At 44.2% G+C, this 144,179-nt stretch overlaps 1 protein-coding gene and 1 long non-coding RNA gene across 2 annotated transcripts; one reads left to right on the plus strand and one right to left on the minus strand.

Annotated features, from left to right (window-relative positions):
* Positions 1 to 12,666: 12,666 nt before the first annotated feature.
* On the minus strand, positions 12,667 to 41,616 carry LOC121531841 (NEDD4-binding protein 1-like). The gene is made up of 7 exons (XM_041837331.2): positions 41,101 to 41,616; positions 38,157 to 39,697; positions 22,629 to 22,759; positions 20,344 to 20,440; positions 13,505 to 13,612; positions 13,284 to 13,385; positions 12,667 to 13,087 (listed from the first exon to the last, which is right to left on the minus strand). Exons 1-7 carry the CDS (start codon positions 41,407 to 41,409, stop codon positions 12,802 to 12,804), a joined length of 2,574 nt encoding a protein of 857 aa, XP_041693265.1. The 5' UTR covers positions 41,410 to 41,616; the 3' UTR covers positions 12,667 to 12,801.
* A 14,257-nt stretch (positions 41,617 to 55,873) lies between these two features.
* On the plus strand, positions 55,874 to 67,587 carry LOC121531329. Its single transcript, XR_005994126.1, has 4 exons — positions 55,874 to 55,957; positions 66,369 to 66,434; positions 66,877 to 66,951; positions 67,286 to 67,587. It is a non-coding gene; the product is annotated as an uncharacterized LOC121531329 (long non-coding RNA).
* Positions 67,588 to 144,179: the final 76,592 nt, after the last annotated feature.

A 144,179-nucleotide genomic window follows, 5' to 3' on the forward strand; every position in this document is an offset into this window, starting at 1 on the left:
TTACTCTACCTCGGCTTGTAAACAGAAACCACAAAGGCTTGCATAAGTTGCTGTTTGCATAATGAAGATGGTTGAGTAAAATACGTTTCTTACATAACTAAGACCTTTGAGGACAAGGGCTTCCCTGAAGAACTAGCCTATGAGGAAACCACTACAACTCCTGGCATTCAAAACATGGATGTATTGAATTTAGTACCTTGACAACCCAAATCTAGTAATGATCTTGTGTTGTTTTCAAAGGGATGGCAGTGATACAGCCTGGCTCTCTGACCTTAGCAAAACTGTTGCGTGTTGGAACAATGAGGCAATTAGCTACACTAATTACTTTTACATTTAAGTCATTTAGCAGACGCTCTTATCCAGAGCGACTTACAAATTGGTGCATTCAACTTAGGATAGCCAGTGGGACAACCACCACTGGGGGAGGGGAGGGGAGGGAGGGAGGGGGGGGGGGTGTAGAAGGATTACTGTTATACTATTCCATGTATGAGCCAGACAGTGCATTCATGGTTCTCATCCAATTATAATGACAACTAAATTCCTTCCTCATGATGTCTAAACAAACTCTGATGCTCAAGCTCACCAGGCTAGATGAACCACCAAGACTGAATTAGCATTCTCATGAAGATACGTTTTGTAGAAATGAAATGTTACTAACTCCATTGACTGTTCCCTGATCAGCAGTCAATAAAGGATTCTGGACATGCCAGTTCAACCTGGACTCAGGGATAGAAATATAAATCTGTCTCCCTCCATTTAGTATGATATGTTACGTTTCGTATGGTATGTATTCATTTGTGGATGTCGATCATCCATTTCGTATGATATATCACGAATTACAATTCGTATATGTTACGAATTTGCAATATGTATGACATGTTATGAATTCCAATTTGTTGTGAAAAACGTTAGCTAGGTGGATAACGTTAGCTAGGTTAGGGGTTAAGGTTAGGGTAAAGTTAAAGGGTTAAGGTTAGGAGTTAGGTTAAAGGGTTAAGATTGAGGGAAAGGTTAGCTAACATACTAAGTAGTTGCAAAGTAGCTAAAATGCCAAAGGTTTTCTTCATGAGATTTTGTTACGGATACAGGTATCCTGTGTGTGTTTTTCCTCTCCTTCTGCCCTAATCACAGGTGTCCTTTATGTTCCTGATTGGTGGTCGTTGGGGTGTCTCACCTGTCCGACATCCGTTTGGCTGCTGATTGCTGAGGTGGACCAATCAGTGGACATTCCTCTGTATTGCACCACCTGTTTCTGGTTTTTCACTTACACCTCCCATTGTTTTAAAAGCCAGTCAGTTGTGGTTGTTGAGAAAGAGACTATTGCCGTATGTGAGTATGGATACTGTGGTGTCCTGTGTTTTGTGTACGCACTCATATGCTGGTTACTCTGTTTGGTAACTTTGTTGTGTGTTTCTGGGAAAAGGGGGTTCTTGAGGCAGGCAAGATCAGTTTAGTTTTTTTTTGCATTATTGTTTCATTCCTTGGGTCCTGCTCAGCCCTTTTTCCCAAACCTTTACCGTGTGTTCAAAATAAACATTTTATGTTTGATGGTAGCTTATGGTTGTCGGTGTATTTTTTTGTTCTCACTGTTTCCCTGTCACGATTCTAATTTGCATGAATTATGTTACGGGTCTCTTGTCCATACTCCCTAGACGTTTAAAGCCACGGGGTTCGTAACAGATTTGAACACACAACCTTTGGGTTGCTAGATGTTTGTTATATGCCAACCCATCCACCCTGACCAACCACCCTTCTTTAGTTTTTGCCTTAAGTAACCTTCTGTCTTATGTAACCACACCAAATGTAACATATCAATTTTAGTGTGCTGGATTTATGTTTATTATGTTATGTCTAGTAGGGTTGAATATTTTCACGGTATTTTACAAATGATTCATCCTGAGAATAAATCACTTTTCTCCCGGGTAACCCGGTATTTCCCGCCAAAACCGGAAGTGTCATTCAAAATCATTACAAACCATATAAATAGGCCTACATCTGGATTTGATTAGAGGTTTGATCGAAAATTCAAGCTTGATGCTACCTGAGCCATACATTTTATAAGCCCAAGCCCAAATGATTGTGCCGTTATCCAATACATACTATTCTGGAAAAAAATTAAGAGACCACTGCAAAAATATAAGTTTCTCTGGCTTTACTATTTATAGATACAGTGGGGAAAAAAAGTATTTAGTCAGCCACCAATTGTGCAAGTTCTCCCACTTAAAAAGATGAGAGGCCTGTAATTTTCATCATAGGTACACGTCAACTATGACAGACAATTAGAACAAATAATCCAGAAAATCACATCGTAGGATTTTTAATGAATTTATTTGCAAATTATGGTGGAAAATAAGTATTTGGTCAATAACAAAAGTTTATCAATACTTTTATATACCCTTTGTTGGCAAGGGTATATAGGTTTTCACACACTGTTGCTGGTATTTTGGCCCATTCCTCCATGCAGATCTCCTCTAGAGCAGTGATGTTTTGGGGCTGTCGCTGGGCAACACGGACTTTCAACTCCCTCCAAAGATTTTCTATGGGGTTGAGATCTGGAGACTGGCTAGGCCACTCCAGGACCTTGAAATGCTTCTTACGAAGCCACTCCTTTGTTGCCCGGGCGGTGTGTTTGGGATCATTGTCATGCTGAAAGACCCAGCCACGTTTCATCTTCAATGCCCTTGCTGATGGAAGGAGGTTTTCACTCAATCTCACGATACATGGCCCCATTCATTCTTTCCTTTACACGGATCAGTCGTCCTGGTCCCTTTGCAGAAAAACAGCCCCAAAGCATGATGTTTCCACCCCCATGCTTCACAGTAGGTATGGTGTTCTTTGGATGCAACTCAGCATTCTTTGTCCTCCAAACACGACGAGTTGAGTTTTTACCAAAAAGTTATATTTTGGTTTCATCTGACCATATGACATTCTCCCAATCCTCTTCTGGATCATCCAAATGCACTCTAGCAAACTTCAGACGGGCCTGGACATGTACTGGCTTAAGCAGGGGGACACGTCTGGCACTGCAGGATTTGAGTCCCTGGCGGCGTAGTGTGTTACTGATGGTAGGCTTTGTTACTTTGGTCCCAGCTCTCTGCAGGTCATTCACTAGGTCCCCCCGTGTGGTTCTGGGATTTTTGCTCACCGTTCTTGTGATCATTTTGACCCCACGGGGTGAGATCTTGCGTGGAGCCCCAGATCGAGCGAGATTATCAGTGGTCTTGTATGTCTTCCATTTCCTAATAATTGTTCCCACAGTTGATTTCTTCAAACCAAGCTGCTTACCTATTGCAGATTCAGTCTTCCCAGCCTGGTGCAGGTCTACAATTTTGTTTCTGGTGTCCTTTGACAGCTCTTTGGTCTTGGCCATAGTGAAGTTTGGAGTGTGACTGTTTGAGGTTGTGGACAGGTGTCTTTTATACTGATAACAAGTTCAAACAGGTGCCATTAATACAGGTAACGAGTGGAGGACAGAGGAGCCTCTTAAAGAAGAAGTTACAGGTCTGTGAGAGCCAGAAATCTTGCTTGTTTGTAGGTGTACTTATTTTCCACCATAATTTGCAAATAAATTCATAAAAAATCCTACAATGTGATTTTCTGGAGAAAATATTTCTCAATTTGTCTGTCATAGTTGACGTGTACCTATGATGAAAATTACAGGCCTCTCACGTTTACGTGGGAGAACTTGCACAATTGGTGGCTGACTAAATACTTTTTTCCCCCACTGTATATGTTTGGGTGAAATTAACATTTTTGTTTTATTCTATAAACTACTGACAACATTTCTCCCAAATTCCAAATAAAATATTGTCATTTAGAGCATTTATTTGTAGAAAATGACAACTGGTCAAAAGAACAAAAGAATCAGTGTTGTCAGACCTCGAATAATGCAAAGAAAATAAGTTCATGTGACCATACATTTTCCTCTTGATCACATTCCAGAAGTTTTCAATGGGGTTCAGGTCTGGAGATTGGGCTGGCCATGACAGGGTCTTGATCTGGTGGTCCTCCATCCACACCTTTATCGACCTGGCTGTGTGGCATGGCGCATTGTCCTGCTGGAAAAACCAATCCTCAGAGTTGGGGAACAATGTCAGAGCAAAAGGAAGCAGGTTTTCTTCCAGGACAACCTTGTACGTGGCTTGATTCATGCGTCCTTCACAAAGACAAATCTGCCCGATTCCAGCCTTGTTGAAGCACCCCCAGATCATCACCGATCCTCCACCAAATTTCACAGTGGGTGCAAGACACTGTGGCTTGTAGGCCTCTCCAGGTCTCCGTCTAACCATTAGACGACCAGGTGTTGGGCAAAGCTTAAAATTGGACTCATCAGAGAAGATGACCTTACTACGGTCCAATCCTTATGGTCTTTTGCAAACCTCAGCCTGGCTCTTCTTTGCTTCTCATTGATGAAGGGCTTTTTTCTAGCTTTGCACGACTTCAGTCCTGCCCCTAGGAGCCTGTTTCGAACTGTCCTCGCCGTGCACTTCACCCCAGCTGCCGTTTGCCATTCGTTTTGTAGGTCACTTGATGTCATCCTATGGTTGTTGAGTGACATTTGAATGAGTTGGCGGTCATCCTGGTCAGTAGAGAGTCGTTTTCACCCTCTGCCGGTCTGTAGCTTTGTTGTCCCCAATGTCTGCTGCTTGACCTTGTTCTTATGAACCGCCGTCTTTGAAATTTAAAGGATGGAAGCAACCTGACGCTCACTGTATCCCTCTGCCAGTAAAGCCAGAATTGAACCCTTCTTTTCCTCACTCAAACGTTCCTTTACAACTCTTTTGGCATGGTCAATAGTTATTTTTTGATTAATATTCCTTTTGAGGTACTATTAGCACTGTTTTTGCCATCCAGCTGGTCCTATTGCAAGAGGATAGTGATGACCACAGCAGTGGTTTTTATACTTTTCCTCGTTAAATAAGATTCGGTTCAGATGATCACCTAATTCAGTAGAATGAGGTGTGCCTGTGTTGGAATTCAACAGACACTGGAATGGAATGGCTGTCATACATGTAGAGATTTTTTTTAAATAAAAAAGATCCTCAGCAATCTACACACAATACCCCATAATGACAAAGTGAAAACAGGTTTTTAGAATTTTTTACAAATCTATTAAAATAAAAACAGATACCTTATTTACATAAGTATTCAGACCCTTTGCTATGAGACTGTTTCCATTGATCATCCTTGAGATGTTTCTACAACTTGATTGGAGTCCACCTGTGGTAAAATCAATTGATTGGACATGATTTGGAAAGGCACACACCTGTCTATATAAGGTCCCACAGTTGACGGTGCATATCAGCAAAAACCAAGCCATGAGGTCGAAGGAATTGTCTGTAGAGCTCCGAGACAGGATTGTGTCGAGGCACAGATCTGGGAAAGGGTACCAAAAAATGTCTGCAGTATTGAAGGTCCCCAACAACACAGTGGCCTCCATCATTCTTAAATGGAAGAAGTTTGGAACCACCAAAACTCTTCCTGGAGCTGGCCACCCGGCAAAACTGAGCAATTGGGGGAGAAGGGCCTTGGTCAGGGAGGTGACCAAGAACCCGATGGTCACTCTGACAGAGCTCTAGAGTTCCTCTGTGGACATGGGAGAACCTTCCAGAAGGACAACCATCTCTGCAGCACTCCACCAATCAGGTCTTTATGGTAGAGTGGCCAGACAGAAGCCACTCCTCAGTAAAAGGCACATGACAGCCCGCTTGGAGTTTGCCAAAAGGCACCTAAAGACTCAGACCATGAGAAACAAGATTCTCTGGTCTGATGAAATCAAGATTGAATTATTTGGCCTGAATGCCAAGTGTCATGTCTGGAGGAAACCTGGCACCATCCCTATGGTGGTGGCAGCATCATGCTGTGGGGATGTTTTTCAGCGGCAGTGACTGGGAGATTAGTCAGGATCGAGGCAAAGATGAACGGAGCAAAGTACAGAGAGATCCTTGATGAAAACTGGCTCCAGAGCTCTCAGGACCTCAGACTGGGGCAAAGGTTCACCTTCCAACAGGACAACAACCCTAAGGACACAGCCAAGACAACGCAGGAGTGGCTTCGGGACAAGTCTCTGAATGTCCTTGAGTGGGCCAGCCTTGAGTGGCCCAGCCAGAGCCCAGACTTGAACCCGATCGAACATCTCTGGAGAGACATGAAAATAGCTGTGCTGCAACCTGACAGAACTTGAGAGGATCTGCAGAGAAGAATGGGAGAAACTCCCCAAATACAGGTGTGCCAAGCTTTTAGCGTCATACCCAAGAAGACTTGAGGCTGTAATCGCTGCCAAAGGTGCTTCCACAAAGTGCTGAGTAAAGGGTCTGAATACTCATGTAAATGTGATATTTCAGTTTTCTTTTTCTTTTTATAAATTAGCAAACATTTCTAAAAACCTGTTTTTGCTTTGTCATTATGGGGTATTGATGAGGGGAAAAACAACAACAATTCAATCAATTTTAGAATAAGGCTGTAACCTAACAAAATGTGGAAAAAGTCAAGGGCTCTGTAAATGCTACTCGACATTATGCATAACAGAAAAACAAAAGCCCATAGATGTACCTAGCTATATGCTCTTTGGTAAAAAACGAAACTAGGCTCCAGGTAGCTTAGTGGTTAAGAGCATTGGGCCATTAACCTAAAGGTTGCTGGTTCAAATCCCTGAGCCAACTTGATGACAAATCTGCCGATGTGCCTTTGAGCATAGCACTTAACCCTAATTGCTCTGGATATGAACTTCTTTTAAATGACTAAAATGTAAATTGTATTATATGAACTGGAATTATGCACATTGTTCAAACCATGATAAAGCAGGGAGAGAACATGCGATTCTGGTGCAGCACATGCGGCCTACAAAGTTACAAGTATAGGCTAGCGAATTTGAGCCTATTTGTATAATTAGTAGGCTGACGCATATATACCTTTCATAATTTTTCCCCTACGTCCTCTTTCCTTCCACGCTTTCAACAGTTAAATTAAATAATTTTCGTCGTCCTTATCTTCATCATTCTAATGACATCCCTGAATAATATAGGACTAGAATTAGATTCAGAAGGCTTTCACTTCTCTTCATGAAGATTGAATGGTTATGGGTCTGAATAAATAACTGCTATAGCCTACCACCATCGCGTGTTCGCTCTTCTTTCAAACTACCTGTGAGTTCTATTGGCTGCTGTATTTAACATTCAGTAAACAAGAGCTTGCGTCCCTCTTCGAATAGTCTTGGTATAAGAAATGCAAAAATAAATGATGTCCAGCAAGCTATTATATTCTAGCTTTTCCTGCATGGGACTCCAAGAGCTAAGGAGCATTTTTTAAGGAGAGAGGCCAGCGGAGCATAGGTGCGTGCATATTGTGCAAGAGACAGAAGCTATAAGTTAGAACCTTATTATGCATAACCCATAATTAATTAGCTAAATATAAGGCTAATACATGTAATGGACATACACAAAATGGTCAAAATTGGTGGGTGGGTGGGGGGGGGTGAATAGTTATGCACGCTCAAGTTTTCAGTTTTTGTCTTAGTTTGTTTCACAATAAAATATTTTGCATCTTCAAAGTTGTTGGCATGTTGTGTAAATCAAATGATACAAACCCCCCCAAAATCCATTTTAATTCCAGGTTGTAAGGCAACAAAATAGGAAAAATGCCAAGGGGGGTGAATACTTACACAAGCCACTATCTTTACAATAAAAAAACAAGGTGACCCCCGAAAGCCAGATGGAGATGTGTAAATTAGACGTGCATTCTGTCTTTATATTACTGTAGCATAAAGTATGCTGCAGCAAATGCAGAACTACCTGTCACAAGAAAAAATATGACCATGAGATGATAGGTCTACATGCATTAAGAACTGCGCTCCATACTGAGATGGGCTGTCTGTCCCCACCCTGAGTGTTAGTTCATCATGCAGAGGCTGTAGAGAAGCCAAATTTAGACATCGAAAATCATTTAACAGTTCCATTTCACACCATGCTGTTCATATAAATAATGTATTATAATTTACCGGTTTCTCGCAGTTATTTCTCCCGGGAAAAGGGAATGGTTTTTGGCGGTAAATCCCGGTAAAACTCGTTAACCGGGTTCCCGCCATTCAACACTCATGTCTAGTCTATGAGACCAGGCTGGCCAGTTGTCTCTCCCTTCAGACATTTGGTAAGTTATACACTATGTCCTGACTGCAATGTGTGCATGAATTAATAAATGTATTTGAGCAAATGCCTCACAGACTTTCCCTTCTGCATTCACTGTTTCTCACGGTTTCTCTTATAACGTATATTACTATTTTTAGTTTTAAGTACATGTCTACACACCCCAACAAAACAGCTCATAAATGTATGGTAAGAACAAAGACGGCAACATACAGAATAAGAAACTGAAGTCTTGTTTATGACAAACACATTGCCTTTATTAACTTTACCAGCCTGTGGAGATCAAATATACACCCTGTCTTTCAAGTAACTGTGAGATACCCACAAAACACCTGTACCCTCACTGGTGATACCACAGCATTTCCCTTCTCATAGAAATCTGAAAATGATTTTGAATATTACTGTTATATAGGGGTGGGAATTGCCAGGGTCCTTATGATACGATATCGTTATACTTAGGTGCTGATACAATATGTATTGCTAGTCTATGTGTATTGCAATTCAATACTGTGATTTTATTGCGATTCCATGGTCCAAACGGGTCATTCTACAGATTCGGTGACATTTCAGTATTGTCAGTGTCCCAAGATGTACTAGTGTTATAACTTGTCAGAACATTTATCAAACTACACTTAAATTACAACATTTCAAAGTTTTACATGTTTTTAATATGGAGTAGAGAATATGATTTTAAACAGAGATGAATTTCAATACTTATATGTTTGCTTTTCTTAGGAGTATTAAGAATTTCGCCTGTCCCTATTGACCATCATGCAAATGGCGTGACTCATTTTGAGTACACAGTGTTAAATAATAATGCTTTTTTTTGTTAAATTAATTGTATATGCCCCCTTATTATGCATAATCCATTTTCTCAGCATAAGACATTTTATTTTCTGAGAAATTCAGGCTTTTACCCCTGTCCTTGTATTTCTTTCAACCCCGTAACGCAACAATACCCCCACTCACAATTAAATAATGGTTTGATCCTGTGGACATCATTTATGAGGAAGTGACATCATACAAGTCTTCAGAGAAGCCTGGTGTGACAAGTGGTAAGCTGCTCTCTCACTTTTTATAAATATTTCATGTTTTTTAAGCACATATGGGCTTTGTCAATCTCAGGTATTCAACTCTGTTGGGGGGAATTCATAGTTAAGATTTTACCAAGAATTGTTTTTATAGCTATGAAGTATAACAATGTATTTTGTTGAATAAGGCCATGTGGCACACTGCTAGCTGCTAGCATCCCGAATTAGCAACAGATTAGCACAAAATCTTCAACCCTGTACACATTCAACCCCATCACATTTTTCAATGTTACGGGGTTGAATGGCTGTTACAGGGTTGAATAGCTGTTAAATCTTAGCAATATTTAATGTATATTGCTTAATACCAATCATATTTTCTTGTTGAATGTTTGTTGTTTACGGTTTTACAGTATCAACTAAAAGTACGAGGAATTTTTGAAAATAATAACTTAAAAAAAGTGACAATTAATTTGTTCTCTCTCCTATATACATTGACATATTTAGGAGTATTATCTGCAAGTTCATGTTCATTTTACTACATAGTGATTAAAAGGATACAATATTTAGTCTTGAAGAGTAAGCAGGTCATTGACTTGACCTTGACCTACAATTTCAGATTCAACAATGGAAAAAACAGCAGCAGAAAGGAAACACACATAGAGAGGAAGGTGAGGGACATCCGCGCGCCGGTGGTCAGGTAATTCTCCTGGAAATGTAAGATCTTTAAGACACGAGGTGGTGGTGGTCATGGACACACAATCAACAGAAAATAAAGTTTTGTTGCTTTAAAGCATAATTTGGTAATGCATAAAAAGACTAGAGAATGTAAATGAAGACTAGTCTAAAAAGACATACAGTATACTGCCTTGGCAACTGGTGCGTGAGGGATCCCATGTGCAGGTCAAATGCATGTGCTGTGCTGGACCAAATAGGTACTTCTGGCCACTTCTTGATGATATCCTGTGGTATCCATTTGAGGACATCTTGGAACACATTGATCCCCCCTAAACCGGTGACTTCTAGGCACATGGAAATACAGAAGGAAGTGTGGGCTAGGCTCTCTCAGTAAAAATGGTGAACAAACTGTAGGCTTACCTATAGGTTATTAATGTTAAGATGTTTGCTTAATGTTCAAACATTCAAACAACACAGACATTCCTGCCATTACTCTGGATATTTCTATGAAATCAATGAAATGTTGTAACTGTTGTTAGTTTATTAATGTGTTTTAATCTGTCTAGATTTCATCTTGATTGTTTAAACTTTAAAAGCTATGTTGACAGTAGTTTAAAATGTAAAAAAATGGCAACATGTGACCTATATAGGTTATCAATGTTAAGATGTTTGCTCAATGTTCAAACAGACTCCTGCCATTATCAGATGGATATTTTTATGAAATCAATGAAATGTTGTTACTGTTATTAGTTCATTAATGTGTTTTACTCTGTCTAGCTTTCATCTAGATTCTTTATATTTTAAAAGCTATGTTGACAGTAGGTTTAAAAATGTTTAAAATGTTTAAAAAATGGCAACATGTTAGTGATCTCAAAAGATAAAACATATGACATGTGATGCTTTTCACTCAACCCTGTTACATGATTTTCAACCCTGTTGCGGTGCATTCATCCCTGTTACGAGATTATTTTTTTTACATTTTTGTATTAAATACACAAAATATAACATCAATAGTGTTTTTATTGTGTGTATTAAATCAGGGTAAATAAGGCTATTTCAATTTTGTCTGGAATTACGCAGCATTCTTGCACATTTCTTGCGAAAATGTGGAGTTAGATTAGAAATTTCTTCATCGTAAACTGGAAAGGATGGTGCTGGTCAGTTTTTCTTGATTTTCTCTTTAATTACAATATGCCATTATTTACAAGGGACATCTAAACTGTGAGATTATGCCAGAAGCTGATCTCAAGCTTATTGGAAAAATGAATAGTTGAATAACAAAATGACTGTGACGGGGTTGAATTAAATTGGGACTTGTTTGAGAAAATAATACAGAATAATAACTTAATACTCTACATTGAGATGGGAAAATGTATTTTCTATCAAGTACACACATTACTTTGTCACATCAAATAAAAAAAAGCTTAAGATTTTAATGTTCATTGTTTCATCCTCCTCAATCACAAAAGGCACCGAATCTGTAGAATGACCCAAACATTGCTCACCATGTCTGTTGCAGAGAGACGAGAGAGCATGAGAAAACGAGTTTTGATCATTAATGTAAATAAAAGTGCTGAAAACAAATTGGCTCCCTATTTAAAAAGAAGATGGAGAATAAGCTATTAATGAAAAACACTAGAGTTTTGGTGCAGTTACAGCCAACTAGTGCAAAAATAATATTGCGATATTGTCAAAACGATACGATAAAATCGTCAAAAATAATTTCCCAATATGTAACTATTTCCCCCCCCCATCACTACTGTTATACATAACTGAAGCAAATAGAAGTGTTCATAATAGACAGGTCACTCACTCTTCTTTCTGTCCGTGATAATGAGGAAGTGATTCAGTAGCAACTAGCCCCTGACAGCTTAGTGCACAGTGACCTCTGGTGGCCATAGCTGGTGACTGGGGTCTTATCCTATTGACCAACCATGAACTCCGGGTTTGCTATGTGTTACCATTACAAGGTAGTGACTTGCACAAGAGAATGGTCAGGGTGTGCCAGATCATTGTGTAACATGGGTAAATTGGCTCTTCTGGCATCTGAGTCAGTCTGGGACTCTTCAGAAGATACAATGGCTATGTCCTCAGAGTGAGTGTAGTGGACATTCAGTACTGGAAGATAAGGGGCAGCCAGACTGATGTGTAGTAGGTAATACTTGATGTCATTACATTTACATTTACATTTTAGTCATTTAGCAGACGCTCTTATCCAGAGCGACTTATGTCATACCAGGAATATAATTTACTCATATTTTAGATATATACATTTTTAAAGATATCATTAACCTCAGCACAGGAGTGTGCTAGGACAGGGCACTGTGTCCTCCAGACCCTGCCAACCTGGTACTAAAGCACTGTTTTGTGATTCACTGGAGCAATTAGGCAGATTGAAGTTCCACTGGTTCAAAAAAAACCTTTATGGGCTGCTGTACCATATCTGCACGTCACAATTTTCATATTTGCAAAATCAAATATAATAGAAACTGCAATTATAGAAACTGTAATTATATTACAACATGAACAAAATAACTTTTCCTTCAGCAGTTATAAAACCAACAGCAATTTCAACACAATTTTGGTTTCACACTTTAAAGACTTAAGTACTTATGTAGTAAATATGTGCACATCAAATATGCCAGCTGGACAATTTCTCCCCACATTCCATGGTTTCACTAGAAAGCAAACTATTTAGAAATGTAATAGAAGTGCATTTGTGCTAGTGGATATGTTCCATGGACACTGTTGAACTTAAACAAGATGTGTAGAAAATGGAGACTGATGCCTTCCAAACAAATAGCCATTCCCAATAGCAGTGCAGTTGATCATCGTCTTTAATACAAAACAGCTCGGTTTCCATACATAGTCCTACTCTTGGCACCGTCATTCGACAGACAGACTTGTAAGTGTATCTGTGTGTGAGTGGCTGAGTACTGTATGTGTGCTTGGTTTCATCCCAGCAGAAGGCCTGACAGTGCATTCAGGTCTCTCATGTAGGGGTTGTCACTCAGGATCCGGTCAATGCGCTGCTTCTGGTCGGGGAAGATATCGTACAGCTTACTTTTGAGCTCCATGGTTTCCAAGGGTGACCGCTGGGGAGGGGGGGAGGGTGTTGGGCGAGGGGGGTGCGACCGCTGGAGAGGGGGTGAGGGTGTTGGGTAGTGCCACCTAGGGGGCCCAGAATGCTGCGGGGTAGCTTGGGGATCCGGCCTCAGAAGAGGTGTGACTGGGCTCCATCTGTGAGAGAGAGACACACATATGGTCAATATTCACACACGCACGCATGCACGCACACATTGCAGTCAGGACATAGTGTATAAATAATACTATCATCTCCTTTCTTTCACACACACACACACACACACACACACACACACACACACACACACACACACACACACACACACACACACAAACACAAACACACACACACCTATTGTCCTTCCGTAAGAAAACATCCAGGTGGGGGCCATGCTTCCCCAGGGGATCATCTGGGATCATAAAGTGGTCCTCCACAAAGGTAAACTGCAAAAGCCTGGAAGAAGGGGACAGTCAGTGTTGTAGAAGGCTTCTTAACATAATCTGTCCATGGGTTATATAAAATGTCTGTGGAGAAATTAGTGCATGTCTGATGATTAGTTAAAAGGCCTTCACCTCTCTTGGATGATCTTCATCCATGCCTCTGATGTATTTACAAAGTCCCGCAGGTTGTCATTGGTGACGATAACCCCTCCTGTCTTCTCTGCCAGATGGAGCAGAAACCTGCAGGTGAGAGGGTGATAAGACTGAGTCAGCTGACAGTGAGTCAGTATGGATGAGGTGGCAGTAGGGAATGTGGGTAAGGCTCCAGGACAGGGTGAGTATGGATGAGGTGGCAGTAGGGAATGTGGGTAAGGCTCCGGGACAGGGTGAGTATGGATGAGGTGGCAGTAGGGAATGTGGGTAAGGCTCTGGGACAGGGTGAGTATGGATGAGGTGGCAGTAGGGAATGTGGGTAAGGCTCTGGGACAGGGTGAGTATGGATGAGGTGGCAGTAGGGAATGTGGGTAAGGCTCCGGGACAGGGTGAGTATGGATGAGGTGGCAGTAGGGAATGTGGGTAAGGCTCCGGGACAGGGTGAGTATGGATGAGGTGGCAGTAGGGAATGTGGGTAAGGCTCCGGGACAGGGTGAGTATGGATGAGGTGGCAGTAGGGAATGTGGGTAAGGCTCCGGGACAGGGTGAGTATGGATGAGGTGGCAGCAGATGACAGAGGCCTATGTCAGATACTCTAGCGTAATTAGCTCCAATGAGTGTTATTTGCGAAATATTAAGAATTGGGAAATAAACTTGACATCATTAGAAATAAGCTATTCTCCTCTTTTCTACTGTAGGTATGTAAATCAATATTTGTTTATTCTGTTGTTGCTAGCGATATTCATAAAAACATTGGGAAAATACATCTGAATAAAAACATATATACATGTACATTATGTATATATATATATATATATATATATATATATATATATATATATATATATATATATATATATATATATATATATATATATATATATATACACAGTGAGGGAAAAAACGTATTTGATCCCCTGCTGATTTTGTACGTTTGCCCACTGACAAAGACATGATCAGTCTATAATTTTAATGGTAGGTTTATTCGAACAGTGAGAGACAGAATAACAACAACAAAAATCCAGAAGAACGCATGTCAAAAATGTTATAAATTGATTTGCATTTTAATGAGGGAAATAAGTATTTGACCCCTCTGCAAAACATGACTTAACACTTGGTGGCAAAACCCTTGTTGGCAATCACAGAGGTCAGACGTTTCTTGTAGTTGGCCACCAGGTTTGCACACATCTCAGGAGGGATTTTGTCCCACTCCTCTTTGCAGATCTTCTCCAAGTCATTAAGGTTTCGAGCCTGACGTTTGGCAACTCGAACCTTCAGCTCCCTCCACAGATTTTATATGGGATTAAGGCCTGGAGACTGGCTAGGCCACTCCAGGACCTTAATGTGCTTCTTCTTGAGCCACACCTTTGTTGCCTTGGCCGTGTGTTTAGGGTCATTGTCATGCTGGAATACCCATCCACGACCCATTTTCAATGCCCTGGCTGAGGGAAGGAGGTTCTCATCCAAGATTTGACGGTACATGGCCCGTCCATCGTCCCTTTGATGCGGTGAAGTTGTCCTGTCCCCTTAGCAGAAAAACACCCCAAAGCATAATGTTTCCACCTCCATGTTTGACGGTGGGGATGGTGTTCTTGGGGTCATAGGCAGCATTCCTCCTCCTCCAAACACGGCGAGTTGAGTTGATGCCAAAGAGCTCGATTTTGGTCTCATCTGACTACAACACTTTCACCCAGTTCTCCTCTGAATCATTCAGATGTTCATTGGCAAACTTCAGATGGGCCTGTATATGTGCTTTCTTGAGCAGGGGGACCTTGCGGGCACTGCAGGATTTCAGTCCTTCACGGCGTAGTGTGTTACCAATTGTTTTCTTGGTGACTATGGTCCCAGCTGCCTTGAGATCATTGACAAGATCCTCCCGTGTAGTTCTGGGCTGATTCCTCACCGTTCTCATGATCATTGGAACTCCACGAGGTGAGATCTTGCATGGAGCCCCAGGCCGAGGGAGATTGACAGTTATTTTGTGTTTCTTCCATTTGCGAATAAATCGCACCAACTGTTGTCACCTTCTCACCAAGCTGCTTGGCGATGGTCTTGTAGCCCATTCCAGCCTTGTGTAGGTCTACAATCTTGTCTTGATTGCTTCTGTGGACAGGTGTCTTTTATACAGGTAACAAACTGAGATTAGGAGCACTCCCTTTAAGAATGTGCTCCTAATCTCAGCTTGTTACCTGTATAAAAGACACCTGGGAGCCATAAATCTTTCTGATTGAGAGGGGGTCAAATACTTATTTCCCTCATTAAAATGCAAATCAATTTATAACATTTTTTACATGCGTTTTTCTGGATTTTTTTGTTGTTATTCTGTCTCTCACTGTTCAAATAAACCTACCATTAAAATTATAGACTGATCATTTCTTTGTCAGTGGGCAAATGTACAAAATCAGCAGGGGATCAAATACTTTTTTCCCTCACTGAATATATATATATATATATATATATATATATATATATATATATATATATATATATATATATATATATATATATATATATATATATATACACACAGTTGAAGTCGGAAGCTTACATACACCTTAGCCAAATACATTTAAACTCAGTTTTCCACAATTCCTGACATTTAATCCTAGTAAAAATTCCCTGTCTTAGGTCAGTTAGGATCACCACTTTATTTTAAGAATGTGAAATTTCAGAATAATAGTAGAGTGATTTATTTTAGCTTTTATTTATTTCATCACATTCCCAGTGGGTCAGACGTTTACATACACTCAATTAGTATTTGGTATCATTGCCTTTAAATTGTTTAACTTGGGTCAAATGTTTCGGGTAGCCTTCCACAAGCTTCCCACAATAAGTTGGGTGAATTTTGGCCCATTCCTCCTGACCGAGCTGGTGTAACTGAGTAAGGTTTGTAGGCCTCCTTGCTCGCACACGCTTTTTCAGTTCTGCCCACAAATTTCTATAGGATTGAGGTCAGGGCTTTGTGATGGCCACTCCAATACCTTGACTTTGTTAGAGTGTTCATAATGTTTTCTACACTCAGTGTGTGTATATATACAGCTGCGGAAAAAATTAAGAGACCACTGCAAAATTATCAGTTTCTCTGGTTTTATTATTTATAGGTATGTGTTTGGGTAAAAATAACATTTTTGTTTTATTCTATAATCTACTCACAACATTTCTCCCAAATTCTAAATAAAAATATTGTAATTTAGAGCATTTATTTGCAGAAAATGACAACTGGTCAAAAGAACAAAAAAGATGCAGTGTTGTCAGACCTCGAATAATGCAAAGAAAATAAGTTCATGTTAATTTTTAAACAACACAATAGTAATGTTTTAACTTAGGAAGAGTTCAGAAATCAATATTTGGTGGAATAACCTTGATTTTCAATCACAGCTTTCATGCGTCTTGGCATGCTCTCCACCAGTCTTTCACATTGATGTTGGGTGACTTTATGCCACTCCTGGCGCAAAAATTCAAGCAGCTCGGCTTTGTTTGATGGCTTGTGACCATCCATCTTCCTCTTGATCACATTCCAGAAGTTTTCAATGGGGTTCAGGTCTGGAGATTGGGCTGGCCATCACAGGGGTCTTGATCTGGTGGTCCTCCATCCACACCTTGATTGACCTGGCTGTGTGGCATGGCGCATTGTCCTGCTGGAAAAACCAATCCTCAGAGTTGGGGAACAATGTCAGAGCAAAAGGAAGCAAGTTTTCTTCCAGGACAACCTTGTACGTGGCTTGAATCATGCATCCTTCACAAAGACAAATCTGCCCGATTCCAGCCTTGCTGAAGCACCCCCAGATCATCACCAATCCTCCACCAAATTTCACAGTGGGTGTGAGACACTGTGGCTTGTAGGCCTCTCCAGGTCTCCGTCTAACCATTAGACGACCAGGTGTTGGGCAAAGCTGAAAATTGGACTCATCAGAGAAGATGACCTTACTCCAGTCCACTATGGTCCAATCCTTATGGTCTTTTGCAAACCTCAGCCTGGCTCTTCTTTGCTTCTCATTGATGAAGGGCTTTTTTCTAGCTTTGCACGACTTCAGCCCTGCCCCTAGGAGCCTGTTTCGAACTGTCCTCGCCATGCACTTCACCCCAGCTGCCGTTTGCCATTCTTTTTGTAGGTCACTTGATGTCATCCTACGGTTGTTGAGTGACATTCGAATGAGTTGGCGGTCATCCCGGTCAGTAGAGAGTCGTTTTCGCCCTCTGTCTGTAGCTTTGTTGTCCCCAATGTCTGCTGCTTGACCTTGTTCTTATGAACCGTCGTCTTTGAAATTTTAAGGCTGGAAGCAACCTGACGCTCACTGTATCCCTCTGCCAGTAAAGCCAGAATTGACCCCTTCTTTTCCTCACTCAAAACGTTCCTTTTCAACTCTTTTGGCATGGTCAATAGTTATTTTTGGATTAATATTACTTTTGAGGGACTATTAGCACTGTTTTTGCCATCCAGCTGGTCCTATTGCAAGACAATAGTGATGATACCTTTCCTCGTTAAATAAGATTTGGTTCATGTGATCACCTAATTCAGTAGAATGAGGTGTGCCTGTGTTGGAATTCAACAGACACTGGAATGGAATGGGTGTCATACATGTAGAGATGCTGATTTAAGAAAAATGTGCAGTGGTCTCTTAATTTGTTCCACAGCTGTGTATATATACACTGCTCAAAAAAATAAAGGGAACACTAAAATAACACATCCTAGATCTGAATGAATGAAATAATCTTATTAAATACTTGTTTCTTTACATAGTTGAATGAGCTGACAACAAAATCACACAAAAATTATCAATGGAAATCAAGTGTATCAACCCATATAGGTCTGGATTTGGAGTCACCCTCAAAATTAAAGTGGAAAACCACACTACAGGCTGATCCAACTTTGATGTAATGTCCTTAAAACAAGTCAAAATGAGGCTCAGTAGTGTGTGTGGCCTCCACGTGCCTGTATGACCTCCCTACAACGCCTGGGCATGCTCCTGATGAGGTGGCGGATGGTCTCCTGAGGGATCTCCTCCCAGACCTGGACTAAAGCATCCGCCAACTCCTGGACAGTCTGTGGTGCAACGTGGCGTTGGTGGATGGAGCGAGACATGATGTCCCAGATGTGCTCAATTGGATTCAGGTCTGGGGAACGGGCGGGCCAGTCCATAGCATCAATGCCTTCCTCTTGCAGGAACTGCTGACACACTCCAGCCACATGAGGTCTAGCATTGTCTTGCATTAGGAGGAACCCAGGGCCAACCGCACCAGCATATGGTCTCACAAGGGGTCTGAGGATCTCATCTCGGTACCTAATGGCAGTCAGGCTACCTCTGGCGAGCACATGGAGAGCTGTGCGGCCCCCCAAAGAAATGCCACCCCACACCATGACTGACCCACCGCCAAACCGGTCATGCTGGAGGATGTTGCAGGCAGCAGAACGTTCTCCACGGCGTCTCCAGACTCTGTCACGTCTGTCACATGTGCTCAGTGTGAACCTGCTTTCATCTGTGAAGAGCACAGGGCGCCAGTGGCGAATTTGCCGATCTTGGTGTTCTCTGGCAAATGCCAAACGTCCTGCACGGTGTTGGGCTGTAAGCACAACCCCCACCTGTGGACCTCGGGCCCTCATACCACCCTCATGGAGTCTGTTTCTGACCGTTTGAGCAGACACATGCACATTTGTGGCCTGCTGGAGGTCATTTTGCAGGGCTCTGGCAGTGCTCCTCCTGCTCCTCCTTGCACAAAGGCGGAGGTAGCGGTCCTGCTGCTGGGTTGTTGCCCTCCTACGGCCTCCTCCACGTCTCCTGATGTACTGGCCTGTCTCCTGGTAGCACCTCCATGCTCTGGACACTACGCTGACAGACACAGCAAACCTTCTTGTCACAGCTCTCATTGATGTGCCATCCTGGATGAGCTGCACTACCTGAGCCACTTGTGTGGGTTGTAGACTCCGTCTCATGCTACCACTAGAGTGAAAGCACCGCCAGCATTCAAAAGTGACCAAAACATCAGCCAGGAAGCATAGGAACTGAGAAGTGGTCTGTGGTCACCACCTGCAAAACCAGTCCTTTATTGGGGGTGTCTTGCTAATTGCCTATAATTTCCACCTGTTGTCTATTCCATTTGCACAACAGCATGTGACATTTATTGTCAATCAGTGTTGCTTCCTAAGTGGACAGTTTGATTTCACAGAAGTGTGATTGACTTGGAGTTACATTGTGTTGTTTAAATGTTCCCTTTATTTTTTTGAGCAGTGTATATACACTGAGTGTAGAAAACATTATGAACACTTGCTCATTCCATGACATATAGTGATCAGATGAATCCAGGTGAAATCTATGATCCCTTTTGGATGTCACTTGTTAAATCCACTTCAAATCAGTGTAGATGAAGGGGAGGAGGCAGGTTAAAGAAGGATTTTTAAGCCTCAAGACAATTGAGACATGGATTGTGTATGTGTGCGATTCAGAGGGTGAATGGGCAAGACAAAAGAACGGGGTATGGCGCACGGGTTTGTGTCAAGAACTGCAACGCTGCTGGGGTTTTCACGCTCAACAGTTTCCTGTGTGTATCAAGAATGGCCCACACAAAGGACATCATGCCAACTTGACACAACTGTGGGAAGCATTGGAGTCAATATGGGCCAGCATCCCAGTAAACAGGCTTTTTCCAAATACCCCAGTATATGGTATACCACCCGAGGCTAGAAGGTGTTCTTAATGTATTGTACACTCAGTGTATATTGTTGCAAACCCCCTGCAGTGCCTCCGCTGACCCCTAGGGGGGGTGGGCAGACTGGGGTGGGCAGGCTGTATGACGAGGTGAGATGCATGACTCAGCAGTACCTGTCATCATGTGAGGAAATCCTCTTTCCACAGACCTCTCTGGAAGGCGTGAAGGAGAGCAGACGCAGGTCTTCCAGTTGATTCAGGTAATGTTGTTCTGTTGACAGGTGGAGCAAATACACACATTTACACAGTGGCGACCCATCATTCACAGCAGGTACCTGGTTTGAGCCCCACCTGTTTAGCACGTTATTTTGGCATTAATACGTGTCACATATCAGTTTGCAAACAATGTCAAAATAATAATAATTGAGTTAATAAAGCCGCATACAAACATGGTCTCTTTTTTTGCTTTCTTGAGTAAGTCAGCTCCAAAATGCAGGTGTTTCCGCCTAGCTCAGTGTTTTCTGTGGTGGTGGGGCAGCCAGCGTAAAATACGGAGCGTAGGGGTTAGTAATGTTCTCTAGTTGCGCCGTGATTGTTTCAGTGTTCTGTCACTCATGGGGACACTACGTCACCACAAAATCTACGGGGAGAGCTCGAAAATTCAAGCCCCTTTGGTGCTGCCATAAAGTTACATTAGAAGTGCCCATCCAAGAAGGCTCAAGGTCATTGGCCACAGATAAAATGACGTCAAATCACGTTATATCTACTGTAGCTTTGATTGGACTGGTCAACATCATACTTTCAAAATCTTAGCTAGCAAGCTAGACAAGCAGCCATCATCATGAATCAAGTCGACAATCTACTGGCAAATCCTTTTCAATCCTTGTCATATGAAGAGAAATTATAGATAAAACGTATCGGTGCTCATCGGCCATTGGACATAAACATTAAACAACAAGCTGGAAATCGCAAATTCAACAATGAGTGGTTTGGAAGAAATCAGTGGCTAACTGCAAGCGTTGCAAAGCAATCACTAGCCTGCTATTCAGTGGAGTGGGTGTGTGGTTTAAGGGTCTCATGGGCCAGAAAAGGTTGACTACATTGGCCATGCTGTCAATCAAGCATGACTTCTTCCGCGTTCAAGACAACTGGGAACTCAGAAAAAAACGAGCTCCGACTGGAAAAAACACGTTTTGAACGGTCATCCAACTCAGAATTCCAAGTCGGGAACTCGTGCCTCTTTCTAGAGCGCCGACCTGAAGATCACTGACGTCATGATTCGACCTTGTTTTTTTCAGAGTTCCCAGTTGTCTTGAAAGCACCATAAATCCAGAGAATGCAAGACTTTGATGAAAAAGTTTGATGACAACATTTGCCAACAAGAAGGACCGCTGCACCACCTTCCTGTTCAAGTGAGCACAACAAGATGAGTCCCAAAGTGTCTTGTTTGCTGCTGCATAAATGATGTAATATGCCAAGGAGATATGTATACTGTAGCTAAGAAAGTAATACTAAGTGTATGTTTTTCAGTAAGCTGTTAGAAGTCCATGTGCCTCACCCTAATAATTTGGTCCCTTTCTGTCTCATTACTTTGCCTACTGTTCTGACTTGGTGGTGCACATGTAGCCTATAGCCTGTTTTAGAGAAATGTAATCATCGAATATTGTAAGAGCTTTCATTGTCTGCTTATATCCCACTTTATATATCCTACGGTTCTGACTTGGTGAACAGGGTGAATACTTCAAGAACGGCCCATGTTCTGAATTCTGTCACTTTACATTTCAAAAGTGCTGAACAAATAGTTGTTTTGACTACATCCGTCCTAGCTCGCTCATTAATGTCTTAATCAAAATTACAGATTGCCTCTCATCCACTCGTCATCCCCTTATGCCATAGTTTGTACATCTCAAATGTCAGTAGAAACCACATTTGTTTAAGCAAGTCAGCCATATCAGCTATGTTTTTTAAAAAGGCAGTAAATAAGGTTGAATTAACTGTTTCACTGCCAGACAAGGCTCCGCTGATAGCCAGGTGTAGCAGTGGTAAGGATTCACTACATGGTGCTGAAAAGAAAGCTCTGCTGTTGCGACAGCTTTATGTAGGCCCTATCCGTTTGTGGGCACCGTTTGTCACCGTTATAGTGCAATTAATGTATTGTTTAGTGTTGGGTTGTGTAGTGGCTTTGCTGGCATGCATCTAAAAACAGTTTGGGGAGTTTGTCCCACCAGGATTTACATGCTAAAATCACCACTGCATTTACACATATCCTTAACAGAGCACAAATGAAGCACATTATAACTATTCAAACATGAATCCTCCCAACTATTTTCCAATCGTCTTTCAACTGACCAAAGCCTTGGATGGCTGTACTACCGGTACATTTCATGTAATGTTTTTACCACCCAAAACCAAAAGGATGAGATTTAGCTCAGGTTGAGGTGGCCTGTGTCTGTTCTGACCTGTGGTGTAGCGGTCTCTCTTCTGCCTCCACTGAGGCACAAAGACGGTGATCTCCCGGTGGCCCCGAATCCAAAAGGCCTCCACAGCAATGGCTATCCCCCGGCAGGAGAAGAAGCGGTGGAGACCGTGCCTAAAGAAGAGCAGGAGGAGGACAGGGAGGAAGGGATATTTAGCAGTGATTAGGTTTAGGACTCCCTTATAACTAATACATCAAGTGATTGTTGTATTTCAGATTGACAAATTGATGACTGCCTTCAGACAGTATTGTAACAAATGGGTAGCAAGTTCGAGAAAAAAAAGCCACTCAGAAAAGTACCACATTGAAGGTGTGAAAGACGTTCTGACATCTACAAAAACCAAGATGAAAACAACAACAACAACAAGACGTAGCCTAACACAGCATAGAAAGTCACTCTGGTCAGAGCCAGCTCATGGCAGAAAGTTAGCAGTGCTGCCTACTATCCAACAATAAAGACACACTATATGTGGACACCCCTTCAAATTAGTGGAATCAGCTATTTCAGCCACACTTGTTGCTGACAGGTGTATACAATCGAGCACACAGCCATGCAATCTCCATAGACAAACAGTGGCAGTAGAATGGCCTTACTAAAGAGCTCAGTGACTTTCAACGTGGCACCGTCATAGGATGCCACCATTCCAACAAGTCAGTCCGTCAAATTTCTGCCCTGCTAGAGCTGCCCTGGTCAACTGTAAGTGCTGTTATTGTGAAGTGGAAATGTCTAGGAGCAACAACGGCTCAGCCACGATGTGGTAGGCCACACAAGCTCACAGAACGGGACTGCAGAGTGCTGAAGCACGTAGCGCGTAAAAATTGTCTGTCCTCGGTTGCAACACTCACTGCCGAGTTCCAAGCTGCCTCTGGAAGCAACGTCAGCACAATAAATGTTCGGGAGCTTCATGAAATGGGTTTCCATGGCCGAGCAGCCGCACACAATCCTAAGATCACCATGCGCAATGCCAAGCATCGGCTGGAGTGGTGTAAAGCTCACCACCATTGGACTCTGGAGCAGTGGAAACGCGTTCTCTGGAGTGATGAATCATGCTTCACCATCTGGCACTCCGACGGACAAATCTGGGTTTGGCGGATGCCAGGAAAAAGCTACCTGCCCCAATGCATAGTGCCAACTGTAAAGTTTGGTGGAGGAGGAATAATGTTCTGGGGCTGTTTTTCATGGTTTGGGCTAGGCCCCTTAGTTCCAGTGAAGGGTAATCTTAACACTACAGCATACAATGACATTCTAGACGATTCTGTGCTTCCAACTTTGTGGAAGGCCCTTTTCCTGTTTCAGCATGGCAATACCCCTGTGCACAAAGTTAGGTCCATACAGAAATGGTTTGTCGAGATCGGTGTGGAAGAACTTGACTGGCATGCAGAGAGCCCTGACCTCAACTTCATCGAACATCTTTGGGATGAATTGGAACGCCGACTGCGAGCCAGGCCTAGTTGCCCAACATCAGTGCCCGACCTCACTAATGCTCGTGGCTGAATGGAAGCAAGTCCCCGCAGCAATGTTCCAACATCTAGTGGAACGCCTTCCCAGAAGAGTGGAGGCTGTTATAGCAGCAACTCAATATTAATGCCCATGATTTTGGAACGAGATGTCCACATACTTTTGATCATGTAGTGTATGAGGTAAATCCATTTCAATCACTTTTTGACAGCATCCCTTTTGATTTAAACAAAACTTTCCATACATGTTTGCCCATGGAAGAAGTTGTCAGAAAGTGACTTTTTTGACCTGAATGCCAAAACATTCAGGAGATAAAGATGCTCAAAGTTGACCCATTTTGCATACCCCACCATACCATGAGACATGCATGTCTTCATCACTGGAAAATATATGGTTGAGTTTATCACTTAAAAAAGTGTAAAAACAGTGTTGTTAAACTATTTTCTTATTTCTTGAGAAAAAGAAGAAGAAAAAAGTTCATTTTTAAACCATTAAAGTTAATGATCTAAAAACGCGTAAACTCAGATTGTTTTCATATTCGCATATGTTGTAGCTTAGACCCTATATTTCACATCATCTGAGGTTTTTGTGTTGTGCCCGCCATTAGTTGAGACACAACATGCTCTTGAAGAGGTTGGGTGTCATTTCAATCATAGAAATATATTTAATAGAATGGACCTATCCCTTCAGACTACTGCAATTTAGCTGGTACAACATTTACATTTAAATTGAATTAAAATTAACTTCTACACTGAACAAAAATATAAACGCAACATGCAACAATTTCAAAGATTTGACCGAGTTACAGTTCATATAAGGAAATCAGTCAATTGAAATGAATTCATTAGGCCCTAAATCTATGGATTTCACATGACGGAATACAGATATGCATCTGTTGGTCACATACACCTTTAAAAAAAAGGTAGGGATGTGGATCAGAAAACCAGTCAGTATCTGGTGTGACCACCATTTGCCTCATGCAGTGCGAAACATCTCCTTCGTATAGAGTTGATCAGGCTGTTGATTGTGGCCTGTGGAATGTTGTCCCACTCCTCTTCAATGGCTGTGCGAAGTTGCTGGATATTGACGGGATCTGGAACACACTGTCGTACACGTCAATCCAGAGCATCCCAAACACGCTCAATGGGTGACATGTCTGGTGAGTATGCAGGCCATGGAAGAACTGGGAAATTTTCAGCTTCCAGGAATTGTGTACAGATCCTTGCGACATGGGGCCATGCATTATCATGCTGAAACATGAGGTGATGGTGGTGGATGAATGGCACGACAATGGGCCTCAGGATCTCATCACGGTATCTCTGTGCATTCAAATTGCCATCGATAAAATGCAATTGTGTTCGTTGTCCGTAGCTCATGCCTGCCCATACTATAACTCCACCATTGGGCACTCTGATCACAACGTCGACATCAGCAAACCGCTTGCCCACACGACGCCATACACACCGTCTGCCCGGTACAGTTGAAACCAGGATTCATCCGTGAAGAGCATACTTCTCCAGTGTGTCAGTGGCCATCGAAGGTGAACATTTGCCCACTGAAGTCGGTTACGACGCCAAACTGCAGTCAGGTCAAGACCCTGGTGAGGACGACGAGCACACAGATCAGCTTCCCTGAGACGGTTTCTGACAGTTTGTGCAGAAAATCTTCTCTTGTGCAAACCCACAGTTTCATCAGCTGTCCGAGTGGCTGGTCTCAGACGATCCCACAGGTGAAAAAGCCAGAGGTCCTGGGCTGGCGCAGTTACATGTGGTTTGCGGTTGTGAGGCCGGTTGGACGTATTGTCAAATTCTCTAAAACGACGTTGGAGGCAGCTTATGGTAAAGAAATGAGCATTCAGTTATCTGGCAACAGCTCTGGTAGACATTCCTGCAGTCGGCATGCCAATTGCATGCTCTCTCAAAACTTGAGACATCTGTGGCATTGTGTTGTGTGACAAAACTGCACATTTTAAAGTGGCCTTTTATTGTCCCCCAGCACAAGGTGCACCTGTGTAATGATCATGCTGTTTAATCAGCTTCTTGATATGCCACACCTGTCAGGTAGATGGATTATCTTGGCAAAGGAGAAATTATCACTAACAGGGAGATAAACAAATTAGTTCACCAAATTTGAGAGAAATAAGCTTTTTGTGCATATGGGACATTTCTGGGATATTTTATTTCAGCTCATGAAACATGGGACTAACACTACATGTTGCATTTATATATTTGTTCAGTATAATTACTACCACAAAGATGATGATTTCAATAAGGAGTCCTTCCTTATTGAAATGGAGGACTGACAGAGTCGTTCCATGTCATTTCAGCAAGCCATGACACCCACCATCTCAGATTGTTCTGAAACTGTTTCTGTAGTTAGAAACAGGTAAGATTGCCATTCCTAAAACATTTCGTTGAAATTTAATTTAATCCCGGAGAAATTAAGATAATTGATTGCACCCAAATTGGCCATTTTAATTTATGGGATTCAGATAATATTCAATGAATATAGCACCCAACATCCAATTTGGACCAAACGTTTCCGTACCAATGAGTAAGACATGAGGAATCCATTTTCTTGGGCCAAAAGCCACCCACGGACCCCCCAGACCAATCCCACCCCAACAACCAGTATACAATATCAGTTCTCTATGTTTGACAAGTAGTATGAATCTGAGACTTGGAGTATTGCTTCTCCATACTATGTAATGTATTCCCTGTGAATCTGCTTTTGATTTTTTCTCCTATTCAGAGAAATTAGTAATTGAAGTCGCTTGCATAATTTACCATAAAGTAGTGAAAGTACCAGGTTTTGACCACTAGATGCCGCTGTTCCTGCTATAACGCCACACAATTAATTTTCATAATGAGCCAAATCTATTGTTTTTGTCTACCCAAAGTTGCAAAAGAAATGTTGTTATCTATTAAATAAACACATGAGACCATCAAAATGGATAAAAGAGTCTGCCGGTATTGCAGGAACAGCGGCATCTAGTGATCAAAACATGGTACTTTCACAAATAAATAATGCAAGCGACTAATTTCTCTGAAGGTGAAAAAAACCCATCAGCAGATTCACAGGGAATACATTACATAGTATGGAAAAGCAATACTCCAAGCAACAGCTTCATATTACTGGTAAAACATACAGTGGGGGAAAAAATATTTAGTCAGCCACCAATTGTGCAAGTTCTCCCACTTAAAAAGATGAGAGAGGCCTGTAATTTTCATCATAGGTACATGTCAACTATGACAGACAAAATGAGAAAAATAATTCTGGAAAATCACATTGTAGGATTTTTAATGAATTTATTTGCAAATTATGGTGGAAAAAAAGTATTTGGTCAATAACAAAAGTTTCTCAATACTTTGTTATATACCCTTTGTTGGCAATGACACAGGTCAAATGTTTTCTGTAAGTCTTCACAAGGTTTTCACACACTGTTGCTGGTATTTTGGCCCATTCCTCCATGCAGATCTCCTCTAGAGCAGTGATGTTTTGGGGCTGTCTCTGGGCAACACGGACTTTCAACTCCCTCCAAAGATTTTCTATGGGGTTGAGATCTGGAGACTGGCTAGGCCACTCCAGGACCTTGATATGCTTCTTACGAACCCATTCCTTCGTTGCCCGGGTGGTGTGTTTGGGATCATTGTCATGCTGAAAGACCCAGCCACGTTTCATCTTCAATGCCCTTGCTGATGGAAGGAGGTTTTCACTCAAAATCTCACGATGCATGGCCCCATTCATTCTTTCCTTTACACGGATCAGTCGTCCTGGTCCCTTTGCAGAAAAACAGCCCCAAAGCATGATGTTTCCACCCCCATGCTTCACAGTAGGTATGGTGTTCTTTGGATGCAACTCAGCATTCTTTGTCCTCCAAACACGACGAGTTGAGTTTTTACCAAAAAGTTATATTTTGGTTTCATCTGACCATATGACATTCTCCCAATCCTCTTCTGGATCATCCAAATGCACTCTAGCAAACTTCAGACGAGCCTGGACATGTACTGGCTTAAGCAGGGGGACACGTCTGGCACTGCAGGATTTGAGTCCCTGGCAGCGTAGTGTGTTACTGATGGTAGGCTTTGTTACTTTGGTCCCAGCTCTCTGCAGGTCATTCACTAGGTCCCCCCGTGTGGTTCTGGGATTTTTGCTCACCGTTCTTGTGATCATTTTGACCCCACGGGGTGAGATCTTGCGTGGAGCCCCAGATCGAGGGAGATTATCAGTGGTCTTGTATGTCTTCCATTTCCTAATAATTGCTCCCACAGTTGATTTCTTCAAACCAAGCTGCTTACCTATTGCAGATTCAGTCTTCCCAGCCTGGTGCAGGTCTACAATTTTGTTTCTGGTGTCCTTTGACAGCTCTTTGGTCTTGGCCATAGTGGAGTTTGGAGTGTGACTGTTTGAGGTTGTGGACAGGTGTCTTTTATACTGATAACAAGTTCAAACAGGTGCCATTAATACAGGTAACGAGTGGAGGACAGAGGAGCCTCTTAAAGAAGAAGTTACGGGTCTGTGAGAGCCAGAAATCTTGCTTGTTTGTAGGTGACCAAATACTTATTTTCCACCATAATTTGCAAATAATTTCATAAAAAATCCTACAATGTGATTTTCTGGTTTTTGTTTTCTCATTTTGTCTGTCATAGTTGACGTGTATCTATGATGAAAATTACAGGCCTCTCTCATCTTTTTAAGTGGGAGAACTTGCACAATTGGTGGCTGACTAAATACTTTTTTTCCCCACTGTAGAGAACTGATACTGGTTCTTGGGGTGGGATTGGCATTGGGTGTGGGTGGTCTGTGGGTGGCTGTTGATTTTTTGGGGAGATTCCTCATGTCTTACTCATTGGTCGGAAGAAGTTTGGTCCAAATCAGATGTTGGGTACTATATTTATTGAATATTATCTGAATCTTATAAATAAAGAAAATTGCCAATTTGGGTGCAACCAATTAGCTTAATTTCTCAGAGATCAAATTATATTTCAACAAAATATTTTCTGGAAAGCTAATTGTGTATGTTACTAACTACAGAAACTATTTCAGAATATCCTCTGATGTGTGGACCACCAACAATCTTTGTGGTACCATTTGAATGTTTACATTTCCATTTGATTCCCATTTTAGTACATTTATCAGCCAAAGCATGACACCCACCCTGTATTCAAGAGCATGTTGTGTCTGAGCCGATGGCGGGCACAACACAAAAATCTTAGACAGGGACTGCAATTCTGCACATTTTGCCATGGGGCGTAGAGAAAATGTTGCTGTTTTAAAGCAAGTTTGCTACAATTCTACACATTTTGTCATAAGGTGCAGAGACCATTTTTTGTACAGGCTACTTTCTTTTCACTCTGTCAATTAGGTTAGTATTGTGGAGTAACTACAATGCTGTTGATCCATCTTCAGTTTTCTCCTATCACAGCCATTAAACTGTTTTAAAGTCAACATTGGCCTCATGATGAAATCCCTGAGCGGTTTCCTTCCTTTCCGGCAATTGAGTTAGGAAGGACGCCTGTATCTTTGTAGTGACTGGGTGTATTGATAGACCACCCAAAGTGAAATTAATAAGTTCACCATGCTCAAAGGGATATTCAATGTCTGCTTTTTTTTTTTTTACCCATCTACCAATAGGTGCCATTCACTGTGAGGCATTGGAAAACCTCCCTGGTCTTTGTGGTTGAATCTGTGTTTGAAATTCACTGCTTGACTGAGGGACCTTACAGATAATTGTATGTGTGGGATACAGAGATGAGGTAGTCATTAAAAAATAATAACACTATTATTGCACACAGTGAGTCCATTCAACTTATTATGTGACTTGTTAAGCACATTGTTACTCCTGAACATATTTAGGCTGCCATAACAAAGGGGTTCAATACTTATTTACTCAATACATTTTCAGTAGAAACCATAAAAGGCCTTACAAACAAACTTCCAGAAAGCATGACGAACACATACAGTGAGGAAAAAAATGTATTTAGTCAGCCACCAATTGTGCAAGTTCTCCCACTTAAAAAGATGAGAGAGGCCTGTAATTTTCATCATAGGTACACGTCAACTATGACAGACAAAATGAGAAAAAAAATCAAGAAAATCACATTGTAGGATTTTTTATGAATTTATTTGCAAATTATGGTGGAAAATAAGTATTTGGTCAATAACAAAAGTTTCTCAATACTTTGTTATATACCCTTTGTTGGCAATGACACAGGTCAACGTTTTCTGTAAGTCTTCACAAGGTTTTCACACACTGTTGCTGGTATTTTGGCCCATTCCTCCATGCAGATCTCCTCTAGAGCAGTGATGTTTTGGGGCTGTCGCTGGGCAACACGGACTTTCAACTCCCTCCAAAGATTTTCTATGGGGTTGAGATCTGGAGACTGGCTAGGCCATTCCAGGACCTTGAAATGCTTCTTACGAAGCCACTCCTTCGTTGCCCGGGCGGTGTGTTTGGGATCATTGTCATGCTGAAAGACTCAGCCACGTTTCATCTTCAATGCCCTTGCTGATGGAAGGAGGTTTTCACTCAAAATCTCACGATACATGGCCCCATTCATTCTTTCCTTTACACGGATCAGTCATCCTGGTCCCTTTGCAGAAAAACAGCCCCAAAGCATGATGTTTCCACCCCCATGCTTCACAGTAGGTATGGTGTTCTTTGGATGCAACTCAGCATTCTTTGTCCTCCAAACACGACGAGTTGAGTTTTTACCAAAAAGTTATATTTTGGTTTCATCTGACCATATGACATTCTCCCAATCCTCTTCTGGATCATCCAAATGCACTCTAGCAAACTTCAGATGGGCCTGGACATGTACTGGCTTAAGCAGGGGGACACGTCTGGCACTGCAGGATTTGAGTCCCTGGCGGCGTAGTGTGTTACTGATGGTAGGCTTTGTTACTTTGGTCCCAGCTCTCTGCAGTTCATTCACTAGGTCCCCCGTGTGGTTCTGGGATTTTTGCTCACCGTTCTTGTGATCATTTTGACCCCACGGGGTGAGATCTTGCGTGGAGCCCCAGATCGAGCGAGATTATCAGTGGTCTTGTATGTCTTCCATTTCCTAATAATTGCTCCCACAGTTGATTTCTTCAAACCAAGCTGCTTACCTATTGCAGATTCAGTCTTCCCAGCCTGGTGCAGGTCTACAATTTTGTTTCTGGTGTCCTTTGACAGCTCTTTGGTCTTGGCCATAGTGGAGTTTGGAGTGTGACTGTTTGAGGTTGTGGACAGGTGTCTTTTATACTGATAACAAGTTCAAACAGGTACCATTAATACAGGTAATGAGTGGAAGACAGAGGAGCCTCTTAAAGAAGAAGTTACAGGTCTGTGAGAGCCAGAAATCTTGCTTGTTTGTAGGTGACCAAATACTTATTTTCCACCATAATTTGCAAATAAATTCATTAAAAATCCTACAATGTAATTTTCTGGATATTTTTTTCTCAATTTGTCTGTCATAGTTGACGTGTACCTATGATGAAAATTACAGGCCTCTCTCATCTTTTTAAGTGGGAGAACTTGCACAATTGGTGGCTGACTAAATACTTATTTTCCCCACTGTACACACAAAAGCTCAAAACACCCAAGTCTCATTTTGTGAGGCAATACAAAGTCTCAGGGAAGTTCCCTCTTAAAGAGAAAGTGAGTTCAAACGGGATGTGCAACTAACCCCAGCACCACTGACGTGGATAGTAAAATCACCTTGACAACCTGGAAATGTAAATAGCCAAATATGCAAAAACCTTTAATTTCCCCCTTGTACTTCTCTAAAATAAAACCCCCATTCTTGTTCATACTTCCAGTAATGACTTTAGTGGACAGAATAAAATTGCTTAGGGCGAGAAGGAAGAAACAGAGGAAAACTGACAAAAGTGAAGAGAGATAGGTCATTTCCATGTAAAAGGACCCATTGGCACCAACATGTGACGTTCATAGGAGCATATCAAATTGGGTGTCAAATGAAAGCTAAGAGTCTATATTTCTGAGAAATTACGGTATATATACAGTGAGGGAAAAAAGTATTTGATCCCCTGCTGATTTTGTACGTTTGCCCACTGACAAAGAAATGATCAGTCTATAATTTTAATGGTAGGTTTATTTAAACAGTGAGAGACAGAATAACAACAAAATAATCCAGAAAAACACATGTCAAAAATGTTATAAATTGATTTGCATTTTAATGAGGGAAATAAGTATTTGACCCCCTCTCAATCAGAAAGATTTCTGGCTCCCAGGTGTCTTTTATACAGATAACGAGCTGAGATTAGGAGCACACTCTTAAAGGGAGTGCTCCTAATCTCAGTTTGTTACCTGTATAAAAGACACCTGTCCACAGAAGCAATCAATCAATCAGATTCCAAACTCTCCACCATGGCCAAGACCAAAGAGCTCTCCAAGGATGTCAGGGACAATATTGTAGACCTACACAAGGCTGGAATGGGCTACAAGACCATCGCCAAGCAGCTTGGTGAGAAGGTGAAAACAGTTGGTGCGATTATTCGCAAATGGAAGAAACACAAAAGACCTGTCAATCTCCCTCTGCCTGGGGCTCCATGCAAGATCTCACCTAGTGGAGTTGCAATGATCATGAGAACGGTGAGGAATCAGCCCAGAACTACATGGGAGGATCTTGTCAATGATCTCAAGGCAGCTGGGACCATAGTCACCAAGAAAACAATTGGTAACACACTACGCCGTGAAGGACTGAAATCCTGCAGCGCCCGCAAGGTCCCCCTGCTCAAGAAAGCACATATACAGGGCTGTCTGAAGTTTGCCAATGAACATCCGAATGATTCAGAGGAGAACTGGGTGAAAGTGTTGTGGTGAGATGAGACCAAAATGGAGCTCTTTGGCATCAACTCAACTCGCCGTATTTGGAGGAGGAGGAATGCTGCCTATGACCCCAAGAACACCATCCCCACCGTCAAACATGGAGGTGGAAACATTATGCTTTGGGGGTGTTTTTCTGCTAAGGGGACAGGACAACTTCACCGCATCAAAGGGTGGGGCCAGATGGATGGGGCCATGTACTGTCAAATCTTGGGTGAGAACCTCCTTCCCTCAGCCAGGCCATTGAAAATGGGTTGTGGATGGGTATTCCAGCATGACAATGACCCAAAACACACGGCCAAGGCAACAAAGGAGTGGCTCAAGAAGAAGCACATTAAGGTCCTGGAGTGGCCTAGCCAGTCTCCAGACCTTAATCCCATAGAAAATATGTGGAGGGAGCTGAAGGTTGCCAAACGTCAGCCTCGAAAACTTAATGACTTGGAGAAGATCTGCAAAGAGGAGTGGGACAAAATCCCTCCTGAAATGTATGCAAACCTGGTGGCCAACTACAAGAAACGTCTGACCTCTGTGATTGCCAACAAGGGTTTTGCCACCAAGTACTAAGTAATGTTTTGCAGAGGGGTCAAATACTTATTTCCCTCATTAAAATGCTAATCAATTTATAACATTTTTTACATGCATTTTTCTGGATTTTGTTGTTGTTATTCTGTCTCTCACTGTTCAAATAAACCTACCATTAAAATTATAGACTGATCATGTCTTTGTCAGTGGGCAAACGTACAAAATCAGCAGGGGATCAAATACTTTTTTCCCTCACTGTACATTTTCCAACCATTTTCCATCCTAAAAATTAGGAATAAGCAAAGGCTTTGATTTCTGGTCAAACAGAAAACTCACATATCTTTAAGATATTTTCTAATTTCTCTCCCTCATGAGGAGACAGGATAATAAAAGTTCACAGAAGTAACAAGTAAAGGTAGATCTATCAATTAGTTAGTGTTTTTACTGATATCAATTTTGTTTATACAAGTGATTAATACTTATAATTCCGTTACCAAATCGGGTTAGGTTTAGGGTTATTCCTCCTCCTCCAAACACGGCGAGTTGAGTCGATGCCAAAGAGCTCCATTTTGGTCTCATCTGACCACAACACTTTCACCCAGTTCTCCTCTGAATCATTCAGATGTTCATTGGCAAACTTCAGATGGCCCTGTATGTGCTTTCTTGAGCAGGGGGATCTTGCGGGCGCTACAGGATTTCAGTCCTTCACGGCGTAGTGTGTTACCAATTGTTTTCTTGGTGACTATGGTCCCAGCTGCCTTGAGATCATTGACAAGATCCTCCCGTGTAGTTCTGGGCTTATTCCTCACCGTTCTCATGATCATTGCAACTCCACGAGGTGAGATCTTGCATGGAGCCCCAGGCCGAGGGAGATTGACAGTTCTTTTGTGTTTCTTCCATTTGCGAAAAATCGCATCAACTGTAGTCACCTTCTCACCAAGCTGCTTGGCGATGGTCTTGTAGCCCATTCCAGCCTTGTGTAGGTCTACAATCTTGTCCCTGACATCCTTGGAGAGCTCTTTGGTCTTGGCCATGGTGGAGAGTTTGGAATCTGATTGATTGATTGCTTCTGTGGACAGGTGCCTTTTATACAGGTAACAAGATGAGATTAGGAGCACTCCCTTTAAGAGTGTGCTCCTAATCTCAGCTCGTTACCTGTATAAAAGACACCTGGGAGCCAGACATTTTTCTGATTGAGAGGGGGTCAAATACTTATTTCCCTCATTAAAATGCAAATCAATTTATAAAAAAATTTACATGCGTTTTTCAGGATTTTTTTGTTGTTATTCTGTCTCTCACTGTTCAAATAAACCTACCATTAAAATTATAGACTGATCATTTCTTTGTCAGTGGGCAAACGTACAAAATCAGCAGGGGATCAAATACTTTTTTCCCTCACTGTAGATATTCCATTAAAAATCTGCCGTTTCCAGCTAGAATAGCCATTTACAACATTAACAATGTCTATACTGTATTTCTGATCAATTTGATGTTATTTTAATGGACAAAAAAACATTTCTAAGTGACCCCAAACTTTTGAACGGTAGTGTATATATACACACACATCTCATGGTAGTGGTATAGCTTTTTTATAGCTTTCACGAGTCCATTATTTTCCCCATTTACATCTTTTAGCAACCCTATATTCTTGGCAGCCCTGATGTGAAAGGGAGTAATGGCAGAGCAGACCGTCATATGACCCTAAATATTTATACGTGCAACTTGTAATTACAATTTAAGAGGATCAGTGCTTCTATAGCAAAGAAAATGTCTCACATCTGTGCCGTTTGGGAGTGATGTTGTTAGACTACATCATTGTTTCCTCTTCAGAGCGCACAAGTGATTCCTTTCACTTGACCTTGAAAACGACAAGTTCTTTCAAGTTTCGCACTGTATGTTCTGAAGGTTTGTATAAAAATAAAAGTGTATAGGGTATTACATATCACTGGAGTAGCCTATAGGCCTACTATGGATCCCCCTTACCTACTGAACAAACGCACTGTACAGTGCAAAGCACGCCACATGCTCTCCAGCCCAGACCACCCACTCTACTACTGCTTTGATCTCCCATCAGGTCAGAGAAATCAGACAATGAAATGCATTTAATCCCAGGGGCTATCACTCGGGAGACAGTATGTGTCTCCCGAGTGGCGCAGTGGTCTAAGGCACTGCATCGCAGTGCTAGCTGTGCCATTAGAGATCCTGGTTCGAATCCAGTCTCTGCCGTAGCCGGCCGCGCCCGGGAGACCCATGGGGCGGTGCACAATGGCCGGCAGGGATGTAGCTCAGTTGGTAGAGCATGGTGTTTGCAACGCCAGGGTTGTGGGTTCGATTCTCACAGGGAATAAAACAAAATAATGTATGCACTCACTAACTGTAAGTCGCTCTGGATAAGAGCGTCTGCTAAATGACAAAAATGTAATGTAATGTCATAATACCCTAGTGGTCAACAGGGAAATGTTTCCAATCGTTTTTCCACAGGGGATTTTTAAATAAGGGCTTTGTGTAGGCTTACCCTGGCGTGACGTTTTAATAACCGTGTAAATCTCTCTCGGACAAGGTGACTTTTATCAATATATTTTCATGTATTTACCCCCCAAAAATGATATGCTAATTAGCTGCTAATGTGCGTATCATACAGAACTACAAATGCCATGATGATCTGGATGAGACTGCCGAATCGAGGCAAAGGTAAGAATCTCTGGATTAACTATCTAATGTTAACTAAATTTAGTAATGAATAAACTGGCAACATTTCCTTGAATTGACAATTTTGTGAACTGTCTTGGGAAAGTTTTACATTTACACAATACCTGTTAGCAAAGGTGTCAGCTAAAGATGACGTGCAGGAGCTTGTAGGGATTTGTAGTCTTGCATGATGTCTACTTTGATGCTAATTAGCATTTTCAAATCTGAGAGTAAATAGAGCCGAATATATTAATAAAAGTCACCTTGTCCGAGAGAGATTTACACGGTTATCAAAACATCACGCCAGGGTAAGCCTACACAAAACACAGCCCTTATTTTAAGTGTTTCTAAAATCCCCTATGGGAAAAATGAATGGTGGAAAAACAGTTGGAACCATTTCCCTGTTTGACCGCTAGGTTTTATGGGTTTTATGACACGTCCACTGTGGGGCTCTATTATGAACAACTCCCCATATGGGCAGATGTGGGGTGGGGTCGGCTGGGAGGGTAGGAAAGGTATCTGCTGTGTTTTCTATATCTTTTGTTTAGGCCTATGTGATGTGTGAGAAGTGCTAAGAGTTCCTCTTGTAGGACAAACGTGAATCTGAATCGTTTTCACTTTTCCATCATATGACCGTCATGATTTTTTATTTTATTTTTCATTTTAGCAGACGCTCTTATCCAGAGCGACTTACAGTCAGTGAGTGCATACATTTTCATACTGGCCCCCCGTGGGAAACGAACCCACAACCCTAGCTTTGCTAGCGCCATGCTCTACCAACTGAGCTACAGGGGACTACATGATTCAAATGCATTGATATAGTTTAATTCAATCAATGAATCAGTTTAATGCTGGTATTATTTTCTCTGAGTGATAGCTCATAAACTGAAGAGAACTTGTACGATAAGATTGATTGGCTTCTTTCTCTCTTTGATACGTTTCACACCTTCCCAATCCAGACCCAAACACACATTTTAGTTCTCTGCATGTTCCTAGGCAAGGGGGGAAGAACCTCCATAGCAACCGTGTTTGTTTGCCATAGCAACCTGCAAAGTTCTGGAACTATCAACCAGCGCTTGGGTAGTTTTGCTTTACATGGCAGTCAATACGAATAGAACTAACGACTAGAGAACGCATAAAATTGCACTTGACAACCAGTGTTAGTGAATGTAGCATCACGTTTTGTTGAACGGCTTTGCCTTGTGGCTATGACCACGTCACAGCCATGATAAAAATGTCATAACACATGGCCTCTCATGTATTATTGCTTAAGTACAGTACAGCACAGTAAAGAAAATAAGCGTATTGTTCAGTACAGTACTGTAGAGTTCAGTACAGCACAGTAAAGCAAAGTAGAGTTGAATACACTATAATTACTGTCTTGTACTGTACTCTACATTATTGTACTGTTCTGTGCTGTACTCTACTGAGCTGTACGTTGATGTCCAAACTTGTGAAACATAGACGTCTATGATTGATTTAGATTTGGTCTGGACCAACCAAATGTTGTCTTATTTGTGTTTTTGTAAAATGTTCAGTGTAAATTGTTAAAAGTAGTCCTTGTGCATAGAGTTGTATAGTTTGTTAAACTTTGAACTCAATGGTTTTTGTTTGGCATATATTTTAAGTGACAAATCTGAGTCTCAGTGCAATTCCGTTACCGTGGAATTGCCCATTACTATTACTTATTTCAGTCAGAGAAAGATTTTCTCATCTGGAAAGCCACTTAGACCCTCCCTCACTGCAGCCATGCGCTAGGCCTATCTACTCATACATACATTTACAGAGGGTTACTGGAAGAGCTCTCAGCTATGAGCATTTATAATGTTACCCATGAGTAAGTCCTGACTCAGGGCTACACTCCTGCTTTCACACACACATCAACGCTCACATAGGCCTACACACAGGTGGTCCAGACAGTCTTATCTGATGATTACAAAATGTGTGTGGGCTCTCAGTGTTGTTCCACATCCTCCTACAGTGGGGGTATAGTAAGAGGGGGAGTTACTCACGCCATGGCCACGTTGCTGCCATCAATGATGATGTGGCGGAGGTCAGGGTGTCCAGGCTCGTTCTGTAGCGTCAGGGTGTAAGGGGTTCTCAGGGACTCATGGAAACGGATCGTGGCAGTCAGGGGTGGTGGAGGGGGCTCTGAGCGGGGTGGGGGGACCCTGGCTGACAGGGTCTGGTAGGAGCAGCCTGGCCGTGTGCCTGCTGGCTGGGTCGGGCACTGTGGCGTGCTCCGCAGTGCTGTCACACTCTCCACATGTACCGGCCCCATGGGCCCCATGGTCTGAGCCCCTCCCCGGGAAAGGTAGTCCATCCTGGACCCCGATAGAGGATCCAGCTGCTCTGCCGTCCTAGCCTTAATGCCAGTCATAGTGTCGGAACTGACCTCGTCATCATCAATGGTGATGATATTGTAAGCAGCCCCCTGACCAGTGCTGCTCCTCTTTAGTGTCACTGTCTGCAGCATGCTGCTACACTGTCCCCTCTGGCCCACAGCATTGCTGCTGAGTGGCTTAATGTTCTCCTTGGACTTTACATCCAGGGCTCTGTTTGGCACTCTATCTGGCCCTCTGTCCTTATCCCTGGGGAAAGTAGCAGATGAGGAGGAGGAAGATGAAGACTCAGGGTTGTGGGTTGAAGACGCCCCTCCTCGCTGCCCCTCTGTTCTCTGGCTCTCCCCCACAATGCGCTCCAGCAGCAGGAAGGTGTCCTCTGTCTGGCCTGTCTCCCTCACCACCCTCTCCACCACCTCCTGCTGGTAGCCCATGGTCCTGAAGAAGTTCACCAGGCACCGTAGGTTGGTCTCAGGGGTCACAGCCTCCCGGTCATCTGCACCATCACTAGAGTCAAGCACCATCAGCCCCATGTTGGCCTTGGAGGGGGTCTTAGCTCGGCAGTCACTGGTTACAGTGTGGTGCTCTCTCGGCATCGACTCACCCCTCCTCTCCAGGGAGAACTGCCTCTTGGTGTCCCTCAGCTCGCTCTCTGACGAACGCCGCTTGTGGGAGGGTCGTACGCCATTCAGCAACCCCGCTTCGGCCCAGGCTGCAGCCCCAGCTGCCTTCTCCTCAAAGCTGGTGTCCACGATGCGGTTGGAGAGGTCAGTGACAGGGGTGCTGCTTTGGGAGCGATCCTGGTCCAGGTCTATAAACCCACCAGGCTGAGTGGGGCTCTGGGCCAGACCTAGCAGCTCCTCCTTCAGGGCACTGGGCAGCAGGAGCAGCTCCATGGCGTACTTATCGTCCCGCTCCTCCACAAATGTCTTGAAGGTGCGTTTGACGGCCTGCTCCCTGTCTCCTGGCAGGCTGCGCTTCTCTTGGAAGAGAGCAACAAACTGTTGCACGCGGCTCTGTGCCATGACGACAGACTCAACGCAGCCCAGCAGGCGCAGTCGGCCCGGCTCCAGCACCACAACCTCAGCGCTGGTGTCCCGCAGCAGCCGGTCTAGGAACAGACCCCGGGCACCGGCAAAGATGCAGTGCATGTCCACAGGGTAGCGCTCCACCTGCTGCAGCTCTGGGTCACACAGACCTTTCAGGTACTCCTGCAACAACACAGAGTCAACACCAGTTAGAGAAGTAGACATGACAACAACAACAAAATAATTTGTCCAACATCAACTTACACAGGTGTACGCAACAAACCTTGTTCATAAAGTACCATGGACGGAGATCTAGACTACATTAAATAACTTCACACGAGAAGGTCCATGTTCGAAGCTTTTTGAAACTGATAGCAGGATACTCAGGGATACCCCCTCTCCGCCTGCCCAAGAAAACTTCACTCATCATCTTCAATGACAACTCTCAGTCAATTCTGTCATCACCACATTGACTGTAAATTGATGAGATTGAAACGTGGAAGATGGGAAGTTGTAAGAAATCAACTGAAACCCAATGAGGAAATCTCAACATGTTTCCTGAAATATTTGATGAATCAGCCTCAAGTTTGAGAAGCCCTGGCTGTCACAATGCATACGTGTGTCTCCTCTCCATACAGTGCAGATGGTTTCCTGATGACTACGTACACTGGGGAGAGAAATGATGGGGCAAGACATAAATGTGTTGGGGTTTCTGTTTCTGTGTTCTCAATGGGGTGGAAGGGGATTCCAAGTTTACTGGCACCAATAGTAACCGTTTCCGCGTTGAGTCGAACAGTGACTTTAATATTACCCAATCCCGTGATCTGTACATTGAACTTCATCTGCCCACTACACAATGTTGGCAAGGGGAAACTCAAGATACAGAAGTGTAAAAGATGTTAAGACTGGTGTTTTTAGAGTAGTAGAATGGACGGGAAATCAGTGTTGAAATGAAAACAAAAAGAATGTCAATAACATACACTCGGGCTCCCGAGTGGCGCAGCGGTCTAAGGCACTGCATCTCAGTGCCACTACAGACACCCTGGTTCGATTCCAGGCTGTATCACAACCGGCTGTGATTGGGAGTCCCATAGGGCGCCGCACAATTGGCCCAGCGTCGTCCGGGTTTGGCCGGTGTAGGCCGTCATTGTAAATAATAATTTGTTCTTAACTGACTTGCCTAGTTAAATAAAAATATTAAACAAATAACTGTTTGACACCCATCATAATCTTATGTAATGATGTTGTAAACCTGGCCCCTGGATGGACTAGTTTTATAATCTGTAGTTAGCTAGAAAGCAGATGACACAGAGCCTTATCAGATTATATGAAACCCAAACAACTTTTCATATCAGCATTTTTACATTGGTCATATCATACCTATTCCATTCAGGTACAACATGACCATGCAAATATATTGCCAGATTTTTTTTGCCTCTTATTTTATTACCACCACATAACATTTCAGGATGGACCTTTGCTCTACCAATGAAAGGTATTTGCTGTTGAACTGCATAACTGACAAAACTAAATAAAACTGAAGAATGGACCTCAAACTAATTTCATTAATCACAGTCAATGTTTACCTTTGCCTTTGACACGTCGTCTCTCTTTCCCTTGAGTTTAAGCCAAATCTGCCTTGATGCTGTACTACTGTGGGCTCCAGTGTGGTCCAAAAGGCCGATAATTGTGAAAGCCACCTGGAAAACCTGTTCTACTTTGGGTTTAGCGCAATTCAGTTCTTCTTGCTTGTTTTCAAGGACCGCAAATTCGTCCACTGTAAGGGCCTCTTGCTGTTGTTTGCTCGCTACTGGTGACAGCCTGTTTTCCGGCGGTTCCGAACAGGTTTCCTCGGTGACTCGCTTCATGCCAAGGAGGGGCGGCGTTGTTGACATTCTGTTTATGAATATCTGTCCCTATTGACAACAGAGTTTTAATATTTTAACCATTCGGTGTCATTTGGATCTTTACCCTCCTTCATGGTTTCCTGCGATCTATCTTCCTCTTCCCTGCGGTGATATATTGCCTAGAGTAATCCTGTTTTAAAACAACTTTTTACCTGACAATCCCAACGCATCCGGAAAGTCCCAGTGATGACGTCATCAAAAGAAGACATGTGTACGGAACATACGGAACTGAAGATGGCGGAGGCGGATGTTTTGTTTGAAACTGATGGCGCGTCGATTGGAGATGAGAGTGAAAAGGAATAGATTGCAGTAGCGAACAAGAGGGGAAATAAGAGAAGTGGTCGTGGAATCTATAAAGCCAAGCCTTGCTCTGACTCTTTTTTAGTTGGAGTGAGGGTGGCGTTATGTGGATAAGGTTGCGTCAGTGAGGATAACAAGAAGTGGGCTTTTTTTTCTTATTTTTTTTCTTCGAGGAGCTAAAGGAGCTAGTCCTTGATCATGACTCTCAGTTCCATTACACATAAGAGTCATTGGATGAAGGCGTCGTCTGTACTGGGGAGTTTTGTTAAGAGCCCCAATGCTCGGTCTGAACAAACACACATCGCTTGCGGTACGGTTTTGGAAGCATAAGGACCTCCTTATCTTTCATATCAGCGAGAAATAATAATAATAATAATACAAAAAGGTTAAATTGATACACACCTTTTTTAGGGTCAGTGTTCCAACACGCCATGTTACAGCACGTGTTTGCACAAGACCGACTGAAGTCAAATCACATTTTATTGGTACTGTCAAGTTGCGTCAATTCAAATCTGGTATTGGAAAAAAAGAGGTCATTACACAGTATCCAAGTTAGTCTAGTATTTATTAATGCAAATGCTTAAATGGTAAGTATGAGAGTTCGTATACGGGCTCACTGAAATACCACGCAGGGCAGACAGAGAACTGAGCTTTTGTTATAAGTTCTTCTTTAAATACCCTGACAGAGATAGTTCCCGCTCTCTGCTGGGCCTGTCAGGATAGAGGCTAGGCGTGGTTTAAACTTACCCAGCCTATCGCTGGCGCTGGTGTCAGTCCCTTGGCGCTCCACTGTTGTCAGGTGTTAGTTGCTTTCTGCAGCTTGTCTCAATAGTCAGCACCCTTAGACACAGTTTCCTGTTCCTGATATTTCAGTACTTTCCCACTCTAACTGTGCTCTTTGTACATATGTCCTTGGGCAGTTCAACAAAGAGGTAGTGTTTGTGTGAGTGAGTCACAAGCCTTATCTCACCCTACCCCCTAACAGTTCCTCACATTAATCAAATCAAATCAAATCAAATCAAATTTTATTGGTCACATGCGCCGAATACAACAAGTGCAGACATTACAGTGAAATGCTTACTTACAGCCCTTAACCAACAGTGCGTTTATTTTAAACAAAAAAAGTAAGAATAAAACAACAACAAAAAAAAAAAGTGTTGAGAAAAACAAAGAGCAGAAGTAAAATAAAGTGACAGTAGGGAGGCTATATATACAGGGGGGTAACGGTGCAGAGTCAATGTGCGGGGGCACCGGCTAGTTGAGGTAGTTGAGGTAATATGTACATGTGGGTAGAGTTAAAGTGACTATGCATAAATACTTAACAGAGTAGCAGCAGCGTAAAAAGGATGGGGTGGGGGGGGCAGTGCAAATAGTCCGGGTAGCCATGATTAGCTGTTCAGGAGTCTTATGGCTTGTGGGTAGAAGCTGTTGAGAAGTCTTTTGGACCTAGACTTGGCACTCCGGTACCGCTTGCCGTGCGGTAGCAGAGAGAACAGTCTATGACTAGGGTGGCTGGAGTCTTTGACAATTTTGAGGGCCTTCCTCTGACACCGCCTGGTATAGAGGTCTTGGATGGCAGGGAGCTTTGCCCCAGTGATGTACTGGGCCGTACGCACTACCCTCTGTAGTGCCTTGCGGTCAGAGGCCAAGCAGTTGCCATACCAGGCGGTGATGCAACCAGTCAGGATGCTCTCGATGGTGCAGCTGTAGAATTTTTTGAGGATCTGAGGACCCATGCCAAATCTTTTTAGTCTCCTGAGGGGGAATAGGCTTTGTCGTGCCCTCTTCACGACTGTCTTGGTGTGCTTGGACCATGATAGTTCGTTGGTGATGTGGACACCAAGGAACTTGAAGCTCTCAACCTGTTCCACTACAGCCCCGTCGATGAGAATGGGGGCGTGCTCAGTCCTCTTTTTTTTCCTGTAGTCCACAATCATCTCCTTTGTCTTGGTCACGTTGAGGGAGAGGTTGTTGTCCTGGCACCACACGGCCAGATCTCTGACCTCCTCCCTATAGGCTGTCTCATCGTTGTCGGTGATCAGGCCTACCACTGTTGTGTCGTCGGCAAACTTAATGATGGTGTTGGAGTCGTGCCTGGCCATGCAGTCATGGGTGAACAGAGAGTACAGGAGGGGACTGAGCACGCACCCCTGAGGGGCCCCGTGTTGAGGATCAGTGTGGCAGATGTGTTGTTACCTACCCTTACCACCTGGGGGCGGCCCGTCAGGAAGTCCAGGATCCAGTTGCAGAGGGAGGTGTTTAGTCCCAGGATCCTTAGCTTAGTGATGAGCTTAGAGGGCACTATGGTGTTGAATGCTGAGCTGTAGTCAATGAATAGCATTCTCACGTAGGTGTTCCTCTTGTCCAGGTGGGAAAGGGCAGTGTGGAGTGCGATAGAGATTGCATCATCTGTGGATCTGTTGGGGCGGTATGCAAATTGGAGTGGGTCTAGGGTTTCTGGGATTATGCTGTTGATGTGAGCCATGACCAGTCTTTCAAAGCACTTCATGGCTACAGACGTCAGTGCCACGGGTCGGTAGTCATTTAGGCAGGTTATCTTAGAGTTCTTGGGCACGGGGACTATGGTGGTCTGCTTGAAACATGTTGGTATTACAGACTCGGTCAGGGACATGTTGAAAATGTCAGTGAAGACACTTGCCAGTTGGTCAGCACATGCTCGGAGTACACGCCCTGGTAATCCGTCTGGCCCAGCGGCCTTGTGAATGTTGACTTGCTTAAAAGTCTTACTCACATCGGCTACGGAGAGCGTGATCACATAGTCGTCCGGAACAGCTGGTGCTCTCATGCATGCTTCAGTGTTGCTTGCCTCGAGCGAGCATAGAAGTGGTTTAGCTCGTCTGGTAGGCTTGTGTCACTGGGCAGCTCGCGGCTGTGCTTCCCTTTGTAGTCTGTAATAGTTTTCAAGCCCTGCCACATCCGACGAGCGTCAGAGCCAGTGTAGTATGATTCAATCTTAGACCTGTATTGACTCTTTGCCTGTTTGATGGTTCGTCGGAGGTCATAGCGGGATTTCTTATAAGCTTCCGGGTTAGAGTCCCGTTCCTTGAAAGCGGCAGCTCTACCCTTTAGCTCAGTGCGGATGTTGCCTGTAATCCATGGCTTCTGGTTGGGGTATGTACGTCACGGTCACTGTGGGGGACGACATCATCGATGCACTTATTGATGAAGCCAGTGACTGATGTGGTGTACTCCTCAATGCTGTCTGAAGAATCCCGGAACATGTTCCAGTCTGTGCTAGCAAAACAGTCCTGTAGCTTGGCATCTGCGTCATCTGACCACTTTTTTATTAACCGAATCACTGGTGCTTCCTGCTTCAGTTTTTGCTTATAAGCAGGAATCAGGAGGATAGAGTTATGGTCAGATTTGCCAAATGGAGGGCGAGGGAGAGCTTTGTATGCGTCTCTGTGTGTGGAGTAAAGGTGGTCTAGAGTTTTTTTCCCTCTGGTTGCACATTTGACATGCTGGTAGAAATTAGGTAGAACGGATTTAAGTTTCCCTGCATTAAAGTCCCCGGCCACTAGGAGCGCTGCATCTGGATGAGCGTTTTCCTGTTGATTAATGGCCTTGTACAACTCATTCAGTGCAATCTTAATGCCAGCATTGGTTTGTGGTGGTAAATAGACAGCTATGAAAAATATAGCTGAAAACTCTCTTGGTAAATAGTGTGGTCTACAGCTTATCATAAGATACTCTACCTCAGGCGAGCAAAACCTCGAGACTTCCTTAGTATTTGATTTTGTACACCAGCTGTTGTTTACAAATATACAGAGACCGCCACCCTTTGTCTTACCGGAGCCAGCCGTTCTGTCCTGCCGATGTAGCGTGTAGCCTGCTAGCTGAATGGTATCATTGTTGTCGTTCAGCCACGACTCCGTGAAACATAAGATATTACAGTTTTTAATGTCCCGTTGGTAGGATAACCGTAATCTTAAATCGTCAATTTTATTCTCAAAAGATTGAACGTTGGCTAATAGTATTGATGGGAGAGGCAGTTTACTCGCTCGCCGTCGGATCCTTACAAGGCACCCCGACCTACGTCCCACGATATCTCCGTCTCTTCCTCAGGCGAATGACGGGGATCTGGGCCTTGCCGGGTGTCTGTAGAATATCCTTCGCGTCCGACTCGTTGAAGAAAAAGTCTTCGTCCAATGCGAGGTGAGTAATCGCTGTCCTGATATCCAGAAGCTCTTTTTGGTTATAAGAGACGATGGCATAAACATTATGTACAAAATAAATTACAAATAACGCGGAAAAACACACATAATAGTACAATTGGTTAGAGGGCTGTAAAACGGCAGCCATCTTCTCCGGCGCCGTATTGCTGGTTGAGAGGATCTGCAGAGAAGAATGGGAGAAACTCCCCAAATACAGGTGTGCCAAGCTTGTAGCGTCATACCCAAGAAGATTTGAGGCTGTAATCGCTGCCAAAGGTGCTTCAACAAAGTTAATCACAGCTTGTTATGTTAAACAATCTATATCAGTACAGTACAAACCTATTATGTTTAATCATTAATGCTTTCTTATTAAGCTAACAGCACATCTAAAATATAAGAGAATAATTTCCCACAGTACCCATATTTTGCAGATGTTAATGTGGGTGTAGCGAAATGCTTATGTTCCTAGCTCCAACAGGGCAGGAATACCTAACAATACAAAACAATACACGCAAATCCCACAAATAAAAATAAAATAATTAAGAAATATTAGAATGAGCAATGTCAGAGTCTGGAATGTAAATATACACTATATGACCAAAAGTATGTGGACACCTGCTCGTCAAACATCTCATTCCAAAATCATGGGCATTAATATGGAGTTGGTCCCCCACTTAGCTGCTATAACAGCCTCAACTCTTCTGGGAAGGCTTCCCACTAGCTGTTGGAACATTGCTGTGGGGACTTGCTTCCATTCAGCCACAAGAGCATTAGTGAGGTCAAGCACGGATGTTGGGTGATTAGGCCTGGCTCGCAGTCGGCGTTCCAATTCATCTCAAAGGTGTTTGATGGGGTTGAGGTCAGGGCTCTGTGCAGACTTGTCAAGTTCTTCCACACCATTCTTGACAAACCATTTCTGTATGGACCTCGCTTTGTGCACGGGGGCATTGTCATGCTGAAACAAGAAAAAGGCCTTCCCCAAACTGTTGCCACAAAGTTGGAAACACAGAATCATCTAGAATGTCATTGTATGTTGTAGAGTTAAGATTTCCCTTCACTGGAACTATGGGGCCTAGCCTGAACCATGAAAAACAGCCCCAGACCATTATTCCTCCTCCACCAAACTTTACAGTTGGCACTATGCATTGGGGCAGGTAGCTTTCTCCTGGCACCCGTCAAACCCAGATTCGTCCGTAGGACTGCCAGATGGTGAAGCGTGATTCATCACTCCAGAGAACGCGTTTCCACTGCTCCAGAGTCCAATGGCGGCGAGCTTTACACCACTCCAGCCGACGCTTGGCATTGCGCATGGTGATCTTAGGCTTGTGTGCGGTTGCTCGGCTATGGAAGATCCCGACGAACAGTTCTTGTGCTGACGTTGCTTCCAAAGGAACTGGATATTGAGTGTTGCAACATAGGACATGCGATTTTTACGCGCTACGTGTTTCAGTGCTCGGTGGCCCTGTTCTGTGTGCTTGTGTGGCCTACTACTTCGCAGCTGAGCCATTATTGCTCCTAGAAGTTTCCACTTCACAATAATAGCACTTACAGTTGACCGGGGCAGCTCTAGCAGGGCAGAAATTTGACCAACTTACTTGTTGGAAAGGTGGCATCCTATGACGGTGCCACATTGAAAGTCACTGAGCCTTTCAGTAACGCCAATCTATGGAGATTGCATTGCTCTGTTCTCGATTATATACACCTGTCAGCATCGGGTGTGGCTGAAATAGCCGAATCCACTAATTTGAAGGGGTGTCCACATACTTTTGTATATACAATGCATTCGGAAAGTATTCAGACCCCTTGACTTTTTCCACATTTTGTTACGTTACAGCCTTATTCTAAAATGGATGAAATTGTTTTTTCTCCTCATCAATCTACCCCATAATGACAAAGCAAAAACAGGTTTTTAGAAATGTTGGTAAATGTATAAAAATGAAAAAAATGAAATATCACATTGACATAAGTATTCAGACCCTTTACTCAGTACTTTGTTGAAGCACCTTTGGCAGCGATTACAGCCTCAAATCTTCTTGGGTATGACGCTACAAGCTTGGCACACCTGTATTTGGGGAGTTTCTCCCATTCTTCTCTGCAGATCCTCTCAACCTCTGTCAGGTTGGATGGGGAGTGTCGCTGCACAGCTATTTTCAGGTCTCTCCAAAGATGTTCAATCGGGTTCAAGTCTGGGCTCTGGCTGGGCAACTCAAGGACAATCAGAGACTTGTCCCAAAGCCACTCCTTGGCTGTGTGCTTAGGGTCGTTGTCCTGTTGGAAGGTGAACCTTCGCCCCAGTCTGAGGTCCTGAGTGCTCTTGAGCAGGTTTTCCTCAAGGATCTCTCTGTACTTTGCTCCGTTCATCTTTTCCTCGATCCTGACTAGTCTCCCAGCCCTGCCGCTGAAAAACATCCCCACACCATGATGCTACCACCAACATGCTTCACCGTAGGGATGGTGCCAGGTTTCCTCCACACATGACACTTGGCATTCAGGCCAAAGAGTTCAATCTTGGTTTCATCAGACCAGAGAATCTTGTTTCTCATGGTCTGAGAGTCTTTAGGTGCCTTTTGGAAAACTCCAAGCGGGCTGTCGTGCCTTTTACATTTTACATTTTAGTCATTTTAGCAGACGCTCTTATCCAGAGCGACTTACAGTTAGTGAGTGCATACATTTTTTTTTCTTTTTCTGAAGAGTGGCTTCCGTCTGGCCACTCTACCATAAAGGCCTAATTGGTGGAGTGCTGCAGAGATGGTTGTCCTCCTGGAAGGTTCTCCCATCTCCACAGAGGAACTCTAGAGCTCTGTCAGAGTGACCATCGGGTTCTTGGTCACCTCCCTGACCAAGGCCCTTCTCACCCGATTGCTCAGTTTGGCCAGCGGCAATCTCTAGGAAGAGCCTTGGTGGTTGCAAACTTCTTCCATATTAGAATGATGGAGGTACTCTTCCTCAGATCTGTGCCTCGACACAATCCTGTCTCGGAGCTCTACGGACAATTCCTTCGACCTCATGGCTTGGTTTTTGCTCTGACATGAACTGTCAACTGTGGGACCGTATATAGACAAATTATGTCCAATCAATTGAATTCACCACAGGTGGACTCCAATCAAGTTGTAGAAACATCTCAAGGATGATCAATGGAAACAGGATGCACCTGAGCTCATTTTCGAGTCTCATAGCAAAGGGTCTGAATACTTATGTAAATAAGTTTTTTTTATTTTTAATAAATGTGCAAACATTTCTTAACCTCTTTTCACTTTGTCATTATGGGGTATTGTGTGTAGATTGATGAGGATTTTTATTTATTTAATCCATTTTAGAATAAGACTGTAACGTAACAAAATGTGGAAAAAGTCAAGGGGTCTCAATACTTTCCGAAGGCACTGTATATGACTGAGTGTAATGCATGTGCCTAATAACTTTGGGTAAAACTGAGCATAATTTTGTTATACTTCTTTCACTCCTCTAACTAGAGTGTATGTGCTAACGTGCGAGGAACTAACATTTGTGTCAGTTTAATCTCAAGAGACCAATATATTTACGTTCACATTTCAGTCATTTAGCAGACACTCTTATCCAGAGCGACTTACAGTTAGTGCATTAATCTTAAGATAGCAAGGTGAGACAACCACATTTCACAGTCATAGTTAGTACATTTTTTGTCAAAGTAGTTATCACTTATCAGCAAAGTCAGTGCTAGTAAGAAAAAATAAGTACAATATTTTACTGTGCGAAGTATTTTCATTAGATCAGGTTTGCATACACATTTGTTGGATGCAATCCAAATTCTCTTTGCACATTCAAGCTATACAGACTGGGACACTTAGCCTTTGACCAAGTAAAAAAATATGCAACGCCAAGTGATGTGACTTGTTTGATTATTTGTTTCTGTATGTGAAAGAGCTGTGTTCTTTTCATGCTTGTGTTTTTGATGGAGTGAGACATGAAGTGAAAGAGAAAGATAGCTGTGTGATCAGAGGGAATGGAGAGAGAGGTGGGAACAAAAGGCAAGGCTGTTGTCAGGCGCCGAGGCCTTGAGATGGAGGGAAACACAAAGCACAGTGGCAGCAGCAGAAATACAACGCATCACCCACACTGATGGCAATGGCAAAGTGTTCTCTCTATCCGTCAGGAACATTGATTGGGCATTCAATAGATACTCATAAAGATACACATAGTAAGATAGACAGAAGCACTTTCGCAGGCACACATGTATGCTCTCACGCTCACTTGCTCAGACACAAGACAGCCCCATGCAGTTAGTTCACAGATGATAGAAGAATTTCTACATTACTTTGCCTGTTATCAGAAGGTTAATGTGATCACCATAACATTATAAAGCCAGCAATTGTGGTGGTGATAAAAGCAATTTAGAGTATTATCCATATATGTACCGGTGAAATTGTATTGGAATGTGGAGGGTGTGGTGTGAAGGCAACTGAGGGTGTGGTCCTCTGTTGCTCAATTGGTAGAGCATGGCGCTTGTAACGCCAGGGTAGTGGGTTCTATCCCCGGGACCACCCATACGTAAAAATGTATGCACACATGACTGTAAGTCGCTTTGGATAAAAGCGTCTGCTAAATGGCATATTATATTATTATTATTATTATTATGACTGACAACTTTTATTTATTATCTTTCCACTAGATGGTGCTCTCATCCTCTAGACGCCAAACAGCCTCTTAATCAGGCTCCCTCCCCTCCCCATGGCAGAGAGTAATATTGACCAAAAAATGTCTCAGATCAATATTTTTCATTATTTGAAGTTCAGACGCACAGAGCAGGGGAATATAGTCTTTATTGAAGTTCATTGAGGAGAAGTGTTAAACAAGAGAGGAGAATGTGCTGTGAACCATCAGCATCCAGATGACTGTAATATCAGCAGAGGTATCCTGCCTGCGCCTTTGTCTCTGGCAGCCTCATTATGCACCAAGCCTACAGTCACAAACTGACACTCACTGTTGTTGGACCACAACCACAACACAGCCACACCTTGATCATCTCACGTTCTCCTCATGTTGTGATTACTACTGCCTGCCAATCAACTAGTCTCTCCCTCTCATCCACTCAACTCTCTCTCTCTCTCTCTCAACTCTCTCTCTCTCTCTCTCAACTCTCTCTCTCTCTCTCTCAACTCTCTCTCTCGCTCTCTCTCGCTCTCTCTCTCAACTCTCTCTCTCGCTCTCTCTCTCTTTCTCTGTCTCTCTCTCACACACACATGCTTACACATACACCACAGTCCATTGGGAATAGTTAGTCAATATGTAAATCAGTGATTACTCTTTATTCTCCTCATTTGACAATGAAGAGGAAATGCTACCTCTTTTAATTCATATGACACGGTTGAACCATAGCTATGCACATAAAACCATACATTCTAAATGTCTGGAGAAATATGGCTGTACGTATCACTCAATGAATGAATGGTTAAATATTTCCATTCTAAGACTAAGCTGATGTTGTCTGAGTTGTAGGGACACGTGTGTGAAGTGATATGAAGGAGCACAACAGAATGAGGGCCAATTTCTCCAATAATATAAACATTCAATATGATCAAACTCTTGTTTTGGATCACTGAAGACTCATTGGGTTAAGTGGTCTTAATACATGGAGCTGTCAGTGAGCCTGCTCTGCCCTGCTCTGTAGTCCGGAAGTGTAATGCTGTGTCTACAGCCAGCCATTGGGCCTGTTTCAATGCGCAGTGGACAGTTGTGAGGTGGAGAGCAGCACTGACCTGTGACACATGCTCAACTTTAGTTCCAATTGGCTGGTCACTGTTCAGCCACAGCTGGGATGACTGGACACCAGGAGCCAGTGTAGCATGATGATGTGGAGAACTGGGAGACATCAGAGCATGCACGTACTGTACACACATATTCCTCACACTCACACATTTATACACACATACTAATTCAAGCCATCGGCTTGTCTCTGCTAAATAAAGTAAAGAAAACTAAGCTTGATAGTAGCTAGTGATTGTGAGAATCTCCACACCAATCAGTAATTTGCATATATTCACTCCGAGTCCTCACCTCTCCACCATGTAAGCTGATGTGTGGTGAGTGTTCTGGCACAAATGGTTGCCATGCATCACCCAAGTAGTTGCCAATCATTGGTGGTGGATGATGTGAGTTTCTATTTAAGCACATTGACCATTTGTTTTATGCAACCAGGCCCTCTATGAATTATTATTATGAGTCTCTCTGAGCATGCATCACTACAGCAGTCTGGAACAATTCTGACAGGTTTGGGTACTGTGGAACATGGTGCTGGATTGGTTGGCTTCCTCAAGTGGAGGGAGGATATGCAGTATGTATCTGTCACATGACATCTAATAACCAGAATTGAGTGATAAAAAAAAAAGAATGACACCACCTAATGGAAGGGATGGATGACATCATATCCTGGCTGAGTGTAGGAGCAGAGAGAAGACAGAAGACAGAAGTGAAAGGAGTCCTTGGCTTGAGGTGCAGATGAGAGGTCTTGCTTATTTCTGTATTAACACGTGTGTGTCACATACACACATGTTTACGGATGTGACTGGACAGCTTGGGTAAGAGACAGCCCCCCCCCCAAACAGGTCATCTGGAGCAGGAAATAAATATAAATCCAGATAAAAGGCAGATCATGAATAATAAAACAGTCATAAATTCCATGATCTAGCCTTATGATTTATGAATTTACAATGTGTGATGGCCCGACCACACTGTAAATATTCATGTGACAAGCGCTGAACTCTCTTTAATTGTGATTAATGGTAAAGCGTCTGAGCGGACCCCATAACTGCCAGGCTTTATTACAGGCAGCTGGCTGAATTCAAATGTTATTTTGTGTAAGATTAGGGAGACGAGACAAATTGGGCTTTTCCGGTGGTCTACAGCACATCAGACAACGATCAGTCTCTCAGGATTCAGCACTTAGATTATTACAGCGGGTTATAGACATTAAGGATCTATCAAAGTTTAAGGCACACTGGCAGCTACTACATGCAGAGGCTTAGGCAGACATTGCCAATGTGGCTGGACATGAGTAAAAGTGACTGGGCCCCAAAAAATGTTTTTTCAAAACGGCCTGCCTGGCGAATGAAAGGTGCCCTGTGTGAAACATTCAATGAGAAACAGATGTAGGCTACTCTGTATTACCTACAATCATCGCAATGCGAAATACATCCATCATGATATCCAGAATTAAATAATAGGCCTAGCCCTTATGGCTGATATGTTAGGCTAAGGGACCAGATAAGCGCAGAGGTAAGAAAGGGAACAGATTTATGTGGTGGTGCATTACATGAGAACGGGGTACTCAAGGAGTGTACTCAAGGAGTTCCTACACTTCACAGCAGCTTAAGGCTTGGATGCTAGTCGCTGTTGATTCATCTCTGTATTGTGCATTTTACTAGAGGAGATTTATGGGTTACAAAAAAGCCCATACACCATGCTTTCCATGTATTTCTACACTAATATTACTATTATTGTATACATTTTCTAGGCTGTAGTCTTTGCCACATGATTTCTATAGGCCTGGGCTATTTCGTCTATAGGGGAAATGGTGATCGCTACCTGATCGAGTAAACATAGCCTGTCCCTAAAGCTCTTCTATTGAGAAGCAAAATAAAGAGGATAGTCTAAACTGTAGAACTCATGAGACATGGAAATAAATGCGCAATTATCGTTGTGAATGCGAATATCAGGAGTCAGAGAACAGAGTGGAGTGCGGAGCTGTCCAGTGCTGAGATCTTTGATCCGACATTCGCGGGCTCAGCCAGCCCCGGCCAAGTCGCATTACCTGCCGGTGGTGCTGAATAATGTAGGCCTATGCTATGGTTTCACACTTGCACTTTTCAAACCCATATTGCCAAATATTTCACATGATTTGTGTTTGTGTAGGCTCCTTTGTGCATGATTTCTCTATTGTACTAGTCCCGTGTAGCTCAGTTGGTAGAGCATGGCGTTTGCAACGCCAGGGTTGTGGGTTCGTTTCCCACGGGGGGCCAGTGTGAAAATGTATGCTCACTAACTGTAAGTCGCTCCGGATAAGAGCGTCTGCTAAATGACTAAAATATAAAAAATTTACAACATACACTTTGATATGCTTCAGTGGGGATTAGTGAGTATACACAAAGCTCCAAAAAAGTGGGTATTTGGCGTATAACCTACACTACTGCCCAACATATTTAAGTGAACATTTGTGCAATCACATTGTATCATTTAACACATAACACAGGATAAATGTGACCAAAAAACACAAAACATTTCCCTTGACAAACAAGGCCGTTATTATTGCCAAGTAGGCAGCGAAAGTGCGCAACTACACAACCACTTACAACAACACCGCTGACAATAAACAAACATAATGAAATACACAACATGTCTATCATTTAAATATTCAGAGAGAGAGAGAGAGAGAGACAAAGAGAAAGAGAGAGAGCGAGAGATTCTACAGCAGCAGACAAGTGCAGTGATAAAATGGTAAAACTTATACTGTCACAAAATACTGATAATGGATGAAGTGTTCAGTCGGACAGTCCAACCTCATGAAATAATCAACGTATTATCAGATCAGATCCTCCACTCCCACTCAAAGGAGCGATCTACAGTACAGGCACAAAAGGTGGATTCAGGACCATGGTCAGCGCATCCGCCGGACACCAGCTTCGCACAGGATGGGAATATGCGCAAACAGCTTATTGCACTGTTGCACAAAGAAGCAAGGAAAAATAGAAAGCCCTGAAAGTGTTTTCATTAAGCACAAAAGTGCACACTTTTTACCATATGAAAACAGCCACACACAATACAACACAAACACGTTAGACCTATATATTGAACTGTACGCCTCCCGAGTGGCGCAGTGGTCTAAGGCACTGCATCGCAGTGCTAGCTGTGCCACTAGATATCCTGGTTCCAATCCAGGCTCTGTCGTAGCCGGCCGCGACCGGGAGACCCATGGTGCGGCGCGCAATTGGCCCAGCGTCGTCCAGGGTAGGGGAGGGAATGGCCGGCAGGGATGTAGCTCAGTTGATAGAGCATGGCGTTTGCAACGCCAGGGTTGTGGGTTCGATTCCCACAGGGGGTATGAAAAAAAATAATGTATGCACTCACTAACTGTAAGTCGCTCTGGATAAGAGCGTCTGCTAAATGACTAAAATGTAAATGTAAAAATGTACGGCGGGTTATGAATAGCTCACTTTGAATAAGCAAACGCTACTGTACAGGCATGAAAACATGAAATCATTATACATATTACCACGGTGGGTATGAGTACAATATCTCACTTGAATCAGCAAACATAAACCTGGCCTACCAAGGCAGACCTGAAAACATGAAATCATCATGCATAGCCTAATATCAGGGTGGGTATGAATACTTCTAAAAAGTGGGATACATTTGTGAAAATGAGGCGGGCGAATTGGGCGTCTACTCATCAATCTGCGGGGCACATTTAATCCCTGAGAACTTCCACAGCTATCAACAATGGAAGGAGGGCTTCAGCAAGAAGTTGCTTCTCAACGTGGATGCTGTCCCCACCATTAACGTGGCTTCTAAAGCATCTCAAACAGCCTGCAGCACCTGCAGAGACCGCAAGCATTGTCCCTGGCATGGAAGTGAAAGAGCTAGCTATGCTAACGTTAGCTAGCTATAGAGCTACCACATTTAGCTTGCATCTTACATTTTACATTTTAGTCACATTAGCAGACGCTCTTATCCAGAGCGACTTACAGTTAGTGAGTGCATACATTTTTCATACTGGCCCCCCGTGGGAAAGGAACCCCCAACCCTGGCGTTGCAAATGCCATGTTCTACCATCTAAATAACACTGATAAAACGAACCAAATGTAAACATGTCTGGCAGCTGTTGGTTGCTAACTGCTGATGCTGTCATAGATAGTACAAGCCAATGGGAAAGAGTAGTTGTCATGGTGTTTGTGGTGGCTGCATATTGCGTGGTATTTCGGCTCTGGGGGGTTTCTTTACGGACCACAGAGGACTGCAGAGTGCGGGCTAAACTGAAATGCTGAGGGCTAAACTGATTACAGATCGGGTGGCATTTCGGAGAAGCCCCGGAGGTATGCTTTCTTTGGAGGGATAGATTGTGGATTTTGGTCCATGGGAAAGTAGGATCAATGTGGTCACAATCAGTAGCGGTGCGTTGGTAAAATCATTGGGGAAGCCAAGCCAGGAAAACATTGCCATATTACAACCTATGTGTTGTGAAAATTGCGTTGTTGCTCTATAACCTGTTAGTTCATATGCTTTGCCACCATGATATATAGGCCTAAGGCCGAGACAATAAGAAGACAGTGGCAGAATAAATTCAACCACACCTGTGTTTCCTCACAAAAAAGGAGAGCAACATCTGTCCGGTGAAGTCCACAAAGCATGTTGCATGTAGCAAGCAGTTACATGACCTACAGCATGGTCAAGCAAGTTAATGTTTCCGACATTTTCGGACTACTAACCAACCATTGATTTAGAACCATGGAGAGTTAAAGCAAGTCGCAAAGAAAGCAGGAGCTGCCTCCACTATTCCAGCACCATTTCAACTTGAACATTTTAACATCAAATCACCTATGCTTAGTCTAATACAGTGACAACTAAAAGATACCAAAAACAATTGAGTCCAATCATTGTAAGCTAAATAGGATGTGGCTGTCTATGGTACCCCCTGTATATATAGCCTCCCTACTGTTATTTTATTTTACTTCTGCTCTTTTTTTCTCAACACTTTTTTGTTGTTTTATTCTACTTTTTTATAAATAATAAATGCACTGTTGGTTAAGGGCTGTAAGTAAGCATTTCACTGTAATGTCTGCACCTGTTGTATTCGGCACATGTGGCCAATAAAATTTGATTTGATTTGATTTGATTTCTATGTGTGCTTGCTTGCAAATAAATAAAATAAACATGTTGACTCACCCTACGTGTAGAAAAGGGGGGGGGGGGGGTCTAGGTGAGGAGGAGGATTATTGAAGATACTATTTGAAGAGGTAGGGTTTCAGATGTTTTTGGAAGATGGGCAGAGACTCTGCTGTCCTAGCTTCAGGGGGAAGCTGGTTCCACCATTTGGATGCCAGGACAGAGAGGAGCTTGGACTGGGCTGAGTGACCTGAGGTGGCAGAACGGAGTGCTTGGGTTGGGGTGTAGGGTTTGAGCATAGCCTGAAGGTAGGGAGGGGCAGTTCCTCTTGCTATTCTGTAGGTAAGCACCATGGCCTTATAGTGGTTGCGAGCTTCGACTGGAAGCCAGCCGAGTGCGGAGGAGCGGGGTGACATAAGGGAACTTGGGAAGGTTGAAAGCCAGGCGGGCTACAGCGTTCTGGATAAGTTGCAGGGGTTTGATGGCACAAGCCAGGAGCCCAGCCAACAGTGAGTTGCAGTAGTCCAGACGGGAGAGGACAAGTGCCTGGTTTAGGACCTGCGTTGCTTCCTGTGTGAGGTAGGGTCGTACTCTACGGATGTTGTAGAGCATGAACCTGCAGGAGCGGGTCACTGCTTTGATGTTTGCAGAGAACGACAGGGTGTTGTCCAGGGTGACGCCAAGGTTCTTTGCACTCTGGGAGGGCGACACTGTGGAGTTGTCAACCGTGATGGAGAGGTCTTTGAGCAGGCAGGCCTTCCCCATGGAGGAAGAGCAGTTCCGTCTTGTTGAGTTTGAGGTGGTGGGCCGACATCCAAGTTGAGATATCTGCCAGGCACGCAGAGATGCGTGTCACCACCTGGGTGTCAGAAGGGGGAAGGAGAAAAGTAGTGCAGACACAGATCCTCTTCACGTCACCTGGTAGAAGCGGCCTGCCAGGCAGGATGCAATCCAAGAGTGTGCAGTGCCTGAGACGCCCAGCCTTGAGAGGGTGGAGAGGAGGATCTGATGGTTCACGGTGTCGAAGGCAGCGGATAGATCTAGGAGGATGAGAACAGAGAAGAGAGAGCCAGCTTTGGCAGTGCGGAGAGTCTCCGTGACACAGAGAAGAGCAGTCTCGGTTGAATGACCCGTTTTGAAGCCTGACTGGTTAGGGTCAAGAAGATTGTTCTGAGAGAGATAACGAGAAAGTTGATCAGAGACGGTACGCTCAAGTCGTTTGGAAAGAAAAGAAAGAAGGGATACAGGTGAATAGTTTTTGACGTCAGATGAGTCGAGTGTTGGTTTCTTGAGGAGGGGAGCAACTCGGGCCATTTTTAAGTCATAGCGGATGCAACCAGTGGTCAGGGATGAGTTGATAAGGGAAGTGAGGAATGGGAGAATGTCTCCAGAGATGGTCTGGAGAAGGGAGGAGGGGATGGGGTCGAGCGGGCAGGTTGTCGGGCGGCCAGACCTCACTAGTCGCAGGATGTCATTTGGAGAGAGGGGAGAAAGAGGTCAAGGCGTAGGGTAGTTCTGTGTGAGTGAGACCAGTGGACTCAATAGGCTGAGTGAATGAGTAGCGGAGAGTGAAAGGATGATAGGTCCTCCGGAAGTTTAGTTTTCCTCCATTTTCGCTTAGCTGCCATTTTCGCTCAGTTAACTTCCATCCTCTCAGGCAAGGGGCACAATGCAAGGGGCACAATGTATGAATTTATGATTGAATCAGAATCGCCGTTATAATCATTGGCCAGTATGGAGAATTAAGTAAAACCACAAGTCCAAATCTCTATCCTCCATGACTAATTTAGGAAAGGGACAATTTTAGCTAGCTAGCTAGTCACCGGAGGACAACAACACAATGAGATGCAACAATTCACATTTTTTCTGTCAATGACTTTTGGCTTTTGATGTGATGTGATTGGTGTGAAGCCAAATCCAAACTTGCTTCCCTTGACACTCTTTTTTTGGTGCGCCAGTACAATTCACAGTTGAGCTCACTCAGTTTAGCTCAACGCTGATTGGCTATTATTTTATTTTAAAAATACAACAAGGGAGGCCAAATGCTCGCTGGCTTCCCTTGCATTCAATGCTACGGCGTCAACAATATCATACTCTTTTTGACCAGACAGCATCAGATAGATGGGGTACACATACAGAGACAGAGGGGCACTGTTTTGCTCGCTCGGATGCTTTCTCTGGTGATATACATTCAGCCTCTTGCGAATTGAAGGAAAATTAAGAAACACAGAGAGAGGAAAGATAAAAAAATAAAAATAAAAATATATTGTTACATTATTTGGGGAAGCCTGGCTTTCCTTGGCAACCATGAATACATGCTACTGGTCACAGTTGCTTCTTGTTGAAGAGGCTAACGTTAACTTGCTATAGCTAGCTATCCTCTTCCTCCATTTATGGATTAATTTGTGGCTATTTCTTTCTAGCTGGCAAAATAAGAGTGTTAGATTTTGTTTGTGTACTGCTTATATGTCGATAACATAGCTACGTTTGTCACTGGTATGGGCTAGTAAATATCCTAAACCTAGCCAGTCAGACAGTGATAGCCGCAAGCTAAAACCGGCAGAGAGAGGGAGGAGAGGATTCACTTTCTTTCATCTACTGGTGGCTTACTCATGTTCACTCCAATATGTTTTTCCACATATAATTAAATTAGATTTGTATTCTATAAAGATTGTAATGATGTCAATATGATGTGAATATTGTAGAAAAAGACTCACAGCCGTTTACCATACTAAAAAGTGAAGTGCCACTTAATGCGCACCAGTTTACCATGTACAGTAGGGTAGGGCAATATGTTCCTCCACCGTGTGAGGCATAGAAATTACGATCTTGTGGTCGGGGCTTTCCGGCAGTCTTCATGGTTTTTATATGTGGGGAGCATAAATTGTATAAACTAACAAATACGTTTTCAAGTTAGGACGCATGTATTTTAGGTAATATATAGCACCAACTACATACATAAATATCTGATAAGGTCCATTATCTGCTACATGGACTTTAAGTTGATTTAAAACATTACATTGATTGCAATGGCTTGCACTGTAGCCTTCAAAGTTATCCAGTGCAAAAAGAGTGGGGTTTGCTAGCCTGGTGCTTGAAGCATGCCTCGCGAAGGTGCTTCCAGTCCTTCTATCTGTCTTTAACAAATTAGCCTACCATAGTGGTCTCGGGGAAACATCTACACATTTTACAGAAAACAGCGTCCCCTGTCGAACTGTATTCCAGCCAATATAAATTGTCCATACCTTTTCCATGAGAAACACCACAATTTTCCATTGATCACTGTAGTAGTAGCCATGCTAACCTCCTCATGGGCTGACATGTTAGCATCCTCATGGGCTCCAACAGCATTTTTCAACATTTTGGATTAGTCAGGAGGCAGTACAAACAACAAATCAAATTCATTTATTTCATTTCAAAATATAGTTTAAGCCATCCTGATTGGATTGGCCAGTTTTCAATCTGGCAGGGCCTCTGCCCGGCCTGGACCTGCCGTGGCTTCGCCTCTGACTACATGAGAACATGGATGAAGTTAAGCATGAATGTATGCATGCACACACACATGCAGGTACACGTGTACACACGCACACACACACACACACACACACACACATGCGCACACACGCACACACATGCGCACACACGCACACACATGCGCACACACACACACTGTTTGCCTGTTTATGTGGTGAGCGTGCGTCAGAGCCCAGGTGTGTGTCACTGGGTTTGTAGGGGTGATATGTCAGATCAAGCCATTAAAGGTTCAGTGAGTCACAAATTCCCGGAACATTGTGGACATTGTGGTTGTATTATTATATGTAAGATATACTTTTTGCTAGAATTTTAATTTCCAACTACAGCTCCCGAAGCATCACCCAGGTGCAGAGCCGCCGGAAAAAAAGTGACAAGACAGCATTTGCCCCAATACTTTTCAATCAAAGCAGCATTATTGAACGTGTTTACCAGACATATTCCTACATTCCCCTCATAGAAAAATGCAGAAAAACTTTTTGCAACGGAAAAGAAAGCATACGTTTCTTATTAGACAAGTTGACATAGTACCTCCCCCAATTTCAGCCAGTTTGCCTCTGTTTTGTATAGTGAATAGAACCCGGTCCCTGGGATTTCACATGGTAACCCCCACGCTCGCTGCGACAGGAAGTCTAGAGTTTTTGCTCGCCTGAGTTAGAATACCTCATGATTAACTGCAGACCATACTATTTACCAAGATAATTTTCATCTATATTTTTCGTAGCTGTCTATTTACCACCACAAACCGATGCTGGCACTGAGACAGCACTCAATGAGCTGCATAGTGCCATAAGCAAACAAGAAAATGCACATCGAGAGGCAGCGCTTCTCGTGCCCGGTGATTTTCATGCAGGGAAACTGAAATCCGTTTTACGTCATTTTTACCAGCATGTCACCTGTGCAACTAGAGGCGACAAAACTCTTGATCACCTTTACACCACACACAGAAATGCATACAAGGCTCTCCCTCACTCACACTTTCGTAAATCTGACCATAACTCTATCCTCCTGATTCCTGCTTAAAAGCAAAAACTCAAACAGGAAGTACCAGTGACACGCTCACGGAAGTGGTCCGATACAGCGGATGCAAAGCTACAGGACTGTTTCGATAGCACAGACTGGAATATGTTCCCGGGATTCTTCCGATAACATTGAGGAGTTTAACACATCAGTCACCGGCTTCATTAATAAGTGCATCAACGACGTCTTCCCCACAGTGACCGTACGTACATGTCCCAACCAGAAGCCATGGATTACAGGCAACATCCACACTGAGCTAAAGGCTAGAGCTGCCGCTTTCAAGGAGCGGGACTCTAATCCGGATGCTTATAAGAAATCCCGCTACAACCTCCGACGAGCCATCAATCAGGCAAAGCGTCAATACAGGACTAAGATTGAATCCTACTATGCCGACTCTGACGCTCATCGCATGTGGCATGGCTTGCAAACTATCACGGGGCCGCCCCTCTGTTCTAGTGGACCCCGGGTTAGGACGCACCAGACACCGCTGAAGCTGGTGTCCCTCCAGGCCACAATAGGGACAGAGCCCCAGCTGTCTCTGGCGATGCCGCTCTGCCGCGGAGAGGTGCGTGGCCCCCATCTCCATAGGTTCAGGCTCTGCCACAGGACAGCCAAAGGAGGGAGACGAGTGGCGAGGTGAACACCGACGCTCCCGAAGAAGGTTATCCAGACGGATGGCCATCGAGATGAGAGTGTCCAAGGATAGGTTGTTAACTCGACATGCCAACTCTGTCTGGACCTCCTCGCACACTCCACTGCAGAATAGAGTGTGGCGCGCTGGCTCATTCCATCCGCTGGAGGATGCCACAGTCCGAAAGGTGAGGGCGTACTCCACCGCGATCTGGGCACCCTGATGGGGCGCAGGTGTGCATAATGAGGATTGCCAGGTGTGCGTAATGATGGGTTGCCAGGACCAGTGGTTAGTAGACTGGCGACGATGAACGCCGGAGAGGGGGAGCGGAAGTAGATGTGACAGTCATCTGCCCTCTTGGTGCTGGCTTCGGCTGCAGCTTAGCTTCTAATGTTAGCTAAATCCAACTCTTTGTTTTGAATCCTCTTAGCTATATTCCGGTTGAAACATGTATGGTTAAATGTCACCATGTAGCTAATAGAACATCAAAAAATGCTCCATGTTCGAATTCATGTTGATTAGAGGAATCACTTGAAGCCATTGCGTCTGGTCAGTTCTTTCAGTTTGCCCAAAGGATTGCGTTGTTAGTGTCCACCTCCATTAAAAAAAACCTGCCTTGGGGGAGGGACGGGGGCCAGAGCACGAAGCACCGGCCAACACAAGTTGTAGTCTTTCAGAGACTGGAAAAAAATGTGTCTGCTTGTATATTTAGCAATGAATCCACTGATAGGGCGTCCAACAGCTCTATCGAACAAGGACAACCATATCTACACGCACAAAAATGTATAGTGCGGTCAGTATAACATAGAGCCTTCGTGAAATGCCACAAAGCAGGACTACATCAATACACCGGCAGCCGTCATAGGGTGTGTCATTCAGCGCACCAAGCCCAGACCTGCCTTCCTCCTGGGCAATTATGTGTGAAACACATCTCACTGTCCTAGAAATGCCTTGGACGATGAAAACAAGGCCAAATTCCCCCCCTTAAATAGGTTAACATTCACAAGGCCGCAGGGCCAGATGGATTACCAGGACGTGTATTCAGAACATGCGCTGACCAGCTGGCAAGTGTCTTCACTGACATTTTCAGTCTGTAATACCTATAGGTTTCAAGCAGACCACCCTAGTCGCTCTGCCCAAGAATGCCAAGGTAACCTGTCTAAATGACTATCATCCCGTAGCACTCTGTAGCCATGAAATGCTTTGAAAGGCTGGTCATGGCTTACATCAGCACCATCCCAGACACCCTTAGTGTGTTTAGTCCCCTCCTGTTCACTGGCCGCGCACGACGGTGGTATGCCTGCTCACCGACGACGATGAGACCACCTATAGGGAGGAGGTCAGTGACCTGACAGTGTGGTGCCAGGACAGCAACCTCCTCCTCAACGTCAGCAAGACAAAGGAGCTAATTGTGGACTACAGGAAACGGAGGGCCGAGCACGCCCCCCCATCCAGATCGATGGGGCTGTAGTGGAGCGGGTTGAGAGCTTCAAGTTCCTCTGTGTCCACATCACTAAGGAATTAACATGGTCCACACACACCAACACAGTCGTGGAGAAGGCACGACAACACCTCTTCCCCCTCAGGAGGCTGAAAAGATTTGGCATGGGCCCTCAGATCCTCAAAACGTTCTACAGCTGCACCATTGAGAGCATCTTGACTGGCTGCATCACCAATTGTTATTGCAACTGCTTGGCATCCGACCCCAAGGCGCTACAGAGGGTAGTGTGTACGGCCCAGTACATCACTGGGGCCGAGCTTCCTGCCATCAAGGACCTCTAGACAAGGCGGTGTCAGAGGAAGGCCTCCAGCCACCCAAGTCATAGACTGTTCTCTCTGCTACCGCACGGCAAGCGGTACCGATGCACCATGTCTGGAACCAACAAGACCCTGAACAGCTTCTACCCCCAAGCCATAAGACTGCTAAATAATTAACCAATTAGCTACCCGGACTATCTGCATTGACCCCTTTTGCACTAACACTTTTGACTCATCATATACACTGCTGCTACTGCTTATTATCTATCCTGTTGTCTAGTCACTTTACCCCTACCTATACAGTGGCTTGCGAAAGTATTCACCCCCCTTGGCATTTTTCCTATTTTGTTGCCTTACAACCTGGAATTAAAATTGATTTTTTGGGGGTTTGTATCAGTTGATTTACACAACATGCCTACCACTTTGAAGATGCAAAATAAATTTTTTTGTGAAACAAACAAGAAATAAGACCAAAAAAACAGAAAACTTGAGCGTGCATAACTATTCACCCCCCCCAAAGTCAATACTTTGTAGAGCCACCTTTTGCAGCAATTACAGCTGCAAGTCTCTTGGGGTATGTCTCTATAAGCTTGGCACATCTAGCCACTGGGATTTATGCCCATTCTTCAAGGCAAAACTGCTCCAGCTCCTTCAAGTTGGATGGGTTCCGTTGGTGTACAGCAATCTTTAAGTCATACCACAGATTCTCAATTGGATTGTGGTCTGGGCTTTGACTAGGCCATTTTTTCCCCCACCTTTATTTAACCAGGTAAGCCAGTTGAGAACAAGTTCTCATTTACAACTGCGACCTGGCCATTCCAAGACATTTAAATGTTTCCCCTTAAATCACTTGAGTGTTGCATTAGCAGTATGCTTAGGGTCATTGTCCTGCTGGAAGGTGAACCTCCGTCCCAGTCTCAAATCTCTGGAAGACTGAAACAGGTTTCCCTCAAGAATTTCCCTGTATTTAGCACCATTCATCATTCCTTCAATTCTGACCAGTTTCCCAGTCCCTGCTGATGAAAAACATCCCCACAGCATGATGCTGCCACCACCATGCTTCACTGTGGGGATGGTGTTCTCGGGGTGATGAGAGGTGTTGGGTTTGCGCCAGACATAGCGTTTTCCTTGATGGCTAAAAAGCTCAATTTTAGTCTCATCTGACCAGAGTAAATTCTTCCATATGTTTGGGGAGTCTCCCACATGGCTTTTGGCGAACACCAAACGTGTTTTCGTATTTTTTTCTTTAAGCAATGGCTTTTTTCTAGCCACTCTTCCGTAAAGCCCAGCTTTGTGGCGTGTACGGCTTAAAGTGGTCCTATGGACAGATACTCCAATCTCCGCTGTGGAGCTTTGCAGCTCCTTCAGGGTTATCTTTGGTCTCTTTGTTGCCTCTCTGATTAATGCCCTTCTTTGCCTGGTCCGCGAGTTTTGGTGGGCGGCCCTCTCTTGGCAGGTTTGTTGTGGTGCCGTATTCTTTCCATTTTTAATAATGGATTTAATGGTGCTCCATGGGTTGTTCAAAGTTTCTGATATTTTTTTATAACCCAACCCTGATCTGTACTTCTCCACAACTTTGTCATTGACCTGTTTGGAGAGCTCCTTGGTCTTCATGGTGCTGCTTGCTTGGTGGTGCCCCTTGCTTAGTGGTGTTGCAGACTCTGGGGCCTTTCAGAACAGGTGTATATATATTGAGATCATGTGACAGTTCATGTGACACTTATATTGCACACAGGTGGACTTTATTTAAATAATTATGTGACTTCTGAAGGTAATTGGTTGCACCAGATCTTATTTAGGGGCTTCATAGCAAAGGGGGTGAATACAAATGCACGCACCACTTTTCCGTTATTAATTTTTTAGAATTGTTTGAAACAAGTAATTTTTTTTCATTTCACTTGACCAATTTGGACTATTTTGTTTATGTCCATTACATTAAATCCAAATAAAAATCCATTTAAAATACAGGTTGTAATGCAACAAAATAGGAAAAACGCCAAGGGGGATGAATACTTTTGCAAGGCACTGTATGTACATATCTACCTCAATTACCTCGTACCACTGCGCATTGACTCGGTACCCAGTGTATATAGCCAAGTTATAGTTACTCATTGTGCATTTATTCCTTGTCTATTCTTTTTTATATTTGTCTCTCTGCATTGTTGGGAAGTAATCATTTCTCTGTTAGTCTACACCTGTTGTTCATGAAGCATGTGACAAATAAAATTGGATTTGATTTGACAGGTGAGTTCACTTGTCAGTCACGGTGGTCTCCTAGTTATAGTCTACAGAGCCTCATCAACCACGCCTCTCAACAACTATGTTTGGTTGCACCAGCACCTCGTTGTTTGACTCTGCACTCTGCACTTGGTTTCTTTCTTCGCACACACTCTTCTCCTGCCTTCCTGGTTGCCTGCCTCATGAGAGAGCGAACACACATTTTCATGGAAAACAAGATATTTGTTAATAAAAGCAGTTTATCAAAGCGGTTTAGTCATCCTCTAAAACTAGCTAGAATGATCCAATATATAGCTAGATAGCTAACAAAACTACTAACATTAGCTTTAGTAGCCTAGCTAGATAGCTAGCTAGCTAACATTAGCTTGCTAGGTTGATGCAATCATGCAGCCAGCAGCTAAAGCTAATAATTTAAACTCACTGAATAAATGTGTTTGGCACAGGATATAGAAGATGATACAATCTGCTGTTGCTTCCCAAGGCCAAGGGATACCGAAGTTCCTGAAAAGGTTAGTCAGCCAGTTTTTTAGTCCAGTAATGTAGGCATATGATTCCACTGCTGGTCACAAAATGTTTTTGTCACAAATTTCACTGTCTTAAAAGTACAAATAAAAAAACTACAAATTCAGCCACAGACCAGTCTACACAGACAATATGAACACAATATGAACACACAGACCCTGTATATAGCTTCCTCTCTTATTTCTTATGTCTCATATTTTCTTTATTAGACATATTTTTATTATCTTATTAGTTATACTACTTTGATATTGACAGTCTTTTTCAACTAGCTAGTGCATAGTGACACCTACTGATATGAACTGGTAATGCAGGTTTGGTTAGAATAGAGTGCAATAGAATGAGTGACATTCAATAAAATCTACTTCATGAAAAGGGGGATATAATGTTGAAAGTAGTTGTTTTAATGATTTTAATATATGGATTTTACAGGCATTCAGTTCCTACAGTGAGTGTCAGTGAACCAGTCTCTGGTGGGCCAGATGGAGACCAGGACAACAACACAAGGTTAGTGGTTTTATGACTTACACATTTAAAAAACGTTTTTACCAAGTCTACTGTGTACAAAAGAGCATTGAAGTTGTTGTCTCTGGCTCTTTTGATATCAGATTCAGAATTAATAATAACAAGGTTTGTGGTAGTTTGAAAGAGTTTGATCCACCTTAGGCCAGGAGTTTTCCAATTCACATGACCCGACAAGAAAACCCCCAGCCCTATAGCCATAGCACATATAATAATGACCTGACCAGGTCATGACGGTAGGAAAAACTCCAAGCCCCAGAAAATACATGTACGAATTTTGCCACACCCCTTTTGAACCTGTGGTACCAACTCTGCCCAGGTGGTTTCTTCTTTTCAGTAGTGGACGATCCAGCCTACCTACAGAGGAGGAATTGTGAACATCGAAGACGACGAGGTGCCCAATGAAGAGCTCCGTGGCCTGTCTGTCAGATGTGTCTACCTTCCTGCCTGGCTGTACCATCAATGCTCCCTCTGCTCAAGATACTACCTTTCCAAACTGCTTATCATCTAAAGCTGTGGAAGACCATCGCCCAAGAACTGCCAGATCTTCCTACATTTGTTTTGTTAAATTGTTTTCTGTTTGTTTAGTTTTTAAAGCGACTTTGAGATTCAACATGTAATGAAAAGCACTATATAAAATAAATATATTATTATTATTATTATTAAACATACCACCCTAGCCCTACAAAGCTGATTCAAATAATTAAAGCTTAATGGTGAGTTGGTTATTTGAATCAGCTGTGTAGTGCTAGGGCAAAAAACAAAACGCGGACACAGGGGGGGCAGGACTATGTTTGGGAAACCCTGCCACAGGGGACTGATTGTACACTGTCCAGGCCTCCTGCAGCCTCGGCAGGCTGGTGGTGAGTCTGTTTCCTCTCCACAGGACAGCATGGACAGACATGCCTCTCCAGCTCCACCACAGATTTAGGCGTGGTTCTGCGCTGGCCCAGTAATTGGTGCTAGTGTCGGGACAGGCACAGAGAGCACGGGAGGGGGTAGACTAAAGAGGGATATGAGGGAGTAAGGAAGGGCTACTGGTGTGTGCCTGTGTGCATCTTTCACCAATTGCAGTAGTTTGTAGAGAAAGCAAGGGAAGCAGGAGAAAGTGTAATACCCCACACATGTCAGTGACCACAGAGGGGGAGGCAGTGGATTGAATGGCGTATCTGCCAATAGAGCTTAAATTGTTCATTCTTTCTGTTTGTAATCTGTAAACATTACTAACTACAATGTAATTATACACACAGAGGAATTGACATTTTATTGCAACTATTCATTGGCCAATGTTGTGGACAAATCACATGATTGTCTCTGTCTAAGCTCTGCTATGAAACATCACTGATATGACATCAGGAAAACAACATTCCAATAAAACAACCGAAGAGGAGAAAAACCTCTAATGGTACAAATACTCTGGACCAGGACCACTGGACCTGCTGGCTGCTCACCTTACCTCACCTACCCAAACAAAACTGCTCCCCTCTCTCTCTCTCTCTCTCTCTCTCTCTCTCTCTCTCTCTCCCTCCCTCCCTCCCTCCCTCTCTCATACGCTTCCAGTCCACCACAGCTGGAGAGCACAGCCACTGAAGCCAATTAGCTGAAGCACTACAGAGTGCCTTTACTCAAGGGCTGATGGGCTCATTAAGCATTAAGAATTCATGACATTCAACTCCTCAATTTAGCAAGCATGGAGGCCCACGATTGGCTGAGGGAAAATATATATTTTTTCCAAATCGACTTTTCTTTCAGGGCACAGTGAGAGGGAAATAAACAGTATGTGTGCTTGTATATGTAACTCCTTAGAAAACTTTGTTTAGCCTTGTGCTAAAAGAAAGGTGTTTATGTTCCTGAAAGGATCTGGCAGTCCGGGTTTGAGACAATTTACAAAAAGCCTCTTGTCACCTTATTATCATAGAATGCAACAGACTCACACTCTTTTTTTAAAAGACACACTCAATTACATTAACACAGCTTTCACACTAAAGGTACACATACACTTTAAAAAAACTACCTTGTTAATTCAAGGGACCATTCTACCCCTCATAAAAAGTAAAGTGTTGTGTGTCTTTGTGTGTGTGTTTGTGTATGTGTGTCTGCATGTGTGTGTCTATGTGTGCTTGTGTGTGTGAATGTGCGTGTCCGTGTGTGTGTCTATGTGTGTGTGTTTGTGTACAGTGGGGAAAAAAAGTATTTAGTCAGCCACCAATTGTGCAAGTTCTCCCACTTAAAAAGATGAGAGAGGCCTGTAATTTTCATCATATGTACACGTCAACTATGACAGACAAAATGAGAAAAAAATATCCAGAAACTCACATTGTAGGATTTTTAATGAATTTATTTGCAAATTATGGTGGAAAATAAGTATTTGGTCAACTTCAAACAAGCAAGATTTCTGGCTCTCACAGACCTGTAACTTCTTCTTTAAGAAGCTCCTCTGTCCTCCACTCGTTACCTGTATTAATGGCACCTGTTTGAACTTGTTATCAATATAAAAGACACCGGTCCACAACCTCAAACAGTCACACTCCAAACTCCACTATGGCCAAGACCAAAGAGCTGTCAAAGGACACCAGAAACAAAATTGTAGACCTGCACCAGGCTGGGAAGACTGAATCTGCAATAGGTAAGCAGCTTGGTTTGAAAAAAATCTACTGTGGGAGCAATTATTAGGAAATGGAAGACATACAAGACCACTGATAATCTCCCTCGATCTGGGGCTCCACGCAAGATCTCACCCCGTGGGGTCAAAATGATCACAAGAACGGTGAGCAAAAATCCCAGAACCACACGGGGGGACCTAGTGAATGACCTGCAGAGAGCTGGGACCAAAGTAACAAAGCCTACCATCAGTAACACACTACGCCGCCAGGGACTCAAATCCTGCAGTGTCAGACGTGTCCCCCTGCTTAAGCCAGTACATATCCAGGCCCGTCTGAAGTTTGCTAGAGTGCATTTGGATGATCCAGAAGAGGATTGGGAGAATGTCATATGGTCAGATGAAACCAAAATATAACTTTTTGGTAAAAACTTAACTCGTTGTGTTTGGAGGACAAAGAATGCTGAGTTGCATCCAAAGAACACCATACCTAGTGTGAAGCATGGGGGGTGGAAACATCATGCTTTGGGGCTGTTTTTCTGCAAAGGGACCAGGACGACTGATCCGTGTAAAGGAAAGAATGAATGGGGCCATGTATCGTGAGATTTTGAGTGAAAACCTCCTTCCATCAGCAAGGGCATTGAAGATGACACGTGGCTGGGTCTTTCAGCATGACAATGATCCCAAACACACCACCCGGGCAACGAAGGAGTGGCTTCGTAAGAAGCATTTCAAGGTCCTGGAGTGGCCTAGCCAGTCTCCAAATCTCAATCCCATAGAAAATCTTTGGAGGGAGTTGAAAGTCTGTGTTGCCCAGCGACAGCCCCAAAACATCACTGCTCTAGAGAAGATCTGCATGGAGGAATGGGCCAAAATACCAGCAACAGTGTGTGAAAACCTTGTGAAGACTTACAGAAAACGTTTGACCTGTGTCATTGCCAACAAAGGGTATATAACAAAGTATTGAGAAACTTTTGTTATTGACCAAATACTTATTTTCCACTATCATTTGCAAATAAATTCATTAAAAATCCTACAATGTGATTTTCTGGATTCTTTTCTTCTCATTTTGTCTGTCATAGTTGACGTGTACCTATGATGAAAATTACAGGCCTCTCTCATCTTTTTAAGTGGGAGAACTTGCACAATTGGTGGCTGACTAAATACTTTTTTTCCCCACTGTATGTGTGTCTGCATGTGTGTGTCTATGTGTGCTTGTGTGTGTGAATGTGCGTGTCCGTGTGTGTGTCTATGTGTGTGTGTTTGTGTATGTGTGTCTGCATGTGTGTGTCTATGTGTGCTTGTGTGTGTGAATGTGCGTGTCCGTGTGTGTGTCTATGTGTGTGTGTTTGTGTATGTGTGTCTGCATGTGTGTGTCTATGTGTGCTTGTGTGTGTGAATGTGCGTGTCCGTGTGTGTGTCCATGTGTGCTTGTGTGTGTGAATGTGCGTGTCCGTGTGTGTGTCTATGTGTGTGTCTATGTGTGTGCCTGGGGGGAGCAGGTGAAACAATAACCTGACAGAGATGAACGCCACATTTACCTGTGTAGACTCACCCTCTGTTAATGACTTTACAGACACTGTTACCGTGGCAACATGCAGATCTTACCCCCCCAGCGGTTGAAATATTGGGAGGATCAAAAGGACCCATTAATAACTTGATGAAGTGGAGTGCCCCCTCCCCTTTAAAACTAGCCTTTACGCGACAATTACACACATAAGAAAGGCATTCTGAAGAGAGCCACCTAAGAGAGAGCAGCTGGAGGGAGTAACGGAGAAGTATGTTACGCCAACAGATACCTGGCAGCTGCAGAGAGAGATCTGAGAGCAGGAAGCAGAGAGGGAAGACTACAGATGTAGGATCTTAATTTGAGCCAGTTTGCTACAGCAGGAAAATAATCCTGCAGCAACAGGAAATGTGAATTATTATGTGGATTATAATTAATGGGAATTTTTAGTAAGGGCAAATCAACGTTGACATTTTAAAGTGGAAATTACAAACGTTTGAAGCCTTTTTAAACCTTGAATACACTAAATGTTTGCATTTCTCAGCTACAAAAGAGTGATCAAATTAAGATTCTACATCTGTACAATGAGTCTGGCTGTGTTCAGCACTGTCTGGGACCGACTGCAGAGTTGAGAGCAAACAAACTGATAAACTAAATAGCACAGAGCAAGAGAGAGAGAGAGAGAGAGAGAGAGAGAGAGAGAGAGAGCGAGATGGCCAGTTCTACTCACTCACTCACCACAAGGGGATGTTTGCAGTAATTGACGGTATGATTTGGACAGCATGATTTCTTACAGTATCCCTGGACTCCTGAGAGCTCTCCAGCATCATGATACTAAGCACAGCTGGACACAACACAGCTTGGTGTGTGTGTATCTGCGAAGCAAATATGTCTTGAGGTGCTGAGAATAGGTGGGCATCAGCAACAGTGTTGTCTTTTGTGTGATGGCTGATATGGTGAGTAGTGTGTAGTATGTGTTGTATGTGTGTAGTGTGTGTAGTGTGAACGCAGGGCGAAGTGACTCCAGATGCAGGAAGCCGAGCCAACCTCTGACCTCCTCAGTGGCGATTTTAGCATGTGAGTTGGTTATTTGAATCAGCTGTGTAGTGGGGCAAATTCAACAAAACATTTTAGATGCATGCCAGCAAAACCACTACACAACATTGCATTATTTTATTAGGCCTATGTGGTCTAAAAACGAAGGAAAATACAATCACGAGGATGCATTTTTATAGACAATATACCGACTAGAAAGAGGCACGAGTTCCCGACTTGGAATTCCGAGTTGGATGACCGTTCAAAACTTATTTTGCCATTACAAGCTAATTTTTTCAGTTCCCAGTTGTCTTGAACGCACTGAAGTCTGAGGTTTCCCAGTTTCGAGTTTCCAGTTGTTTTGAACACGGCAGAAGTCATGCTGCATTGACAGCATGGCCAAATGATTCAACATTTTCTGGCCCATGGTGTTGCGTGTGAATGTTTATCCTTGTCACGACTTCGGCTGAGGCTGCCTCCCCTCCTTGTTCGGGTAGGCTTCGGCGTTCGTCGTCACCGGAGTACTAACCACTGCCTCCCCAATCATCATCACAATTGTCTTGTCTCGTTATCACACACACCTGGTTCTAATCCCCTCATTAGTCAGTGTATAAGTGTTCCCTCTGCCCCCTTGTCCTTGTGGGTGATTGTTTATTGTGAAGGTTAATGAAGCTCGTGGAGCTTGTGTATTTTGTTCGACGGGAGTATTTTCCTGTCTGCCTTGTATTTTCTAGTGCACCTGTTTTGTGCCCTGGAGTGTGTTTGACGCAGTTGTGCGTAAACCTGTATATTGCGGATTAAAGCCTGTTATTCTGTGATTTACCCTCCTGCGCCTGACTCCTTCAACACCACCTTATCACAATCCTTTTAAGCATGGAAAAGAGACCCTTTCAGACAGATGTTTGAAATCCTTAAACACAGACTTGGACCACACACCCTCTCCACCGAATAGCAGGCAAGGGAAGCAAAATAGTGATTGCTTTGCGACACTTGCAGTTAGCCATTAATTCCTTCCAAACCATTAATTGTTGAATTTGCGATTTCCGACTTGTTTTGTAATGTTTATGTCCAACGGCCGATGAGCACCGATACGTTTTATCTATAATTTGTCTTCATATGAAAAGGATTGAAAATAACTTGCCAGTAGATTGTCGAGGTATTTCATAATGATGACTGCTTGTCTAGCTTGCTAGCTAAGATTGTGAAAGTATGATGTTGACATGATCAGTCCAATCAAAGCTACAGTATATATAACGTGATTTGACGTCATTTTATCTGTGGCCAACAACCTTGAGCCTTCTTGGATGGGCACTTCTAATGTAAATCTATGGCAACACTTAAGGGGGCTTGAACTGCCTAGCTCTCCCTGTAGATTCTGCGGTGACGAATTAATGCCAAAATAACATGCAAAAAAACTAATTATTATTATTAAATTTTGCTAAACAGGTGGGGCTCAAAACAGGTGGGGCTCTGCCCCACCTACCCTGAATGACGGGTCGCCACTGGACCTCCTACAGAGAGGGACCCGCCACCTCCTCCCCCAACCGCTGGCTTTGTTAACCCCTCAGAGCGTCTCTTTTCATCTCATCATTTCATTTTTCATCCCTAGTTTGCTTTGATCTGCTCCCACTCTCCTGTTCTTTTCATATCCTTCTCACCTCCTCCTTCTCCTCCTCCTCCTCTATTCACTTGCTCTGTCTCTGTTATTACTTTCTGTGTTTGTTTTACAGATTTTCTCCACTCTCTCACTTTCTCACCTCTCTTGTGTTCTGTCTCTCTTTCACCCACACCCATCATTCAAGCCTTTCCCTTTTCTCCCAAATCCACATTTCAAAGTCAAATAACATCACTGGCAGAGCAAATAGGACATCTGCAGTGCCAAATCATTTCACACATTGGCATCTACATCAAAACAGAGACAAAGACAAAATACAATACAAATGTGATTGATCTGTCCCTCTTGCCTCCCTCTCCCTCCCTCTATCTTTCTCCTTGCTATGGTGCCCAGGTGTCGAGGAAGAGAACCTGTAATTGTGCAGTTGAGGGAGATGAGCGAGGAAGGGTTTTCTGTGCAGCTACTGGTTACATGAACAAGCTGACAGCTGGACACTGTCACCTATGAACTTTGCCCCATCCTTCAGATGTGTATTGCTCACTCTCTCGCAACCCCTCACTGGTTTTCCACAGACTCCAGCCTTGTGTTCAAGTGTTTTGTTGTGAGAGCATGTCACTCAGTTTCCCAATACAAGATTGGTAAGAGAACAAAGGGTCTTGCGTCCTTCAAACTAGAGAGCCTTGAGGGGCATGTCCGTAGTCTATTCAATATATGTTTGTGTTTACTGTTTACACAGTGGTGGTTGTGTTTCCTCTTTCTAGGGAAACACTGATTTGGAGTGTGGTAAATTTCAATTTCTCTCTTGAAACTGCGAGATAAAATAAAACCAAATGAGTTTACTGGACAGTATTGTTAGCTTAATGACTCTGACCTCTCCCCAAGCCCCCTTAACTATGGTTGTTCGAATTTACATCTATTTATGGTTTCCACTTATTTTCAAAGTATCACAGAGGGCACACTGTGCTATCTTAAAAATGTGTTCTGCCAGGCAAGGAATTAAAAGGATGTTCACCTGTCTCTGTGGCACAAATAGCCAATCACCACAGATACATTATACGAGAGAGAGAGAGAGCGAGAGAGAGAGAAATGCAGACAGGAGCAGTTTTTGTTGAGATGTGGTTAAGCGGTTTTCTCCGGTGATTAGCCTCGTTATTGACCTGCCTGTGGTCTAGTACAGTCTAATACAGAGTCTGATGCCTGCTCCTCTCATGGGACTGATGTGTATATCAGACACAGCATCAGCCTCTGGGCTGCTGAATGGAAGGAGACAAAGACTCTCTGAACATAGTATGCAGACCTGTTGGGGAGACACAATGCCAATATAAACAATCAATCACAACAGTGAGACTAAAAACAAAATGTGCCAAAGTCATTCACAGCACCTGGTTCAGCAAGGGATATTCTGTAATATGACAGGCCAAAGTAGTATGTTTTTGTATTTTATTAGGATCCCTATTAGATGTTGCAAAAGCAGCAACTACTCTTCCTGGGGTCCACACAAAACATGAAACATGACTTAATACAGAACATTAATAGATAAGAACAGCTGAAGGACAGAGCTACATCAATTTTAAAAAGGCACACGTAGCCTACATATCGATACATACACACAAAATATCTAGGTCAAATAGGGTTGAGGCATTGTGCTGTGAATTGTTGCTTTATCTGTTTTTTGAAACCAGGTTTGCTGTTCATTTGAGGAATATGAGATGGAACGGAGTTCCATGCAATAATGGCTCTATGTAATACTTTCTTGAATTTGTTCTGGATTTGGGGACTGTGAAAAGACCCCTGGTGGCATGTCTGGTGGGGTAAGTGTGTGTGTCAGAGCTGTGTGTAAATTGACTTTGCAAACAATTTGGGATTTTCAACACATTAGCACATTAGTGGTTTCTTAGTGCCACTGTGACCAAAACCACAGAAGTTTGTTTGTGTCAACTGGTGTCATCCTAAAATATAATACATCACTGGATTGACACTGTTTTGGTTCTTGTAAAGTAAAGTAGGCAAATCATTAATGCTAAGGGTAGTTGTAGAATGGCACATACAGTCATTATGCTAATGTTTGATGATCAGATCGTTAATGACCGGTGTGTGGATGAGACCATTAGTCACTCGGAGGAGTTGTTTATATCATAAATAGGTAAAAATGAGGTTTTAATGGCGCTCTGGGCTCCAGGGATAGAAGACTATAATTGTGGTCAGAGAAATCACACACTGTCTCCATATTGTCCTCTGTCTCAGTGAACAAAAGGAAAATGGCTTCTATGGCTAGCAGGGCCTTTGAGGGTCAAGCTATTATTGGTTGTGATATTTCCATCCATGGTGTAAATGGCTGATGTCAACCAATTTAGCAGTGGCCAAGGAAGATGAAGGGAGGCAGACAGCAACAGAGATGCTACAAAGAAAGTAAGGAAGAGGGGAGGAGAATGATAAGATAAGGTAACGTTTTAGGAGAAACTTTGTTGTACATGAATGGAATGCAACTTCAATGGTATTATTGTATAATAGTAGTAGTAGAACAGTGGTATTCATTACAGTAATCCAACATGTGCGTGTGTGTGTGCCTGTGTGTGTGTGTATGTTTGTATGTATGTTTGTGTGTGTGAGAGAACAATTCTGCACTGTGATGGCATTAGTAACTAGAGGAAAAGAATAGCACAACTGTGAGTTCCACTCCTATCTCTCAAATCAGCCTGATATAGGACGCTGACAGGAGGCAGCAGTTCTGCACAGAAAAACACTGTACATCATTAACAACCATGGAGAAAACCATGTGGAACGTGAAGTAGATAATGGCTCCTGCAAATACTGTAAGACACACCGAGAAATCTGACTGTCGATAGGTACTTAGCACCTCTGCCAAGAGTGTCGGCAGTTAACTTTATGTTGTTCACATAGAACAGTTTTACGTCTGATATTTGCTTCGTTGAAATACTCCAGGCCACAACGTGGCAGTAGCTTGTTTGGCTTCTGCCTGTTGTAGCTAATGTAAGCTAACTAGCAAGCTGCGCTAATGTTGTTGCTAGCTAGCTAGAATTTGTTGTAAGCCCCGTTGATACTAACCAGATGGCTAGAACTAGATAACTAGCATAGCTAGTTACATTATTTATTTGTCTTGCTAGATCGCTAGCTTGGTAAAGCATTTAGTGTTGTGTGCATTGTGCTGCACTTACCACCCCATTCGGTTCATGTGAAGTTTTTGTGACTGCCTGGCTCAGTTAGAGAGCTAACGTTAGCTAGCTAGCTAACTAATGAGCAGGTGCACATTGTCAAACTGAACCGAACAAAAGCAATCCTTCTTCAAGCACAAAACTCCTTCGCTAGATGTAAAAAATGTAAAGACTTGCTCTAGAAAAAAAGATGTATTATGTAGCTTTATTGTTTTAGTTGGAACAATTCTGATGAAAAGGGGGCAAATCACTTCTGTCTTCTCGCCCACGTGGAGGTTCGTGCTCTCTGATTGGCTCAAAGTCAAGTTCACGGCCACTGACGAGCATTGCAATTCTACAAGTAGAAACGGCAGGTTCGTCGGTACCAGGTCGGTACACAGCAGGGGCGTCTTTTGTTCTTGCAAGAGAAGGAATGGCCTCCTACGGTGCTATGTACCTATCGGCAGTCTGATTTATTGGTGTGTTTCTACCATTATAGACAATCAATGGGACTATGAAGGGAACAAACCAATAACTTACACAGGGCCCTGTGTAACTCTCTGGTGAATCAATTGGTAATATATAGCGTTTAGAGCTTATAAACAGTAGACAAAAATCATTCAAGCTAATCAGGTGGACTGTGTCTATTGTGACTGGATCTGCAGAGAAGAGAAGACTAAAGAGCGAACAGAATATCTGTGGAATAAGACAGGATGCAGTAATAGAGAAGGGAGAGAGCAGCAGAAGTGTCAGAGGTAGATGAGAATGCTGCACGACTCGCAGTGGTAATAGAGAAAGGGCTCTGGAGGGCAGAATGGGGGTTTGACTCAGTCCCGGAAAGCGCCGAGCAGCCATAAATTAGCCTGTGCTGTTGAAGGAGTCCCCAGCTGGCTCCCAAACACACCACAAATAATTGCACTGTTCCCCTTTCCTTTTCCTCCGCTACCCAGAGAAGAGACAGCCCAATCACTGTGCTGGAAATAACATTTGGTGAACCCCCTCGCCCTTGCTCACCTGTGTCACAAAGAACGAATGGACACATGTTTGCATGGACACACACACACGCAGGCACACACACACACACACACACACACACACACACACACACACACACACACACACACACACACACACACACACACACACACACACACACACTTCCAATGTGTCTTTCAAACATATTTTTCTTTTTCAATGACCATAGTAAAATATATAGAAATGGAAGCCTGAATACATGGCATCATGATTAGATGAGGTTTTGATCAGATGAGGTTAGAGCTGTGATCCCGCCTGAGGAACGAAACAAACACAACCCTGTCTGTTGGAGTTGGGATATCACAGCATCCATTATCATCTTGCAACCAATCTCCACACAAATGGATGAAACATTGAAAAAGGGACTGCCTGTCACTGTCTATCCTTTATTGACAAAAACCTTCCATTGTATCTCTTTTTGTGTGTCATAATGGTCCATCATACTTTTTATTCTATTTTTGGGGGAAATAATAAAAACCTGCTGAAGCTTTTAGAAATACTTTTCATGATAGGCCTATGTGTCTACATTACTCTCTCTCTCTGTGTGTGTTATAAGCACCACTGTGTGTGTTGTGTGTCCTCTGTGGGATAGAGAGAGGAAGTTAGAAGGGGATGACACAGTGACAAGGACACAGTGACCGTGGATGAAAGAAGGAGTGGAGGAGAGAGGAGAAGAGGAAAAGGGTTACAGGTAGAGCAAGGATAAAAGGAGAAGGATACAGGAAGAGATAGGACAGGTAGCACTCGATCTTCTCATCACTTCCTCTTCTGCATTAATGTTATTTATGCCATTTCTTCTTTTTCCTTTTCTTACATTCCCTCTGTCTCCTCATTATCCTCTCCAGCGCAGCGGGATGACGGGGAAGGTTACCCTAAAAATGGAGCGGAAACTGACCTTGCCCTCCTCCTCATCATCCCTTTCATCACAATGCTGGGCTAAATTGCCTATTATTTATAAATTTCTCCCCGTCCTGCCCCCCCTCTGTCTGTGTATTAATTATGGCAGGCAGAGACTGAGATGATGATGGGCGTGTCGCTCTTTGTGTGGACGCTCATTAAGTCTGAGGATGCTTAAACACGTTTAGAGTCTCTGTGTTTTAATCCTTAAGAGTCTATTGTCGCACCCGTGCGTCAATCTAATGAACATAATACAAAAATCCCCATAAAAATCTGTCAGTTTAAGCTAGAGATATGTCGGCCTTCGCAACAACGCTGTTTGTCAGACCATGAGACATCCCGAAAATCGGTCTTCTCACAAAAACGTCTGTAGTGTCCGAACGGTTTGGCCTACAAACTAATATGACCACTCTATGGAAAGATGAGACTCTCACGAACATGATGATGTTCTCCCACAAGTGTCACGGGACTCTCCCCCCCCGTATCTTTCCTTTCAAACGCTGCCACCTGACGGAACCTGATGAGTCCTCTACTTAAGGATTTCTCAAGAGCAGCTAGGATGTGTACACCTCGCTTGCTGTGTGGCTAACTCCTCCCACTATCCACAGGGAATATGCAAACAACAGCAGATAACTGCATGAAGCTATAAGTATAGCATTGAGGAACAATATGGATGGTAGGTTGCTTGCTCACCTTGTGGTCATGGTCACCTTGTGCTCTTGTATGAGAGGGCAGTGAGTGGACTTTGTTTAAGAGTGGGGATGACTGTAGTAACAATTTGCCTACTACAGTAGAACCTGTCGATCCCAAGCTGTAAGCAATGTCAGTCATTCTGCTGCAATCGCAGACTTCCTGGGGTGACACATGGATGTGTGTGGGTCTGTGTCCCAAGAGACTGGGCCATGACTGACCGGATGTGTGTGTGTCTGTGTGTTTATCACTGTGTATGTCAGGAGACAGGGCCTTGACTGACTGCTCCACAGTGACCTCTGACCCCAGAGAGTGGTGGTGTGCTGTGTCAGTCATCACTGTCAGGACCGCAGGATGAGGAGAGCTCCTGAGGGGGACGAGGGAGGAGAAGGGACAGCTGGTCCACTGTCAAACATGACCCTGTGGCCTCACACCCCTCCACTCACCCAGCTATCTATCCCTCTCTTCCATCCAACTACCCATCCGTCTATCCATCCATCTAGCATGGGCATGGAAAATGCTGTGGAAGTGCCAAACTGGCAGAAACAATTAGCACTAGAACCGATTATGAATCTGATATGAATGAGATACTAATATAACGGAATCCTTTGTGGCATAGCAATTGGGGTCTAGGTGAAGCTTAATGCTTTTCTTAACTGCTGGAAAAAAAGCACAGTTTTGTTCAGATCACAAATCATTCTTAATTATTATTCTGCAGATTCAAAACAAAGGGAAGATATTGTAATGAGTTGCTAATTTTCTCTGTACTTTGCAAGGAGGTGAATGCTCATTTTTCAGCCATATATTTGCATAAATTCTCATATTTTTAAGTATGCACTGCCAAAAATGATAAAGTGCCCCCATTGCAACGTACTGAGAGAGAAGGAGGAAGAAACGGAGAGAGAGTCAAGTGGCAGAAGGTAAAGAGCAAAATATATGGAGAAATAGAGAGAGGGTGAGGTGAATATAGTAAAGGAAAACCCACATGGGAATACAGAGCAAATAGGATAAGGCTGTAGAGGTTCCAATACATAAAACTATTGAGAATATAATGAAGGAGGTGGAGGGAAAAGTGTGACGATAGCATATTAGACGTCAGAGCCAAGGGGAGGGAGGAGGATTTACAAGTAGGGGAGGGTGGTGCGATGCTGGAGTGGATCAGTAATTGCAGGAATAAGTGAGACAGTCTCTTTATGCTGTGTTTTTACAGCACCAGTCAAACCCTGGTGTTTAGAGCTGATGAGGGAACAGTTGCAGGTCCTTAACTTTTACTGCTGAAATTATGGAATGAGAGCGGGCCCGGCTACGCTGAGCCACAAAACTGTCAGCACCACCACCACCATGTAATCTATTCACCAGTGTATGTCTGGTCTTCTCGGTCTCAGCCTGCAAGGAAATGTACGTACTGCACACACACGCACACACAAATCTCAGATGAAACAAAAAGGTTTTTATTTAAATATAGGTGAACTTGCTGAGGTGAGCTTCTTGCATGCGCGCATGTGTGTTTGTGTATGTGTGACTGTTTATAATGTTGTTGTGTACATTGGCATAATTTGTGGTCAAATAAACGACTCATAATATAATGATGAAAACACACTCAATCCTGTTACGCCATTACTGGCCATCTTCTCTAAACCACCACAGACATAGTGAACAATTTCAAGGTGATGAGACTCTCTATTCATACAAATCACTGTAGGAATCCAGCAGCACGTCCACAGCGTGGGGGAAACCTAGTGTAGTACCTCCATCGAACAGCTGGACAGGAAGAGGGAGGCTGGGGTTTTAAGAAAGACACAATCACCGCTGCTCTCCACTGTTCCCTCCTCTGCTGCTCCAGCCAGCTCTTCACAGCCTTTAGAGGAGATGGTTCCCAGTTTGACCCAGACATTTGAAAGAGCCATCACAGCGTGTGGCAATTTCAAATCAGATTCCCCTCATCAAACAGAGAGGGAGGGGAGGGAGGGAGGTAGGGAGGGAGAGGCAGAAGGTCAGGAAAGAGAGAGAGATGGATAGGGCAGGATGATTACTTGATCCAGAAAGAAAAATAACAAAAAGACAGGATGAACCTATCAGGGATCCAAGCACCAGAGAGGGAGAGAGAGAGAGAGGAAAAGAGAGAGAGAAGAAATATATATAGAGAAGAAGAAGAAGAAGAAGAAGAAGAAGAAGAAGAAGAAGAAGAAGAAGAAGAAGAGATAGATGGTGACTGTAAGGCGGCTCTGCATCTGTGTGAAAAGGAATTTGCGAGGGAATGGGACATTGAGAGGTTTTGATAATAATATAAAGAAGGATTGTTGTAAGCTTACACACACACAGACATTCTATGAAGTAGTTAGAAGACGAGGAGAAGAGGGAGTGAGTCAGAGGCTGAGAATGAGAGTGGTGAAGAAAAGAGAGATGCAGGTAACTGCCAGAATAAAGGAAACCCTTGAGTAAATTATGGATACAAAGTATATATGAAAGCAGGTGTTTTCACACAGGTGTGGTTTCTGAGTTATTTAAGCAATTAACATCCCATCATGCTTAAGGTCATGTATAAAAATTCCCAGTTGCCCATTATTCTGGCTACCATGGCTAGAAGAAGAGATCTCCATGACTTTGAAAGAGGAGATACAGCATAGGGGGTTTAAAGTGTGTGTGTGTGTGTCTCGGTCACCAGATCTCAATCCAATTGAACACTTATGGGAGATTCTGGAGCAGCGCCTGAGACAGCGGTTTCCACCACCTTCAACAAAACACAAAATTATGGAATTTATTGTGGAATAATGTTGTCGCATCCCTCCAGTTCCAGACACTTGTAGAATCTATGCCAAGGTGCATTGAAGCTGTTCTGGCAGCTCGTGGTGGCCCAACGCCCTATTAAGACGCTTTATGTTGATCTTTCCTTTATTTTGGCAGTTACCTGTAGCTCCAGCAAATGCGAGAGAACAGAACAGTGTGATCACCTTAATTATTGTGTTCTTTAGTCTTCACTCTAACTTCCCTCTGGGACCTGCCACCAACGCAAACCGCACAATTCTCCCTGTCAGCTGCACCGCACAGTTACAAAATGTACACTGATGAATCTTGACGTGCTGACAAAAAAAATCCCTGTTGCTGGCTGGTGACTTACGTAGGTCAAGAGATGGCATTGTTGTGCGCGGGCCACCCTGACAGCCAGGTGACAGAGATTAATAGCCCCTGAATTGACTGAGTAACTTCCAGTTCCTCATCTCTGTCAGGACAAGGCTTTGCCCGAGAGCGCCTCGCCGTTATTAGAGTTATAATTGAGGAGACATTTAAAGCGTTTCCCCTCGAGGGACTGTGAAATCCAATAAACCTTTCATAAGAACACTGCACGGCGAGGTATTCAAGTGCTGCAGTCTCACTCAGACAGGCAACACTCAGCACAGCCACGCTGCCAGAGACACAGCACTGAGGTTGTCTGTAGAAATCAGTGATTTATGGAGCTGTGCACCACCCTAGATTAGTTGTTTTATTAAAAATATGAGAGGCGGTTTAGAACATGAGCGGGTTCCTGCCAACACTGTGAACGTGTTTGTACTGGTGTATTTGTATGAAGCGTTTATGTTTGTGTGAGTACACAGTGCATCTATGGGTCTAACAAACTATATGCTTGTCCATGGATGTGTGAAAAACATGTAGATGAGTATGTAAATTAAACAGGGATAGTGTGCATGTGTTTCAATGTCTAAGAGGATACACTAAACTGTATGTAGGACACACAGCAATATACATCTACAATATGCATGTGTGCGTGTGTGTGTGTGTGTGTGAGCATGTGTGCGTTCATCCTCCGCTCTCCCTCAGAGCCCTAGCCACCAGGGTGTAGGACAGGGAGGGGTGCTGAATATGCAGGGCTAATCTGGGCTGTAATTCGATTTCACTTAAATTAAATTTGCTCTCTCTGGGGAGGGACAGCCAGGGGTCAGTCAGGGTCACAGTCCAGTCAGCAACCAAGAGCGCTGTGTGTGTGTGTGTGTGTGTGTGTGTGTGTGTGCATGGTGTCAGTGTGTGTGCATGTGTGTAAGTGTGTGTGCGTGTGTGTGTGTGTGTGTGTGTCAGTGAGTGTGTGTGTGGTACCCGACCCTGGTCAGATTATGCCCCTGGATCTCAGTTAAGAGTGTTTCACTTTCCATAAATGGAGCAGAGCATGATTTCAGCTTCTGAATGTTGCCATTTTCTTGTATTCTTACCCTGAGGGAGAAATGTGCATTATAAAGGATTTGTACCATTCACTTATTTTTTTTTAAATGTTTTTTTGCAGCATGTAAGGACAACAAGGGGAAGAAAAATGTGAAGTTCGTAATAATAAAGCGAGCAAACACATAAAGAAAAACAATCAGAGAAAGAGCACACATAAATGTATGGGATCAAAAAAAAAAATTGTAAAGACAAACGATAAATTACAATGAAAATGAAAAGATTACTAAAAAAATATAGCAAAGACAATATAGAAAGATTCTAAGTTTTGAATCCGGTGTCGTTTTGCGTATCAATTCATAAACACTATGCCATGGAATCGGTACGTCAAAAATCTCTTCCCAACTATTTTGCAATCTATATGGGACGGCTGTCAATCCTTTGGTCCTTAAATGAAACTGGTATACTTTTTTATTTATCACAATTTTCTTTAACCAATTATATTCTTTAATGCAAGGCCGACAGACAAGTTCCTTACTTTTTCCCCCTTCCACTTTCCTTTTCCATTTTTGCGGTAATGCTGCAATTATTTGGTTGTAATTTTGGGTAGAGCAGACATTTCCATATGTTTTTATTAGCTGCATGTGCGACATAACTCCACCAGTCCTACCGATAATATCATTTACAAAGATTATACCTTCTTTAAACATTTTGTCAAAAAAAAAGTTTTTTTTATCAATTAGTATATTTGAGTTTAACCACAATATTTGTTGGATTATTTGTTCTGTCGTTTCTGGAGGATTAAATTGAAATTGCAACCAACTTTCTATGGCTTGTTTTAGAAACAGGGATATTTGGGAGAATATTTCCTTTTCAAATAACTTAAAGAGAGAATAAAGGAAAAAGGCCATTCTTGAACATTGGGTGAGACAATCTTACTAATTTGCTAGAGAACCAGTTCGGATTTAAGTATAACTTTTGTATGACTGAAGCTTTTAGTGATAGGTCTAATGCTTTAATATTTAATAATTTCTGTCCTCCGAATTCATATTCATTATATAAATAGGCCCGTTTAATTTTGTCTGGCTTGTCGTTCCAAATAAAATGGAATCGTTTTTTCTCATATAATTTAAAAAACTGTTCGCTAGGCATAGGCATATGCAAATAGGTAAACTGGGATAATACTAAAGCTTAATCAGGGTGATTTTTCCACAAATTGACAGGTACAGTGGGGAAAAAAAGTATTTAGTCAGCCACCAATTGTGCAAGTTCTCCCACTTAAAAAGATGAGAGAGGCCTGTAATTTTCATCATAGGTACATGTCAACTATGACAGACAAATTGAGAAAAGAAAATCCAGAAAATCACATTGTAGGATTTTTAATGAATTTATTTGCAAATGATGGTGGAAAATAAGTATTTGGTCACCTATAAACAAGCAAGATTTCTGGCTCTCACAGACCTGTAACTTCTTCTTTAAGAGGCTCCTCTGTCCTCCACTCGTTACCTGTATTAATGGCACCTGTTTGAACTTGTTATCAGTATAAAAAGACACCTGTCCACAACCTCAAACAGTCACACTCCAAACTCCACTATGGCCAAGACCAAAGAGCTGTCAAAGGACACCAGAAACAAAATTGTAGACCTGCACCAGGCTGGGAAGACTGAATCTGCAATAGGTAAGCAGCTTGGTTTGAAGAAATCAACTGTGGGAGCAATTATTAGGAAATGGAAGACATACAAGACCACTGATAATCTCCCTCGATCTGGGGCTCCACGCAAGATCTCACCCCGTGGGGTCAAAATGATCACAAGAACGGTGAGCAAAAATCCCAGAACCACACGGGGGGACCTAGTGAATGACCTGCAGAGAGCTGGGACCAAAGTAACAAAGCCTACCATCAGTAACACACTACGCCACCAGGGACTCAAATCCTGCAGTGCCAGACGTGTCCCCCTGCTTAAGCCAGTACATGTCCAGGCCCATCTGAAGTTTGCTAGAGTGCATTTGGATGATCCAGAAGAGGATTGGGAGAATGTCATATGGTCAGATGAAACCAAAATATAACTTTTTGGTTAAAACTCAACTCGTCGTGTTTGGAGGACAAAGAATGCTGAGTTGCATCCAAAGAACACCATACCTACTGTGAAGCATGGGAGTGGAAACATCATGCTTTTGGGCTGTTTTTCTGCAAAGGGACCAGGACGACTGATCCGTGTAAAGGAAAGAATGAATGGGGCCATGCATCGTGAGATTTAGAGTGAAAACCTCCTTCCATCAGCAAGGGCATTGAAGATGAAACGTGGCTGGGTCTTTCAGCATGACAATGATCCCAAACACACCGCCCGGGCAACGAAGGAGTGGCTTCGTAAGAAGCATTTCAAGGTCCTGGAGTAGCCTAGCTAGTCTCCAGATCTCAACCCCATAGAACATCTTTGGAGGGAGTTGAAAGTCTGTGTTGCCCAGCGACAGCCCCAAAACATCACTGCTCTAGAGGAGATCTGCATGGAGGAATGGGCCAAAATACCAGCAACAGTGTGTGAAAACCTTGTGAAGACTTACAGAAAACGTTTGACCTGTGTCATTGCCAACAAAGGGTATATAACAAAGTATTGAGAAACTTTTGTTATTGACCAAATACTTATTTTCCACCATAATTTGCAAATAAATTCATTAAAAATCCTACAATGTGATTTTCTGGATTTTTTTTCCTCATTTTGTCTGTCATAGTTGACGTGTACCTATGATGAAAATTACAGGCCTCTCTCATCTTTTTAAGTGGGAGAACTTGCACAATTGGTGGCTGACTACATACTTTTTTCCCCCACTGTATTTACCTTTCCATGGTAGCAAGATCTTATCTATTTTTGCTAACTTTCTATAAAAATGTATTGGAGTGAGATCATTTATTTCATTTGGGATATGTATTCCGAGTATATCCACATCACCATCAGACCATTTTATTGGTAAACTACATGGTAATGTAAATTTTAAATTTTTTTGTGATCCAATATGTAATATAGTACATTTATCATAATTTGGTTGTAATCCAGAGCAGTTAGAAAATGTATCTAGATCCTCTATGAGGCTGTGGAGGGATTCAAGTTGTGGATTTAAAAGAAAACATGAATCATCAGCGTACAATAACACCTCTACACTCTTAGAAAAAAGGGTTCCAAAAGGGTTCTTTGGCTGTCCCCATAGGAGAACCCCAGGTAGGACCCTTTCAGGTTCCATGTCGAATCCTCTGTGGAAAGGGTTCTACATTTAACCCAAAAGGGTTCTACCTGGAACCAAAAAGGGTTCTTCAAAGGGTTTTCCTATGGGGACAGCCAAACAACCCTTTTAGGCTCTAGTTAGCACCTTTTTTTTAAAAGAGTGTAGTAAGCGTGGTGTTTGAGTAATAGCAGGCAGGGCACATTTTTTGTTTCCTTCCCCATTTCGGCAGCCTCCCAAGACGTCCATCTGACATTCTAGAATTTAGATGACTGTCTTCATCAAATTCTCTTCTAACCAGTGATATAAGAATTATTCTCAGATTCAGTGTGGCCTTCGAATAGTATTAGTTTAAACAGCGCATAGGCCCTACACCCCAAAAGTTTGTCCCCACTTTATTGATTTCAAATTGATATCGATATGAGTGATTAACAAAATAGTGTTGTGTTTACCTTTCCACGTTGGCAACCCACTTGAAACAAAATGCAATAATCCAAAATGTAGCAGGCTGTCTTCTACAAGTTGTCCTCTAACCAGTGATATATATATTATTCCCAGATTCCGTGTTTTTTTGTTGTTGTAAGGTTAGTTCTAACAGGACGTGCATCCTGACCCCCCTCTTGTTCTATTTATTTCAACGTGATATCAATATGAGTGATTGACAAATAAGTGTTGCGTTTCTCTTTCAAAATTGCATCAACCCAACATGTAGCTGGTTGTCTTCAGCAGGTTGTCCTCTAAAAAGTGATGTAATATTTCCAGTACCGATGTGTTTTTTTTGTTTTTTAGGTGGTAGATCAGCTTTAATATTGCAGATATATTGTAACTTCCATCAATGTAATTGTCTGCGTCACTTCCAATCCCCTGCTCTTAGTAAACTGATAGAGAGAATTGTTTTTTTTAAGAATGAGTTAACTACTGACTTTCAGCATGCATATAGGGAAGGGCACTCAAAGTGTACTGCACTGACTCAGATGACTGATGATTGGCTAAAATAAATGGAAAATAAGATGATAGTCAGAGCTGTACCAGAGCTGTATATAATGGCGCCGGAGGAGATGGCTGCCGTTTTACGGGCTCCTAACCAATTCTGCTATTGTGTGTGTTTTGTCGCATTTTTTGTAACTTCTTTTGTACATAATGTTTCTGCCACCGTCTCTTATGACCGAAAATAGCTTCTGGATATCAGGACAGCGATTACTCACCTCGTACTGGACAAAGATTTTTTCTTTAACGAGTCGGGGTGCGCGAAGGATTTACTTCAGACACCTGACAAGGCCCAAATCCCTGTCATTTGCAGGAGAAAGAGACGGAGATATCGGGGACGTAGGTCGGGGTGCCTTGTAAGCACGGCGAGTGGGTAATCTGCCTCTACCATCAGTCCTATTAGCCAACGTACAATCATTGGATAACAAAATAGACGAGCTACGATCACGAACATCCTACCAACATTAAAAACTGTAATATCTTATGTTTCGCCGAGTCGTGACTGAACGACGACATGGATAACATACAGCTGGCGGGATTTACGCTGCATCGGCAAGATAGAACAGCTGCCTCCGGTAAGACAAGGGGTGGTGGTCTGTGTATATATATATATTTGTAAACAACAGCTGGTGCATGAAATCTAATATTAAGGATTTGCTCGCCTGAGGTAGAGTATCTCATGATAAGGTGTAGACCACACTATTCATCAAGAGAGTTTTCATCTATATTTTTCGTAGCTGTCTATTTACCGCCACAAACCGATGCTGGCACTAAGACCGCACTTAATGAGCTGTATAAGGCCATAAGCAAACAGAAAAATGCTCATCCAGAGGCGGCGCTCCTAGTGGCCGGGGACTTTAATGCAGGTAAACTTAAATCCTTTTTACCTAATTTCTACCAGCATGTTAAATGTGCAACTGGAGGGGAAAAAAGCTCTCCCTCGCCCTCCATTTGGCAAATCTGACCATAAGTCTATCCTCCTGATTCCTGCTTACAAGCAAAAACTAAAGCAGGAAGCACCAGTGACTCAGTCAATAAAAAAGTGGTCAGATGACGCAGATGCTAAGCTACAGGACTGTTTTGCTAGCACAGACTGGAATATGTTCCGGGATTCTTCCGATGGCATTGAGGAGTACACAACATCAGTCACTGGCTTTCTTAATAAGTGCATCAAAGACGTCGTCCCCACAGTGACTGTACGTACATACCCCAACCAGAAGCCATGGATTACAGGCAACATCCGCACTGAGCTAAAGGCTAGAGCTGCCGCTTTCAAGGAGAGGGACTCTAACCCGGACACTTACAAGAAATCCCACTATGCTCTCCGACGAACCATTAAACAGGCAAAGCATAAATCCAGGACTAAGATTGAATCGTACTACACTGGCTCCGATGCTCGTCGGATGTGGCATGGCCTGCAAACTATTACAGACTACAAAGGGAAGCACAGCCATGAGCTGCCCAGTGACACGAGCCTACCAGACGAGCTAAATTACTTCTATGCTCACTTCGAGGCAAGCAACACTGAAGCATGCATGAGAGCATCAGTTGTTCCAGAAGACTGTGTGATCACGCTCTCCGCAGCCGGTGTGAGTAAGACCTTAAAAAAGGTCAACATTCACAAGGCCGCAGGGCCAGATGGATTACCAGGACGTGTACTCAGAGCAACTGGCAAGTGTCTTCACTGACATTTTCAACCTGTCCCTGACTGTGTCTGTAATACCAACCTATTTCAAGCAGACCACCATAGCCCCTGTGCCAAGAACACTAAGGTAACCTGCCTACATTTTTTTCCTTATCTATTTTTTTACACTTATTTTTCTTAAAACTGCATTGTTGGTTAAGGGCTTGTAAGTAAGCATTTCACTGTAAGGTCTACACATTTTGCATTCGGCGCATGTGACAAATACAATTTCATTTGATTTGTATTGTTAGATTTCAGTGCAGCCTTTGATGTTATTGAACATAATTTGTCATTGAAAAAACTAACTTGCTATGGCTTTACATCACCTGCCATCACATGGTTGGAGAGTTACTTATCCAATAGAACCCAGAGAGTGTTCTTCAATAGAAGGTTTTCTAACATCAGATATATACAGTGTGGTAAACTTCAGGGCAGTTGCCTTGGGCTGTTACTCTTCTCTGTTTTTACAAATGATTTGCCACTTGTCTTACAAGAAGCTAAAACAACTATGTATGCTGATGTATGCACACTTTAAACATCAGCACCTACAGCCAGTGAGCTCACTGAAACTCTTAGCAAGGAGTTACAGTCAGTGTCAGAATGGGTAATTAACAATAAACTGTTCTTAAATACAGTGAGGGAAAAAAGTATTTGATCCCCTGCTGATTTTGTATGTTTGCCCACTGACAAAGAAATGATCAGTCTATAATTTTAATGGTAGGTTTATTTGAACAGTGAGAGACAGAATAACAACAACAAAGTCCAGAAAAACGCATGTCAAAAATGTTATAAATTGATTTGCATTTTAATGAGGGAAATAAGTATTTGACCCCCTCTCAATCAGAAAGATTTCTGGCTCCCAGGTGTCTTTTATAGAGGTAATGAGCTGAGATTAGGAGCACACTCTTAAAGGGAGTGCTCATAATCTCAGCTTGTTACCTGTTGAAAAGACACCTGTCCACAGAAGCAATCAATCAATCAGATTCCAAACTCTCCACCATGCCCAAGACCAAAGAGCTCTCCAAGGATGTCAGGGACAAGATTGTAGACCTACACAAGGCTGGAATGGGCTACAAGACCATTGCCAAGCAGCTTGGTGAGAAGGTGACAACAGTTGGTGCGATTATTCGCAAATGGAAGAAACACAAAATAACTGTCAATCTCCCTCGGCCTGGGGCTCCACGCAAGATCTCACCTCATGGAGTTGCAATGATCGTGAGAACGGTGAGGAATCAGCCCAGAACTACACGGGAGGATCTTGTCAATGATCTCAAGGCAGCTGGGACCATAGTCACCAAGAAAATAATTGGTAACACACTACGCTGTGAAGGACTGAAATCCTGCAGCGCCCGCAAAGTCCCCCTGCTCAAGAAAGCACATATATATGCCCATCTGAAGTTTGATGGTTCAACGGAGAGCATAGTGGGAGGAGAAATGCTGCCTATGACCCCAAGAACACCATCTGCACCGTCAAACATGGAGGTGGAAACATTATGCCTTGGGGGTGTTTTTCTGCTAAGGGGACAGGACAACTTCACCGCATCAAAGGGACGATGGATGGGGCAATGTACCGTCAAATCTTGGGTGAGAACCTCCTTCCCTCAGCCAGGGCATTGAAAATGGGTCGTGGATGGGTATTCCAGCATGAAAATGACCCAAAACACACGGCCAAGGCAACAAAGGAGTGGCTCAAGAAGAAGCACATTAAGGTCCTGGAGTGGCCTAGCCAGTCTCCAGACCTTAATCCCATAGAAAATCTGTGGAGGGAGCTGAAGGTTTGAGTTGCCAAACATCAGCCTCGAAACGTTAACGACTTGGAGAAGATCTGCAAAGAGGAGTGGGACAAAATCCCTCCTGAGATGTGTGCAAACCTGGTGGCCAACTACAAGAAACGTCTGACCTCTGTGATTGCCAACAACGGTTTTGCCACCAAGTACTAAGTCATGTTTTGCAGAGGGGTGAAATACTTATTTCCCTCATTAAAATCAATTTATAACATTTTTGACATGCGTTTTTCTGGATTTTTTTGTTGTTATTCTGTCTCTCACTGTTCAAATAAACCTACCATTAAAATTATAGACTGATCATTTCTTTGTCAGTGGGCAAACGTACAAAATCAGCAGGGGATCAAATACCTTTTTCCCTCACTGTACATCTAAAACCAAAAGCATTATATTTGGTTCAAAGCTTTTAGACCTAAACCTCAACTGGAGTTGTGCAACAAAGGTGTGACCATTGAACAAGTTGAAGAAGCTGAAGTCCTAGGAGTAACATTGAATGGTCAATTATCATGGTCAAGTCATATTGACAAAGTTGTTGTGAAGATGGGGAGAGGTACAGTGGGGAGAAAAAGTATTTGATACACTGCCAATTTTGCAGGTTTTCCTACTTACAAAGCATGTAGAGGTCTGTAATTTTTATCATAGGTACACTTCAACTGTGAGAGACGGAATCTAAAACAAAAATCCAGAAAATCACATTGATTATTTTTAAGTAATTCATTTGCATTTTATTGCATGACATAAGTATTTGATACATCAGAAAAGCAGAACTTAATAATTGGTACAGAAACCTTTGTTTGCAATTACAGAGATCATATGTTTCCTGTAGGTCTTGACCAGGTTTGCACACACTGCAGCAGGGATTTTGGCCCACTCCTCCATACAGACCTTCTCCAGATCCTTCAGGTTTCGGGGCTGTCACTGGGCAATACGGACTTTCAGCTCCCTCCAAAGATGTTCTATTGGGTTCAGGTCTGGAGACTGGCTAGGCCACTCCAGGACCTTGAGATGCTTCTTATGGAGCCACTCCTTAGTTGCCCTGGCTGTGTGTTTCGGGTCATTGTCATGCTGGAAGACCCAGCCATGACCCTTCTTCAATGCTCTTACTGAGGGAAGGAGGTTGTTAGCCAAGATCTCACGATACATGGCCCCATCCATCCTCCCCTCAATATGGTGCAGTCATCCTGTCCCCTTTGCAGAAAAGCATCCCCAAAGAATTATGTTTCCACCTCCATGCTTCACGGTTGGGATGGTGTTCTTGGGGGTTGTACTCATCCTTCTTCTTCCTCCAAACACGGCGAGTGGAATTTAGACCAAAAAGCTCTATTTTTGTCTCATCAGACCACATGACCTTCTCCCATTCCTCCTCTGGATCATCCAGATGGTCATTGGCAAACTTCAGACGGGCCTGGACATGCGCTGGCTTGAGCAGGGGGACCTTGCGTGCACTGCAGGATTTTAATCAATGACGGCGTAGTGTGTTACTAATGGTTTTCTTTGAGACTGTGGTCCCAGCTCTCTTCAGGTCATTGACCAGGTCCTGCCATGTAGTTCTAGGCTGATCCCTCACCTTCCTCATGATCATTGATGCCCCACGAGGTGAGATCTTGCATGGAGCCCCAGACCGAGGGTGATTGACCGTCATCTTGAACTTCTTCCATTTTCTAATAATTGAACCAACAGTTGTTGCCTTCTCACCAAGCTGTTTGCCTATTGTCCTGTAGCCCATCCCAGCCTTGTGCAGGTCTACAATTGTATCCCTGATGTCCTTACACAGCTCTCTGGTCTTGGCCATTGTGTAGAGGTTGGAGTCTGTTTGATTGAGTGTGTGGACAGGTGTCTTTTATACAGGTAACGAGTTCAAACAGGTGCAGTTAATACAGGTAATGAGTGGAGAACAGGAGGGCTTCTTAAAGAAAAACTAACAGGTCTGTGAGAGCCGGAATTCTTACTGGTTGGTAGGTGATCAAATACTTATGTCATGCAATAAAATGCAAATGAATTACTTTAAAATTATACAATGTGATTTTCTGGATTTTTGTTTTAGATTCCGTCTCTCATAGTTGAAATGTACCCACGATAACAATTACAGACCTCTACATGCTATAACCTGAAGGATCTGGAGAAGGTCTGTATGGAGTAGTGGGCCAAAATCCCTCCTGCAGTGTGTGCAAACCTGGTCAAGACCTACAGGAAACGTATGATCTCTGTAATTGCAAACAAAGGTTTCTGTACCAAATATTAAGTTCTGCTTTTCTGATGTATCAAATACTTATGTCATGCAATAAAATGCAAATTAATTACTTAAAAATCATACAATGTGATTTTCTGGATTTTTGTTTTAGATTCCGTCTCTCACAGTTGAAGTGTACCTATGATAAAAATTACAGACCTCTACATGCTTTGTAAGTAGGAAAACCTGCAAAATCGGCAGTGTATCAAATACTTGTTCTCCCCACTGTATAGTTCTTCTGGTCTATTACTGTTATGTACTTTGTCATATATTTGTACATTTCATGTGGACCCCAGGAGGAGTAGCTGCTGCATGTACAGTAGCTAATGGCGATCCTAAGAAACTAAACTAAACTAAATTAGTCAATTACACAACTACATTTAAGAAAAGTACAACATGTCTAAAGATAACTTTTCAACATTGCCTGCTCCCAAGCACTACTTAGAAAAATGTAATATTGTAGGGCTTCCCTCATGCCCCTTTTCATGACGGTGCTAGCAGCCACATGAGTGAGTGCAAGCTTGCTACCGACCGGAACATTAAGCTTGCCAAGACCAACAACACAAACAAATGGACTATACAGCTACAAGTAGTGAATGGAGTTACAAACGGACTATACTAAACAAGTTAAATGTCTTACCTGTGATTAAATGTTTTCCAAACACCTAGCTATGTGTAGCCTACTTGGACACCGGCTCCCACATTTTCCCATTCTCCAACATCGAATAGCCTGAAGCCACAGGGCTCTTCTCGCAGGCTCTATTTCCCTACGTGGGAGCATTGCGAATTGTAGGTCGGGATTTTTGACCTGGTTACATCTACATTGAACAACACAGCAGCTTTTCAGCATGTTTTCTTATTTCTTTTACACTGGGGGTCAATGAGAAAGAATGTTTGTTTTCCCTAATTTGTGGGCGTGGTTGAGGGGAATTCCTTATTATTACGTGAACATTTACTTGGAGTATGGAAAGTGTTTTTTATGATGTCAGTTGAGTTGACTCAACAAATCACAGCACAGATTGAAGGGTACACTTCCTGCTTTTAGTTCCTGGCATTGGTCTAGGTCGAAAATATACAGGTTAAGACAATGTTGTCACAAATCTGGGACCAGCGCCATTACTAACTAGCAGCTGGTCCTATTGTTGCAAAGAGTTATGCGAATCCCGTTGTCTTAACCTTTGTCATCTTCAACCTAGGCATTGGTCTAGGTTAGAAATACTGTATGGAGGTTAAGACAAGAGAATTCTAATATCCCATAACGCTTTGCGCCACTATTCAACAAGGGACCAGCTTCCACATTCGGAAGGACTGGGAGTGAATGGTAGCAGCACAGAAAATGTGCAATCAAAGTGAAAAATATACACAATTGTAGTGAATTTACATTGACATTGACATTTTAGTCATTTAGCAGATGCTCTTTCAGCTAACTACTCAGCAAACACATAGCATAACTGTTTTACTGTCATTTTATTGATTTAGACATGTTTAAAATAACCTACAGCCACTTTATTACTGGATTTCCCGACTGCTGATCATGTTTTAAATGCTAATGCAGTAGAATCCAACAACAGCGTTTGTCCCATGAATTTGTCTTAAATGGATACTTCACTATAATATTTTATTCCTTTATATTTTTCTTACAAAATATATTTGTGTAGCCGAACCGTCCTGCACAGTGCACGGTTGGGGTTTGGATGCTGAAATCATTTTGTGAGTGAACGAATATGTGCGGGTAGCCTACAGGAACGCCTTTGTTAAGTTATTGTTTGACAATCAGATGAAAACATCATGACTGGTTGTGTTTCTGCCACATTAAAAGGCATGTCCATAAGGCTAGGGGAAGATAAACTTTCCCTAAATTAAATTGAATTAAATTGCCAAAATTATATAGGCCTAGCCTAATTAGCTTACTCCTGTCTATACATAAATAAATAAAATCATTCAAAATAGGCTACTACACCAGAAAACATGATTTGGCCACAGAGGATCATTAGGCTTCTTAAAATCGCATAGCCTACAGTCAGAAGGGCCCACAATTTGGGCATATTTATTATTATTGAGTTGCGATAATAAAAGAAGAAGTTACAGGTCTGTGAGAGCCAGAAATCTTGCTTGTTTGTAGGTGACCAAATACTTATTTTCCACCATAATTTGCAAATAAATTCATTAAAAATCCTACAATGTGATTTTCTCAATTTGTCTGTCATAGTTGACGTGTACCTATGATGAAAATGACAGGCCTCTCTCATCTTTTTAAGTGGGAGAACTTGCACAATTGGTGGCTGACTAAATACTTTTTTCCCCCACTGTAAGTTAGATATCAATGAGCCGTATCCTTGGAAATGACGAGGTAGCAACGAGGGAACAACAGTATGACATTTCTTTCTACAGTAGGCTATGTGTATCTTCAGCTAGCCTCATGGCCAAGCCAGAACTCTGTCAACTATTCTCCTTTGACAACAGTTTTCTTTCCATGTTCTCTGATAAAAGCATTGATACTGATGTGATCCAACTTGACAAACAGAAAAAATATCACAGCTCCTTCCTTCAATAAACCTGTTAACACATGAAAACAGAAAAGATTGCATGATCATTTAACTCCAACAAACACACCGAGGCCTCCCATGATGTCTCTAATCTATTTAGCCTGTGAGATGTGTGGCAATGACCTTGTCCTGCTCTCTATCACTGTCACTGTTCCCCAGTCAGGGGGCGGGGAGTGGAGGGGAGCAGTAATGTATTATAGTCTCCTTTCTGGGGGTCTGCTGATGGTGGTGGGGTGGGGGTCAAGGGGGCTCATCACTAAGGAAAGTTCCTGGGGCTGGAGACCGAGGCTGGGGCAGGGGGCATGGGGCTGGGGATGGGGCTGGAGGAGTTTGGACTGGAGGTGGCAAAGCAGAACATTTACTTTGTCCCTGATGCCACTCTCCTGTCTGAGCCTGGATAGACACAATCCATCAATTTCAGGGTGTCAGTGCTCGTAGGTTAGTCTGTCCCCTCGGTGCAACATCTGTCACTTCTTGTTTATGTCAACTCATCATGCTGGATGGTTGACAGAGGCAGGAGGGGAGGTTTTGCAGGGTGCTGTTGATATGGTTCTTTGTCAAATAAACACAATGAAAACATCAGAATGAAGTAATTTGAATATGCTGTTTGTGTCTACCTGTAACTTTTATCCTGTAGGCATGGTGAGAGACATGGAGAGGGAACATTGGCACAAAGAGCAACACTGTTACAGTGTCAGTGTGTGGCACAGTGTGATCTTAACTTGGAACCAGTCTAAAAAAGAAACTAGAGCTCTATTCTTTCGTTTTTTTGGAGTGAGCCATAATGCAGAGAGTCAGCTCATGCTCTGTGGGCAAGCTGAGGTTCCCCAGAGATTGTGGGTAAATAACCAGATCCATTTTAATTGATTCTGTGAAATAGTAGCCTTCGGTCAGACGGAATGCGGTGTGTACAGAATGTGTGTGTAGAGAGAGAGAAAGGGGAGAGAGAGCTGGATATACATCCACAATAACGAATTCCATCAGGAGACTAGGCTTTTTTACACCACAAAAAGAAAAAACAGTGGGAAATGCCCAGGTAATCAGACAAAATAAGGCAAGTTTTCAGAGCAGAATGTTCTGGAAAATGCAGAGCAGATGCAGAGCAGAACCAAGTACGCATGATCTACTATTCCTGGAAACTTTACTTTGCAGAGAGGTTATCCCCAAGCCATAAGACTGCTAAATAGTTAATCAAATGGTTCTAAAAAATGGCCTTTTGTGAACTAACACGCACTCTTTTCCCCCCTACTAACACTGACTTTGCCTTTTAATGTGGCATGAACACAACCAGTCATGATATTTTAATCTGATTGTCAAACAAATCACTTCAAAAAGTAGGCTCCTTGTGCATGTTCGTCCCCTCGCAAATAGTTACAGCATCCAAACTGCATGTATACTCTGTTACAAAACACCAAAAAGTGTGCCTAATGACATTCAGCAATTGCCATTGATCAGGGCTACATTAATGCTACATTAATTGATGCGTCTTGCTGACAAATGTACCTTTTTTTTTTGCCTGAAAAGTTGTGACACCTGAAATGGGGATGAAACTGTCCCGGGTAAAACTGGATGGTTACCTTAACACACAAGGTCAAAGGATATGAAATCTGAGTTCCTCATGGCTCAATTTTAGGTCCAATCCTTTTTACACTGTATATAAATTATATAAGAAAGACTGTTGACTCTGCAAATCTCCATCTGTATGTTGATGACACAATTATTTATTCTAGCTCATGACACAATTATTTATTCTAGTTTATCTAATATTGAGAAGGCTTTTCAGGACTTACTATTGGCTTTGATGCTGTTCAAATGCAACTTTTCGAATTTAAATTTGTGCTTAATGCAAGGAAAACTAAATGAATGGTTTTCTCTTCTCTGAAAGTAGACAGATGGAGTCACTTGCAGATTTTAACTCTAAAATGCCAGCTAATTGATAGGGTCACCTCCTATGAGTATCTTGGGATTTGGTTAGATGAAAAGCTGAATTTTAAACAGCACATTGATAACTTGACCAAGAAACTGAAGTCGAAATTGGGTTTCTATTTTAGGAACAAATCTTGCTTTTCAATGTCAGTCAGAAAGGATCTTGTTCAAAGTGCTTTTTATTGGTGCTGGATTATGGTGATATTGTCTATATGCAGGCCTCAACAAGTACCTTCAAAACTCTGGACGCGGTGTATCATGGTGCTTTAAGATTTATCACAAATGCTGGATCACTCACCCATCACTGTGATTTGTATGCCATGGTGCAATGGACCTCTCTCTCCACCAGGAGGCTAAAGCACAGGTACACTTTTGTGTACAAAGCATTGATAGGGCAACTCCCTTTGTATCGCTGTTCCTTACTGACCAGATCAGTCACTCAATACAGTCTTCGTTCACAGTCGCTGCTGTCCTTGTCTGTTCCTAAGGCTAGAACTGAGATGGGGAAACAATATTTTTCCCATAATGCCATTTCATCCTGGAACATGCTTCAAAAGATATTAAAGTTAGGGGAGTTAGTGTCCTTGCCTGCTTGTAAGACTCTGATCGACGACACTGTTTTTGATAGCTGCAGTTGTTTCTAATCTTCAAATGTATCTGTAACTTGTGAAACTTTGTCTTTTGTGTGTATTTTGTATTTGTTTGCAATATTTTATGTAGACGCTGCTATTACCCTGTTTTGCCTTCTTGACAGGTCGCCCTCGCAAAATAATGGGTCTTACCTGGTTAAATAAAGGTTAAAAAAACAACAACAAAAAAAACATTAATGACATTTATGACAGTGTTATTCGTAATTATTAAGCATTTAACAATTTAATTAGAACAAAGTGTAACTATGCCCATGTAACATTTTATTATGTTTCGCCGTGAAAACAGTTCTCATGGGCACACAAAATAATGTAGGCCTATACTATTGCAAAATCGAATGCTTCGAACCGAACGTTAAAACCTCTTCTAAGCGAGAGTCACCTTATAGGCCTACTGTCATTAATGTATAACGAGCCTACTTGTTGGATGAATTGGATGCGCATTGGTGTCTAGCTGTAGGCTACTTGTCTAGTGATATTGTCGACCATCATCAGCTCCAAGAAAGAAAACAAATATTGATAGAAAATAATAAAGCTAAATAAATGGTCTACTACTTCTGGCAACGGATGGCACAGAGAACACCAGTACCCACGCGCACCTGAACGACAACGCAATGAGCGCTCTAAACAGCTGGCTGACAAAAGCAAAGAATGATAAATCATCGGATAAATCTAATGAATTGGAAAAAAGGCTATTTAAAAAAAAAATCAAGGATGCATGTCAAACAAATGGCGAAAATGAGGAAGTACAAAGGAAAATCTATGAGTAGAGCTCAGCTGAGGCCAAAATTCAGCACTACTGAGTGGACAGCGCCGCCACATAGAAATACATGGTTTAAACCATGACAGAGAGGTGGGGGTGTTTGTTTTATTTGGAAGCTTTTATTTTCATATTTACCAATGTAAAAAATATTTACCACCACATTTTAAACAAATAGGATAATGGTTAAATTAGCATTATTTATCCAACTTTTGTTGCATTTAGGGGAGCTAATGTCTCATTCAGGGGAGCTGAGCCCCCCCCCCTTCTAAATACCCCTGGATACAGATACTATACAGACCTGGCTATTCCTGTGTTTTGCCCTAAACTGAGAGGAGAGGAGGATAGAGGAGAGGAAAGGACAGTGAGGGTACAACACCAGCAGGACTTCTCCCTACAATCTAATTATCCTGCCTGCACTGCTGCACAGCCATCTATAACCTCCCAAATCTGCCTCTAATTAACTGTAATGAACGACACCAGTGCCGACCAAGAAGGCCAGACACCCTGTTCCACTGCAGATGGGGAACAGGGGAGGGCCAAGGCACCCAAAAGGGATAGAGGGATGAATACCGAAGGGAGGAAGAGAGAAGAGGGGGATACAAGAGATGGGGAGATGGAATGGTTAGGGAAAGAATGAAAGTGAGGAAGGATAAAAAAAGGAAAAAGGAAATTACGTTTTGGGGATTGTCCCCACAAAAAAGAGATTGAAGGCTATGCATCCAGCGAACCACTGAGCAAAAAGGGAGCGCTTGGTGTAAAACAGACTCCTCCACTGCTGATGCTGCAGCAGCCAGCAGCCACTAACAGAAGCCTTTCCTGTCTGGCTCTATTAAAACACCCTGCCTTGTGCTCCACAGTCAAACAGTTCTGCTGGCAGGCCAGATAATTAAACCACCACCACTTGCTGGAGGAGTTAATGGACTTTAATTATGAATGAGGAACAGAACAGGGTGTCTGGTCTGGATCAATGGGCTGACGGAGAGGAGAGGCTTCACACCCCGGTCAGGAGGCTACATTTCCACCATGACCCTCACCAGCCACTACAAATCAACAGCAACCCCAGCTACATACTGTATCACCAGCTAACACAACTACCCAAGCTACAGATCACCAGCTAACCCAACTACACATCACCCTAGAGGAGCAAGGACCAATGGGCTCTATTGGAGGTAAGAGGAATGTAGGATATAGCTGATGGAAATGGGGTGGGAAAGGGGGATACTTAGTCAGTTACACAACTGAACACATTCAATTGAAATGTGTCTTCCGCATTTAACACAACCCCTCTGAATCAGAGAGATGCGGAGGTGCGGAGGGCTTAATCGACATCCAAGTCATTGGCGCCCGGGGAGCAGTTCTTGTTGGGGGTTAACTGCCTTACTCAAGGGCAGAACGGCAGATTTTTCCACCTTGCTGGCTCGGGGATTCGAATCAACAACCTTACGGTTACTGGTCCAACTCTCTTATGTATGGTTAAAAGGGAGGTATAGTGGATGGAGGGGTAGCGGATGGTAGCGGATGGTGGAGGGGAGACTAGGAGGGCTGCAGTGGCCTTTCAGAAAGCCGGGCCCCATGCTGTGAGGTGATGAGGGCCAGAGGAGAGCCTCTACAACTCAGCAGGCTCTCATTCACACAAGTAGGGACAGAGGGACATTGTGCCGCCTGCCTGGGCTCCACGGTCACTGCCCTCATTAGACAGCCCACCTACCCGTACCTCTACAGAAATTACATCACACAAAAGAGCTGTCAGTCATCTCCACATCTTCAATCACCCCCCAACTGAACTATACTCTCTCTGTCACAGAGAACACTGGGCTACCAGAGCCAGAAGAGGACACATTCTGATTCCTTGACTATCCCAATGTGGACATTTGACAGATGAATACTATGATAAAGATGTAAATCAGTGACCTGTTTCTGGATGATGATCATGACAGTGATGATGACGTGAGATGAGAATGATTCATTACTACTGTCATAATGCCCTATCAGGTTACCATCTGAAAGTACCTGGATGTGCGTATGTTCTTCAGCTTTTGTACATCTCAACAGACTGACAGGAACTTAATTGCTTGCCAACAGGCTTATGATTGCCTCTTTAATATCTTATTCAACCCAAATGTCACTTTTCAGATTAAATAATTGAAATATACTGTTCTGCCACACGGCACATTGCAGTCCCAAAGAAACAATTCTGTATGTGTGTCAGAATCCACTGGCCTCTATATTGTCAGCATCACACTGGGCTGCTGTAGATATTTGGGTACGTCTACCAGGAGAGTGAGAGGCTGTTCCCTTCTGCTCACTATGTAATGTGCATTATGCAATGCTAGCATACTCATCAATAATGTAGTCAATTAAGAAAGTGTGTCAAATACATTACAGGATCTGTTTGTTCTGGCTAATGTTTTCTTCATCTTAAGAGGGGGAATGTGATTATACTTGTTATAGCCATCAGCACCTTTCTCTCACTCCAGACAGCCCTCCATTCTCCCTCCCTCCTCCCTCCCTTCTCCATCCTCCTCTCCCAGCAGCCAGTCAGCCACAGCATCTCTCTCTGTCTTAGCCCAGCCCAGCCCACTCTCCACCCTGCATAGCACACTCTACAGAGGCAGGATCAGAGCCAGCCTTATTAATTACACACACAGAGGGGGAAGACAGTGAGACTGGGAGGCAGAGGAAGACAATATTCTACACGATTCATTTTCAGGTACAAGACACACTTTCTACTATGCTACCTACACTGAACAAAAATATAAATGCAACAATTTCTAAGATTTTACTGAGTTACAGTTCATATAAGGAAATCAGTCAATGACTGGATTTCACATGACTGGGAAAACAGATTTGCCTCATGCAGCGCATCACGTCTCCTTCGCATAGAGTTGATCAGGCTGTTGATTGTGGCCTGTGGAATGTTGTCCCAATCCTCTTCAATGGCTGTGTGAAGTAGCTGGATATTGGCGGGAACTGGAACATGCTGTCGTACAAGTCGATCCAGAGCATCCCAAACATGCTCAATGGTTGACATGTCTGGTGAGTATGCAGGCCATGGAAGAACTGTGACATTTTCAGCTTCCAGGAACTGTGTACAGATCCTTGCGGCACGGGGCTGTGCATTATCATGCTGAAACATGAGGTGATGACGGCGGATGAATACCACAACAATGTGCCTCATGATCTCGTCATGGTATCTCTGTGCAGTCAAATTGCCATCAATAAAATGTAATTGTGTTCATTGTCCGTAGCTTATAGCCATACCATAACCCCACTGCCACCATGGGGCACTCTGTTCACAAAGTTGACATCAGCAAACTGCTCGCCCACACGACGCCATACACGCTGTATGCCATCTGCTCGGTACAGCTGAAACTGGGATTCATCTGTGAAGAGCACCCTTCTCCAGCGTTCCAGTGGCCATCGAAGGTGAGCATTTGCCCACTGAAGTCAGTTACGATGCCGGTCAAGACCCTGGTTTGACCCTATAGTATAATAAGGGCTGTGTTAGTGTGTGACCCTATAGCATGACTCTCTCTACCCTCTACTCATTCTGCTCCAGAACCACTGCACCCCACCGTACCTCCTGTACACCAAAACACCCCACAACATCCCTCCCCCTGTACCCCACGACTTCCCCTACACCCCTCGACACCCCACAACATTCCTGTGCACCAGCGACCCCTGTCCTCTATGTTTGTGTTCCACAGTCTCTGCTGTCAGGTGAGGTTTCATTAGCGAGCCACGCTGAGACAGGAACATCTTGCGCTTAATGTTTCTTTCCTTTGAACTTCATAGGTCTGTCGACTCCAATTTCCTCACAGTGAGGAGGAACACGCTTTTACAAAACCTGATACCTGTTGTTTGTTTGGTTGATATAACAGCTTGCAGTGTCAAACAACCTGCACCAGATCCCTCTCTCTCTGTACCTCTCCTGTCCTCTCCCTTCTTTACTCCATCTCACACCTTCTCACTTTTTTCTCTCAGTTCCTCTCATTTCCCCATTCTCTTTCCACCAAAGATATATTGTGGATGCGGACGCCTTATAGCCCCAGTCCCTCGGTTCCTCTTGGCTCTCCCAGCAGCCGTGTGTCCCCAGTGTGGGCTGCTCCCCTGCATTGACCTTATTTTGCACTGACCCCCATCACTACTCCCCCATCCCCCCCTACACACACACACACAATCACACACTCACACACTCACAATTAAATCAGCCTGCGTGTGCTTGGCACTGCAGGCTCACCTGCCCCAAACCTGCCTACCCACTGATTTAATTTCCTCCCCTGTTCTGCTGAGAGTCACTACAGAGCAGAGAGTGAACCTCCGCACCACTCATCTCCAAACAGAGGAGAGCAGAGAGCATCCACAACACGACTCTCTTTATGGAGGGATGGGGAGAGAGAGAGGGAGAGAGAGAGATATGGAGGGAGAGAGAGAGGGAGGTTGGGAGGGAGAGAAAGAGAGACGGTGAAAGGCAGGGAGGGAGAGATAGAGAAAGAGGGAGAGAGGGAAGGAGGGAGGGAGAGAGAGAGTGAGAGAGGGAGAGATAAAGGCAGGGAGGGAGAGGGAAATAAAAAAACAAATGATAAGAGAGAATGAAAGATACCTTGTTGGCATCTCACTAACATCTTGAATATACGTATGGGAAACACCCTAAACTCTTACACAAACTATTGCACAAAGGAATCACACATTTCAAAACAGAGACGTAATACTCACACACACACACACGCACATGCACACGCACACGCACACACACACACACACACACACACACACACACACACACACACACACACACACACACACACACACACACACACAAAGACACACCCAGGCTGTTAGCTGCTAATCTCCGGTGTTACTCATGTGTGATATTTTAAACTCTCATAATGGAAAAGCTCCCTGCAGGCAGAGCCCTCCTGTAGAAAAACTGCTTCTGATCTTCCACACGGGCTTCTCCCTCTTCAAAGGAAGACTTTACCCGGGCTCTGTCTCTGTGTTCAGAAAGTGTCATTATTTCTGATTCCTGAGAGAAAGGGAGGAAAGAAAGAGAGAAGACGGGAGAGGAGCAGGAAGGCGCTCTATGATTCCTTCACACACATTCCTGATCTCAACAACAGCAACAGTGAGAGCTGTTACCATCAAGTAGGCTTGGGTTTTAATAGGGCGTTGTGGACGGGGTGATGGATGAGCATAATCTCATAACTCTGGATCAGAAGGTTGAGTGTTTGATCACAGTCGTGGACACAGTTTTTATTTAATTTTAAATTTTTACCCTATCCTAAACCTTAACCCTTACCTTAACCATTCAGAATGAGTGCCTAAACTTAACCCTTAACTTTGAAATTTGACGTTTTGAGAATAGAAACGATACAGAGCAGCAGGAGCAACAAAAACACTTCAAAATTTGACGTTTGGAGCAACTTCACAATTTGACGTTTGGAGAACGTGGATGAACGTCTAATACTGCAGTGAGACTGTGAGAGCTTGTTGATACAGACAGGCAGGCAGACCGACATACCAACAGACGGACAGAGTCACACATGCACACGTACAGTACAGTATGAGACATATGAGCTGATTGGATTGAGAGCAGAGCTGGCCCAGTGCTCTGTATTATTGTCTTTCCCATATTTCACTCCTCCTCTCCAGGGCTCTGCGGAGCAAACTCAATCACATCCTCCTCGCCCTGCTCACCCTGAAACAAGTGTAAGGCCATGATGAGTGTTTGCCCTACATTTTCCATCCCTCACTTCTGCTCGCTCTCTTTCTCTCTCTGTGTGCACGTGTGTGTGTATGTGTGTAAATCGAATGTGTCGGTCTAGGTGTAGGTGTGTGTGTGTTAGGGACATGCACGCACACAAGCGTACACCCGCAGGCACACACACACACACACACACACACACACACACACACACACACACACACACACACACAAACACACACACATACACACACTTCCTACACTGTACATCAAACATTAATCTGGCTCCACCTACGCTCCTCTCACCAAAAAGCAATGGTGACCCTGTCAATCACTGCCGTGACAGCCCGTAACCATGGGAATGGAAGGTCTCCGAGTAGAGGACAAGCACTGGTACAGTGAGGGAAAAAAGTATTTGATCCCCTGCTGATTCTGTACGTTTTCCCACTGACAAAGAAATGATCAGTCTATCATTTTAATGGTAGGTTTATTTGAACAGTGAGAGACAGAATAACAACAAAAAAATCCAGAAAGACGCATGTCAAAAATGTTATCATTTTATTTTGCATTTTAATGAGGGAAATAAGTATTTGACCCCCTCTCAATCAGAAAGATTTCTGGCTCCCAGGTGTATTTTATACAGGTAACGAGCTGAGATTAGGAGCACACTCTTAAAGGGAGTGCTCATAATCTCATCTTGTTACCTGTATAAAAGACACCGGTCCACAGAAGCAATCAATCAATCAGATTCCAAACTCTCCACCATGGCCAAGACCAAAGAGCTCGAACAAGGATGTCAGGGACAAGATTGTAGACCTACACAAGGCTGGAATGGGCTACAAGACCATTGCCAAGCAGCTTGGTGAGAAGGTGACAACAGTTGGTGCGATTATTCGCAAATGGAAGAAACAAAAAAGAACTGTCAATCTCCCTCGGCCTGGGGCTCCATGCAATATCTCACCTCGTGGAGTTGCAATGATCATGAGAACGGTGAGGAATCAGCCCAGAACTACACGGGAGGATCTTGTCAATGATCTCAAGGCAGCTGGGACCATAGTCACCAAGAAAACAATTGGTAACACACTACGCCGTGAAGGACTGAAATCCTGCAGCGCCCGCAAGGTCCCCCTGCTCAAGAAAGCACATATACAGGCCTGTCTGAAGTTTGCCAATGAACATCTGAATGATTCAGAGGAGAACTGGGTGAAAGTGTTGTGGTCAGATTAGACCAAAATGGAGCTCTTTGGCATCAACTCAACTCGCTGTGTTTGAAGGAGGAGGAATGCTGCCTATGACCCCAAGATCACCATCCCCACCATCAAACATGGAGGTGGAAACATTATGCTTTGGGGGTGTTTTTCATGCCAAGGGGACAGGACAACTTCACCGCATCAAAGGGACAATGGATGGGGCAATGTACTGTCAAATCTTGGGTGAAACCTCCTTCCCTCAGCCAGGGCATTGAAAATGGGTCATGGATGGGTATTCCAGCATGACAACGACCCAAAACACACGGCCAAGGCAACAAAGGAGTGGAACAAAATCCCTCCTGAGATGTGTGCAAACCTGGTGGCCAACTACAAGAAACGTCTGACCTCTGTGATTGCAAACAACGGTTTTGCCACCAAGTACTAAGTCATGTTTTGCAGAGGGGTCAAATACTTATTTCCCTCATTAAAATGCAAATCAATTTATAACATTTTTGACGTGCGTTTTTCTGGATTTTTTTGTTGTTATTCTGTCTCTCACTGTTCAAATAAACCTACGATTAAAATTATAGACTGATCATGTCTTTGTCAGTGGGCAAACGTACAAAATCAGTAGGGGATCAAATACTTTTTTCCCTCACTGTACATGTGGGCGGGTCGCTTCACAAAGATTAGGCCCTAAATCAATCAGCTAATCAATCACTATATAACATTCATATTGAGGCATATTCATATTTCTATTTGCAGCAGAGCTCTGGAGAATAGAGGTCGAAGAACAACTGATTCCTGCTTATTATCACATTTGCATTCCATTACACAAATAATTAGATTTATGCATATAATAGTGATATACTGAAAGAGTGTGCCCTCAAAGTTACTGAATACATTAACACTGGAAGACTGGAGACACTTGACTGATTATTTGATTATTCAACACAAGACTGGAATAAAGTTATATTTTACTGCTGCATTCTGTTACAATGTGGTCCTCATGGACTTCAGGCCTGACATGCAGTAGGCCAACATCAATACACTAGAGAGGAGTGAGAGTTTACGTAATGCTTTTCCTCCCAATGAACAACAGAGCTTCAGTCAGTGGGATTCATCCAGTCTTGACCTGTGCCTTTGACATTGAGATGACACTGGTCTGAAATACAGACTCAGAATGCAACATGACCTCATTTTATATTTCTGCATGACACAGAATGCCACAGTCTTTTTTTCGTAACAAAGGGCATATACTGAAATAGAACACCATATGATACAGAACACTCAAAATACACTGGTTGTCAATATTAGGGCTAATCTACATAGCAGAGATCAGGTAACTTATAGAGGCAATGTGAGAGGTAAAGTAAAAATAAGGCTAAATGTGATAGTCCAGGTTCTCTGTCTCTTTTGCTGAAAGGTTTATGTCACACCTCTAGAAGTGAGAGGTAGAGAGAGGATATAGAGAGGATAGAGAGAGGATAGAGAGAGGATAGAGAGAGGATAGAGAAAGGATAGAGAGAGGATAGAGAGAGGATAGAGAGAGGATAGGGAGATGACAGAGTGAAGATAGAGAGAGGGTGGAGTGAAGATAGAGAGAGGATAGAGAGAGGATAGAGAAAGGATAGAGAGAGGATAGAGTGAAGATAGAGAGAGGATAGAGAGAGGATAGAGTGAAGATAGAGAGAGGATAGAGAGAGGATGGAGTGAAGATAGAGAGAGGATATAGAGAGGATAGAGAGAGGATAGAGTGAAGTTAGAGAGAGGATAGAGAGAGGATAGAGAGAGGATAGAGAGATGATAGAGAGAGGATAGAGAGAGGATAGAGAGAGGATAGAGAGATGATAGAGAGAGGATATAGTGAAGGTTTGGGACAACAGTGCAGATGGTAGGTGGGCGTCCTGCACACTGATTCACCCAAAACCTTTCTGACAAAACAAACACCTTCTTCTATACCAGCACCATGTTCTCATAGTATTATTTAGATAGACAAGGAAAGACAAACACCCTGACACTCACAAATTCACACACGGGTAAAATTGCGATTTGTAGATGGTGGAATTGTCACAGAAATGGGCTGCTTTCCCATGACATTTCTTACAACATTTTTATTCTGCCTTCCTCCTCTTTGTTTCTCCTTGAATGTACCGGTAACTCGAGACAGACCCAAACACACAGAATACACACAGATTCTCACTATCCTGCCATTGCTGAAATTTGGCATATCCATAACAGACTGCATACTGCACACTATCTTTGTACTGCTGCCTACTCCAGAAACACGTTGTATTCAGCTACACTGACTTGGTCTGCTGGTACATATGTATTTCAGTTCATTAGATTCACCCCTACAGCAATTAGTGTGTTCCAATAATCTGCTTGACGCTCGAATGACAGAGTTTAGCAGCAATGGTTAAAGGTTAGGCATTAAACATTATTTGATATGTCACATAAACAAACGGCTCAATGCCCAGAAAGAAAACACACAGGGAGGAGAGGAGGCTTGGGGAAATCACGTGACAGCCACGGTGCTCTTTCTGACAGAGAGTAGAGCCCAAATAAAGCTGGGTGTGTATGAAGAGGAGGACCAAAGGCATCCCACTCACAAATGTATTATGAGGCTGCTGCTGCAGTCACTCTCATTGTATTAATTATGAAGAGGTTAAAGTGAGGCAGCGAGCGAGCGAGAGAGAGGGAGAGAGAGAGAGAGAGAGAGAGAGAGAGAGAGAGAGAGAGAGAGAGAGAGAGAGAGAGAGAGAGAGAGAGAGAGAGAGAGAGAGAGAGAGAGAGAGAGAGAGAGAGAGAGAGAGAGAGAGAGAGAGAGAGAGAGATAGATAGATAGATAGATAGATAGATAGATAGATAGATAGATAGATAGATAGATAGATAGATAGATAGATAGATAGATAGATAGATAGATAGATAGATAGATAGATAGAGAGAGGCTTTAATATTGCCGATAGATTGTTTTCTATGGAAAACAAGGACATTTCTAAGTGACCCCAAACTTTTGAACGGTAATATATATACAGTGGGGAAAAAAGTATTTAGTCAGCCACCAATTGTGCAAGTTCTCCCACTTAAAAAGATGAGAGAGGCCTGTAATTTTCATCATAGGTACACGTCAACTATGACAGACAAAATGAGGAAAAAAAATCCAGAAAATCACATTGTAGGATTTTTAATGAATTTATTTGCAAATTATGGTGGAAAATAAGTATTTGGTCAATAACAAAAGTTTCTCAATACTTTGTTATATACCCTTTGTTGGCAATGACACAGGTCAAACGTTTTCTGTAAGTCTTCACAAGGTTTTCACACACTGTTGCTGGTATTTTGGCCCATTCCTCCATGCAGATCTCCTCTAGAGCAGTGATGTTTTGGGGCTGTCGCTGGGCAACACTGACTTTCAACTCCCTCCAAAGATTTTCTATGGGGTTGAGATCTGGAGACTGGCTAGGCCACTCCAGGACCTTGAAATGCTTCTTACGAAGCCACTCCTTCGTTGCCCGGGCGGTGTGTTTGGGATCATTGTCATGCTGAAAGACCCAGCCACGTTTCATCTTCAATGCCCTTGCTGATGGAAGGAGGTTTTCACTCAAAATCTCACGATACATGGCCCCATTCATTCTTTCCTTTACACGGATCAGTCGTCCTGGTCCCTTTGCAGAAAAACAGCCCCAAAGCATGATGTTTCCACCCCCATGCTTCACAGTAGGTATGGTGTTCTTTGGATGCAACTCAGCATTCTTTGTCCTCCAAACACGACGAGTTGAGTTTTTACCAAAAAGTTCTATTTTGGTTTCATCTGACCATATGACATTCTCCCAATCCTCTTCTGGATCATCCAAATGCACTCTAGCAAACTTCAGACGGGCCTGGACATGTACTGGCTTAAGCAGGGGGGACACGTCTGGCACTGCAGGATTTGAGTCCCTGGCGGCGTAGTGTGTTACTGATGGTAGGCTTTGTTACTTTGGTCCCAGCTCTCTGCAGGTCATTCACTAGGTCCCCCTGTGTGGTTCTGGGATTTTTGCTCACCGTTCTTGTGATCATTTTGACCCCACAGGGTGAGATCTTGCGTGGAGCCCCAGATCGAGGGAGATTATCAGTGGTCTTGTATGTCTTCCATTTTCTAATAATTGCTCCCACAGTTGATTTCTTCAAACCAAGCTGCTTACCTATTGCAGATTCCGTCTTCCCAGCCTGGTGCAGGTCTACAATTTTGTTTCTGGTGTCCTTTGACAGCTCTTTGGTCTTGGCCATAGTGGAGTTTGGAGTGTGACTGTTTGAGGTTGTGGACAGGTGTCTTTTATATTGATAACAAGTTCAAACAGGTGCCATTAATACAGGTAACGAGTGGAGGACAGAGGAGCCTCTTAAAGAAGAAGTTACAGGTCTGTGAGAGCCAGAATCTTGCTTGTTTGTAGGTGACCAAATACTTATTTTCCACCATAATTTGCAAATAAATTCATTAAAAATCCTACAATGTGATTTTCTGGATTTTCTTTTCTCAATTCGTCTGTCATAGTTGACATGTACCTATGATGAAAATTACAGGCCTCTCTCATCTTTTTAAGTGGGAGAACTTGCACAATTGGTGGCTGACTAAATACTTTTTTTCCCCACTGTATATACACACACACACACACACACAGACAAATATATACATATCCTTTTTAAAAATATATTTCCCTTTATTACTTTCCATTCCCATCACCCCTTCCCTAATTGGAGTAAACTAGTGAACAACAACGCTTAGGCCTCTACTTCCAGCTTATACATACTATATAAATTTTATGGACACAGTCAATTTGACAATAATTCTATTTTGTTTGTTTTAACTCCTGAACTTCCTCTAACCTCAACCTCTCCGATCATTTTCAGGATATCCATCCGGTTTGCTTCTATATGCCATATCTCTCCAACTGTGCTCCTTCACAAAAGCTATAACCTATAATAGACACAGCATGCCCTACATTAGTTATCTTTGTTACGCGGAGTGGAACAGGGGAACCCAAGAGCAGACTCAGACGAGGAGACTGGAATGAAGTAACCAAGGTAATTATTGAGACACGGGGAGATGGAGTGCAGGTCAGGGGAAACTGCTGGAAACCAGGTGCGGAGGCTGCGGCTGGTTGAATCGGGGGGAAAGTTTATTTGATGCCACCTTCAATGGCAGGTCCTTCGATGGGAGCCATACCTTTTGACCCGGGGTGTAGACTGGAGCTGAGGCCCGGCGACGGTTAGCTTGGGACTGGGTCCTGTCGGAGGCACGAAGAAGGGCAGCCGGGCCTTCCTCCAGGTACGGTGACAACGGTGCAGATGGTCCTGGACAGAGGGAACCGCAACCTCAACCTCTTGGGCGGGGAACAAGGGGGGTTGGTAACCCAGAGCACACTCAAAGGGTGACATATCTGACGAGGTGTTGGTGAGGGTGTTGTGGGCATATTCAACCCAGGGTAGCGGAGTGCTCCAGGAAGAAGGGTTAGCAAAAGTCACGCAGCTTAGGGCAGTCTCCATCTCTTGGTTGGCCCGTTCGGTCTAGCCGTTGGTCTGGGGGTGATATCCAGAAGAAAGACTGACATTGATACCAAGAGCTGAACAGAAGGCTCTCCATACCTGGGAGTGTGGATGCCATACAGACGAAACACATGGGATACTAACAGGTCCGCAGTCTCCCTGGAGGACGGGAGCTTGGAGACGGGAATGAAGTGAGCCATTTTGGAAAACCTGTCAATAATGGTGAGGATGACGGAGTTACCGTTAGATAGGGGAAGGCCAGTGACGAAGTCCAGAGCTATGTGTGACCAGGGGTGACTGGGTATGGGAAGAGGGCGGAGAAGACCTGAAGTGGGTTTAGTGGAGGTTTTGTTCTGGGCACAAACCAAACAGGCTGAGACAAACTCCCGGACATCTCTCTCCATGGTGGGCCACCAAAAGCACTGACGCAGGAAGGCGAGGGTCCGGTTCATACCAGGGTGACAGGTGAGGTGGGTAGAAAGGCTACACTGAAGAACATCAGAGCGAACACAATCTGGGACAAACAGAGCATTACTAGGACTGTTACCTGGGTCAGGCTGGTTCTGCTGAGCCTGGCGGATATGGGACTCAATCTCCCAGGTGACGGCTGCAATGATGCAAGTGGATAGCACAATGGCTTCTTGCTCGGTACCCATGTTGTTAGTGATGAACTGGCGAGAGAGGGCATCAGGCTTGGTAGTCTTCGAACCGGGGCGATAAGTGAGTGTGAAATTGAATCTACCGAAGAACAAGGCCCATCTGGCTTGCCGGGAGTTCAGACGTTTGGCGGTCTGGATGTAGGACAGGTTTTTATGGTCAGTCCACACAATGAAGGGGGTTACAGAGCCCTCCAGCCAGTGACGCCATTCCTCCAGAGCCAGCTTAACTGCCAGGAGTTCCCAGTTTCAAATGTCAAAATTCCTCTCTGCAGGTGAGAGTTTACGGGAAAATAATGCACATGGGTGGACCTTCTGATCAGAGGGGGAACGTTGAGAAAGAACAGCACCTATCCCGGTGTCAGAGGTGTCCACCTCCACGATGAACTGGTGTTCTGGGTCGGGCTGAGTAAGGACCGGAGCGGAGGTGAAGCGACGCTTGAGGTCCAGGAATGCTGCCTCTGTTGCAGGAGTCCAGTGGAACGGAGTGGAGGTGGAGGTGAGAGTGGTGAGAGGTGCTGCCAGACGGCTGTAGTGGCGGATGAAACGTCTGTAAAAATTTGCAAACCCCAGGAAACGCTGTAGCTGCTTCAGGTTGAAGGGCGCAGGCCACTCTGTTACTGCCATGACCTTGGAGGGGTCCATACGTACAGTGAGGGAAAAAAGTATTTGATCCCCTGCTGATTTTGTACTTTGCCCACTGACAAAGACATGATCAGTCTATAATTTTAATGGTAGGTTTATTTGAACAGTGAGAGACAGAATAACAACAACAAAATCCAGAAAAACGCATGTCAAAAATGTTATAAATTGATTTGCATTTTAATGAGGGAAATAAGTATTTGACCCCTCTGCAAAACATGACTTAGTACTTGGTGGCAAAACCCTTGTTGGCCACCAGGTTTGCACACATCTCAGGAGGGATTTTGTCCCACTCCTCTTTGCAGATCATCTAAGTCATTAAGGTTTCGAGGCTGACGTTTGGCAACTCGAACCTTCAGCTCCCTCCACAGATTGTCTATGGGATTAAGGTCTGGAGACTGGCTAGGCCACTCCAGGACCTTAATGTGCTTCTTCTTGAGCCACTCCTTTGTTGCCATGTGTTTTGGGTCATTGTCATGCTGGAATAACCATCCACGACCCATTTTCAATGCCCTGGCTGAGGGAAGGAGGTTCTCACCCAAGATTTGACGGTACATGGCGCCATCCATCGTCGCTTTGATGCGGTGAAGTTGTCCTGTCCCCTTAACAGAAAAACACCCCCAAAGCATAATGTTTCCACCTCCATGTTTGACGGTGGGGATGGTGTTCTTGGGGTCATAGGCAGCATTCCTCCTCCTCCAAACACGGCGAGTTGAGTTGATGCCAAAGAGCTCGATTTGTGTCTCATCTGACCACAACACTTTCACCCAGTTCTCCTCTGAATCATTCAGATGTTCATTGGCAAACTTCAGACGGGCCTGTATATGTGCTTTCTTGAGCAGGGGGACCTTGCGGGCGCTGCAGGATTTCAGTCCTTCACGGCGTAGTGTGTTACCAATCGTTTTCTTGGTGACTATGGTCCCAGCTGCCTTGAGATCATTGACAATATCCTCCCGTGTAGTTCTGGGCTGATTCCTCACCGTTCTCATGATCATTGCAACTCTACGAGGTGAGATATTGTATGGAGCCCCAGGCCGAGGGAGATTGACAGTTATTTTGTGTTTCTTCCATTTGCGAATAATCGCACCAACTGTTGTCACCTTCTCACCAAGCTGCTTGGCGATGGTCTTGTAGCCCATTCTAGCCTTGTGTAGGTCTACAATCTTGTCCCTGACATCCTTGGAGAGCTCTTTGGTCTTGGCCATGGTGGAGAGTTTGGAATCTGATTGATTGATTGCTTCTGTGGACAGGTGTCTTTTATACAGGTAACAAGCTGAGATTAGGAGCACTCCCTTTAAGAGTGTGCTCCTAATCTCAGCTCGTTACCTGTATAAAAGACACCTGGGAGCCAGAAATCTTTCTGATTGAGAGGGGTCAAATACTTATTTCCCTCATTAAAATGCAAATCAATTTATAACATTTTTGACATCCGTTTTTCAGGATTTATTTGTTGTTATTCTGTCTCTCACTGTTCAAATAAACCTATTGTTAAAATTATAGACTGATCATTTCTTTGTCAGTGGGCAGACGTACAAAATCAGCAGGGGATCAAATACTTTTTTCAATAATATAACCCAGGAAAGACACTGTGGCAGCATGAAACTCACATTTTTCAGCTTTAACAAAAATCGTATTCTCCAACAGCCGTTGAAGAACTTGTCGAACGTGTTGCTGGTGAGCCTCAGGGTCCTTGGAAAAAAATCAGGACATCATCTAAATAGAAAAAAATGAAGCGTCCAATCACATCCCTCAGCACGTCATTGACTAGGTTCTGGAAAACAGCAGTGGCATTAGTAAGAACAAAAGGCGTGACCAAATACTCAAAGTGACCAAGTGGTGTGTTGAACGCAGTCTTCCACTCATCCCCCTCTCTTATGCGGACAAGATGGTAGGCATTCTGGAGGTCGAGTTTGGTAAACACCGTGGCACCATGGAGGGGGGCAAAAGCAGAGCTGATGAGTGGCAAGGGGTACTTGTTCTTAACAGTGATATTATTCAGCCCACGGAAGTCTGTGCACGGCCTCAGTGACCCATCCTTCTTCTTCACAAAGAAAAACCCAGCACCCACCGGGGAGGAAGATGGCTTGATAAGTCCTGCAGCCAGAGAATCCTGGATGTACCTCTCCATAGTCTCTTGCTCGGGACGAGAGATTAAACAACCGGCTACTGGGGAGAGGAGCTCCAGGCTGGAGGTCAATGGCGCAGTCGTACGGCCGATGAGGCGGCAGCGACAGGGCGTGGTGCTTGCTAAACACAGGAGCTAGATCATAATAGTCGGGAGGAACTGATGACAGGTCCAGAGGTTCTGGAATGAACTGGGGCACAGACAAGGCAGGGGGGTTACCTTTCCGGCGGTCCAGTCAATCTGTGGGTTGTGTAGCTTTAAACATGGATGGCCAAGAACCAGGGGAGAGTAAGTCAGTTGATTATGTGGAAACTGATCTTTTCCTGGTGATTTCCAGAGAGACGCAGGATGACCTGGATGGTTCTTTCACAGACACGGGTGAGGAGCTGTCCATTGAGAGCGTTGGCATCGAGGGGTGAATCGAGTGGGACAGTGTCCAGGCCCAACTGGGTAATGACACCTCGGTCCAGGAAGCTCTCGTCTGCTCCCGAATCAATGAGAGCAGACAGAGGAAAAGGCTGGCTCTGCCACACAAGGTTCCTTCAAGCAGGGGTCTGGGGGAAGATGGGCAGGCGATTTGGCTCAACAGTATATCCCCCACTACTGCCGAGCCCCCCTCTTTTGCTGGGTGCAGGGAAAAAGTGGAGACAAAGTGATCAACCTGGCCACAGTATAGGCAGCTCCTAGCGCCGATTCGTCGTTGCCTCTCCTCTGGAAAGAGACGGGCCCGGCCGAGCTGCATGGGTTCAGGATCTGGACGAACGTGGGGATGGGATGCAGTCGGAGAAGGAGGACAAGGCACTGAAGCAGATGTTATGGGACATGCAACCCTACCTACCCTCTCCCTCCGACGCTCCCGGAGACGGTTGTCGATGCGGATAGCGAGAGAGATGAGTTCATCAAGTCCATCAGGCTCATCCCTGGACAACAACTCGTCCTTGAGGGTCTCAGTGAGCGCGCTCCGGAATGCTCCCCGAAGGGCCTCCTCGTTCCAGCCGCTCTCAGCGGCGAGGGTGCGGAACTCACATGACATCTCAGCAACACTATGGGGGCCTTGACGGAGGGACAGGAGTCGTTTACCGGCATCCTCACCGCAGACCGGATGGTCGAAGGCTTTCTTCATCTCCTCCGTGAATCTGGAGTAGGAGAAGCAGATGGGGGACTGTCTCTCCCAAACTGCCGTGGCCCAGGAAAGCGCTGCTCCACAGAGGCAGCCAATCAGAAAGCAAATCTTGGCCCGTTTGCTAGCATAAGAGTAGGGCTGTTGCTCAAATACTAGTGAGCATTGTACCAAAAATGCTCTGCAGGCTCTGAGGTTGCCATCGTAACGCTCGGGAGTCGGAACAAACGGCTCCCGGAGCAGAGGAGAAGGACTTGGTACTGGTTGTGAGCTCTGGGCGAAGGGTCGGCCCTGTAGGTCAGACAGGCTCTGTGAAAACTTCTTGATGTGTTCCAGAAGGGTCTTCAGGGCTTGGTCATGTTGCTCGAGCAGGGCACCTTGGCAGACAAGGGTTTGGTGGAGAGTAGCAGAGTCTGCTGGGTTCATCTCTTTGGCCAGATCGTACAGTTACGCGGAGTGGAACAGGGGAACCCAAGAGCAGACTCAGACGAAGAAACTGGGATGAAGTAAACAAGGTATTTATTGAGACACAGGGGGGAGATGGAGTGCAGGTCAGGGGAAACTGCTGGAAACCAGGTGCGGAGGCTGCGGCTGGAGCGAGGGGGGTTGAGACAGGGTCACACAATCACACATACACACAGAGAGAGAGAGAGGGAGAGAGTACTTGGGGAGTGGCGGCAGGTCAAGGAGACACAGGATGAGCAGTAGAGGGCGTTGCAGGAGCAGATGTGACAATCTTGCTGTTATTAGTTGTTGTTAGTTATTATTAGTCCCATCCTTCAGCTCCATTCAACACCTCCCATCTATCTCTTAACACCAACCATATTGGATTTCTGTTTGCCATATATTTTTCATCTGTACTGTGATGTTTCACAAAAGTTCTGAACCCTTCTATTCTCATTGTTTCTACAGATTGTAAATTGAAAATAAACATTTTTGCTAAAAGTATTATTATATTATTGATCGATTGACTATGACTTTTCAGATCACCTAGTAGTGCTATCTGCAGGGTTAGCTCCAGGTAAATATTGCAATCCTTCAGCCATTCCTGGACCTGTGACCAAAAACAAGCCACAAATGGACAGTACCAAAACAAATGATCTAATGATTCTGTCTCTTCGCAGCAAACAAAATCTGCAGAGCGGGGAAGATTGTATCCTCCATATAAATAACATTCTATTGGTAGCAAGAATTTTGTATAATAATTTAAATTGAAAAATTCGAAGTTTTGAATCCGGCGTCGTTTTGCGTATCAGTTCATAAACACTATGCCATGGAATCGGTACGTCAAGAATCTCTTCCCAACTATTTTGCAATCTATATGGGACGGCTGTCAATCCTTTGGTCCTTAAATGAAACAGGTATACATTTTTTAATTTATCACAATCTTCTTAAACCAATTATGTTCTTTAATTCAGGGCCGACAGACAACTTCCTTACTTTTTCCCCTTTCCACTTTCCTCTGCCATTTTTGCGGTAATGCTGCAATTATTTGGTTGTAATTTTGGGTAGAGCAGACATTTCCATATGTTTTTGTTAGCTGCATGTGCGGCATAACTCCACCAGTACTACCTATGATATATCATTAATGAAGATTATACCTTTCTTTTTATCAATTAGTATATTTGAGTTTACAATATTTGTTGCATTATTTGTTCTGTCGTTTCTGGAGGATTAAATTGAAATTGCAACCAACTTTCTATGGCTTGTTTTAGAAATAGTGATATTTGGGAGATTATTTCCTTTTCAAATAACTGAAAGTGAGAGGTTGCAATCGGAATAAAGGTGTCACAAGCCGTGCTAGAACTCCGGTCTCAGATGTGGAGAGCTGGGGGTAATACCCCTTAGCCACAGAGGAGGTGTAGTAGGACCCAAATGAAACACCCAAGGCAATACTCCAGGCCAGTAGATTTAATGTAAAAACAAAGGTTCTTCGCCATTCACAAATAGTCCAACAAAAGTTCTTCTCAGAAAGAGGTATGTTAACAAAACAGGAGGCAAAACAAAATAACTCCACGAGGGGAGAAAAACAAACTAAAGATAACTTAGAAAACCTTACTTGGAAAAGACACGGTGGAACAAAGCAGGAGACACATAGCCAGGACTCAATAACCAAGTGAGAAACAAGGGGAAAACACACAGCTAAAATACACAAGGGGAAACAAGGCACAGGTGACCTGGATCAAGCTAATTAGGACACACGAGGAAGAACTAAGGCAGAGGGGAACACAGATGACCTCTAGAGGCCCGGAGACAAACAGGAGGCAGGAAGCTGACAGGACCCCCTCCTCTAGGAACGACTCCTGACGTTCCTTCCAGAACACCCCGGCCCCAGGGTGCGAAAATCTCGGATCAAACCTGGGTCCAGGATGTCCCTGGCTGGAACCCAGGAGCGCTCCTCTGGCCCGTAGCCCTCCCAGTCCACCAGATACTGCAGAGAGTTCTGGACCCTCCGGGGAGTCCAGTATCCGGCGGACTGTGTAGGCTGGCTGGCCGTCAATGATCCTGGGAGGTGGCGGGGGTCTGCGTGGGGGGCAAAAGGAGAAGACAAGACAGGTTTAAGGAGTGAAACATGGAAAGTGGGGTTAACTCTAAGGGAGCGAGGCAGAACCAAACGATACGAAACAGGGTTAACCTTTCTAGCAATGCGGAAAGGGCCGATGTATCTCTGGGAAAGCTTCTTGGATTCGACCCGGAGGGGCAGGTTCTTAGTGGCCAACCAAACTCTCTGACCAGCTCGGAAACTAGGGGCCGTCCGGCGGTGTCGATTAGCCTGACTTTGGTATCTCTGGGAGGTCCGAAGGAGGATACACCTGGCCTTCTTCCAGGTCCGCCTACAGCGTTGGACAAAGCGCTGGGCCGAGGGAACACCAACTTGCGCCTCTTCCTCTGGAAATAATGGAGGGTTGTAACCGAACTGGCATTCGAAGGGGGACAATCCGGTGGCTGAAGACTGGAGGGTGTTGTGGGCATATTCAGCCCAAATGATATAGGTGGCCCAAGACGTGGGATTACTGGCCGCCATACACCGCAGGGTGGTCTCCAGATCCTGATTAATCCGTTCCGTTTGGCCATTAGACTCTGGATGGAACCCTGACGATAGGCTGGCTGTGGCCCCAATAAGCCTGCAGAAGGCCCCCAAAACCGGGGACGAGAATTGGGGACCTCGGTCAGAGACCACGTCCAGGGGAATGCCAAATATCCGGAAGACATGGTTCATGAGGAGCTCAGCAGTCTCCTTAGCCGAGGGCAGCTTGGGCAGGGGAATAAACCGGGCAGCCTTAGAGAACCGGTCAACGATCACTAGGATGACGGTGTTGCCCTGGGATGGAGGAAGTCCCGTAACAAAGTCCAGAGAAAGGTGTGACCATGGCCTTCGAGGAATAGGTAAGGGATGGAGCAGTCCCTGGGGTCGCTGGCGCGTCGACTTTCCCTGGTTGCACACCGGGCAGGCCTCAACATAGACCTGCACGTCCTTCTTGATGGACGGCCACCAAAACCGCCGTCGGAGGAATTCCAGTGTTCGAGCACTGCCTGGATGGCATGTCAAGGGCGACTCATGACCCCACTGCAAGACGCGGGCCCGAACAGAGAGAGGAACGTACAGGCGACCGGCAGGACCACCGCCTGGATCGGGCTCATGGACAAGGGCTTCTCGTACCCCTCTTTCTAGTTCCCACTGAAGAGGTGCGATGATCCTAGACCTCGGAATAATCGATGCCAAGGGCTTCTCTTGTACCTCGGGAGAATAGGCTCGAGACAGGGCATCCGGCTTGACGTTCTTGGTGCCAGGTCGGTAAGACAGGAGGAACTGGAATCGATTAAAGAAAAGGGACCATCGTGCTTGCCGAGGGTTCATCCGCTTAGCCTGTTGGAGATATTCCAGGTTCTTGTGGTCTGTGAGAACCTGGAACGGGTGCTGAGCCCCCTCAAGCCAATGGCGCCACTCTTCCAAGGCCAGTTTTACTGCAAGCAACTCTAGATCCCCCACGTGGTAGTTGCGCTCGGCCTCAGACAGGCGGCGAGACATGAAGGCACAAGGGTGTAATCTCCCATCCTCACCCCTCTGTGACAGGACGGCTCCCACCCCCACCTCTGAGGCGTCCACCTCCACCACGAAAGGTCTTTCTGGGTCAGGAGTCACCAGAATCGGAGCAGACGTGAAGCGGCGCTTGAGATCCTCGAAGGCCCCTGCTGCTTCCGGACCCCAGTGAACCTTGGTCCCTCCTCCCTTGGTAAGCGTCGTCAAGGGGGCTACCACTGAGCTGAAATTCTTGATGAACTTCCGATAGAAGTTAGAAAAGCCAATGAACCGTTGAACCTCCTTGACCGTGGCAGGTGTGGGCCAGCTGCGGACCGCTTCGACCTTCTTGGGATCCATCTCTAGGTGCCCGGGAGTGACAATAAACCCGAGAAACTGAGTCTGAGAAACATGAAATTCACACTTCTCAGGTTTAACATAGAGGTGATTGTCAAGGAGCCTCTGGAGAACCCGGCTAACATGCCCCTCATGCTCCTTCAGTGACCTCGAGAAGATGAGGATATCGTCCAGGTACACGAAGACGAACAGATTAAGCATATCCCGGAGAACATCATTAATCAGGGCTTGGAATACTGCGGGGGCATTGGTGAGCCCGAACGGCATCACCCGATATTCATAGTGCCCCGTGGGCGTGTTGAACGCCGTCTTCCATTCGTCACCTTGCCGGATCCGCACGAGATGGTAAGCATTGCGGAGATCCAGTTTAGAAAAAATGGAAGCCCCTTGAAGCAGCTCAAAAGCAGTGGCCATGAGAGGAAGAGGATATCGATTCCGAACCGTGATCTTGTTGAGTCCCCGGTAATCAATACAAGGCCTAAGACCCCGTCCTTCTTTTCAACAAAAAGAAGCCCGCCCCAGCCGGGGAAGTAGAGGCATGGATGAGGCCGGCTGCCAAGGACACCTTAATGTAGGTGTCCATAGCTGCGTGCTCGGGGAGGACAAGGAAAAGATCCGACCTCTAGGAGGGCAGCACCCAGGGAGTAGATCAATGGCACAGTCATACGTGCGATGAGGCGGTAAGGAAGTAGCCCGGGCCTTGCTGAACACAGCCTTGAACCGATGGTAAACACTGGGGACTAGGGAGACGTCAACAGACTCTTGAAACTGGGTACTAGGGGCTGAGGGACTCTGAAGCATGCAGGTGAGTTGGCAAGTGGGACCCCAGCTTAGAATGGTGCCAGTAGGCCAGTCGATCTGGGGATTATGTCTGCATAGCCAAGGGTGACCCAGGATAATAGGATACTCGGGAGAGTCAATGAGATAGAAGGTTTCCTCCTGCTGGTGTTGAGAGATGGTAAGTCGCAGGGACTGAGTCGCCTCTGTAACCTTTCCTGGTTCCAGAGGTCTGCCATCTAAGGCTGTAACTGCCTGGGGATGAGGAAGTAGTTGAGTCGGGATCTTAAGTTCCTTAGCCAAGGTTACATCCAGGAAATCACCTGCGGCACCGGAATCGATCATAGCCTGGACCCGATGCTGGTGGCCCTCCCAGGACAGAGTGGCTGGAATAGCCAGGACAGCGTTAGTAGGAGGAGCTCTAATTCTCCCCATCACAGCCCTCCTGTAGCTGGGCGGGGACTGGTGTTTCCAAGCTCGGGGCAAGTGGATCGGAAGTGGCCGGCAACCCCCGCAGTAGAGGCACCGACGGCTCCCTCATGCGACGTTCCCTTTCATTGGGAGAAAGCCTGGAACGGCCTAACTGCATGCTCTCCGGGGAATCCTGGAGCAGTTCAGGAGCCGGGGAAGCTCTGAATGACGGAGTCCAAACAGGAGAAACAGAGCTGCTCCGAGGAACTTGGGACTGAGACACCTGGCGGCGAGCCGTTCTCCGCTCTCTTAGACGATTGTCCAGGCGGATGGCCAAGGCTATGAGGGACTCGAGATCTCCAGCTGGTTCTCGGGTGGCTAACTCATCTTGAAGGGGCTCAGATAACCCTCCCTGAAAGCAGACCCTCAGCGCTTCATCATTCCATCCGCTCCTTGCTGCTATGGTCCGAAAATCAATGGCGAAATCTGCCGTGCTTCGGGAGCCCTGACGGAGAGACAGTAGGCGCTTGGAAGCCTCCCGCCCACTGACAGGATGATCGAACACCCGCTTGAACTCTTCTACAAATGCAGCGTGGGAATCACAACAGGCCTCCTGGGACTGCCACACCGCAGAGGCCCAGGCGAGCGCCTTGTCTGAAAGAAGGGTAATGATGTAGGCAATCTTGGAACGGTCTGTGGGAAAACTTGAGGATTGGAGCTCGAAGGTGAGGGAGCATTGGGTGAGGAAACCCTGGCAAGAGCTTGGATCCCCAGAAAAGGGCTTGGGAGGTGGTAGTCGGGGCTCCGCCAACCGAGAAGGCCTGTCGTCACTGGGAGGTGACCTGGGGGAAGGGAGAGGACCAAGGAGGCGTTCAAAGAGCTGGTGAAGGGAACTCTTCATTTCGGCCAGGAGTTGAGAATGTCTAGCCATCAGCTCCTCTTGTCGGCTGAGAACGGCTTCATGGCGCTGGAAAGAAGCCTCATGTCGAGTGATCACCGCCAACAGGTCCTGGGAACTGAGTGTTTCTGGGTCCATGATAGACTTGGTTATTCTGTCACACGCCGTGCTAGAACTCCGGTCTCAGATGTGGAGAGCTGGGGGTAATACCCCTTAGCCACAGAGGAGGTGTAGTAGGACCCAAATGAAACACCCAAGGCAATACTCCAGGCCAGTAGATTTAATGTAAAAACAAAGGTTCTTCGCCATTCACAAATAGTCCAACAAAAGTTCTTCTCAGAAAGAGGTATGTTAACAAAACAGGAGGCAAAACAAAATAACTCCACGAGGGGAGAAAAACAAACTAAAGATAACTTAGAAAACCTTACTTGGAAAAGACACGGTGGAACAAAGCAGGAGACACATAGCCAGGACTCAATAACCAAGTGAGAAACAAGGGGAAAACACACAGCTAAAATACACAAGGGGAAACAAGGCACAGGTGACCTGGATCAAGCTAATTAGGACACACGAGGAAGAACTAAGGCAGAGGGGAACACAGATGACCTCTAGAGGCCCGGAGACAAACAGGAGGCAGGAAGCTGACAAAAGGGAAAAAGGCCATTCTTGAACATGGGGTGAGACAATCTTACTAATTTGCTAGAGAACCAGTTCGGATTTAAGTATAACTTTTGTATGACTGAAGCTATTAATGATAGGTCTAATGCTTTAATATTTAATAATTTATGTCCTCCGAATTCATATTCATTATATAAATAGGCCCGTTAAATTTTGTCTGGCTTGCTGTTCCAAATAAAATGGAATATTTTCTTCTCATATAATAAAAAAAAACTGTTCGCTAGGCATAGGCGTAAGCAAATAGGTAAACTGGGATAATACTAAAGAGTTAATCAGGGTGATTTTTCCACAAATAGACAGGTATTTACCTTTCCATTAACATTTATTGGAGTGAGATCATTTATTTCATTTGGGATATGTATTCCGAGTATATCCACATCACCATTAGACCATTTTATTGGTAAACTACATGGTAATGTAAAAATTTTATTTTTTAGTGATCCAATACGTAATATAGTACATTTATCATAACAACAACTAATAACAGCAAGATTGTTAGAAAATGTATCTAGATCCTCTATGAGGCTGTGGAGGGTTTCAAGTTGTGGATTTAAAAGAAAACATGAATCATCAGCATACATTGTCACCTTTGTTTTTAAGCCCTGGATTTCTAATCCCTTGATATTATTGTTGGTCTGATTTGAATAGCTAACATTTCGATGGCCATAATAAATAGATATGCCGATAGTGGACAACCTTGTTTTACTCCTCTTGACAGTAAAAAAAATTCTGAGAAATAGCCATTATTTACTATTTTACACCTAGGGTTACTATACATGATTTTAACCCATTTTATAAGAGATTCTCCAAAATTGAAATGCTCCAGGCATTCATATATAAACTCCAGTCGTACTTTATCAAATGCCTTTTCAAAGTCTGCTATGAATAGCAGGCCTGGTTTCCCAGATTGTTCATAGTGTTCTATTGTTTCCAGTACTTGCCTTATATAATAATAATAATAATAATAATAATAATAATAATATGCCATTTAGCAGACGCTTTTATCAAAAGCGACTTACAGTCATGTGTGCATACATTTTTACGTATGGGTGGTCCCGGGGATTGAACCCACTACCCTGGCGTTACAAGCGCCATGCTCTACCAATTGAGCTACAGAGAACCACATTATCTCCAATGTATCGTCCATGTAAAAAACCTTATGAATAATGTCCGACAATACCTTTTAATTCTATACGCTATACATTTTGCTAGAATTTTTGCATTACAACACTGAAGTGTAAGTGTAAATTTTTTAAATGGACTGGATCTTTGTATTTCCCACTTGTATCCTGTTTCAGTAATAATGAAATCAGACCTTCGTCTTGAGTGTCTGATAATCTACCATTTACATAGGAGTGGTTAAAACATGCTAATAACGGTCCTCTGAGTATATCAAAAAAGGTTTGGTATACCTCGACTGGTATGCCATCCAACCCAGGAGTTTTCCCAGACTTAAAGTCTTTAATTGCATCCAGAAGTTTCTCTTCTGTAATTTCACCTTCACATGAGTCTTTCTCTATGGCTGTTACTTTTACATTGTCAATAGAAAAAAAATCTCTGCAATTAGCTTCAGTTAGAGGAGATGGAGGCGACTGAAACAAAAACGTGTGCTTAAAGTACTTTGCTTCCTCCTTCAAAATATCATTTGGTGAATCATGGGTGACTCCATCATTTGTAACCAGTTTCAGTAAATTATTTTTGGTAGCATTTCTATGTTGAAGATTAAAAAATATTTGGTGCATTTTTCCCCATATTCCATTCAGTTTGCTTTATTTTAATAATATATTACACTTGATCTTTCTTGAATAAGTTTCTCCATTTCTTGTTGTTTTTCCTCTAATGTATTCTGAGCCTCTATGTGTCACGAACAGAAGAGGACCCAAGAGCGCAAGTTCAAATTCAGAGTTCTTTATTCAAGGTTACAGGCGGGAAGAGGAGTCCCAGGGGTGTCAGGGGTCTTTCAGGATCCTCCTGTGGGTACCTGTGCTCCGGGGGTCACCAAATGTCCGGGGGTGTCCAGTCCAAGTGCTTAGTGTGTGTGTTCCCCAGTGATGGAGCGGCGTATCGGGCTGAGGGTGGTGAAACGTCTGGGCACGCTCATCTGGTGGTCGGAGACCTGGGGGAACACACACACACAACAGCAATATGAATGGCAGGCAGAAGTACAGATCAGGGCTGGGCAAATATCGTGGTGAGAGACAGAAGGCAGAAACGAGTTACCGGAGGGGCTGAAGATCGGAGAGTAGTCGAGGTCCAGAAGGCAGGTTGGGATAGACGGGGCAGTAGAACAAGGAGGCAGTCAAGAAAGGATCGGTATCACAAACAGGAGTCAGAGCGCAGACAGGCAGGTTACTGGTCCGGGTTTGAAGACGATCTGACAGGGCTTGGCTGAAAAACAGGGCTTGATATACTGGGAGAGGTAGTGGGGAAATGCAGTTCAGCTGGCAGAGTAATTAGAACAGAGTGAGGCAAGGTGAGGATGGTGAGTGGGAAATGCAGTGCAGCTGGCCAGGTAACAAGAGCAGAGCAGGGCAGGTGGAGCTAGTTAGGCTGAGTAGAGAGAGGGAGGTGAGCAGAGTGGAAGATAATTGAATGCAATTAATGTTGCTACCAGGGAGAGAGAGTGCTCATGACAGGACCCCCCTCCAAGGGACGGCCCCAGAAGTCCCAAGAACAACATCATGCCGGGAGGGTGGAGGGGAGCAGGCGGCGGGTCAGAACTCCTCCGAGCGGTCCGAGTGAATCTCCTCATCCTCAGAAGGAGCTGGAGGGTCACGGTCGGGGAGACAGGACAGGCACTGAGACAGGAGCAGGGCGGGCCGGACGGCTAGGAACCCCTCTTGGACGGCCCCTACGGATTGCAGGCTGATCAGGATGTAGTCGGTGGAAGTCAGTGATAAGGGTCCGGTCCACTATCCTCCTGGCCGGGATCCAGGTCCTCTCCTCTGGACCATATCCCTCCCAATCAACGAGGTACTGGAGACCCCTACCCCCTTCGCCTAGAGCGGAGCAGCCGCCGGACGGTGAAGACAGGACCGCCATCTACGAGGCGCGGAGGAGGTGGCGCCGGAGCTGCAGGGACCAGGGGACTTTCATGGACCGGCTTGACCTTGGAGACGTGGAAGGTGGGGTGGACCCGCATGGAAGCGGGCAACTGAAGTCGGACCGCCGTTGGACTGATGACTTTCTGCACAGGAAAAGGACCAATGAAGCGAGGGGCCAGCTTTCGTGATACAACCCGCAGCGGCAGATCCCGGGCAGACAGCCAGACCTTCTGACCAACCCGGTAAGTAGGTGCTGGGGTCCTCCGTCGGTTGGCACCGACGGCGTAGCTGGTTCCAGACTTCAGGAGCACAGTGCGAGCCTGGGCCCAAGTGCGGCGGCAGCGGCGGGCATACGCAAGAGCAGACGGACAGGTGGCATCCGCCTCCTGGCTGGCAAACAGTGGAGGTTGATACCCGTAGACACACTGAAAGGGGGAGAGCCCGGTGGAGGAACTGGTGAGTGAATTATGGGCATATTCCACCCAGAGCAGGTGTTGAGCCCAGGCCCGGGGATTTTGGGAAGCCACACACCTCAGTGCCTTCTCCAGCTCCTGGTTCATGCGTTCAGTCTGGCCGTTTGACTGCGGGTGGAATCCAGACGATAGGCTGGCGGTGGCCCCAAGGAGATGACAGAACTCCTTCCAAAAGGTTGCTGAGAATTGCGGGCCCCGGTCTGACACTATATCCTGGGGTAGGCCATGGATACGAAACACATGTTCCAGGACCACCTGGGAGGTCTCTTTAGCAGAGGGTAGTTTGGGAAGGGGGCACGAAGTGGGTCATCTTACTAAAGCGGTCAACAATGGTAAGGATGACTGTGTGTCCGTCAGAGGGCGGAAGGCCCGTAACAAAGTCCAGTGAAACGTGGGACCAGGGCCTCTTGGGTATGAGTAGGGGTTGCAGCAACCCAGCAGGAGGCTGGTTGGGAGTCTTGTTTCGGTTACAAGTGGGACAAGCTCGGATGAATTCTCGGACATCCCGTCTCATCCCCCGCCACCAGAACCGCTGGCGGACCAGATGAAGGGTGCGAGTGATGCCGGGATGACAGGCCAGACGGGATTCGTGCCCCCCACTGAATCACAGGTGACCTGAGATTTGCTGGAACAAACAGACGGTTGGGGGCGCTGGTGCTTGGACCTGGCTGGTCCCGAAGAGCCTCCATGACCTGCTTCTCGATCTCCCAGGTGAGGGCCGCTACGACCAAGTGGCTGGGAAGAATGGGAGCTGTCATGGCGGTGGTCTCGTCCTTCTGAAACATCCGGGAAAGAGCATCAGGTTTGATGTTGCGAGATCCCGGGCGGTAGGAGAGCGTGAAATTGAAGCGCGTAAAGAACAGAGACCACCGCTGTTGACGGGAGTTCAGCCTCCTGGCTGTTTGGATATACTCCAGGTTCTTGTGGTCTGTCCACACTACGAATGGTTCCTTTGACCCCTCTAACCAGTGCCGCCATTCTTCAAGGGCGAGCTTGACAGCCAACAGCTCGCGGTTCCCAATGTCGTAGTTGCATTCGGCAGGGGTTAGCCGACGGGAGTAGAAGGCACAGGGGTGCATCTTGCCATCCTCAGCTGCTCTTTGAGAAAGCACTGCACCCACTCCCACGTCCGAAGCATCTACCTCCACCACAAACTGCCTTGCTGCATCTGGCATCTGGAGGATGGGAGCAGAAGTGAAACATGTCTTGAGGATATTGAAGGCCTTATCAGCAGCTGATGTCCATTGGTACGGTTGTTTAGTGCTGGTTAGCGCCGTGAGGGGTGCAGCCACTGTGCTATAGTTTCTGATGAATCTCCTATAAAAGTTGGCAAAGCCCAGGAACTGTTGCAACTTCTTCCGAGACTCAGGAACTGGCCAGGAAGTGACAGCCGACACCTTCGTGAGATCCATCTGAATGCTGCCCTCGGTCACCACATACCCCAGAAATGAAACGGTCTTGGCATGGAACTCGCACTTCTCTGCCTTCACGAAAAGAGAGTTCTCCAGCAGGCGGCGCAGGACCAACCGGACGTGGTGCGTGTGTTCTGACAGAGTCTTTGAGAATATTAAAATATCGTCAAGGTACACAAATACGAACGTATTTAGCATGTCCCTGAGGATATCATTCACTAGGGCTTGAAAAACTGCTGGGGCATTGGTGAGGCCGAAGGGCATGACGAGATATTCATAGTGGCCGGTTGGTGTGTTGAACGCTGTCTTCCATTCGTCTCCCTCCCTCATCCGCACCAGATGGTAGGCATTGCGAAGGTCCAGCTTAGTGAATACAGTGGCTCCCTGCAGCAGTTCGAAGGCAGACGAAAGCAAGGGCAGTGGGTAGCGATTCTTAACCGTGATGTCGTTCAGACCCCGGTAATCTATGCATGGACGAAGAGAACCGTCCTTCTTGCCGACAAAGAAGAATCCCGCTCCTGCGGGGGGAAGACGACGGTCTAATTATCCCGGAGGCAAGAGAGTCATTAATGTAGTCCTCCATGGCCTTTCTTTCCGGGGCTGACAGTGAATACAGACGACCCTTGGGAGGTGCTGTGCCAGGCAGGAGATCAATCGCGCAGTCATAGGGTCTGTGGGGGGGTAGAGATGTCGCCTTGGATTTGTTGAACACCTCTTTCAGGCTGTGGTAACAGGCCGGAACATTGGATATGTCGGAGGTAGCGCTAGATCCTTCCCGGTGAACGGGCAGGGTGGCCCCCTTAAACAGGTCTGGTGACAACTCCTTCCCCACTCACGGACTGTTCCTGTCTCCCAGTCGATGTGGGGGTTGTGCTGACGGAGCCACGGGTATCCAAGAATGAGTGGTTGGCCAGGTGAGTGTAGGAGGTGAAACTGGATGGACTCCTGGTGGTTTCCTGACAGCAGGATTGTCACAGGGGCGGAGATATGAGTGACAGTGCCAAGATGATGCCCATCCAGGGCTCGTGCAGGAATGGGTTGTGTCAGTTGATGATGGTTCACGCCCAGTTGCTGTGCAAGCTCAGGGTCCATGATGTTTGCTTCGGCCCGGAATCCACAAGGGCGGCCAATGTATGAGTCTTGTCAGAAAGCTGAAGGCGGAGATGAAGCAGGGTCTTTCGGATGGAGGGAGACTGAAGGCTTGTTGAGCTCACCCGGATCTCCCCTACACCTGGTGAGCTGCGGCTTTTGCCGGACAAGTAGCGACACGGTGATTCTCGCCACCACAGTAGAGGCAAAGGTTGGAGCTTAGACGGCGCCGACGCTCCTCGGGAGTCAGAGAGGCACGGCCAATCTCCATGGGCTCAGGCTGATTGAGTTGGCTATGGGACTTGACAGGCAGGGGCTGGACAGAAGCGGTATCGACCCGAGTACGGATGGCAGGTTGACTGAGACGGCCCTTCTCCCTCCTCCGGGTCTGTATACGGCGGTCAATGCGAACGGCAAGGTCAATGGCGGCATCAAGCGTTGAGGGCGGGTCATGGGAAACAAGCTCGTCCTTGATATAGTCCGCCAGGCTATGGAGGAAGGCTTGCACCAGTGCCTCTGGGTTAAACGAGCTTTGACTGGCCAGGGTACGAAAGTCAATGGAGAAGTCTGCCACTGTCCGATTGCCCTGACGGATGGTGAGCAGAGCTTGTGACGCTTCGGCTGTTGGCGAGCCTAGGTCAAAGACCTTTAACATCTCCTCCTCAAAGGCACTGAAGGAGGCACAGGCTGGGGTTTGCCGGTCGAATTCCGCCGTTCCCCACAACCGAGCTCGACCGGTGAGATGTGTGATGACATACCCCACCTTGGCTCCCTCTGTTGAGAAAGTCCTGGGCTGTAGTGCAAACTGGATTCGGCAGCTGCTCAAGAATGGTCTTACTTGCTTCTGGTTGCCATCAAAACGTTCCGGGTTCCCAATCCTTGGTTCAGGAGCGTGGGGATCTGGTGGCAGCACTGCCGGGCCTGCAGCATGGGGACCTCCAGCGGAGGGATGAAGGAGTATCGGTGGTACAGGAACAAAAAGACCAGGGGGGTGCAGGTGGAGTAGCCGGGCTTGAGAGTAGTTGCAGGGCTTGGGCTAGCTGTTGTTGCTGCAGTTGGAACTGTTGTTGCTGCTGGTTGAATAGCTGGAGAAGGGAAGCGATGTCGCCAGCCATCCGATTTATGTCTCCCTCAGAGCGTTCCAGTCGCTGTAGGGCAGTCCTCTCTGGCTCTTCCTCCATCGTGGTCAGGGGAGTGCGCTGGGTCCATGATGGTCAGATCGTTCTGTCACGAACAGAAGAGGACCCAAGAGCGCAAGTTCAAATTCAGAGTTCTTTATTCAAGGTTACAGGCGGGAAGAGGAGTCCCAGGGGTGTCAGGGGTCTTTCAGGATCCTCCTGTGGGTACCTGTGCTCCGGGGGTCACCAAATGTCCGGGGGTGTCCAGTCCAAGTGCTTAGTGTGTGTGTTCCCCAGTGATGGAGCGGCGTATCGGGCTGAGGGTGGTGAAACGTCTGGGCACGCTCATCTGGTGGTCGGAGACCTGGGGGAACACACACACACAACAGCAATATGAATGGCAGGCAGAAGTACAGATCAGGGCTGGGCAAATATCGTGGTGAGAGACAGAAGGCAGAAACGAGTTACCGGAGGGGCTGAAGATCGGAGAGTAGTCGAGGTCCAGAAGGCAGGTTGGGATAGACGGGGCAGTAGAACAAGGAGGCAGTCAAGAAAGGATCGGTATCACAAACAGGAGTCAGAGCGCAGACAGGCAGGTTACTGGTCCGGGTTTGAAGACGATCTGACAGGGCTTGGCTGAAAAACAGGGCTTGATATACTGGGAGAGGTAGTGGGGAAATGCAGTTCAGCTGGCAGAGTAATTAGAACAGAGTGAGGCAAGGTGAGGATGGTGAGTGGGAAATGCAGTGCAGCTGGCCAGGTAACAAGAGCAGAGCAGGGCAGGTGGAGCTAGTTAGGCTGAGTAGAGAGAGGGAGGTGAGCAGAGTGGAAGATAATTGAATGCAATTAATGTTGCTACCAGGGAGAGAGAGTGCTCATGACACTATGTTACAGTTTTTTATTGCTATCTATCTGTTCTGTTAGACCTTCTATTTCCTTTGTTAGTATGGACTCTTTTGACCTAAATTGCTTTTGTTTTCGAGATGAGTACTGAATTGCATTGCCTCTAAAGGCACATTTAAAAGTGTCCCATACAATAAGGGGATTTGCTGTACCTATGTTATGTCAGAAAAAAACAGTTATAAATTCCTCTGTCCTAGTAAAAAACAAGTTATCATCCAATAGGCTTTGATTACATTTCCAATATCCTCGCCCATGTGGAAATTGAGTAAGAGTAATGTATATGCCAATTATATGATGGTCCTACCGCATTCTGTCCCCTATCAACACTTTTTAAACTTTTGGTGCCAACGAGAATGACATAAGAAAGAAGTCAAGACGACTAGCTTGATTGAGTCTCCGCCATGTATATCTCACTAGGTCATGATATTTAAGCCTCCATATATCTACTAATTCTAATGTATCCATGACATTCATGATTTCCTTAAGAGCATGATGTTAATGTTAATGAGCCATATCTGTTTATGGTCCAATAACTTATTTAAAATCATCCATCTACCTTGCGGATCTGTTTGGACAATTTGCACATTTGGATTGAAATTACTGTTAATTAATATCATCACCCCTTTTGAGTTTCTTTGCCCATGGGAGAAGTATATTTGCCCCCCCCCAGTCCTTTTCCCACACAACTTAATCTAGAATTGTTGAATGAGTTTCCTGTAAATAATAGATATTATATTTATTCTCTTTGAGCCATGTAAATATTCTTCTTGTTTTGTTATTATCTGCTAAGCCATTACAATTATAACTGGCTATACTTATTTCACCACATACCATAATGAGATACAGGTTTCAAATCTATTTATCATAATATGTTTGTAAATTTACCAATAAAAAATACCATAGTGATTGAGTGTCCATATAGCTGTACCGTGATATTTGCATTGCTACTAAGTAACCCTCCAATTGTTCTCCACTATTCCCCCCGCTAAAGCCCCTCCCCATCCCAAGTTGGGTTGTCATCCCAGTGATCGGCATACCACCCCCGTCCCCCCGGATCCCTAGGCCCCCCGAGAGGCCAGGACCCATCCTTCAAAAACAGCACACAGTACCACCCACAAAACAGAAGCAGGTCAACCGCCAAAAGCATTTCCAATGCTCTCACCTCAATATATATATATAGCTATTAAAAATACATATCTGTTCAAATATCTTGCATATCTTAATTTCCATCATTATCAATTAATATGCGTAATAATGTTGGCAGTTCATGCGTAGTATTTTAACCTATAACCCGGATTGCCATTGTATTACATTACATTTTTGTCAAGCAATTCTTATTTTAGCAAACAATTATTGTGGTTCATCCTATATTCTCCCTAACATCCTTACCCCCTTGCAACAGATGTAGGATACACACACACACACACACACACGCACATACTCTAACACACTCAACCCCTTTCCTCCACAATCAACCATAAGCTCAGAACCCAACTCAAGAAAGGACCTGATTTACAAATGTATATACAGTTACAGCTGTTTGAGAAAGCATGCAAGATTGAGCAAAAATGTACCTATGTCAAGTCCTAGGTGATGGAGATCAGTTCCCACAAACACTCTGGTCCCCCGCTGTAACCATTTTTCCTAAGCATCTCTGAGCAGTCAGACCTTTGATTATTTTGTGCCACCAGGGCCACAATAATATGCCCCCTCTCAGATTGTCAGAGTGTGCCCCCCTCCCCATGGGTTACTGCAGCCAGTGTTGCCAGCACTGACACTACCTGGGTGGGGGTACCCCACCGGAATCCCCACTGGCTAGGTACAAGGTCGTCAAGGTTATTTATTAGCAGCTTTGAGAATTTCCTTGTATATTATGCTCTCTCATCAGGGGGCTCTGGCTTTGTTGGACCAACCCTGCCAGGCAGGCTCAGAATCTTGAGGGGGCGGTGCTGCTCTAGTAGGTCTCTGACCGCATTTATCTTTCTGTTTTGGCTGCACATAGGTAACTTACAGCAGGGCCATAAAACAGATGGGGACTTCTCTTTGGTGTATGGGTCGCTCAGGTGGGTGTCTAGGATATAGGGTTGGGGACCGTTCCATCATGATCGGACAATAAAATAATAGAGAAGATGTATACTTTATTTTAAAATGTATATCCCTCATCTGCACAAAATTGAAAGCTCTCTCTCACAACCCCTGCTCACAGACACACGTTGGTTCTGGGATATGCAACCATTTCCTTTCTCACTCACTTAACGCCACACTTTTCCAAACACAGAAACGCACACCACACCTTCCATCACAATACATCCACACATACCCACATACTATGTCTTCTGTTTGCTATGTTTTTATCTCCACTATGTTGATTGAGTACTTGTGTTCTAATTAGTTATATTTGAAGATGTATTATTTCGCTTGTTATCCTTTTTGTAATACCGTCTTATCCCTTTATAAAATACTATAAATACTATAAATGTATTTTATTATTACAATTCCTTAACACGGTGACACCATACACACACACATTGATGCAAAGAGAGAGAGAAACTGTAGCTAGAGGCCAATACTCAGTGACAAGGAATATGATGAAGCAATTAAACAGCGACCTTGAAGATACACTGTTGTGTAAACTGTGGGCAGGAATGGAAACCACCATGGCAACCCTTATTGTACAGTAGTGTATGATTAACTCACAGGCAAAGATCACATCTGTGCTTGGACCTATCCCAAAAGACATCTGTCTCCCCTGAGACATTAAAGAAGTATATATATAAATTAGGGGTGTAACGATTCGTTTTAACAACGATTCGATTTGTATCACGATTCGTGGTTGTCGATACGATTCAAGGACAATATTGGTTCATTTAGAACGATACGATCCGAAACGATTCAGTGACTTCAAATCGATTCAGTAACCTTTTAGGCAAAAATTCAACCAGTGTGACTGAAATAAATACCTGGATACTGGACAGTGCAGGTGAAGTTTCCTAGATTCCTGTTTCTTGTAAGGACCGCAATGGTGGCTTGATAATTTCTCGCTCGTCGGCTTCTCCTCTGTCGTCCGCCATGCTATGTTTTGTTGTCTTTGCGCCTTTGCGCTGCTGCTGGCGCGGGGCGATGACGTCACGGATAGGCAGACTGAATCGAGTAATGTTTAAAGCCTTTATCATTAAAAGTGCTAAGAAAAAACATCCATATAAAGTCTGACGTGCTTAAATCCAATGGGTTATTTCCTAGTATCGATACAATCGATTTATTACATTTTAAAACGATGTTAGATTGATATATGTTGTCCAAAAGGCCAACTCGCCGATCACAGATCGATGTAGTTGGATCATAGGAATATAAATCGATACATCGATGTAGTAGATGGATCGTTACACCCCTAATATAAATGTAACGTTTACATTAGCTTTGGCACTTGTTTTCCAAAACAAATACTTGAGTCAAGTATTTCCATGACATAGACTGACCAGGTGAATCCAGGTGAAAGCTATTATCCCTTATTGATGTCACTTGTTAAATCCACTTCAATCAGTGTATATGAAGGGGAGGAGACAGGTTAAAGAAGGATTTTTAAGCCTTGAGACAAGTGAGACATTGATTGTGTATGTGTGCCATTCAAAGGGTGAGTGGGCAAGACAAAATATTTAAGTGCCTTTGAACGGGGTATGGTAGTACGTGCCAGGCGCACCAGTTTATGTCAAGAACTGCAACGCTGCTGGGTTTTTCACACTCAACAGTTTCCCGTGTGTATCAAGAATGGTCCATCACCCAAAGGACATCAAGCCAACTTGACACAACTGTGGGAAGCATTGGAGTCAACATGGGCCAGCATCCCTGTGGAACGCTTTTGACACCTTGTAGACACCATGCCCTGACGAATTGAGGTTGTTCTGAGGGCAAAAAGGGGGGTGAGTGCAAATCAATCTTAGGAAGGTGTTCTTAATGTTTTGAACACTCAGTATAAATGTCCCCTGTCTTTAATGAAAACACTCCTTGTAGCATGTAAATAGCATGTAGAGCTCTGGTGGAATTATATTAATCCATCCTCAAAATTTGGCTAATTACCTTTTTGGAGGATCAAAACATTCTGGTGGAAGAATAAAATGGTTTTTGTAAATCCAGAGCCTGAATAGAGCATATCTTCTCGGTCTGTACAATAGTTAGAAATAGATTACATGAAGTTAAGCCTACCTTTGCATGTTTCATTGATTTACAGAAAGCTTTTGATTTTGTAAATAGGGATCTTTTAGCCTATAGTTTCTTAAAGACAGGGGTTGATGGGAAATGTTATCACGCAATCCAGTCTCTTTACAAAGTACCAATTGCTTGTGTACATGTTAATGAATATCGTACAGATTGGATCCCACACCCTCAGGTGTAAAACAAGGAGACGCCTTATCACTGACTTTGTTTGCTATGTTTATTAATAATTTGGCAAAATTAATTAAACAGTTAAATATGGGAGTAAGATATGATGATGATATGCTACGTATCCTTTTATATGCAGATGATATTATTTTGATGGCAGAAACTGAACAAGACCTGCAGAAAATGTTATGTACAGTCAATTGGTGCAAAAGATGGAGACTCATGATCAACCAGACAAAAACACAGATTTTGTCATCATTTTAGAAAACCAGGTACTAAGAGAAGTGTTTTTCCGTTTGGTTTTGGTGAAGACATTCTTGAGTTTACTAGCAATAATAGTATTTTTATTGATGAACATATTACCTTTCTATACAGAACATCTGCACTGGCCGACTCAGCAAGTAGAGCTCTTGGGGGAGTTATAGGAAAAACAAAAACACTCAAAGATATTGGTTATGCTACGTATTCCAAACTGTATCCTGTTGTGGACTATTCAGCAGGAGTGTGGGGTGCTAAGAGGTATCTAAAAACAGAGCAGTACGTTACTTTTTAGGTGTCCACAAGTTTGCGCCTGTACTTGCAATAACTGGGGACATGGGCAGGGAACCCTGTGAGGTGAAATGGAAGACGTGTATGGTGAGACTTTGGAATAGACTGTTGGATATGCCAATTGCCAGAATAGCCAGTAAAGTTTTTCAATGGGATCTATCCATAGGGGGAGCCTGGGCAACTGAAATGTCTGACCTTTTCCAGAAATCTGACTGTGAACATCTGAACGAAAACCAAATTAAGGGAGACATAGATATTATTAAAAAACAACTGATGATGCAATATGAAGAAAAATGGGTGGAGGAGATTAATCATAAACCCAAATTGAAAACCTGTTTGATTAAGGGTGAATTCGTGTGAGAGAGATACAGTCAAAAGTTTGGAGACACCTACTCATTCAAGGGTTTTTCTTTATTTTTTGCTATTTTTTACATTGTAGAATAATAGTGAAGACATCAACACTATGAAATAACACATATGTAGTAACCAAAAAAGTGTTAAACAAATAGCCACCCCCTTGCCTTGATGACAGCTTTGCGCACTCTTGGCATTCTCTCAACCAGCTTCATGAGGTAGTCACCTGGAATGCATTTCAATTAACAGGTGTGCCTTCTTAAAAGTAAATTTGTGGAATTTCTATCCTTCTTAATGCGTTTGAGCCAATCAGTTGTGTTGTGACAAGGTAGGGGGGGTATACAGAAGATAGCCCTATTTGGTAAAAGACCAAGTCCATATTATGGCAAGAACAGCTCAAATAAGCAAAGAGAAACGACAGTCCATCATTACTTTAAGACATGAAGGTCAGTCAATACGGAAAACGTTTGAACGTTTCTTCAAGTGCAGTCGCAAAAACCATGAAGCGCTATGATGAAACTGGCTCTCATGAGGACCACCACAGGAAAGGAAGACCCAGAGTTACCTCAGCTGCAGAGGATAAATTCATTAGATTTACCAGCCTCAGAAATTGTAGCCCAAATAAATGCTTCACAGAGTTCAAGTAACAGACACATCTCAACATCAACTGTTCAGAGGGGACTATGTAAATCAGGCCTTCATGGTCGAATTGCTGCAAAGAAACCACTACTAAAGGACACCAATAAGAAGAAGAGACCTGCTTGGGCCAAGAGACACAAGCAATGGACATTAGACCGGTCAAAATGTGTCCTTTGGTCTGGAGTCCAAATTTGAGATTTTTGGTTCCAACCGCCGTGTCTTTTTGAGACGCAGTGTGGGTGAACGGATGATCTCCGCATGTGTAGTTCCCACCGTAAAGCATGGAGGAGGAGGTGTTATGGTGTGGGGGTGCTTTGCTGGTGACACTGTCTGTGATTTATTTAGAATTCACACTTAACCAGCATGGCTACCACAGCATTCTGCAGCGATACGCCATCCCATCTGGTTTGGGCTTAGTGGGACTATCATTTGTTTTTCAACAGGACAATGACCCAACACACCTCCAGGCTGTATAAGGGCTATTTTACCAAGAAGGAGAGTGATGGAGTGCTGCATCAGATGACCTGGCCTCCACAATCGCCCGACATCAACCCAATTGAGATGGTTTGGGATGAGTCGGACGGCAGAGTGAAGGAAAAGCAACCAACAAGTGCTAAGCATATGTGGGAACTCCTTCAAGACTGTTGGAAAAGCATTCCAGGTGAAGCTGGTTGAGAGAATGCCAAGAGTGTGCAAAGCTGTCATCAAGGCAAAGGGTGGCTATTTGAAGAATCTCAAATATAAAATATATTTTGATTTGTTTAACACATTTTTGGTTACTACATGATTCCATATGTGTTATTTCATAGTGTTGATGTCTTCACTATTATTCTACAATGTAAAAAAATAAAAATAATAAAGAAAAACCCTTGAATGAGTAGATGTGTCCAAACTTTTGACTGGTACTGTATATTATGGATAACCTACCAAAAACAAGAGATCGCTATGTGCACAGGTAAGATCAGGGATATTGCCCCTGCGTATTGAAACAGGTCGGTATTGTGGTGAAATGGAAGAGGAAAGACTACAGTGCCTTGCAAAAGTATTCATCCCCCTTCGCATTTTTCCTATTATGTTGCATTACAACCTGTAATTTAAACAGATTTCTATTTGGATTTCATGTAATGGACATTCACAAAATAGTCCAAATTGGTGAAGTGAAATGAAAAAAATAACTTGTTTCAGAAAATCCCAAAAAATAAATAACGGAAAATTGGTGCGCGCATATGTATTCACTCCCTTTGCTATGAAGCCCCTAAATAAGATCTGGTGCAACCAATTACCTTCAGAAGTCACATAATTAGTTAAATAAAGTCCACCTGTGTGCAATCTAAGTGTCACATGATCTGTCACATGATCTCAGTATATATACACCTGTTCTGAAAGGCCCCAGAGTCTGCAACACCACTAAGCAAGGGGCACCACCAAGCAAGCGGCACCATGAAGACCAAGGAGCTCTCCAAACAGGTCAGGGTCAAAGTTGTGGAGAAGTACAGATCAGGGTTGGGTTACAAAAAAATATCTGAAACTTTGAACATCCCACGGAGCACCATTAAATCCATTATTAAAAAATGGAAATAATATGGCACCACAACAAACCTGCCAAGAGAGGGCCGCCCACCAAAACTCACGGACCTGGCAAGGAGGGCATTAATCAGAGAGGCAACAAAGACACCAAAGATAACCCTGAAGGAGCTGAAAAGCTCCACAGCAGAGATTGGAGTATCTGTCCATAGGACCACTTTAAGCCGTACACTCAACAGAGCTGGGCTTTACGGAAGAGTGGTCAGAAAAAAGCCATTGCTTAAAGAAAAAAATAAGCAAACACGTTTGGTGTTCGCCAAAAGCCATGTGGGAGACTCCCCAAACATATGGAAGAAGGTACTTTGGTCAGATGAGACTAAAATAAATTGAGCTTTTTGGCCATCAAGGAAAACGCTATGTCTGGCGCAAACCCAACACCTCTCATCACCCCGAGAACACCATCACCACAGTGAAGCATGGTGGTGGCAGCATCATGCTGTGGAGATGTTTTTCATCGGCAGGGCTGGTAAACTGGTCAGAATTGAAGGAATTATGAATTCTTGAGGGAAACCTGTTTCAGTCTTCCAGATATTTAAGACTGGGACGGAGGTTCGCCTTCCAGCAGGACAATGACCCTAAGCATACTGCTAAAGCAATACTTGAGTGGTTTAAGGGGAAACATTTAAATGTCTTGGAATGGCCTAGTCAAAGCCCAGACCTCAATCCAATTGAGAATCTGTGGTATGACTTAAAGATTGCTGTACACCAGCGGAACCCATACAACTTGAAGGAGCTGGAGCAGTTTTGCCTTGAAGAATGGGCAAAAATCCCAGTGGCTAGATGTGCCAAGCTTATAGAGACATACCCCAAGAGACTTGCAGCTGTAATTGCTACCAAAGGTTTGCTCTACAAAGTATTGACTTTGGGGGGGGTGAATAGTAATGCACGCTCAAGTTTTCAAATGTTTTGGTCTTATTTCTTGTTTGTTTCACAATTAAAAATATTTTGCATCTTCAAAGTGGTAGGCATGTTGTGTAAATCAAATGATACAAATCCCCCCAAAATCAATTTTAATTCCAGGTTGTAAGGCAACAAAAAAGGAAAAATGCAAAGGGGAGTGTATACTTTCGCAAGCCACTGTATGTAATTATTGTGACCTCAAAGAAATAGAGAATGAAACTCATTTGACCTCTATTGCCCTTTTTACCATAATATACGCTTGCTCTTATTCCAGAAAGCCCACCAGATATACCCTTGCATTATGTGGCTGAGCGATCACGAGAAACTGACTTTTTTTTTTGTCCGTTTTGTATTTCCATTTGCGGAATATTTAGATAAAGCCTGAAATAAAAGAAAAAGGGCTACCTATAATTAAATTATAAAAATCTATAGGCTTGTCTCCCAGATGAATCTTCTCTTTGTGCCAGACTGGGTTGAAATGCCCTCTGTTTCATTTTTCTGTATTTATAATTATTCTTCGGATAACCTTATTTACTATTTATTATGTATTGATTATAATTTTTTCACTCTTCATGCGATGCGCACTGCAGAGTAACACCGGAAAAAGAATGATCACTGAATTATCACCGTCAATTATGATGTTTGTTTATGTGTCAATTAATCCCATAAGGGATGGGTTGCCAACTGACGATCTGAAACGAAAATAAAATGTAATTAATTAATTGTCTTTCCCACAGTATCTCCCAAAGTGTCTCCAGCCCAGCTCTTTGAGCCTCCAACCCTCTCTCTAAATCAGTCCCTTAGCCTGCTCCTCCTCTCCTCCCTCAACCTGCTGACACACATTATTAATGCGCCTCATTTACTCTAACCTGTCTATGGCCCCCAGCCCTGGGTCTCCGGTCCTCCTCCCGTCCCCCTTTCCCTCCTGTCCCCCTCCCTCTCCCCTAGGCAGGTGTGGCCAGGTCATCCAGACGGTCATTAATGCACAGCCTGCCTCCCAGACCCACACACTATGGAGAAAGGAGAGCCGTGCCAGCAGCTGAACTGGACCTGGGGCCAGCAGGGGCTCTCCCGTCTCCTCTCTCTCCCTCTCTCTCTCCCTCTCTCTCCCTCTAACTCTCGCTCTCTCTCATTTCCTCTCCTTCCCTCTCTATTTCTCTCTTGTTCCCTCTCTATCTCTGTCTCTCTCTCTTTCTCTTTCTCTCTCTCTCGTTCCCTCTCGTTCACTGTCTCTCTCTCTCTCTCTCTCTCTCTCTCTCTCTCTCTCTCTCTCGTTCCCTCTGTCTCGCTCTCTTTTCTCTCTCTCTCTCTCTCTCTCTCTCTCTCTCTCTCTCTCTCTCTCTCTCTCTCTCTCTCTCTCTCTCTCTCTCTCTCTCTCTCTCTCTCTCTTTCTCCCTCCCTCTCCATCACTGCTCATTTGACTGGACTTGGATGATTTAGCATCCCATTCAACCCCCTCAATCTGTTCTATTTTGTTGAGATTCTGGAATAACAGTACACAATTTATTATATAACAGTACCACATTCTCCATAACCAGCTAGAGTCCGTTCATGACCTAAAAACCTCTAGTAGCAAAATAAGTGAGAATATAAGAGAGGAGGCCTGGGCAAACTTTTGTCTATGTGAAAGTTGACTGTGTGTATGAAAGCATGTGGAGTGTAGGCCGTGCATCCGAGGAGTGTGAGTAAGATTCCACCCTGTGGCATTGCACCGTGATGGAACCTCACACCAACACCGGTGCAATACGTCCCCCCTTCGTGGTAACTGTCCACGGTGCTCCACCAGGCAGGTGAGTCATGATGTCTGGTATCCAGGCCAAGCCGGCCCTCCTATAGCCCCTAGGGACTGGCTGAGGGGCCGAGACTAGGCCACAGTAATTAGAGACTACAGGAGGGGACTGTGTGGATTACTGCAGAGGATGGAGCTGCCTGCACTGGGCCTCACCTGCAGAGACGAGCTGAGCTGCCATCTGTTGATCTCCCATCATCTCTCTCTCTCTCTTCCCCTCTCCCTCTCATTATCTTTCCACCCTCTCTCCCTCTCTTTCTCTCCCTCTGTCTTTCCTCCTCCTCTTTCTCTCTCCCTCTCTCTCTCTCTTTCTGAAAGAGGGCAGGGTTGACATGGCATGATGGAGTTAACCCTGTTCTCCACCAGCTCCTCTCTACAACTACTCTACTCTCCTCTTCTCCAGGCTCCAACAGATCTGTGTAAATACAGGGAGGAATTCCAATGCTGCCACAACTAAGATATATGCCATTATTCAGAAACATGCTACAGGGTTACAGTGAGCAAATATCAATGTGTTTATAGTAACTCTATTCTATTTGAATGACTAAGTGCAAATGCATGTAGATATACAGTATTTCAGTGTGTGTGGAGATGCATTTGTATTTCTTGGACACTGGGTGGCTATTGAGTGTGCCTGTGGGTTAGTGTAACAAGAGGACTGGCTATGATTACCATCTCTCACTTACACTGGTGTCTGTCAGTTCTCATTAGCAATGTTCTTTAGTTATACGCTCTGTTGAGACTCAGTGAGGGGATGCTCAGTACAGTTACATCTCACCAGACTAACGTATCTAATGTCTGCCTAACGTCTTCCTGTCTGTGGAACCATGATCTGTGCTAAGCAACCCTACGCTACACAGCATCTGACATAATGAGAGCTAATGGGAGAGATGACAGATAAGCTTAGAGCCACTGGGACTGGTTAAAGAGGTAGTCATGCTTGGAATTGTGGGCTAGATATGAGATAAACTTATATCATGAAAGGATGGGATGAGAGGGCGTTGATCATTTCAGTTTTTTACAGGCTTAACTTGGTTTCAACAAAAGCAGCATGGGCCGCATTTATCAACTCTGACTGTTTCCCCCAACCTGTGGCTGGAACAATATCTTGTTTACCATATCCAATTCTTCATACTTAAAATCCCTGACAGTCTGTTGCAACAGTGACATAACTGAAGATGACCTGAGATGTGAGGGCTCCCTCCCCTCCCTTCAGTGTTTGTGGGCCCAGCCCAGCCCAGACGGCCCCCCAGTGCAGCAGGTGCCTGCAGTAGGGTTTGATGTGGCGCTGGAGGCCCAGCTCTCTCCCATTAGGCCCGTCAGACCCCATGCCAGTTCTGGGGATGAGGAGACTTGCTCACCGACCGCCGGACTCATTACGGACCAGCCAGTAATTAGTTTCCCCTGGATAAATGGACTGCACTGGACCCTCTCTGCACTCTGCCCCCTGCCCCTGGGGCGGACAGGGCACACGGTTGGGTTCTCACTCTCAGCCCCAATAATAATTACAGAGACTGGTATAGCTCACCAGTGTCATTAAGCACTGTGGGGCCTCGTGGAGTTTTCATTCAATAGGCTTTTCAGTACATTTATCTTAACCCATCCCTTTAAATACGGTGTACCTTTATTTTGAATTTTGTCAACAGACTCACTAGAATACATAGAGAGGATGGGTTCAAAATATAGGCATCAATTAAAGAAATCCACCTAAATATATGCATATTCGTCTCCATTTCAGCACCAACTGGTAGATATAAAAATACTTTGATCTTGTAGATTATTTAGGAACATTTTAGGGTTAGGAAAGTATGTATGAATCATAAAAAACCGGTTTGGAGAGCCTTTACGCATGGGATATATTGATGAATCAAAAATACAGTTGTTTGATTCATCCTGAAAGAGAGCTGCCGGAAATCGTGTGGCGAGACACCTTTTGCCCAAGTACTTTTCAAAACAGCAGCAACGAACGCGTTTGATGGACCAGTTGACATAGTACCTCTCCCAAATTCAGCCTGTTTGCCTCTGTTTGTCTAATGAATACAACAAACCATAGAGAATGATAGTGGCCTCTAGTGACCAAAAGGTAGCTTTAGCATGGGCAGCACCATTGAGGGGTTCCTATGTGCTTTCGTCATTTTAAAGTAGTCAAAGTAATCAACTGGGTGGGGATTCCTATTGGTTGTAGCCTCAATGGCGCTGCTCATGCTGTCACAGATGCTATAGTAGCACAGATATAAAGATGAGTCCTCTATCTATCTCTATGATGTAACCCTGTCCCTGGGATTTCATGTGGTAGCCCCCATGCTCGCTGCGACAGGTGGATTAACTTGTCAGTCACAGTGATCTCCTAGCTACAGCCTACAGACCCTCACCAACAACGCCTCTCAACAACTCCCAGCACTTCTATTTTTG

This window comes from Coregonus clupeaformis, chromosome 19 (assembly GCF_020615455.1).
Source record: "Coregonus clupeaformis isolate EN_2021a chromosome 19, ASM2061545v1, whole genome shotgun sequence".
Lineage (NCBI taxonomy): Eukaryota > Metazoa > Chordata > Actinopteri > Salmoniformes > Salmonidae > Coregonus > Coregonus clupeaformis.

What these genes read in the sequence shown, in the direction of transcription:
- LOC121531841 (XM_041837331.2), bottom strand. Translation starts at nt 41,409, where the DNA reads ATGTCAACAACGCCGCCCCTCCTTGGCATGAAGCGAGTCACCGAGGAA. An exon ending in GGCAGCAACGTGGCCATGGC is followed by an intron (nt 22,760 to 38,156) that starts GTGAGTAACTCC and finishes GCTCTTCTTTAG; the next exon opens with GCACGGTCTCCACCGCTTCT. An exon ending in TTCTTACGGAAGGACAATAG is followed by an intron (nt 13,088 to 13,283) that starts GTGTGTGTGTGT and finishes TCTCTCTCACAG; the next exon opens with ATGGAGCCCAGTCACACCTC.